The 144,179-nt window shown below is 39.8% G+C and overlaps 1 protein-coding gene, 1 long non-coding RNA gene and 1 pseudogene across 4 annotated transcripts; 1 reads left to right on the plus strand and 2 right to left on the minus strand.

The window, feature by feature from the left end:
- Positions 1-16,246: 16,246 nt before the first annotated feature.
- ZDHHC15 (zDHHC palmitoyltransferase 15) lies at positions 16,247-94,538 on the minus strand. Its single transcript, XM_037038589.1, has 12 exons — positions 94,025-94,538; positions 81,408-81,434; positions 69,208-69,302; positions 60,167-60,287; positions 56,229-56,298; positions 52,823-52,855; positions 51,959-52,079; positions 47,253-47,385; positions 45,376-45,502; positions 39,681-39,784; positions 26,052-26,130; positions 16,247-20,365 (listed from the first exon to the last, which is right to left on the minus strand). The coding sequence occupies exons 1-11, from the start codon at positions 94,158-94,160 to the stop codon at positions 26,084-26,086; spliced, it is 1,014 nt and encodes a 337-aa protein (XP_036894484.1). The 5' UTR covers positions 94,161-94,538; the 3' UTR covers positions 16,247-20,365; positions 26,052-26,083.
- On the minus strand, positions 37,264-38,314 carry LOC118981771 (leucine-rich repeat-containing protein 59-like; annotated as a pseudogene).
- Positions 94,539-125,648: 31,110 nt separating the features above from the next.
- Positions 125,649-130,450, plus strand: LOC118981769 (uncharacterized). 3 transcript variants are annotated; one of them, XR_005065411.1, is made up of 4 exons: positions 125,649-126,465; positions 127,134-127,380; positions 128,157-128,344; positions 129,235-130,450. It is a non-coding gene; the product is annotated as an uncharacterized LOC118981769 (long non-coding RNA). The 3 variants fall into 3 exon arrangements; XR_005065413.1 differs by lacking the exon at positions 127,134-127,380 and having other exon boundaries at positions 125,654-126,469; XR_005065412.1 differs by lacking the exon at positions 127,134-127,380 and having other exon boundaries at positions 125,654-125,828.
- The last annotated feature ends 13,729 nt before the right edge of the window (positions 130,451-144,179 follow it).

The following is a 144,179-nucleotide window of genomic DNA, read 5'->3' on the forward strand; positions in this document are numbered from 1 at the left end:
TATACATTTTTTAGTGTTTTCTATTTCTTTGTGTAGATCCAGCTTTCTATCAGGTTTTATTTTCCTTCTACCCATATTACATCTTTTAACATTTCTTATGGTGCATGTCTCCCTAGTAATAGATTCTTTCATCTTTTCTGTCATAAAAAAAGTCTCTATTTCACCTCCACCTTTCAAAGATATCTCACAACTATAGAGTTTTAGATTGGCAGCTTTTTTTCTTTTAGTATTCTAAGGACATTGCTTCACTGTCTTTCTTGCATGTTTTTGGTGTCTACTGGTACTCATCTATTTACATTGAATTACTGATAACATTTTTATTTTATTTTTAAAATTTTTTTAAAAGACCCATATGGTTAATACATTCTTTTTTAAAGATTTTATTTATTTATCTTTAGAGGGGAAGGGAAGGAGAGAGGGAGAGAAATATCAATGTATGGTTGCCTCTCATGTGTCCCCTGCCAGGAACCAGGAACTGGCCTGCAACCCAGGCATGTGTTCTGACTAGGAATCAAACCTTGATCCTCCGATTCGTAGGCCTGTGCTCAATCCACTCAGCTATACCAGCCAGGGGCAATTTTGCTATTTTTATATGCCTTACATACCTGTTGTATTCCTCTATTCCTCCATTACTGCTTTCTTATGTTAATTGAATCTTGTAGCATGCCTGTTTTGGGGATCCCAGTGACCACTCCAAGGACTCAATAAGACTCGGAATTCATTATATTTATGGTTAGGATTTACTGTAGCAAAAAGATACAAAGAAAATCAGCAAAGGGAATTAGGTGCATGGGGCAAAATATGGAGAAAAGCAGGCACAAGCTTCTGAGAGTCCTCTTCCAGTGGAGCTGCACAGGATACACTTAATTCTTGTATTTACAAATTGTAGCAATATGTGTGAAGTGTAGTCTACCAGGGAACTTCACTTGAGCCTGATTCCAGAGCTTTTATTGGGGTTTGGCCACATAGGCACACTGCCTACATGATAGACCACAGTTACCAAAACAGACCACCAAAGGAAAGAAAATGTTCGCCATAAACCACATTATTTACAGAGACTATCTAGACATTGATCCAGTGTGGTACAAATAAGTTCCAAGTGTGGAAAATACCTTTTATGGGTTAAAACTTTCCAAGAGCTCAAAGTCCAGCAGTTGAACAAATGCCATTCACAAAAGCACACTTTTCTGGGAATGTGCAAGTTTTGAGCAACTTAGACCTGCTAAGTCAACTCTTTCTTACACAATTCACATGACTGGCCTTTGTCCCAGGCTTTCTGGTAGGAAAACAATCATGTTTCTCTGAGCACCTACAATGAATACAGGGTTTATGTAATAGGTATGGTAACAATATCAACATGAGTATACACAGAATTTGGAGGAGCCAGTGTGGCATAGGGATAGACATGAAGGAGCAACTAATCCATGCTATAAAACCATTATGTATATCTCTATTTTTGTATTAATTTATACTTCATCTACAGCTGTTTGTACTTCATGGTCAACTTCTATAGAACTACAGTAGCTTCCTCTTATCTGCAGGGGATACTTCCCAAGACCCCCAGTGGATGCCTGAAATCACTGATACCACCAAACCCTATATATACTATGTTTTTTATACATGTATACTTATGATATAAATGTAATTTATAAATTAAGCACAGTAAGAGATTAGCAACAATAATAAAACAGAACAATTTTAACTATACTTTAGTAAAAGTTATGTGACTAATTTCTCTCTCAAAATATGTTATTGTACTGTACTCATCCTTCTTATGATGTGAGATGATAAAATGCTTATGTGCTGAGATGCAGTGAGATGAATGATGTAGACACTGTAACACAGTGTTAGGCTACTTTTGACGTAACAATATGTCAGAAGGAGGATTACCTGTTTTGAGTGATCCTGGATCATTGAGACAAATGTTAGAAGTAGATGATGTCGATGGTTGTGAATCTTCAGTAGGCGAAGGTTTTGTTTTTCCTGAAACCTTTGGAGGAACATTGCAGTCCGAAGTCGTCGTCTGTTTTTTAACTCATGAAAGTGTTGCTGAGGAAGTAATCCTTTGGTGATCATGTGGGTGACTTTAGAGCTAAATTCCATCTGAGGGTTGTATTCCTCAATTTTGTCCTTTAATGTCTACAACTCAAAACACTGCAGCAAGTTTTGGTAATGTCCACATGGCTGGTTCTGCTTTAGTTTTTTCATCTTTTTTTTTTCCTCTGTGGGTAACTTAACAAGTCCTTCCAATTCATCATGTTAACACTTGTTGGTTTTCAGTATGTTCTTCAACTTCTTCATCAATCATGTCGCCAATATTTTCCCACCAGCTTGTCTTACTTCGTGAATGATTTTTCTAACTTCTCCATCAATACCTGGGAAACTTGAAACCATTCACAACTTCAGTCCATCAGTTCTTCCAGCAAATATTTACAGTTTTCCACTTTTAATTCATTCATTGCAGCTGTGATGAATGTTACTGCATCAGCAATAATGAATGAAGTCTTACACTGAATTGTGTCCAGATTAGGGTATCCATCAGTTGCTGATTGAATGCAATCAAATATCAGGCCCTGGCTGGTGTAGCTCAGTGGATTGAGCATGGGCCTGCGAACCACATGATCGCGGTTCGATTCCCAGTCAGGGCACATGCCTGGGTTGCAGGCCAGTTCCCAGCAGGGGACTCACAAGAAGCAGCCATACATTGATATTTCTCTCCTCTCCTTCCCTTCCTCTCTAAAGATAAATAAATAAAAATCTTTAAAAAAATCAGGTGAGTGTATGTGACCTTGACATCTGAATGATGCCCTGGTTAAAGGGGCCAAAGCAGTGAGGTTGTGTTTGGAGGTAAAAATATAACCTTGACTTTTTCCTTTTTATAACATTCAGGATGATAAGGTGCATTGTCCACTATTAATAGGACTCTAAATTTCAACCCTTTCTCTTACAAGTTGTTTTTTTTTACTTATAGACCTGGCATTGGTGGAACTATTCCATAAACAAAATAGCTGTCACCCATGCTTTCTGATTATGTTGCTAGTTCATGGGCAGATAATTTTCATTTTTGAAAGTATGTGGGTTCTTTGCTCTATACGTTTGTGCCTGGCTTTATCATATGCCCTGCAGTGTTGCCACATAGTATGAGAGTTAATCTGTCCTTCCGTGATTTATGCCTTAGTGCCTCCTTTGCACTTTTATAAATGTTGGTTCTCTTGGGCACCTTCCAGAAGAGCCCAGTTTCATTGCAGTTGAAGACTTGCTTTGAATGGTATTTTTTTCTCCTTAATCAACTTCAGCTTTGCAGGAATTGTGGCAGAAGCTTCCTCATGGGCAGAAGCAGCCTCTCCAGTAATTGTTTTTCGGTCCAAATCTACTCCTGAATCCATATAACCATTCCTTACTTAGAGTGAATGGCTTGGTGTCACTCGTTTCAGGGGATCCCTTGCTGAAGTCTTCGTAGTACTCCACTCAGTGCTTTTTAACACAACATGTTGTTAATTGGAACATGCTTTCTGTTTACATCTTCCACCCACAAATGTAATGCCTTTTCCATCTTAACTAAGGCCATAACTTTTGGTACCAAAAGTTATGGCCTTAACTAAGTACTTATAACTTTTGCAATTTGAGATGTAACAGCAAAACTAGCATTGAATTTATTTGTCCTTTACAATTTTATGAATAGGTGTGTTCTTACCATAGATCTTAGCAACCTCAGCATACAATGGTTTTCTTTGAACTTCCACCTTTCACTTAAAAGATGCACTTCACGGTGCCCCTTTTGGCATATCTGAATTGCCAACATCACTTCTCTTGCACTTTGGGGGCAGTGTTATGTAAAATAAGGGTGATTTGGACATTAGCACTGCGATACCACAAAGATAGGATAACTGAGAGGGCTATTGAGTGACTAATGGACAGGTGGTGTATCTGTCTCCACGGATACACTAGACCGCAGGTGATAGACAAGGCCCACGGGCCGACTCCAGCCCTCCACCTTGTTTTGTCTGGCCTGGCACCTTGTTTCTAACTGCGGCAGCCCTGAGCTCTTGCTTAACTGTGAAGGAGTAGTTACATTTAAACAATCCTAAGGTTACATTCTTAGGCAACCACGAGGCAACCACAAGGCTGATGTGGCCCCTGGTGAAAATGAAACCCTTGCTCTAGACAAAGATGCTCTATGTGAGGGAGGCGGGGAGCATGGGGCGCGGAGTGGGCAGGGTTGGGAATATATGACAGCTATACTTGAACAAGAATTAAATTAAAAAATTATTTTTAAAAAAAAGATGCTTTATGTACTGAGCAGGATGGCAAGATTTTATCACACTACTCAGAATAGTATGCAACTTAAAACTTGCTAATTGTTTATTTTCTGAATTTTCCATGTAATATATTTTTAAAGATTTTCTTTAGTTATTTTTTTAGAGAGAGGGGAAGGGAGAGACAAAGGGAAAGAAACTTATCGATGTGTGAGAGAAACATCAATCCATTGCCCGGAACAGGGACTGAACCTGCAACCCGGGCATGTGCCCTGACTTGGAATTGAAGTGGTGACCTTTTGCTTTATAGGACAGTACCCAACCAATTGAGCCACACTGGTCAAAGTCCATTCAGTATTTTTGGATGGGGGTTAATCATGAATAATTGAAACCATTGAAAGCAAAACTGTGGATGAGGGGCAGGACTACTGTATTTAACATATTAATTAACTGGTATTAACTAGATATAGTTCCTCCTAAAACCAATCATTTTCCATTGGTATCACATCCTGAGAATGTTTTAATTCAATTTCCTAGTATATATAATTACCAATATCTATATTGTAGGAGTTATTTATATAAGGTTATTGAATCTTACCAGCAATGTCAATGTTACACCATGTCACACTATTGTTATAGTACAGTTATGTTTTATTCCACAAGTCAGTAAGAATTAAGGAGGTATTTAGTATACCTTCCCAACATAATTGACCTTTGCCCATATACCAGATATTATAGACAAGTACCACAATTGGTCAGGATTTGGTTATTTCTAGGTTCCAAGTCACACGTTATATTAGTTTGCTAGGGCTGTCATAACAAAGTACCACAGACTGAGTGGCTTAAGCAACAGAAATTCATTTTCTCACAGTTTTGTAGGCTAGAGGTCCAAGATCAAGGTGTTGGCTGGTTCAGTTTTCTCTGACAAGTCTCTCCTTGGCTCGCAGATGCCTATCTTTTCGCTGTGTTCTCATATGTCTGTCCTCTGTGTACATACATTCTGTGTGTCCCCTTGTGTGTCCAAATGTTCTCATATAAGGATACCAGTCAGACTAGATTAGGGCTCACCCTGATGGCCTCATTTTTAACTTAATCACCTCTTTAAAGGCCTTATTGCCAATACAGTCACATTCTGTGGTGCTGGGAGTTATTACTTTTTTTTTAAGATTTTATTTATTTATTTATCTTTAGAGGGGAAGGAGAGAGGGAGAGAAACATCAACGTATGGTTGCCTTTTGTGCATCCCCTGCTGGGAGTTGGCCTGCAGGGAACCAGCCTGCAACCCAGGCATGTGCCCTGACTGGGAATCGAACCGCGATCCTCTGGTTCACAGGCCCGTGCTCAATCCACTGAGCTACACCAGCCAGGGCTGGGAGTTACTACTTTGACGTATGAATTTCGGGTATATACAGTGTAGTCCATAACATGGGAACAAAGCTAGACTAGTTATCTTGTCTCCGTTCACATGACATCACTGAGACTTTCCATTGTATGCTGTTGTGTAGCAAGACCCACCCCTTTCCTATTGCAAGTACAAGACTAATTCAGAGTTGTGCCTGTTCTGCTTACTGCTCTATCATTTTGATCCATTATTAGGATGACAGCAGGCAGAGTGCATCAGTGTAAATTACTTACCTTCAGAGAACTTCCATAAGTTGAAATATTCATAAGTTTTCCAGAATGTGCCCTAGTACGAAGAGTCATTGCTTGCATTGCTACTGCAGGAGCAATCTGTTTTCAAATAGTCAAGAGACCTTGTTAGATAAAGGTACGAGCCCCATTTCCAGCGATGAGTCCTAACATCTCCCCACATTGTTCATTGAATCTGCCTGATCCAGTTCACTAAATCCTCATCATCTTTGCAGGTTTATTTCCATCCTTTTCCTTTCCTCTGGAAGAGTATCTCTTCTCATTGGTCGATTCTAACACATTTTTTTTCTTAATGCCATTCATTAAGAATGAATTCAGTTTGTCCTTTGATGTTTGAACTGGCACTGACCTATTATACATCTGTCTTCTCTCTCATGGACCAATGTTTAATCCACCAGGCGTGCTGTTGCCACTGTGCACTAATTGCCAGAGTGTGATTAGTATTCGTGTTTTGTACCTAAAAATATTGGGCCCTCAATACTAAGGTTATAAGAGTAATAGTCACACCTGGATGCAATGTACTCTGAGTGTGCCATAAAGGTTTCCCCAGTCTTCCTTTGTCTCAGGTGCAGACGTTTCCTGTGGGGATCTGAGCCCACTGTCTGATGCCTATTAACTTATTTCTACCAGAAACACATCGTTTCTATTTTATTACTTTCCATCCACAGAAACAAGGGTGATACATATTTATACACAGCACACATTGGTATCCTAGACATGCAGTTGCTATGTTCTGTTCATAACAGGAGCCTTTCTAAATATTTGATGGCCAAAGTTTATAGTTACACAAGGTTCAGTCTGCCTGGAGTTGAATAATACATGGTTTGATTTTTTGGTACAGAGTAATTCCTGGAAGCTTCTTACCAAATAATATCCTTTATGGTAAATATAATTTGAAATTTAAGAAAAGATATTGTCGCATTACTAGAGTTCTATTCTGTCATCAAGAGTTGATGTTGTACATCATAGCGCATGACCAAAATGTCTCAGGTTTTCAGGCTTCTGTTTGACCTTGTTAATGTCCAAAAATGGGTGTGGTGAGAGCAAACATAGCTTCACCCACTTGGTCATCTGGTATAAGTACACAGAGACAGTATTTTTCTCTTCCTCTGAGCCTCCCTTGAGGAACTAGTGTAATGTTGGATGTCCGTCATTGCATATGCCATTTATTCTGTTTTTTAACCTTTAGCCCATGATTTTTCCCTCTTGATACTTGCCATTAATTTAACCCAAACCTTTTTACCTTTGGAAGGAATGTCAGATTAAGTAACAATGCTGGTACAGACTGCTGTCAACAGTCTAGCAAATGCTTTCCATTCAGTCCATTCTCATTCATACAGAGTAGGGACATCCATTCTCATTCATACAGAGTAGGGACATCCATTCTCATTCATACAGAGTAGGGATATCCATTCTCATTCATACAGAGTAGGGACATCCATTCTCATTCATACAGAGTAGGGACATCCATTCTCATTCATACAGAGTAGGGACACACAAATAGAGAACTAGTGGGCTATCCTGGCCACTAGGCAATACAGCTGAAATCATGGTCAATCCCAGTTTTGCAATATGGGGTGAAAGTATAATCCATTCCAAAGGCCCCTTAGAAATTATGTCCTAAAGGTTTAAATGTATAATTATAGCTCCTTACATAGGGATCATCCTTTGCCCTGGCAGGCACCGTTGTAGTCCTGGTCCTGAAATTACTGCATCAAGTAGGAAAAAAGGAAGATGAGGTGATGTGGGAAAGCATTGTATAGTTGTCCAGTTTCCTCCCTACCCTCACCACTCTAGATCCCCTACAAAATTAGAGAGCTCTTTCTAGTAGGGACCATTGTTTGGCCTCATATCGAATGTAAGCACACATTCATAAAGGTATGAATTATGACTTTGTCAAAGCAATTATGTCTTTGTCTCTTGTTAATTCTTTTTTAAAGAGGTTCTTTGCAGATTTTTTAAAAGATTTTATTTATTTATCTTTAGAGGGGAAGGGAAGGAGAGTGAGAGGGAAATATCAATGTATGGTTGCCTCTCATGCATCCCCTGCTGGGAACTGGCCTGCAACCCAGGCATGTGCCCTGACTGGGAATCGAACCGCTGTTGTTTGGTTCACAGGCCTGCACGCTCAATCCACTGAGCTGCACCAGCCAGGGCTGTCTCTTGTTAATTTTTATTGAGACATAATATATATACCATAAAAATAACCCTTTTAAAATATTCAATTTAATGATTCTTAGTATAATTTAAAAAACTGAGCAAACACCACAATTTACTGCCAGAATATTTAGATCAATCCAATAAGAAACCCTGTGTTCATTAGTAGTCACTATTCTTCCCACAGTCCCTGGCAGTCACTAATCTACTTTCTGTTTCTGTGGATTTTCCTATACTAAACAATTTTATATAAGTGTAAATATAGAATATATGATTCCTTCTCAGTTGATTTTCATGTATGGTATAAGGGTTTGGCTTTATTCTTTTGCATGTGGTTATCTACTTGTCCCAGCACCATTTGTTAAGAAGACTATCTATTACCCATTGAATTGTCTTGATACTCCTGTGAAGAACCAGTTAATTATAAATGTAAGAGTATGGCCTGGCTGGTGTAGCTCAGTGGATTGAGCTCGGGCCTGTGAACCAAAGGATCGTGGTTCGATTCTGTCAGGGCAGGTGCCTGGGTAGCAGGCCAGTTTCCAGCAGGGGACGCACTAGAGGCAACTATACATTGATATTTCCTTCTCTCCTTCCCTTCCCCTCTAAAGATAAAAAAATAAAAAAAATTAATTAATTAATTAATTAAGAGAGTATTGTTCTGGCCTTCCAATTACATTTTCTTGTATATTTCTGCCCTTGTGGCAGTTTTAAGTACTGTAGCTTTGTACTAAATTTTGATATCACAAATATGAGTTCTTCTATTTTGTTTATTTTCAGTAATGTTTTGGCTACTTGGGGTCCCTTGTAATTCTTTATGATGCTTAGTAGATTTTTTCAAATCATTGCTTCTTCATTTGCTACATGTCCTTAGGACAATTTCCATACACATGTAATACCTTTTAAAAATTAATTTCATCAGGTATAGTCATTTTTCTGGGGAGAGTATGTATGGACCTCCTCACACCACTATTCTGCAATTTATCTCCTTTGGCCATTATTTATTTATTTTTCTTAGATTTTATTTATTTATCTTTTTAGAAGGGAAGGGAAGGAGAGAAAGAGAGAAACATCAATGTATGGTTACCTCTCATGAGTCCCCTGCTGGGAACTGACCTGCAACCCAGGCGCGTGCCCTGGCTGGGAATTGAACCGAGATTCTGGTTCGCAGGCCCGTGCTCAATCCACTGAGCTACACCAGCCAGGCATTATTTCTTCAAAAATTTTTTCAGCCCCCTTCCTTCTAACAATTATACTTACATTAAGCAGTTTGACATTGTTCCAGTTTACAGATTGTTCTTTTTATTTTAGCCTTTTCTTCTTCTATTTAGTATTAAAGTTCCTAAACTAAATTTGCTCTGTGATTTAGGTCACTAATAATGTTTCTGAAGTTTCTAATCACTTGTTAATACAATCAGCACATTTTTATTATGTCATTTCTTAACTCTAGAAGTTCATTTTTCGCATCTTTTGCATTTCTCCTTAATATACTTATGTTTATTTTTACCTTTTTGAATATATGGAATATAAATATAATACCTATTTTAACATTTTCCCCTATGAATTATATTACCTCGTTCACTTCTGCCATCCAAGTACTAACCATTAGGTAGAGCTTGTATGTTCTCCAGGCTTGGAAGAGTAGCCTAATGTTCTGGGTGTTCCGTAGGGTCTAGTGGCACAGCCTCCCCAATCACACAGGCTGGGTACTCAAGGTTTGCTCCCCTCCATGTGGGCTGAGTACACTCTCCTGTTGTAGTTGAGACTTGATTGCTGTTAGTACATCAGTGTGAGGATTTGCCCCCAGACCATTAAACTGCAAGGACTGGCTGTGCCTACCAACCACTGACCACGAACCTCTGACTACCTTGGTGGATCAGCTGTTCAGGGGTCCACCACACAAATCAAGACTTACTTCGGTGAGACTCTGATGCCCACTGAGTTTGCCCCCTGAGTGGGTTGCTTGTGGAGGTGATTGTGTGATAGTGGTGCTTCGACATGGTGCGAAGATCACCGGGTGCACTGGCTCTGGGGCATCCCAGGAGGTGTGGGCCAAGATTAGTCACTGCCTGTATTCTGCCTGGAGCCACCTGTCATGAGCTACAAAGCAATCTGCAGATGGCAGCTACTTGTGCTGTGATTGGCGTTGCCCAACCAAGGCCAGCTGCTGCTAGTGCAGGACCTGGGGCCACTTAAGGAGAGGTATGGGGCACAGTGAAGCCAGACACTGCTTCATTGAGAGATTAGGAAAGCTGGCAGTGAGAGCTAAAACAGGCCATTTATATGGTAAAGCCACTGGAAACAGCTTGGCTGGGCCTGCAAGTTGGGTGGAGCAGGGTCTCAGAGAATCACCAGGGCCGAGTGAACAGTGCAAACCAGGTCAATGGAGTCCGGGATACAGCACCTGCCTGCTGGCTCCGTGAATGGGGGAGCTAATCAAAGGAACACCTCTCCCAGCACTTCTGTCTGGGAGAAAGCTGCCCCCTCAAGCTCTTGCCCTGATGCCAGACAATTCAGTTCCTCCCCATATGCCTGTAGTGCCCCGTAGAAGCACTCTGTCTCTCTCGGCCTCAATCCCCACTGGTTTTTACCACTAGAAGTTATGGGGACTTTCATTTCTGGCACTGGAACCCTAGGATGGGGGCCTTTGTATGGGGCTTGGACCCCTCTTCTCTCAGGGGGACTTCTTCCGTGAGATATCCCTCCCAATTTTTATCTGCCACACCTGGATGTGGGACCAGTCTGTTCCACATTTCTGTCCTGCCTACCAGTGTTTATGTGGCCTCTTCTTTAATTTCTTAGTTGTAGGACTTCCATTCAGTCAAATTCCAGGTGGTTTTGGATGATGGTTGTTCTGTAGTTTAGTTGTCATTTTGATGTTTTTAAGTCTTGATTTTAAGCTTTGCTGGGGAAGTCCAGAGCACCCTTTAGACATAATTTTCCTCACTATTGGCTACATCAAACCGTGTGAGCACTCTAGCCCATCGTATTGAATTACCAGGTTTTTCTACTTTGGTGGTAGGCAAATTGAATTGTTTCTGGCCCATAGAGCTAGAAATTGTTTCTTGTGCTCCTTTTGGATGGTTCTTTGGGTCTGTACTTCAAGAACCACTGCCATGTAGCATTTATTCATACACAATTAAAAGAGCTATTCAAACTTTAGTCATGCGACTTATAAGATCCAATAAATGACAGGGGGGTTGAGAATAAAAATGAGCATAAAGCTTATAATAGAAAATTATCTTTAAAAACCAATTTCTGACATTTAAAAACCAAAGTCAATGTCAATAAAAATAACACTGACATGAGCTAAATATCCCAACAGTTGTCATGTTAAAATTTCTTTAATTTGATGAGAAATATTTTGTCCCCTGTTGTGTGAAGAGGCAATTTCACATAGTACTGACTATGTACACTGCCCATCTCTCTGATATTGTTAGCAACAACCATTCTGCTCATCCAACTGCTCCAAAGCTTCAAGCAATGGGGTGGAAGATTATGCAAATAGCAAATTCCAAAAATATAATAAACTCGGTAATGGATTTTGCATTAATTGGTAAAGTGTATCCGAGTTTGATAATGTAACATAGTATCCCATACAGGTTCACTTATTTGATTCTATAAAAATGGGACCCAGTTTAAGGTAAGAATTCTTTTTCAAAAAATTTTAATTTGTTTTTAGAGAGGGGAAGGGAGGGAGAAAGAGAGGGAGGGGAACATCAATGTGTGGTTGCCTCACACACCTCCCACTGGGGACCTGGCCTGCAATCCAGGCATGTGCCCTGACTGGGCTTTGAACCGGTGATTCTTTGGTTCTCAGGCTGGTGCTCAATCCACTGAACCACATCAGCCAGGGATAAGATAGGAGTTTTTAACTAGGGTATATGAATATATTTCAGTCTCTGAGAACCCTCTGAAATGGTAAATTTTCTGTGCATGTTAAATGTAGTTTTATATGGAGAGTGTTCATAGCCTTGCTTAGATTTTCAAAGGAGTTCATGACAAAAATAAAGCTAGGGTCCCTGGTTTAAGGCAACCTCAAATAAGTTCAATAACGTCCCTATCTGCCTTTCTTTCTAGTACCCCCCTTTTCTTTTTTGACAATAGTGTGTGGAAAGATGATAACACATGGAAGTGAAAGTTATTATCATGAAAAAGTAGATTTAAAAGCTAGATTGGGTAGCAATACAAAGATTCCAAGGGGAATATAGTCAATAAGAGTGTGATAACTGTGCATGGTGACAGATGGTTACTACACTTAGTGTGGTGATCATATTGTAAGATATGAAATGTTAAATTACTATGTTGTACACTTGAAACTAATCTGATATTGTATGCCAACTACACTTTAATAAAAACAACACAACGAGATACCACCCATTAGGATGGCTGTAATAAAGAAGACATATTTTTTAAATGTTTGCAAAGGTGTGGAAAGATTAGAATCCTCGTACACTGCTTAGTGGGAATGTAAAATGATGCTTCTGCTTTAGAAAACAGTTTGGCAATTCCTCAAATAGTTGAACATAGAGTGATATGATCCAATAATTCCATAACTAGGTATACACCCCAGAGAAATAAAAGCATATGTCCCCAAATATGTTGTCTTATTTATCATCTAAGGTTGTAGTGTCTACACCCTTTGACAATAGTCATATAAATGCAAAGTTGTTTCTGAAAACTTTGGCTGAACTGAGGTCATCCAAAACTTTCAGGTGAATAAAATGTAGAAAACTTAATAAGTTCATGATAAATGAAAACATTTAAACATAACATTTAGAAACAAATGTTCCATGTGGTTCTGTTAAGATAATTAAACAGGCAGCCCTAGAAATGCAAATCTGAAGTTGTCTCTAGATCAGTCAACTAAAAGGAAATAGAAGAGTTAAATGAATTTTATCCTCAACAGCATTACAATTTTTTTGAAGATTTTATTTATTTATCTCCAGAGGGGAAGGGACGGAGATAAGGAGAGAAACATCAACTTATGGTTGCCTCTCATGAGTCCCCTGCTGGGAAGTGGCCTGCAACCCAGGCACTTACCTGACTGTCGAACCGCGATGTGGTTCGCAGGCCTGCGCTCAATCCACTGAGCTGCACCAGCTAGGGCAGCATTACAATTTTAATAGATTGAAAATGGAAAGCTTCGGCCCTGGCTGGTGTAGCTCAGTGGATTGAGCGCGGGCCTGCGAACCACACGATTGCGGTTTGATTCCCAGTCATGCCTGGGTTGCGGGCCAGTTCCCAGCAGGGGACTCATGAGAGGCAACCATACATTGATGTTTCTCTCCTTCTCTCCTTCCTTTCCTAATGATAAATAAATAAAATCTTTTTAAAAATAAAATAAAAACACATTTAAAAAAAGAAAAGAAAATAGAAAGCTTCAAATTTTAGGGTAAATTATAATAAAGTGGGAAGGGGGTTAAAATGTCAATGTTTTCTGTCTCATCTTGGCTTATGACCCCCTCCACCCCCCCTTGATATTTTACATCTCGCAGAACTTTCAAGTCTCAACACCCAGTATCCCTGACACACAGACTCTTGTGATTCAGAAACAACTTCAGATTTGCATTTGATTGGGTCCCACAGAACCACATTAATAAGTATTTTCTAACTGTCCAAGGTAATTTATGAATGATATGACAATGGATTTAGAAGTATAATGTAATGACAATTTTTGACTAATTAGTAACCTGCATTCTTTAATGTTCTAAGAATAAAACTTTCCCCTCCACATACAGAGTCTTATTCAGCTGTTACAATCATGTAGTCATTGAACAGGCCTGGACATGAGACAAAAGAGGGCCTGGGGGGTCTGGGGTGATCTACCTGAGCTCCCTCCTGGGACTTCCAGATATACCAGGGAGCAGCCAGTGTGCTCACTGGAGTTCTTTGACGTTTCTTAAGTCTAAGGTTATAGCCACAGTGTGTATTCAGGGGACATACTGCAGCCTCTTGGCCCAGGGTCCCTTACAACAAGTAATGCCCAGGACTGGAAAGAGATCTCGGGGTCTCTAGGGTGCTCTTGGAGTGTCCTTGCTGCCCTGTCAAACACAGATGGACGTTTTCACAATGATACCCCAAAGTACTAGTCTCAAGAGTCACCAAAATCTCAGGCAGGGGCACCCTACAAAATCAAACTGCTATATTTATCCCAAAACTAGTTTTTACGGCACTTTAAGTAATTTACAAAAAGCTATAAAAGTCATATATACCAGGACACATGTGTTAAATAAGGGCACTATTTCCCGTTAGTGCATGTATGTACAGGGTGGTTATGGTGGCTCCTGGAAGAACAAAACTTTTGCTTTCTATAGTGATTGTATTTTGTTTTTATTGAAATTCTTTTTTTGTAGATTTGCTTTTATTTATTTAAGTATAGTTGACATAAAATATTGTACTTGTTATAGGTGTATGACACCGTGATTCAACATCTCTGTATCTTATGATGTGATTACCACACTGAGTCTAGTAACCATCTGTCACTCTGCCAAGTTATCACACTATTATTGACTGTATCCCCCACTACCCTTTTCATCTACCTGTTTCTGCCTGGCAAACATCATTTTCTTTGTTTCAGTAGTTTTCTTCTGTTAATTTGTTTTAATTTTTTTAACTTCACAAATAAGTTGAATTATGTCTTTCTCTGACTTCCCTTGCATAGTACAGCTTCTGGGTCTATCCATATTGTCACAAATGGCATTGAAATGCAACAGCCAGATTTATTTTGGAGTCGACTAACATTGTCAAGACCTGGGTCTGATACTGTGCCAATTTGCAGAATTATTTTGAATATTTCTGTTAAGGTTTATGAGGAAAATCTTTCAAAATCATAAACACATTCAAATACTTATTTAAAAGTTTGCTTAAAATGTGTTTTTTACTATCATATCTTTTCCTCCTCTGTAGAGTTAGAAGTCTGTCTAAACATTGAAACATTATGCTACTCTGTGAGAATGAGTATTTTAATATTCAAAGAGAAACTGACTAGTTTTTCAATGTCCCTGTATATGGTGAGAAAATGAATTTAAAAATTTTTGTTTATACAATATAGAAATGCATGTCAATATGTTCACACATTCCTGTAGAAATCATTGTATGTGTATCTTTATATGTATAGTTTCCTTTCAAACATCAGTATCTTGAATTTCTTTAAGAATGTCTACTCAAATAAGATTCTTATGTACATGTTGCTTCATTTGTGCCTTTTTTTATTTAGGAAAAAAATAGTTGTTCTTTGTAAAAAATTTGAATTTTTTACATTGTGTTTGTAATGCAAATTCAAGCTGTTTGTGGGTGATGTATTACAATAAATGAAATGGGATTTCAGCAGAGATGTTTGAGGTACTCACCTAGGACAAAGTACTTTTTAAAAATGAGCTTAACTGCAATAAAAGACTTCTGGTTTTGTGTTAAGCCTGACTTCTGTGGGTTGGCTTCTCTGACGTGATTCAAGTTCTCCATTATTATTTATTCCAGTCAACAACTTCCAAATTCAGCTTTTCATGCTGTGCATTTTTCAATGATTTCTGCCTTCTTGTTGGCTAATTGAGGGGGATATTCTTTATGCTTTCTGATAAGGACTTTTTATGCAAATTGTGCATCTATTGAGGAGAACTTTATCTGGGGCTTACTTAATGAGGGTCTCTTCAAATATTTCTCTAAGTGTTATGTGTAATTTAAGAGAAAGTGGACCACTGTGCTATTTTCTCAGAATCATTGTATTCTTTTTTCAGGTGATATGCATCTGGAGAACAATAAACATAGTCTTAAATGTATAAAAAAAAACTGAACCAAGTTCATATCATGCTTAGGTACATAAGTTCTTTCTTTTTCTTTTTACTTATAACAGTAACAGAGGTAACAGCAAAAGATGTGTGAGGCTGAGCAGAGACTGAATATAATCCAGTGCCATTAGACTAGTCAGTTTTCTGTCTAAAAGCCATTGCTGCTAATTTCTCAAGTTATATCCATGTTGGATCGTAAGAGAAATACTGAGCATAGGATGGGAGATGTGCTTGGAAGATGAGAAGTTATAGAGGAGTCTATGTACCAAACATAATAATCAACCTGGGAGTTAATAAATTCTGCTATAACCCCATGAAATAAAATGTATAGAAACTTGTATCAGAGTGGTCTGAAATATTAGGCTTTGCCAACATTATTTAACAAAAGCACAATATATCAAAGAAACAATAATTTTATGCATATACTTTTAATAAAGAACATAGGAAGATAAGGCTGATCAGTATTTGTGGGTATTTCTCTAGCAAGACACAAGGTTTTAAGAATACCATATATAATCACTCTGAGCAGATTGGAGGGAAAAAGGACTTGTAGCAAATTGGTAACTTGAGTTTACTTGCTAAGGTCCCCAGGGCCTTTCTTTCTCCGATTCTCCAATACATTTCATATATTACCAAGACCCAGTACTGGTTTTTCTGCTCTGTCTCTTTGCTGATTTAGCCAGCAGAGTGACAGCAACTATTCCTTGACTGCATCTTATTGTTATTTTCCTTTCCCTTAACACCATTCCCTACTTAGAATGTATTTCCTGATATACAACATTCATTGCCTGTTTTAACTCATTGTGCTGATGGCCATATACCAGGCTTGTACAAAGAACACATGTAATACTTTTGAACACTGTGTGGGACACAACCTTATTTGTTTTGGGGAAGTAAACATTCATGGGTTGCATGCTATTAGGAGCCACCCATTCAATTATTATATTACATAACACCTGCATGCAAAAGATTACAATTTAATATGGCACATTACAGCTATAGTTAAAGAAATGTAGATGTACCATACTTAATAAAACATTTTCTACTGATTGGATGGAGCTTATCAACTTTCTACTAACATGGGACTGTGGAAGAGTTGAACAATCTTGTTAGATGCTTTCTATGACTCTGAGAGAAACACAGAACATGTCTTTTGAACCAAATGAGTACTTTAGCTACTGTGGGAGCAGAGGTTCTACAATGTATAAATGGAATGTTTTTCACTTGCAGTGACTGTTGGACGTTTTTCTAGGAGAGGACAGAGAATTATTCCTTTAAAGTATCTGCTTCTCATCACCAAGCAGCCCATTTTGGAGACAGTGTGATGAGAAGGGAAAGGGATCGGCTCTGCATTACTGCTCCATTACTGTGAATTTGGGTCATGTTAAATTTCAGGTGCACTTTACAATAACGTGCATTCAATATTCTTAAAACATACCTGCTAGGGTTGTGCTTAAGTCTCCATTTACTGCAATGTCTACATTTTGTGCAATTTGGCATAAACATGGGGAAGCACACTAATTTCACTGACAAAGTCAGCCCTGAGATTTGGCTCTATGGGTTTCCAGAGGAGATAATGACACTGGCTGATGCCATGTAGTGTGAAATGTATGTGTCACATGGGGCCAGTGGGGTAAAGAGGCACATATTACATTTATGTCACATAGAGAAAAAGGGTTGCATAAAATGCATGCTTTCAGATTACAGACAAAGTAGGACTCTTCTGAAATGTGATCTTGGCCTAATTTCTCTCACTGTTCTAAGCTGCTGCGTGGTAATTGCAGTACTAAGAAGCCAAGTCACTCTAACAGTACACTGGACATTGTTTTGCTCCAGACAGCTAGGTGCCTCTGGAGGGCATTTCATTTATTTGGTCTTAATTTTTCTACCTGTACCACACAGAAATAACTTCTACTCTGTCTATTTCTAAGAACATTGTTGGAATTAATGGAAAACATTAATAAAGTACCCTAATCTCTGCAAGAACAAATCATCAATGAGAACATGGAAGAATGGAGAGTGCTGGTTTACTTAAGAAATACTGTTATGGTTAAACTCTTCATTCTAATCCTGCAATAATACATATAAGAGCACTAAAGATTACATAGCACCTTTTAGCTGTGGGATCCTAACGAGTGTTCTCATGTCGCAAATGGGGAAGAATGGGCACCAAATATTGGGGAATGAGATCCCACAGGGGTTATTAGACAGGGCTGCAAGGACAAGCAGGCAAAGGAGCCAAATCAAGATAGGCTAATTAAACAAATCTGCTGTTTCGATAATAAACCAATTGGAGGAATGCTTATGTATGTAGTCAATACTCAATCTATGGACATTATCAGTGTATAAACTAGTGAGATCAAGGTGCTGAGATAGGAATAAGGTTTCTTTATTTCACTAAGCCCCCAGTAAAAACACTGATTTATTTGGCCTTTTGAAGACTGTAAATCTGTCGGCTTTGCATTTTACCTTTCCTGAGCTTTATGACCTGATTTCTGTGAGTGCTAATAGACTCTATGCATCAAAGAAGATCCTGCTTCCTTTCTGGCTTTGAATTATAGTTAACAGCTACTCTGCCTAAACCCTTGGCAGAAGATGACACATGGAAAAGAGAAAGGCTTGCTTTGAGGCCCGCTGGCTACGAAGTAACAGGCCTACCTTTAAAGGTGCATTTCTATACAAATAGAAGGCAAGTCTTGTCCATCAGAAGGCCATGTGGATGGCCAAATCAGCTTTCAAGAGAAACCTAAACAAGGGAGTGTCTTGGAGGGAGAGAGGAAGGGGAAAACTATTCCCGTCTGAACATATAGAATTTCATTGGGAAATCCAGTATGCATAGTCTTCTAGGCAGCTGCTTAGCATCTGAGTTTGAGAAACAGCCCCTGGCCCTGACATATTTAGTCATGTCTACGATTCCCTCAAGTGATATGCTGGCCACAATCAATTTAACTTACAACAAGAGTCTTATCTTGACCAAAATTACCTAGAGAATCCAAATAAACAAGTCTTTTGTTGCTTTAAGTAGTTGGGTTGCTCACTTTCTCAGCTCCACTGGAGCCTGAACACTGAGTTGATTGTGGCCGACAACTCTTTCTACTCAGTAAGGTCTGAGGGAAAATAATTCAGTAAACCTAACATTCCTCCAGGAGCTCAACTCCTTGATATCTGGAAGATGCCTATAACACTGACTGATCTCTGGAAGAGCTGGGATTTCTATGGTCAAGAGCTGGGCACGAGAGCACTGACTGAGAAACAAACATCATCAATATTCTTAGGTATTATTATTATTATAAAGAAGCAGCATTCGTGTCCATACTCACTAATTTAAGTACTGGGACTAAAAGAATGGATGATCATAAATTACTGGGGAAATGAATGTAAACTATCTTCATGGCTTAGATATCACTGAAACTAAAAAAACAAGAAACAAAGAAAAACAAAGGATTGTCATATTACTATTAGATTATCACTATCTGTACACTAACACTTGCTGTGAAAACACAGATCTTTAATGCTAACCCTTAGGCCAATTTCTACTGTAAAATTTTATCCTGATGAATAGTATTGTAATTAAACCTGAAAATTACCATTAACCTCCTTAACAAAATCAATGGTCCATAACCTAGGCTTATAGTCTTTTTCATCATAACAATAACTCATAAAGGCTAAAATAAAGCTAGGTAGCCGAAGAAAAAAAGAATAAAAGTAATTAGAGAATACCACAGGCTGGTATTACAAGTGTAATACAAAACACTAATTGTTATATTTAATAAAGTAGAAATCTGATTTGATCTGATCTTCCCAACTAGCTGTGGTACTTTCAGGAATACCACACATCTATGACAGACATCAGGTTTTACATTTACATTGCTGTTCAGTTCCCAATTTGAGGACCCTGATTGCATTGTGTCAAATCTCTCATGAGGTTTAGGGACCTGATACAGGGATGATGTTCACAGTTCAGCATATATTTAAATTGCTATTTAAAAAAATATTGAATAAACACCGCAGAGTTTTTAAACTTGATTTTCACAATACTATAGCAGAATTTTGCGTAAATGTACTACATATGTGCGTGCTTGTCAATGCACATGCACACAAGCAGCAAATGTAGTCCGCAGGTTGATTCCCCTCAGTTCCACAAAGACACTATAGATATGATTAATAGACTTTCCAGGGGAGTTAAAGACACCAAGAAAGTCTTTTGAATTCTGCTTTACCACATAAGAAGAATGAAAATAGCCTCTAGAAAGACTTATATGCATTTAGGCTTTCACAGATTGAGGTGGGGTTGGGGGAGGAGAGAAGAAGACTGGATGGTATTAACTGCTACCAGATTGATGAATTCAGTCAGTAAATTAAATGACTTGTAAAGTTCCAAAACACCTATTTTCACAGCAAGTATTTGACAAAATGCTTTCATATAGTGAAGCTTTCAATCCTCCACGGTGACTTATTTTGAAGATTAGGATGGTTCCCAAAATTGAACTCTGTAAACTTCATAGGAGATAGATGATCCTATGAATAAAAAAAGAAATTCACAGGTGAGCTGAACAACTTAAACATACACATGGCAACATCCATTGACAATAATGTGCAACTGTTATACATCTATAAAGAAAATGGGTCAGCGTTAAAAATGTTAAGTAATAAAAGCAGAATGCAAAATTACATATGCAACATTATAGTTATTTTTAACCTAGGAATTGTATCTGGAACAAAGACCTCAGAAAATATACTAAATTGTTGTAAGTAGTGAATTCATGGGTAATTGATTTTATTTTCTCTACTATCTACTTGTATTTTCCACATTTTCTCCAGTAAGTATATAATAATATCATCATGCAAAACAATTTACATTTTAAAATTCACATGGAAATAACATGAGCTTTGAAATTAGTCAATTTTGAATTTGAATTCTAGCTTTGCTACTTGTTATCTCTTTGACTCTGGACAAATAATATCAATGGACCTTAGTGTCTTCATTTGTAAATGAGGCATAATAAAATCTATCTAAAATGATATTTGGCACACAGTAGGTACTCAGGTAGCTGTTATTAGTATAAGCTTTTTGGAAAACAATTTGGCGTGTATATTAAGAGTCCTTAAAAAGTTCATACCAGTGATTTTGCTTCTAGAGTTTTATCCTAAGAAAATCATTATTAATTAGGAAAAAGATTTGTGCCCAATATTATTGGCAGCCTTATTCATAATAGTGAAAATTAGATAAAATCTTAATGTTGAACAGCAGTGAACTGGTTAAGTAAACAACAGTGCCTTGATATAACGGGAATTATTTTCAGCATTAGTTAAAAAAAGCAGAACTTGAAACTGAATATAATATGACCTCAATGTTTAAAAATATTCATAGAAAATATTTGAGGGGATACGGCCAAATGTTAATGTAAGTAATCTTTCAGTGGTGGATTATGGGTGATTTTAATGTTATACATAGTTTTTTTTATCTTTTCTATTATAAGTATGTTTAATGTACTTATAAAATGAATTCTAGGTCAGAGGAATGGTGGCATGAGAGGTCTCCTTGGTCTCTCCCCTTGAAGTTTCAACAATTTGAACAGCTATAACTCAACAAAAAATTCCCGGCTAATGCACAAACACGTCTGACAGATCCACTCATTGAAACATCTAAAGGTGGGCAAATGGGAGTGAACTGGGGTAGTGGGAAGGGAGAAAAACAGAGATGAACCACAGACACAGCCCTGCAGCCGGCACTCACTGTGGGGCTTAGCCCGGAGAGGGGAGAAATCAGGTTGTGGAATGGCACTCCCTTCAGCCAGTAGGAGCAAAGAGATTTAGAGAGCATTCTTGCAGGAGTGGGCAGTACAAACTGCGGCTGAGCCCAGTGACCTGGGCAGAGAGGAAGCACAGAGGTATGGCGAATGTCTGGCAGTTGGCATTTCAGACAGAGAAACAGCAACAGAGCCTGACCAGCTTTCCCCAATCTCTGAGAGCTTGCCTTTCCGCACCCTTCGTGTTGGGATAAAGAGCACATTGTCAGCAAACCTATGAACTGGTGTAACCCACACCACCATTCTCTTACAATTGTTTCTGTAAATAAGGACTTGTAAAATCACATGTAGCTATGGATAAACTGCCTGTTTCCTTAAAGGATTCTAGGAGCTAACCTCAAATGAAGCAGACTCCAGCTTTCAGGCATTTTAGCTCCAGGACATTTGCTTGCCTTTGTCAGTAAAACCAGAATGACAAAAACCAGACCAACTGTTGATTGGCTGAGACAGTTACTGGAGCACACTGTGCTGAGTCACACATACCACCTTCAACGGGGAACGAGCAACCCCCTTCCTCCCAACAATTTCCTTTGTTCTTCCTACCCCTTCCAGGCTCATAAAAACCCCTGCCTGCACTGACATGTTAAGATGGTCTTTGTGAAATTAGTCTTCCCTCTTCTCAGGCTTCTGGCTCTGAAATACACTGACTTCCCTTGCACCAATCCTTGCTTCTTGATAACTGGCTTTTGGGCAAAGGACCTTAATAGTCACTTCTCCAAAGAGGACATACAGGTGGCCCATAGACATATGAAAAGATGCTCAATATCACTAATCATCAGACAAAGGCAAATTAAAACAACAATGAGATATGACCTCACACCTGTCAGAATGGTTATCATCAATAAGTCAGCAAACCACAAGTGCTGGCAAGGATGTGGAGAAAGGGGAACTGTAGTACACTGTTGGTGGGAATGCAGACTGGTGCAGCCACTGTGGAAAACAGTACATATTTCCCTCAGAAAATTATACATGGAACTGCCTTATGACCCAGTAATTCCACTTCTGGAAATATATCCAAAGAAACCCAAAACCCTAATTGAAAAGAATATATGCACCCCTATGTTCATTGCAGCGTTATTTACAATCACCAAGATTTGAAAGCAAGTAGACAAGTAGATAAAAAAGCCGTGGTACATTTACACAATGGAATACTACCAAGCTCTAAAAAAGAAGAAAATCTTACCTTTTGCAACAGCATGAATGGACCTGGAGAGTATTATGCTAACTGAAATAAGCCAGTCAGAGAAAGACAAGTACCACATGATTTCACTTATATGTGGAATCTAATGAATAAAATAAACAGAATAGAAACAGACTCATAGATACAGAGAACAGACTAACAGCTACTGGAAGGGCAGTTGAGGGGGCGCTCAGTGAAATAGGTGAAGGAATTAAGCAAAAAGCCCTCATAGACACAGAAATCAGTATGGTAATTAACAGAGGGAAAGGGGGATGCGGGAGGTACAGGTGGGTAAATGAGGGATAAGTGGTAAATTTGGGTGGTGAACACATAATACAATAAACAGATAGAATTGTAACCTTGAAACCTAAATAATTTTTTAACCAATGTAACCCCAGTAAGTTCAATAAAAATTTAAAAAGCACCTGTTTTCCACATACCCTTGCCAACACTAGGTACTCTAATTTATACTAATTGACTGCTTCATAGACAGAAATTGTTTTGGGGGTATTTTATTTTGTATTGCTTTCTAATGAAGTTGAACAAATTTTATGTTTATTTTTCATTTTTACTTTTATTTTGTCAATTGTACCTTTGCCCATTTCTAACTGTTGTGTTTTTCTTTTTTTTACTGATTTCCAAGATATTTGTAAATTAATGATGTTAAATTTTGTTTCATATATTTTACAAATGTTTCTCCAAGTTTATATTTTCATTCTGAAGAAAATATCATCTAGAATCTGTGTTTATTGTGTGTAAACATGGCAATAACTTTTATATATAAAAATCTGAGAAAAAAACATGTTAGCATGTGTTAATCCTAAGTTGTAAACAGATGAATAATCATTTTATTCTTCATATTTTAATTTTTTAAACTTCTAAAAATAAAAGAAATACATATAAAGAATGTAATAGCTTGGACATAGAGATACATAATTTATTCAACCATTTTTTAAAAGATTTTATTTATTTATCTTAGAGGGGAAGGGAAGGAGAGAGAGAAAGAGAGAAATATCAATGTACGGTTGCCTCTCATGGGTCCCCTGCCGGGAACTGGGAACTGGCCTGCAGCCCAGGCATGTGCCCTGACTGGGAATCGAACCGAGATCCTGTGGTTCGCCGGCCCGCGCTCAATCCACTGAGCTACACCAGCCAGGGCTATTCAACCATTTTTTTATCGGTGGGCATTTAGGTTGTTTTCTATTTGGAGTTTTTATAAACATCGCTATAGTCATTATCTATACACATTACAAATTCTTCATATCTTGGTTAAGTTTTGAAATGATTCCCCCACTCTTCCTACAAAATTAATCATTTAATCTATTTTAACAGAGAGCTGTGGGTAAAGCATTGTTTAAAAGCAATTTTTCTTATCAAGGAAATTATATCAAAATATATTTTATGATTTAACATTCATTCAATTTGTTCTGAAAAAAGATATATGGTAATATAAGTTTGGCAAGATTTATTACACTTTTGGGGACTGACAAAGTTCCTTAGCATATTGTAAGTCCTGATAAGTACTACAGTAAAGACAAGGTTCCATGATCTGCACAAAATAAAATAAGTTCAGTCAAATAGGTTCAGGGGGCTACTACATCCTCCTTTCGGAGAGTCACAAAACTCATTTGCATAGTAAAAGTCTTAAGAATCACTACGGTAAAGACAACTCTCTAATTTTGCTGACACAGGGTTCCCTAAATTTATTTCAGCAAAGAACTTCATTCCCCTTTAACATCTGTTAATATGTCAAAATACTAGTGCTTCGTAGAATATTCACAGTAAAATGCAAAAGCAAAAAAACGTGAGAGGTACATGCCATGGATAACTGAAATCCAAATGCTACCATACCAGTTGTCTCACATAAATATCAAACATTTCATCAGTGCTTTGGATAAAAGGACATTTAATTCTTCTCTGTTTTTAACCTTTGATTGTAAGTGAAAGTACTGGTAAACAGTCCAAGTTATGTTTTTAAATGTAGTGCCACAGTGGTAAGAGCATGCTCTGAGGTCAGACAGACCTGGTTTGCAATTTCAGTTTATCCACTGACTAGCTGGAAAGATGATTTAACATCTCCGGACTACAGTTTTCTCATAAGTAAAATGGGAATAATAACATTCACCTCACAGAGTTGCTGTGAGGATTAAATGAGATAATATACATCAAATACAATAGCAAGGTGGCTGGCAAATACAAGATCTTATACAGCAGCTATACTGGCACACAGCAGAGTTTTATAAGGGAAAAAAAGTGAAGACCCAAGGGCCCATAAACAGATTGATAGGCTTCTAAATAATTGCTAGCTTTTTCATGGGAATAAAATTGAAAGCTTATCAGATCGGGGCTTTGAACTCACTGGTATTTCTATCAGAAAAAAAAAATCTCCATTTAATATTGAATTACACTAGATTATTTCCTTGTGAATGTTGCAAAGAGAAGGCTCTTTAGCTTTTCACTAGACAAAAGACAATCTCACGTATAAGGCTGCCTGACACTGCTGAACAAATTAGTGGCATTTTGGGAGAATTAGAGTATAAAGATGGTGCTTTTGCCTGTGAGTGGGTAAGAGTAGGTTGTTAGCTGACATAATGGACTCAGGCAGAAAGAGCCTAGAATCTAATGAACAAAATAACCTGATGAACAAGATAGAGACAGAGGCATGGATTCATGGAACAGCTGTCAGAGGGGAGGTAGTGAGGGGAGACTGAATGAAAGAAGGTGAAAAATTAGTCAAAGAACATATGCATGACCTATTGACAAAGACAACAGGGTAGTGATGGCCACAGGGAAGGTGGAGGCAGGCAGGGGTGGGGATAGGGACATCTGTAATAGTGTCAACAATAAAAATAGAGTAAAAAAAGAACCTATTTGTAATGTATATTATTTTAGAGGCCTAAAATGCACCAGAAGAAGATTTATAATTCATAGTATGAAAGCACATAACTTGAATGGGCTGTTTGGCAGTTTCTGGATATCCTGCGGGTCTTTTAGTCCAAGTGACAAACGTGAGTTAACAGAGAATCAAGGTATCTTTTTTCAGTACATAACAGGGAAATTAGGTCTAGAACTCCTACGTATGCGAATAATACAAGAGTGATGAATTTAACATCTTGTTTACCAAGGTGACAACTTATTCCTTTCCTAGTAACCTCCCAAAGTTGCCTCTCAGCACTCCAGGTTGCATTCTGTGTGCCTCCCTCAGAATACTGACCTGTCTTAGAGATGCAGGAAGTGTGAAAACTGCTACGTTTCTGTTTCCACCGCAAGAGATGATGAACCTTCTGGATAATCTGCAAGGTTGAAAAGTGGAGGTGATCACTCATCAGAATGGCTATCATTTGACAAACAAGTGCTGGTGAGGTTGTGGAGAAAAGGGAACCCTACTACACTATCAGTGGGAACGCAGACTGGTGCAGTCACTGTGGAAAACAGTATGGAATTTCCTCAGAAAACTAAAAATGGAACTGCATTTTGACCCAGTGATTCTGCTGGTGGGAATATACCCTAAGAATCCTGACTCATGAATTCAAAAGAACCTCTGTACCCCTATGTTCATAGCAGCACAATTTACAATAGCCAAGTGCTAGAAACAGCCTAAGGGCCCATCAGTAAATGAGTGGATCAAAAAACTGTGGTACATTTACACAATGGAATTCTATGCAGCAGAAAGAAAGAAGGAGCTCCTACCCTTTGGGACAGCATGGTTGGTACTGGAGAGCATTATGTTAAGTGAAATAAGCCAGGCAGTGAAAGACAAATACCATATGATCTCATCTATAAGTGGAAACTAATCAACAAAACAAACAAGTGAGCGAAATAGAACCAGAGACATGGAAACATGGAAACATGGAACAGACTGACAGTACCGGAGTGGATGGGGAAGTGGGAAAATGGTAGAAAGAAAGGGAAGGGACTAGTTATATAGAATGTATGAATGACCCAGAAACATGGACAGTAGTTGAAAATTGACTGTGGGAATGGGGGGTAGGCTGTATGGAGGAGGGCAAAGGGGGAAAAATTGAGACAACTGTACTATAATAATGATAAAAATTTAAAAATATAAAACAAAAAAACAGAAATAGGAAAAATGTGAAGATGATCAAATGTCTTTTTCTCTTGTATGGGTGGGTATATATTCACTGGAATATTTTCTTCTTTTCAGTCCCTAGAGGCAGCAGACATCTGCAAATCTCTGAAGACTGGTGTGCTATACTGAAGCATTTGTAACCAGCCCAGACATTCACATTTCAAGAGTAGTCAGCCTGCTGTTCTATGAACTAAGATTATTTTATTTATCAGTATTATCTGATCTATAATACTGCCTGGTATTTGACTTAAATACCTGTGATGACAGCTCAACATCATATGGTTTTTAATGGAATGTTTTAGGTCTTGCTACTCACAAAATTACTCTGTCTTGCTGTTATTCTACTGGATACAATTGAGGTAGCTCTTATAGGACTTTGTGTTTGTGTGGATTTTTTAAAAGATTTTATTTATTTATTTTTTAGAGACAGGGGAAGGGAGGAATAAACAAAGGGAGAGAAACATTGATGTACAAGAAAAACATCAATTGGTTGCCTCTCGCTCACCCCAACTGAGAACCTGGTCTGCAACCCAGACGTGAATTGAACTAACTACCTTTCAGTTCGCAGGCTGGCACTCAATCCACTGAGCACACCAGCCAGGGCTGTTGGTATGTTTTTAAAAAGGAATGAGGTATGTAGAAAATAAGAGGCTCTGAAATTAACAGCCAATATTACTTGTAGTATAAATGTTTTATTTCTAACCTCCAGCATTTGGGTTGAGCAAAGTGTACTCTCAATCAGCTTACTTAATGTGCAGATAGTCACTTTCTTTATATTCCCTGCATAAAATGTACTTAGCACTTTGAGGTTAAAAAATAGTTGACAGTGGTTGACCCTTACAGTTTCTGCTTAGTACATTTTACTTTATGAAATCAACTGCCATCCACAGTGCTCCTGAAAGTGTGAGCTCTGGATTCCAGAAGATAGAGGCCACCCAGGGTAGGTTACCCATGCCACAGTTAACTAGGTAGATTCCCGAGACAAGGATGCTTTCTTCCAGGAAGAGTGGAAAAGTAAAAATGGCTCTGAGAATGTCTTTGGAATCATAGCTTCAGGGTGGGGTACACTATTCTGTCTTGTCTGGACTCCCAGATTTAGGGTATTCTTGTCCTTAAGTCTGAACAGTAAGTAGCTGCATTGGACCAGCTCTTCAATGAAGGATAGAGAACAACTCATGTTTGTCAAATAACTCAAAGAGAAAAGGTATCAGCAAATGCTTTAGCATACATCTCACCTCGCTCACACATTTATACCACGAAGGCAACTGATAAAGTATGAAAGTCAATTCTGTAAATGCAATGCACTATTTGCCTTGCTACTTCTTGCTGATGGTTGGCTGCCTCAAAGTTTTGTAGATATGGATGGGCGATGCACTATTTCAGAAATTGGCTTTTAGTATTCTGCTAAATGGGTTTCTTTCACTCTTTACCACTGTAATCCACACACCTGTTTGGCAAAGGATCCTTCATTCCAGTGATTATTTAAATTAAAATCAGGTTTGCAGACATTAAAGCCTCAGCTTAAAAACCCAATTATCACCTTCCTTCATAGTTTCACTCTGAGGGGAGATTAAACTAAGTCTGCAACGGTAGAGCCATCACCTGGTGAGGGCTAAATTGAAAAAGTGCAATTTGTTCAAAACATCAGCTCTGCACAATTAGAAGACAAATGCAGAATTTAGAGAGTCAATTTACCTTCTTCTTCTACCATCTGCACTTAATCTCTTTCCCAACCCCCACCTGCTTTTGCTGCCTATGGCCACAGTGATTTCACCATTATTCAGTAGATGTCAATTTCAACCAAGAGTGGCTCCACTTTAGTCTTAGTCCTAGATACCCTCTCTTCCTTTAAAATCTTATGTTCTCACACAAATCCTTGATACTTGGGAAGTGACCATAACAATATATGTAAACTTTCTAGCCATTGGTTCTCAGTGATTGGTAAGAGTAGGGAAATGAACACAATGCGGAATCTGAAAGACCTTCTTAGGTTGAGTTACAAATGCTTCATGGTCTTACATAAGTCATTCTACCTCCCCAACCTCAGCTGTTTCATCTGTAAAATAAGGCAATGCTCTGCCATTTGCAGTATTCCTGTGATGCTCTCCCCTGAATTATGAGTGTCATCTAAGATTCTCTCTTACCCTATGACTTTCTTTTTCTCCATTCATTTCCTTGTCCACATGGAGGTATGTCCACATTGCTTAGCTGATTCCAAATTTTAAATTGTATGTACTTTCCCAGCCCTATTCTCTCAATTGATTATCTTCTACACCTCTCATGGGTTTAACTACTATCTCTGTACGAATGCCTCCCAGATCTCTCTAGCCACTGGGACTATTTCCAGTTATTTAAAATGTCTTCTGGCTTTGATCCTCCCTCTACATTTCTAGTGACGCCACTGCTCATGAAGCCATTGTGACATGTGCCCAACTATTCCTCTTACTGGTTCTTGTATCTCCAAATTTCAAGTCTGTATACTAGTATCTGAGTAATCTTTCTAAAATGTATATTTCAATATAGCACTATAACTTGGGAGAGAGCAAAGTTTTGCCACTCCAAAATATGGACCAGTCCAGCCCTTTGGGCATATTCATTTTAAGAAACAAAAGATTCAGAAAGAAACTTTGACGCTTCCCCTTTACCTTCCTAAAGGAATTCAGATAGAAAAACTTGCTTTCAGAAGGGAACCTTAGCATGTATGAATTAAATGTGGCAGACAGGGAGAAGTCGAGCAAAGCATGTTTGCTGAACTTCCCTCTGTGTTCTGTAATTTTGGGGTGGCCCAGTAAGAATTTATTCACCACACATTATCTAATATTTACAACTTACAACATGATTATATTTCTTAAATGTGACAATGCCTGTAGATTGCCTGGCATATAATAGTCATTCAACAAATGTTAGTGGTACTCTTATAATCAAACAATCATCTATATATGACCTTATTTTACTAGGGTTGCAGAGAATAATGAAATGAAGGTGATAACATCTCTAACTTCAAGTTCCTATCCAGTTCTTTACCATCCAAACTTTTCGTTAAAGCCAGATTACTTTTTTCATCACTTAGCTTGAGGTCTTGTGCATTACTCATGACTTCCCTTGTACCTTCTCCTTCATTCCTCTCCACCAATCCAAATCCTATATGATCTTTTAAAAAATATTTTGTGTATTTATTTTTAGAGAGAAGGGAGGGGAAGGAGAAAGAGAGGGAAAGAAACAAATGTGTGGTTGCCTCTCACACACCCCTAACTGGGGACCTGGTCTGCAGCCCAGGCATGTGCCCTGACTGGGAACCAAAGCAGTGACCCTTTGGTTTGCAGGCTGGCACTCAGTCCACCTAGCTACACCCGCCAGGGTCAAATCCTATCTGATCTTTAATACTCAATTTTTAGTTCCTCTATAAAGCCTTTTTTGATCAGCCCAGCCCACAGGAATCACACTCTCATTTTATTTCTTCTAGCACAAACTTTATGGGTCTATTTATTTAACCAAAAGCATATCTTACACTGTGTTTTGTTAAGCAACTTTTCATGTATGTGTCTTATCTCTTCAAATAAATGCAAGACACTTGAATTCAGAGACAATAACGCATAACTCTCCTTATGGGTTCAAAGTTATAGCTTTAACAAATACTAGTTTATTCTGTTATTTTTCTTTTTTATTAGCTCAGCTTTATTTTTATTTTATTTTAAAATATATTTTATTGAGTATGCTATCACACTTGTTCCAATTTTTCCCCCTTTGCACCCCTCCACCCTGTATTCCCCCTTTCCTCTGGCAATACCCCACCCCCATGTCCACGGGTCATGAATATAAGTTCTTTGGCTACTCCATTTCCTAAACTATTCTTAACCTCCCCTTGTCTGTTTTTTACCTACCAATTTGTACTTCTTGATTCCTGTACCTTTCCCCCATTCTCCCCCTTCCCCCTCCCAATTGACAACCCTCCAAAAGATTGCTATATCTATGATTCTGGTTTCTGTTCTGCTTGTTTGCTGTTTGTTTTTTAGACTCAATTGTTGATGGTTATGAATTGATTGCCATTTTAAAAAATGTAATCTTTATTGTATTTTTCCATTTTGAATATTTTCATTTAAAAATATTTTATCAATTATGCTATTACAGTTGTTCCAATTTTTCCCCCTTTGCCCTCCTCTGCCCAGTACTCCCCTTCCCTCCAGCATCCCGTCCACCCCAGTACATGTCCATGAGTTGGGCTTGTGAGTTCTTTGGCTTTTCCATTTCCTATACTATCTTAACTTCCCTCTATGTCTTTGTTCCTACCAATTATGCTTCTTTTTTAAAAAAAAGATTTTTTATTATTTATTTAGAGAAAGGGAAAGGGAAGGGGAGAAACATCAATGTGTGGTTGCCTTTTGCGTGCTCCCTACTGGGACCTGGCCTGCAACCCAGGCATGTGCCCTGACTGGGAATCCAACTAGTAGTGAACCTTTAGTTCGAAGGTCAGCACTCAATCCACTGATCTTTAAATTCACACCAGCCAGGTCAACTATGCTTCTTAATACTTGCACTGTGTCCCCATTCTCCCCCTCCCACTACTAGCTGATAACCCTCCATATTATCTCCATATCTATGACTGTTCCTCTTTTGGTTGTTTGCTCAGTTTGTTTGTTTTTTTAAGATTCATCTGTTGATACTTGTGAATTTGTCGCCTTGTTAATGTTCATGGTTTTGATCTTCCTTTTCTTACATAAGTACCTTTAACATTTCCTGTAATAATGGCTTGGTGGTAATGAACTCCTTTAGCTTTACCCTGTCTGAGAGGCACTTTATCTGCCCTTCCATTCTAAATGATAGCTTTGCTGTTTAGAGTAATCTAGGTTGTAGGTCCTTGCTTTTCATCACTTGGAATACTTCTTGCCAGTCCCTTCTAGCCTGCAAAGTTTCTTTTGAGAAATCAGCTGATAAGCTTTTTTCCTTTTTTAAAATGTTATATTGATTATGCCATTACAGTTGTCCCATTTCCCCCCTTCATTTCCCTCCACCCTACACACCCCCTCCCCCTATTCTCCTTCTCTAGTTCATGTTCATGTGTCACAAGTTCTTTAGCTGCTACATTTCCCATACTATTCTTGCCCTCCCCCTATTTTCTACCTACCGTCTATGCTACTTATTTTCTGTACCTTCTTCCCCCTTCTCCTCCTCCCACTCTCCTGTTGCTACCCCCACATGTGATCTCCATTTCTATGGTTCTGCTCCTGATCTAGCTGTCCTCTTAGTTTGCTTTTTTTTCATGTGTGGTTGTTAATAACTGTGAGTTTGCTGTCCTTTCACTGTTCATCTTTTTTATCTTCTTTTTCTTAGATAAGTCCGTTTAACATTCCATATAATAAGGGCTTGGTGATGATGAACTCCTTGAATTTGATCTGATCTGAGAAGCACTTTATCTGCCTTTCCATTCTAAATGAAAGCTTTGCTGGATAGAGCAATCTTGGATGTAGGTCTTTGGATTTCATGACTTGGAATACTTCTTTCCAGCCCCTTCTTGCCTGTAAGGTCTCTTTTGAGAAATCAGCTTGACAGTTTAATGGGCACTTCTTTGTAGGTGACTATCCCCTTATCTCTTGCTGCTTCTAGGATTCTGTCCTTCATTTTAGTCTTGGCTAATGTAATTATGATGTGACTTGGTGTGTTCCTTCTTGGGTCCAACTTCTTTGGGACTCTCTGAGCTTCCTGGACTTCCTGGAAGTCTATTTCCTTTGCCAGGTTGGGGAAGTTCTCCTTTATTATTTGTTCAAATAAGTTTTCCACTCGTGGCTGTTTCTTTTCCCCTTCTGGTACCCCTATAATTCGGATGTTGGAACATTTAAAGATGTCCTGGAGGTTCCTAAGCCTCTCCTCATTTTTTTTTTTGAATTCTTGCTTCTTCATTCTTTTCTTTTTTCTTAAAAGATTTTATTTATTTATCTTTAGAGAGGAAGGGAAGGAGAGAAGGAGAGAAACATCAATGTATGGTTGCCTCTCGTGAGTCCCCTGCTGGGAACTGGCCTGCAACCCAGGCATGTGCCCTGACTGGGAATCGAACTGCGATCATGTGGTTTGCAGGCCCGTCTTCATTCTTTTCTGTTTGGTTGTTTCTTTCTTCCTTCTAGTCCACTCCATTGATTTGAGTCCCAGTTTCCTCCCATCACTATTATTTCCCTGTGCATTTTACTTAATTTCATTTAGTGTAGCCTTCATTTTTTCATCTAATTTGTGACTAAAATCAACCAGTTCTGTGAGCATCCTGATCACCAGTGCTTTGAACTGTGCATCTGATAGGTTGGCTATCTCTTGGTTGCTTAGAAGTATCAGCTCTGGGGCTTTGAGGTGTTCTTCTTGAGCCATAATGTTTTGGTGTTTTCACCCCTGTTATGTATGAGGGGTGCAGCCTTAGGTGTTCACCAGGGTGGCGTGACCCAGTCACTGGGTTGTGATGCTACATGTCGGGGCTGGATCAGAGAGGGGCAATGCGCTTGTTCCACTTCTCTCTCTCGGACTTTGGTCCCCTCTGCTGCTTCTTGCAAGCAAATTGGGCCCTTCTGGTGCTGGTTCCTGGATGTGTGGGGTTTTGCACCCTCCAGAACCCCGTGGGTCTCTCCAATGAACTCTCTTGTGAGCTTGGGAGCCTCTCGCAGCACCTCGACCCCTGAAAGTTTTTCTGATTGGTGTTTTTAGGCTTTATTTCCTGGTGCAGGGGCCCTGGGTTGCACGGTCTGTCTCACTGCTCACTCCTTTGCCTGGTTTATCTGTGCACGAATGTGTGACCGTGGTGAGCCAGCCACCTTGCCCCCTCACCGGGTCTTCCCATTGCCAGCCCATGCCTGGGATCTGCCAACCACTGCCTGCGCGCCTAGGTCAGTCTGGCCGCTTTTTCCTTCAGGACCCTTCTCTGCCAGCCGCCAACTCTGCCCCTTACTGGTCTGGATGAATGGTTCGTTGTTGCTGGACTTTGGTACAGTTCAATTTTCTCTCTGTTCTGGTTGTGTTCTGGTTTCTAAATCTTTGTTGTTCATAAGTTTGGTTGTGTGAGGAGGTACAGTGTTTCCACCTACGCCTCCATCTTGGCCAGAAGTCCCAGCTGATAGTCTTATGGGAACTCCTTTGTAAGTAACTTTCTGTTTTTCTCTTGCTGCTTTTCAGAGTCTCTCTTTATCTTTAACCTTTGGCATTTTAATGATGATGTGTCTTGGTGTGTTTCTCTTGGGTCCAACTTGTTTGGGACTCTCTGTGCTTCCTGGATTTGTATGCCTATTTTCTTCACCAAGTTAAGAAAGTTTTCTTTCATTATTTTTTCAAATAAGTTTTAGATTTCTTGATCTTTCTCTTCTCCTTCTGGCAAGAAGGAGACTCAAATGTTGGTACATTTGAAGTTGTACCAGAAGGTCCTTACCCTATCATCGATTTTTTAAATTCTTTTTTCTTCTTGTTGCTCTGACTGAAATTTTTTTCTTCCTTGTGTTCTACATCATTGATTTGATTCTCAGCTTCATGCACTTCACTGTTGATTCCTTGTAAATTTTTCCTTATTTCAGTTCATGTAAACTTTATTTCTGCCTGGTCTTTTTTGTGCTATTGAAGTACCCAATGAAGTCCTTGAGCATCCTAATAACCAGTGTTTTAAACTCTGCATCTGATAGATTGCTTATTTCCATTTTGTTTTAGTACTTTTTCTTGAGTTTTGCTCTGTTCTTTCATTTGGGCCATATTTCTTTCTCTCCTCATTTTGGCACCCTCCCTGTGTTTGTTTCTATGTATTAGGCAGGGCTGCTTTGACTCCCTGTTTTTGTAGGTGGCCTAATGTAGAAAGGCACACTCATAAATCAGATGAGGGAGAGCCTTAGATAATGGCCAAGGAGCGGGAACCCCTGTGAACTACGTTGATGGAGTCTCAGATATGGTATCAACACTCCGTGGCTCTGTGTGGGGGAGGGTTCAGAGGGGGGACAATGCTGCTGCCTGGCCTCTGGAGTTTTTTTCAGGAGGAAACTGTCCAGTGGCACTCACCCTGATGCCAAATACTTCAGTTTCTTCCCATGTGCCACTGGAGCCCTTTCAGCTGCTGCCCCCCATGCTGGAGCCCACAGGGAGTGAATCTTCGTAAGTTCTAAGTCCATTGCAGGCTCTTTAAGAGGAGACACCTGAAAATCCTACAGTTTCTTCTACCACCCCAACCTCCAAAAATTATATAGCCAGAAATTATGGGGACTTATCTTCCTGGCACTGGATCCCTGGGCTGGATAGTCTGGCATGGGGCTGGAATCCCTCGCTCCTGAGATATCCCTCCTGATTGTTATCCACCACATGTGGGTGTGGGACCATCCATTCCACATCTCCTTGTTTCTGCATCTCTGCCCCCCGTACCCATCTGGATGAATGTGACTTCTTTAATTCTTTGGTTGTTCGACTTCTATACAACTCAATTATCTGACAATTCTGGGTTATAGTTATTTTGTAGTTTAGTTGTAATTTTTGCTGTGATTGTGCAAGTATGTGAGCTATGCTTACCTATAGCTCCATTTTAACCAGAAGCCCCATATTTTTCTTAATGGATTATTTATCATGGCAGCAGAAAATACCAAATTGAAAATAAATAAAAAAATTCTTCTACCATGAACAGTTACTAATGGTCTCACCCTGAAATTTTTGTGTTTTGCCTAAACAAAGGAGTAGTATATTAGAATATATATATATATTTTATTTTTAGAGAGAGGGGAAGGAAAGGAGAAAGAGTGGGAGAGAAACATCAGTGTGTGGTATAATCAATAAACTATATTTAAAAAAATAACCTTAAAAAATAAAATAAATATAAACAAACAAAAAAAACACATCAGTGTGTGGTTGCCTCTTGTGTGTCCCCTACTGGGGACCTGGCCTGCAACCCAGGCATGTGCCCTGACTGGAAATCAAACCAGCGACCCTCTGCTTCACAGGCCTGTGCTCAATCCACTGAGCTACACTAGCCAGGGCTATTAGAGTATATTTAAGAGCCACAATGTTCTAGAGTCTGAAGTCAATATTTTTCTGGATAAATGTCCAGCATTTGATAAGAATGAGATTAATTCCTCCAAGCCCTGGTTATCATTAACACCAAAGGTTGTATTAGCAAGTACAAGCAAATTTTTGGTTTTGTGTTTTAGAGATTTGGATGGAAGCAGCTCATGTATCCATCACTAGATGAGAGGATAAAAAAAAGCCACAGTGCATTTATACAATGGAATACTACTTGGCAATAAAAAAGAAGAAAATCTTACCCTTTGCAATAGTGTGGGTGGACCTGGATAGCATTATGCTAAGTGAAAGAAACCAGTCAGAGAAAGACAAGTACCATATGATTTCACTCACATGTGGAATCCAGTGAACAAAATAAACTAACAAACAAAATAGAAACAGACTCATAGATAGAGAACAGACTGACAGCTGTCAGAGGGGAGGGGGGTTGCAAGGCTGGGTGAAAAAGTCGAAGGGATTAAGCAAATGAAAAAACCACATAGACACAGACAACAGCATGGTGATTACCAGAGGGAAAAGGGGTCAGGGGAGGTAGGAGAGGGTACAGGGAGATATATGGTGATGGAAGGAGAGTGGGGTTGGGGTGGTATGAGATATACTCAATTCTCATGTGAGTTCTGTTCTCTCAGGACATTATAAGGAGGGCAAAATGATAGGGGGAGAAAGGATACCAGAATGGGAACCCAGCTATCTCAAACTAGCTAGGAGACCATAAGCAAGTCATGGAAGGCCTCAAATTTCTTATGTGCAAGTGGTCTATTGGACTGGATAGTCTTGAAGTCCCTTTCTGAACCTGAGTTTTTATGTGGTCATTAAAATGTCTGAATGCCTGAATACCTTAAGAAAATAGGTATGCCCCTCCCCTCTGACTTAGGCTAGATTAGCTGAGCATGTTTCCATAGTCCACAATAACAACCCCTGCCTCCTGATCTGCCCTGGCTACCCAGAGAGAAATGAAAGAAAGGGTTTGTGATGTATAAAAGTATCAATGTATTGACAGCTGACCATTTAGAAGAAATGAGCCTTGCCTTTACACAGCTTTGTATAACTAGAAAAAACTCTGTTTTTCCTTTCCCTACCCTCAAGCCTATTCCTTTAGGCATTCAGGTTTTTCCTCTCCCTGCCTCCCACTTCTTATGCTAGGGAACCCTAACTAAGAAACAAAGTCCTACAAAGAAGAGGTCTTGAGTACCCATCAGCAGCCATTTGAGATTGCAGGTAGGTCTGATGCTAAGATGAGGTTGTGTCCAGCAGAACCCAATTCCATATGAATCTAAGCTCCAAGGCTGGGAGACAGCAGCTGTTGAGGACAAGTTCACTGCTAAAAATCAGTCTCCCACTGGAGGATGTCATGACTGTGCAGACCCAGAACGCATTGTCGTAGATGGTGATCCGCTGATTCAGAGAAGCTGCCGCATGTCTGTCACCGCCCCTCCATACCACCAGCTCACTGACCATGCACAGCAGTAGCTTCAGCACAGCCCAGGACTGCTTGTGTTTCTGGGGTAGGCTTACAGGACAGAGAGCCAGACTTAGATTTCAGGGCCTGATTTGTTTCCTTCTTAGTTTTATTCTGCTCCTGTCTGGATGATTTAAGAGCATCATACTCCTTTCTCCAGTGTTCCTTCTCTTCCTCCTCTCCCACTTCCTCAGTTCCCATTCCTGAGCCTCTTCAGCTCACTGATTGGCCTCCAGCCTCTTCTCAGCCTCTTGTTATAATACTTCCAGCTACCACTGCCTCTCTCACTGCAAATCCACTTGCACAGCCTTCACGTGCTATAGGTAACATCTTGTTGCCACACTGCTTAAACTGCTTCTCATGCAAGCAATCCCCTGCCACTTTAGCCAGGACAGGATCCAAGGGGTTGTCTTCAGTCCAACCACTTCAGGCTCTTGGGCTGAGCAAAGCTGCCAAGCAGGGTGACCAACTTAACGTTGAGGACATCGTGCTGGAGGTCAACCAGAGGGCCAAGGTCTGTGGCAGTTACTGCAGTTTGTTGTTACTCAAGTCTAGCCCAGCAGGTGTGTGAGTACACAGAAATCCTATGGTAGAGTAGTAAGCTTATTGAAGGACAGATCCAGTATGGCAGCCTCTGGAACAGCAGCCAACTCCTTGACTGAGACCTCATTCAGGTCGTTGAGGCTCAGGTTCAGTTTGCTGCCATATAGCTTGTCGCAGAGACTCCTGCCCTTGCTACTGGCCTTGGTCACGGTGACACAGGCTGAGTGAGTACCCCTCTGGGACCTTGATTGGCAGCAGATGCCTGAGAAGTAGCTCCTCAGCTCAGCAAACTCATACCCAACCAAAAAAGCCTGCTTCCTCTACTGCCCTAGGTATGAAATCTCTGCCACCCATCTTCCCCTGGCCACATTATGTTCCCCTGTCCTGCTCCCACTGGTGATACTATACCTATTTTATGGTTGAATATTTTTGATCGTCTGGAATTGGAAACTGGCTTAAGAAAATAACCTCTTTATAATGTAGTGCTACATCTAGACTTAAAAGTATTCTGCTTGCCAACACCAGGTTTAGATATAAATTTTTTTCCATTATGGAGATATTTTAAACCAGGTTAAGACATTGTAAGTCTCTGATTTCTATTAGTTTGGGTTTTTTAATACCAAAATAAAAGTTGTCACCTTTACTAGAAACTGCTACAAATAAAAGTCTGTACAAAAAGACTGATAGCTGAAGAAAGGTTATCAAAACACAGTCAGTTTTTCAATAAAGAGTCAGCAAGAGAAGGTAAGGGAGTTTCTTTTGTTACAACTTCTTTGGGCTGGGCAAGAACTCTTTCCTTTTGTTAACTATGGATTTGGGACTGTTTTGCCTTGATTAGTCTTATTAATATAACTCACTCTAAAATTGGACTTCCAGGTACAGAATCTAGGCCTACATAATCTAACTGGGTGAGTACTTAGAAAGGGTTGTTTCTGAGGTCTGTTCCCCACTTTAATGAGCCTCAAGTTATTACTCAAAATTTCTGTCAGCTACTATTGGGACCAGCCACTAAAAATTACTCTCTGAAGCCTGTTACTAGCAACATAAACAAATGCTGGGGACACAGTAGTAATCACAGCATTACATGAAGACAAAGAATAGGTGGCAATGGGGGTACACGGTATGAGAGCTTAACTTTTAGCTCTCAAAAATATTTCCAGATGACCCAATAATCTGGTGGGAGAAAGGTGGAAGGGCAAAGTTCTGCTTCCTTGTTTTTCCTTTGCTCCTCTGCCTTTTAGAAAAGTAGACTACATGCATGTGTAGCCTTGCCTGCAGTGCTTTTTTCCCACATATTCAACCTATTCTAAAAGAGAATGGGGATGAGATTTTACAGAAAATATAAGCAAAGTGAATGAATCAGTGTACAAAAACATAAGCTGTTGTCCACTGATTGAATTAACTAAGGACAAAGGATAATGAGTGAATAACTGGCAGAACTGTTTACAAAATGCATAACACTGTTTATTATATTTTCTGATTTATCTATCACAAAGCTTGTAATGAACCCTCCAAGCTGCCATCTCATCCTATCTAAGTCAATCATATTTGCTAAACAATCTGCCCATACTTGTCTGTCCTTGTCCATCCAAAGGGAACTTATCTGGTTGACATGTTATATAATCTGTCTAGACACAATTTGCTCACTATACTACGTTGGTTGTATTAATATAGTCTTTATTAGTGCTTGGACTGCTGGGTGGAGAAAATAATTTGTTACTTTTGAGCCTACTTACCTCGGTTGTGATCATCATTGTCTTCCCAGGCCTCTTCATTTGCTAGCAGTGGATTTTGTGACTCATTCATAGACCTCATAGGGAAGGAGTGTCCATCACCAGGGCTGGAGGGAAAAGGAAGGCAGTGAGCTCTTGCAACTGATATAGACTTTATGTAAGGTAATAACCCTAGTAGAAATAAGAAACTTATTAGAAACATTTAAATGATTTACCTTATTGGCTAGAGCCATAGGGAATAGAATCTTAGAATAGCATCATTTAGCTGCCATATTGCTTTCAATTTCTATATCTTATTTCTTTGTCTGCGTCAGTTTGACCGGGCATTGTGAGACACAAGTTAAAGAGTTGCTTACAAACAAAAACATCTTATGTGTGAATAAAATGCTTCATACATATTACTTAATGATGATGATCCCAATTATATCCAACTTATTGTTTGCTTCTAAATTTTCAAAGAAAATTACCAGATTCAGTATCATTGAATACAGTGGAGATAAGTTGCTGTAAATTGGTGTCAGATAATAATGTCTGAATGCCCCCACTCTTTGGCCTGTATACTGCAAAGGTTATGAAGAATTGGGGAAATGAGACAGAGTGAGTCATCCTTAAGAGTACAGATTTTGGGTGCAATTATCCACATGTGGAATCCACCTTATAGATATGTATAGTAACCTAGAACTACTCCATAGGTTAATCTATGGCCACTAGCAGATGGGATGCTTTGGAAAAACCTGAGCTGGCCATAACTAAAGTGGGTTATAATTTGAACATTTGAGTCTATATATCTGAATGCATTCCAAATTTGTAGGAGTGACTTTTACATTATTCAGTCAATATTATATATACCTTTTATCCTATTAACAAGTGTGTTTGACTGAAAATGAACAGATTTCAGGTTCTCTGCCCACTTTTTAATTGGATTGTTTGTTTGTTTTTGGTGTTGAATTGTATGAGTTCTTTGTAAACTGTGGATATTAACCCCTTATCAGATGTATCATTGACAAATACGTTCTCCCATTAGTGGGCTTTCTTTTCGTTTTATTGATGGTTTCCTTTGCTGTGCAAAACCCTGTTAGTCTGATGTAGTCTCATTTATTTATTTTTTTCTTTGTTTCCCTTGCCTGAGGAGATATAACTAGAAAAATATTTCTAAGATAAATGTGAGAGATTTTACTGCTTATGTTTTCTTCTATGAGTTTTATGGTTTCACATTTACAATGAAGTCTTTTATCAATTTTGAGCTTATTCTTTTTTTAGAGAATATATTATATTATTATATTATTACAGTTGTCCCAATTTTCCCCCTGTGTCCCCCCCACTCGGTATCCATTTCCTTTCAGCAATCCCCCCTTAGTTCATGTCCATAGTTCATGTCCATGGGTCATGCATATAAGTTCTTTGGCTTCTCCATTTCCTATACTATTCTTATATCTCCCTGTATATTTTGTACCTACCTATTATGCTTTTTTAATACCTGCACATTTCCCCCTATTCTCTGCATTTCTCCTCCCAGCTGATAACCCTTCACATTATCTCCATACCCATGATTCTGTTCCTGTTCTGGTTGTTTGCTTAGTTGTTTGTTTGGTTTTTTAAATTTTAGGTTCAGTTATTGATAGCTGTGAATTTGATGCCTTGTCAACGTCCATAGTTTTGATCTTTTTGTTTTAGATAACTTCCTTTAACATTTCATATAAGGGCTTAATGATGATGAACCACTTTAGTTTTACCCTGTCTGGGAAACACTATTTACCCTTCCATTCTAAAAGATAGCTTTGCTGTTTAGAGTAATCTAGATTGTGGGTCCTTGCTTTTCATCACTTTGAATACTTCTTGCCTGTAAGGTTTATTCTGAGAAATCAGCTGATAGTCTTATGGGAACTCCTTTGTAGGCAACTGTCTCCTTTTCTCTTGCTGCTTTTAAGATTCTCTCCTTACCTTCAATCTTGGGTAACTTAATTATGATGTATCTTGCTGTATTCTTCCTTGGGTCCCATTTCTTTGGGACTCTGAGCTTCCTGGACTTCCTGGAAGTCTATATCCTTTGCCAGATTAGGGAAGTTTTCCTTCATTATTTGTTCAAATAAGTTTTCAATTTCTTGCTTTTCCTCTTCTCCTTCTGGCACTTCTATGATTCAGATGCTGGAACATTTAAAGTTGTCCCAGAGATCCCTAAGCCTCTACTAATTTTTTGAATTCTTGTTTCTTCATTCAGTTCTGGCTGAATGTTTATTTCTTCCTTTTGGTCCAAACCATTGATTTGAGTTCCAGTTTCCTTCCCATCACTGTTGGTTCCCTGTACATTTTCCTTTATTTCACTTTGCATAGCCTTCACTTCTTCCTCTATTTTGCGAACATAGTCAACTATTTCTGTGAGCATCCTGATTACCAGTGGTTTGAATTCTGCATCGGATAGGTTGGCTATCTTCTCATTACTTAGTTCTTTTTCTGGAATTTTGATCTGTTCTTTCATTTGGGCCATGTTTCTTTGTCCCCTCATTTTGGAAGGCTCCATGTGTTTGTTTCTAAGTAGTAGGTAGAGCTTCTGTTCCTCCCCATCTCGGTAGTGTAGCCTAATGTAATAGATGTCCTATAGGATCCAGTGGCACAGCCTTCCCTATCACCAAAGCTGGGTACTTGGGCGTGTGTTCTTTGTGTGGGCTGAACACACCTTTCTCTTGTAGCTGAGTCTTGGTTGCTGTTGGCAAGTAAATAGGAGGGACTTACCCAGGCCAGTCAGTTGTAAGTTTTGGTTATGACTGCTGACCACTGACCTGCACCCTCTATGGAGGATCAGCTGTGCTGGGGCCGGGTGGTGGTGTTCTGACATGGTCTGTAGCTGTCCACTGGGTGTGTAGGCTCTGGGATTTCCCAGGTGTTGTAAGCTAATGTCAACCCCCGCCTGTGTTTGCTGGGGCCACACTGCATGAGCTATAAAGCAATCTGAGATGGCTGCTAATTGTGCTGGCCTTGGGAATTGCAGTTGAAGCCAATCTGTGAATCTAGGCTGGCTGCTGCTAATGTTGGGCCTGGGACTACTTAGCAAGGGGTACAGGGGCTAGTGGCTCACTGAGGCTAGCCATTGCTTGTTTTAAATTATTTAAGAAGTTGTGAAGCTTGACCCAAAACCAGGCATTCATGGGAAAGTCATTGTTGACAGCTATAAGTTGAGTGGGGCGGAATCTCAGGAATCACCAGGATGGGGCAAACAGTGTTACCCAGGTTGATGGAGTCTCAGATATGGCACCCATCTGCCAGTTCTGTGGCTCTATCCACCTTTCTCTTAGGGTGAAAGCTATCCCCCAGCTCTCACCTTGATTCCAGACACTCCAGTGCCTCCCTATATGCCACAGGTGCCTTTCAAGCTGCTACCCTGGTGCTGGAGCTCAGAGGGAGTGAGTTTGGGTAAGTCCATGTACGGGTTCTTTAAAAAGAACTCCTTGAGACTCCAGAAGTTTCTTCTACTGACTCAATCCCAGTTGGTTTTTGCAGCCAGAAGTCATGGGGACTTATCTTCTTGGCACTGGAACTCTGCTGAGAGTCTGGGACACCTCACTCCTCAGATATGCCTCCCAAATTTTTATCCACCACACATGGATGTGGGACCAACCATCCATGTCTGCAACCCACCTACCAGTCTGGATGGATGTGATTTCTTTAATTCTGGAGTTGTCAGACTTCCATTAAACTTTATTTCTGGTAGTTCTGAGTGATGATTGTCCTATAATTTAGTTGTAATTTTGAGGTGATGTGCAAGGAGGCAAGTCATGTTTACCTTTATCTCCATCTTGACTGGAAGTCCCCCGGGTCTTGTTTTCTTGTTTGTTTGTTGTCATGTCTTATTTTCTTATTCACTTAGCTACTCTATGTTTTTTGACTGGAGCTTTTAATCCACTTATATTTAAAGTGATTGTGAATAGATATGTAGTTATTATCATTTTATTATTCATATTTATAATATTTTTTGCTTCCTCTTCTTACAGAAGTTCCTATAACACTTCTTATAATACTGATTTTACTTGTCTGGAAAGCTCTTTATCTGCTTCCGATTCTAAACAATAGCCTTGCTGAGTATCATAGTCTTGGTTTTAGTGTCCTGCTTCTCATCAATTTGAATATTTTGTGCCAATCCCTTCTGGCCCACAAAATTTCTATTGAGAAATCAGCTGACAATTTTATAGGAGTTCCCTTGTAGGTAACTACTTTCTCTTGCTACTTTTTCAATTCTTTTTTTTTGTCTTTATCCTTTACCATTTTAGTTATGATCTGTCATGGTGTGGGCCTCTTTGGGTTCATCCTATTTGGGACTCTCAGCACTTTTTGGACTGGTATATCTATTTGTTTCGCCACATCAGGTGACACTGTGCCTACAGGCTATATTCGAGTAGGGCTCAACAAATAGCTATTGCCCGGAAACCACACAATTCAGTTTCTCCCCATATATCCCTGGTGCCTTTTGAGCTGCTGTCTCTTCACTGAAGCTGGGGGGAATTTTTGTAGTTGAGTGAGTCTGTACTCAGGCCTTTAAAGAGGATGCCTGGGTCTATAGCAACCCTCCATCTCACCAAAACAGAGTCCACGCTGATTCTCATAGTCAGATGTTGTAGGGACTCCTATTCTCAGCACTTGTGTTCTGGGCTGGGGTATGCGGTATGGGGCTGAGATCTCCTGCTCCAAAGGTGGGACCTCCACAGCTGAGATATCCCTCCTTCCCAATTCTTTATCATGACACATGGGTGTGGGACCAGCCCATTTCCAGTATGCATACCTCCTACCAGACTCGATGTGGCTTGTTCTTCATATCCTCAGTTATAGGAGTTCCATTCAGCTTGTGTTCAGATGGTTCTCCAGGATGATTGTTTTATAATTAGTTATAATTTTGATGTGGTCATGGGGAGGAGGAGAGCATAGCATTTACTTACTGTTCTATTTTGCTGGAAGTCCTATTTTTACATATTTCTATTATTTTATTTTACAAATTTATTTTTTAGATATATCAGTTTTAAAGAAATATTATAATGTGCTATAATAAATAAAAAAATAAAAATGTGTTCTTGGCTCTCCAAGTTGCTTTCAAGTGAACACAAGTGTACCACGTCTCACTGAAGTGATATTAAAATATACATACCATTTTGAATTCCCCATTTTTTCACTTAAAATATAGTAAGCATCCCCCTTATTGTGATATAGTCTTTATAACCATTACTTTTGACTTTTTAATTTTCATATATATTCCCTTATTTTCAGACTTTATGTTGTATCCTAATTATTGACTGGAAATAATGCTATGATAATAATTTTTTGTGCCTAGTTTATCTCTATCTTTATAATATATTCTCAGAAATGGAATTATTGAGACAATTGACCTATATATTCTTATGATTTTTATAATACATATTACCAAATTTTTTAATAAAAGAGTGGTACCAGTTTACACTGCCATAAAAAAATTGCAAGAATGTCTGTTTTATCATACCCTTACTTCCTGATTTATCTTGGCTAAGTTAGAAATGAAAAACTTAGGGAATAGTCTAAGGCCATACCACTCTGAAAGCGCCCAATCTCATCTGAAAAACTTAGGGAATAGAGTTTTATACATTGCACTGATACCTGCTGCAACTTACAATCAAAATTGAATCTGCTACTTCAAGGTATGGTCCAGCATTAACTTCTTTTAGTGCTAATAATTACCCACCTGGACCCAATAGGTATTAACCAGAACTTCTTGTTGTCTCCGAAAACCTGCTGGATATTTTTGATGAAGCCAAGGTTGAACCCATTTTTCTTTGGGCCACTTGTAAACACTGGAGTACAGAAGGCCTCTGTGGCAGGGTAGGGGAGTTGAAGAAGAGAGGAAGAAAGCAATAAGGAAATAAATTTCAAGACCATCACGATTTTACAGTTCTCACTGAATGTGACTTGGTTCTATACCTTTTTGTTGTGGTACCATAGGCCCTTCATTCTTAGCTACTGCTAAATTATTTAGTAAAAACCATTTTAAGCACTTAATACAAAGTAAGTTTGTTACTCTTTTCAAAAAATGGCAGAAAAAAAAACACATGATGGAAGAAATAATTAAGCAGCCATAGGCATAGAATATATTTCTATGCTGCATATAAAGAGCAACACAATAAATTTAACAATACTTTATTTTAATCTACTTAACAACAACAACTGAATGATCTCCATCTTTAGACTTGGGGCCAAAGCAATAGCACATAAAGAGATGATCATAACACTAGCCCTGGCTGGTGTAGCTCAGTGGATTGAGCGCAGGCCTGCGAACCACACAATCGCAGTTCAATTCCCAGTCAGGGCACATGCCTGGGTTGCAGGCCAGTTCCCAGCAGGGGACTCATGAGAGGCAACCATACATTGATATTTCTCTCCTTCTCTCCTTCCCTTTCTCCCTAAAGATAAATAAATAAAATCTTTAAAAAAGAGATGATCATAATACTGATTTGGTTTTGAATCATTTCAGAAATATAGATGTTCACACTGAAGCCTGCAGTGTAAGAAACAGGATGAACTATAATCACCTTAAATACTATGAGGAACTGGACCATGTCAGTGAACATTATATTTAAACACACATTTCTTCCATTAAGTAAATACTTTCACTGATGGACTCTGGCTGCATATTGCCATTTCCTTTTTGTTCTTTGTTTTCAGACTCTCTTATCATGAAACCTTTAGTACTTTTTCATTTGAAACTGAATCTACCACCCTAGCAGCTAAGTGCTACATATATATTTGGTTTAGAAAATCAGGACAAATGCTTTCTTACCTATTAGTGTTATTAACAAATGAGTTTTAAAGTATAACGGCTTTTGTACTAAACTTTCCTCAAATCTATTTTAGCTAAACATCCAACATTTCAGCACTTTCTCTTCAGTCCTCATGCGTGAATTTACATACAATGTAAATATTTCTTTCACCATAGATGAAAAAATTGTTGTACTAGAATCCATCAGAAATTCAGTTCTCCAAATAATATCCCAAAGTAATGAACAGAAAAAATGATCATTTCTTCTACTCATTTTCTAGAGACTCAATTGTTTAATGTATTTATCTCATTCTCATAGCCCCTACACAGCTCCTTGATGATTATGGATATTCAATGATTTGTTGGTTTGAATTCTTTCTCAGGACTCAATTTTTTGATGTGCTCAATATATTAGATTGTTCTATCTTTATTGACCTTTACTTCCTCCTTCAAGCATACCCTTCTATACTGATTCTTTCTTTCACTTCTTCATGTGAACACAGTTTTGAAAAATTTCAAGCTGTACACCTGGAGAGACTATGCAATATGAAGTAGAGAGAGCAATGGTCATTTCTGGTTTGTCATGAGGTTTCATTCAGTAATGCTTTCCCCACTATGTAAGCTTCATTCATCATGGCTCCCCAGTTTGGTAAAACGTGTTTATATTTGTCTCAGTTTGGAGACAAGGGGATGTCACTGAGGCTAAAATGCTTCACTGGAAGTTTGTGTATTCCTTGGGAACAACACATAGGTCACTGTGATATACACTAATATGTTTTTTCCCTAGTCTTAATACCCAATCTTACCTAAGGTGGTTTTGTTTCTGCTGACAAGCCAACAATGGTAACCAAAGAGAATCACAAGGCTGACAAAAAACATGCAGGCCACAAAGAGGAGAAAAAGGACATGGAACTTAGAGCGAACACTTGGCAATTCCCCCTAGAAAAGAAATAATAAACAGAAACAAAAGGTTAAAGTGGTGAGGCTTGGCTAGCTTTTCTATATTGGTTTGTAATTTTTCATATGATTAAAATATCTAGCTGTAACTTCAAAATAGTTTTTTAAAATATTTACAAGACTTCTTTCTGTTGATGACCATGCCTCTTATGGATATGCTTTCAGCTTACAAACCCCAAAATGGATTTTTGCTTAAGTGCAGTTCAGTGTCAGACAGAGTCTTTATTGTACCCACTAGAAAAAAGTAAGGTGAAAAGGGTATACTCAGTCCATAATTGGTGTGCAATGTCCTAAGGCTTGTTCTCCATTTAGTTTCCAAATTATGAACCATGGGCTACAGGTAATTTTGAGATCATACGGTTCATCCTCTTATCTCAAGGTGGGTTATTCTGCAATACTTTATATGTCATGTTTCTTTGGACACTGTGTATTAAAAATGCCGTGGTGATCTGTATAGGAAATTAAAATACATAGGTAGAATTTTAGCCCTGGCTGGTGTAGCTCAGTGGATTGAGCACTGGCCTGCGACTCAGATGATCGCGGTTCGATTCTCAGTCAGGGCACATGCCTGGGTTGCAGGCCAGTTCCCAGCAGGGGACGCACGAAAGGCAACCACACATTGTTGTTTCTCTCCCTCTCTCCTTCCCTTCCCCTCTAAAGATAAATAAATAAAATCTTTTTAAAAAATAAATAAATAAAATACATAGGTAGAATTTTAAAATGTTCTTCTCATAAGCCATGGCCTTATTTCAAAGCTACTACTAATTCTGTGTGGTTGTTTTTTTTTTAAATAGCTGAAGTATAACATATTGATATCTTACCTCCTGTAAAATTACTGTTGAGATAGTAAAATCAAGCAGTATTTGATAGGCTAATTTAAAAGTATGCAGCTAAAGATTTTTACAGATGTCTCCATTTTCAACCTTTGCTCACCTCCACCTAGCCCTCACCCCTTCTTCCCTCGGGCCATCGCCACACTTAAACATTTTTACAGTTAGTTAGGACATCTTGTCCTCTATGTGACACCAGATTTTTAAAAAATGTGCAGCCCTAGACCAAAATGAATTTTCTAAAGTTCTATAGCATGCACAGCATGTAACATTTCATTTTCTGAAGAAAATATTAGGAAAAAAATTCAATTCTGGAGTGAGCAGTTGTGAGAATGACTTTTCTTCCTTCCCTCCTTTCCTATGCTGATCATTATTTTCACGTGACAAATTATTTTCAAATATTTCCAAGTGATCTAGAGAGATATAGTTAAAGGTAATTCTTGAAGTGTACCTTACATTAGGATCTGGTTCTACACTAGTTTGGAAGGAGAAAATTAAAGCTAAAAAACACTTGGCAAATTTGGGTAGTATAGGCTTTTTTCTTCCCTTAGAGGAGGAGATTTTTATTCATTTTTGATGTAAGGAAGTACTAAAAATCTTCCAGAGTGAGTGTGTTTGAAGAACAAAGAGAAGCAGAATTAAGCCAGTGAGATGCTTTCATCTGAGGCAGGGTCTGGGTGAAATTGCATAAAATTTGCACCTCAGAAAATAGCTATCCCTATTAGCTAGGACTTCAACCTTCAGGAACTTTTATCTGAAGCTCCCTTTTAAAATGATACCTCTTGGCCTAAGCACTCAAACTGAATTCAATTGGTTTTTGTTTGTTTTGTTTTGAATTTATATGAAAAATGCCATATATTGTTTTATAGAGGTTTTTGTTTGGTGGGGTTTTTATTTCACATCTTTACTTTTTGAGTATGTTTCTTTAAAGCTTTTAAACTCATATTTATTTTAATATTTACCTTTTGTGTTGAAATGGACAATAGAAAATGACTATGCAAAAGGGAATGACATAAAGTCAGTTCACACCCTAGATAGCCGAGCTGGAAGTCTTTCCCCTAATTACTCTTACAGGACTCTCTACTACTTGCCAAATCATATCTACTGTGTTGTCCCTTGATAAAATACTTAATATTTACCTTTTTTTGTTAGAAGAGGGTGATGGCCCTATGTTGAAAATTACCTTCTCAGGAGATAACCAAGCTAAACTACTAAAAAAAAAAATAACCACCAGAAACAGTTCAGGGGAACACTGGTGACATAATACCTATTATCTTTGTTCTAACATAATTCATAGTCTCTGTGAGGAGACTCATAGCACAGAACTGGAGATGTATATTACTAATTTTTATAAGGTAAAGATCAATTTCCTATCAAGGAAGCAACTTTAATGTTAATATTGAGAGGAAAGACACAATCCAATAGTCTTCTCAATTCTTTATTCCAAAGGAGCTAGAGCTTCTCCACAGCAGGACCATTTGGGCAGTAAGGTCACTGGGCTTAGAGTCAGATTCAAATCTTGACTTTGAAACTTACAAGCCAGGTAATCCTGAGCATGTCACCTAACTACAATAAGCCTCAGTTTTCTGATCTTTAAATGAGACGACCAATTTCTGTTTTGTTTACTTCACAAGGCTGTGGTAAGGATAAAATGAGATAATAGATATAAAGGTGCTTTGAAAATGGTAAAGTACCATACAAATGAATGTTGCTATTCTTAGGAGCACAGCTAGTTTCCTTGATATGATAGCTTTTAAAATAAATGGCAGTGTTTACTTTTCATTTTAAAGGAGACCCGATTTACACCGAAAAAGCCCTCTGTAAACCACATCAAAGTGCTCTCTGGCTGGAGAAACTGCAAAGAAGCATTTCTCTGAACTGTCAATGTCATTTTCATTATGAAGGCAAGCCAAGACAGGTTTCTTTGCCTCTCATCTGTCAGGCAAGAGCTAGTATATTACAAAGAAGAAATAAAGGCATAGGAAAGGACAAGGCTATGTTCACTCCTTATAATGCTTGTGAATATTGACATATTTCTGGTGATTGATTCATATCCAAATATTATCTTTCAAGAGTAAAAAACAAAAAAAAAACATATAGCACCTGGCTGGCATTTTGGTATTTGATTATTGGATCATTAGGAATGCCAAAGATAAAATGTGTTGTTTACTCTGTTATGAGAGTATAGAGAAATTGTTAAACAGTAGCTTACTGTGTTAAGGGCCAGTAAAGTCTGTAGTGAAGACTAAGGCTGAACTGGATGCAGTAGATTTTATTTACTTTCAGGGCAGCAGCTCACTATATGAATAAAATGCCAAACATGCCATAAAAGTGAACAGTAGATAAGAGAATCTGTGATGTAGAAAAGGGCCAACAAAGAAAAACCAACATGATGACATATTTTGAATTTGGGGAAAACACAAAATTGATGAGAACACTTCATTTCTGCTTATACTTTTGAGTCTCTGAGTTAATGATTTTGATATCCATTATACCATTCCTGATTCTTAAAGTTACTGAATATCTGAATTGATTAAGTAAGTGGATGGGAGAATGGAAAACACATATCACTATAATTTTCTACACCATATTTCTTATATTAGTAGGGATGAATCACTATTTAACAATTTAAATATTCTCAGCTATTTAGGTTTTCACTGCCTTGCTTTTCTCCCTTTTTTCCTCCAGTTTATTATAATCCACATTCTGGTCACAGGATTCATGTTCTTTCCCTGCTGCTTTGCCTCTCTACCTGATGTAAGATATTCCTGTTATACAGGCTCTAGTTTAATTCCTAAAACAATAACTGGTAGCTCTGCCTACATTTGTTTTCTGTTATTCAGGTTCAGTTTGGGCAATTCTCTTCCTAGAAGGTTACGATGTCTCTGTAATTGCACTAGAGTTGTGCAGAGGTCATGTCTTCTGGAGTCTGTTGGCATGAAACAAAACAACATGTTTGACTATATTTCTGCCAGACCCTGTACACATGTGTAAACTGAAAATCTGCCTTCAATTCTTTTGGAAATAAATGGGATATGATTGGTATCTTCAAGTACAAGAAAGATGAAAGTAGGATTTTTTTTAGATTTCATTATAATTATTGGGATCATATTTTGAAAAGTAGAGTGCTTTCAACATCTATTTTACTTGATTTTGTCAATGAGCCAGTGAAGCAGGTAACAGAGCCAATATTAGAACTCCAGCTATACAAAGTTCAAATAAGACTCCTCATTTCATTTTGGTCATATGTGAAAATGAGTCAATGTATCTTTCTTTCCAGTAGGAATTTTGGAACTCTCCTTTGAATAAGGAATTAGAAATTATTTTCTAACAATGAGGGAGTACTTTGTTACCCCTTTTTCTTAAGAAACTGATGTAGAATTTGTTTCAACATTTCTCAAATCTATGATTGGTAAATGTGAATTTTTAAAAGTTGACTAGAGAAATACATTGTAAAGAATCAGTAAAAGTCAAGAGTTCAGGTTCCTGAGGCCTTAAAAAATTCTCATATATGACAAAAATTGTTCATTGGGAATCTTTCAATCTCCTGCATTACAGAATATTCAACACAGGAAACTTGCTTTTGGTGTCTTCCCTTCTGAAAACTTACATATTAGCTATTTAAAAATGTAAAAAAAAAAGATAAGGTGAACAATGTCACAGACTGGAGTAGGTGTGTGTTTATTTTTCTGGTGGGGGAGGGGCTTCAGGATTTTTAAACTTACTCTCCAGTATTTGATGAAATAGCTGAAGACCGTTGTAGCAATGTACAGGCAGTAGAGAACAGAATAAGCTAAGAACTGAAGGAAGAATTTATAGTTGGAAAATCCAATGCAATTATTAACCCTAAAAAAAAAAAGAAAAACTAATTTGAAATCAGGACCCATTTATTGAGAACACACAGATACATAAATGAATTAAGCAATGGAAGTATATGTTGCTCCTGATGTTTCATTATGTGTTACATAGGAACTCAACAGAAACAAAGTCCCTTGAGAGGAACAGATTGGAAAAACAAGTTCATGTCTCATTTGTTTCTACTTTCATTTACAGGCACAGAGACACTTGGCCATTCTAATCATTCTGGACTGGTTCCTGACACACCCAAGCAAATCTAGATTGTGGATGCTGAAGACATATTAAGATGTTAGCAACTACACTTAGTACAGCGTGGCATGTTCTCTTTGTATTTAGATGATTTCAGACCAGTTCTCTAGATCAGAGAGAGAAAATTTGAAGAACTGCTTAACAATCGAGTATTTCAAATATCAAAACAACAAAGAACAAAACAAAAACCCCTGAACTGACTGTGTAATATCAAAGAGAAGAACTATTTGTGCTCTATTACTATGCCTAATTATTAAAACTAATGGACAAGAGACCATTAACTTTGTGACCACAAGAATTCACTACCATGCCTTTGGTGGCATATTCACTGTTGCTTTAAAATATTAAGCCCCCTGTTCCTCCCACACATAAAAAGACCAGTGAATAGTAGAATCAGACATGTTACAACTACACTTAGTAAAGTAGGCATATTGAGTAATGTTGACCTTTTTAGAGGAAATAATTAAATAAAAGGGACTTACCAAGGGCAGTGATGGTCCATTTTTAATACACACCTAAACAGGGAGCAAAACACAGTGTGATGAATAGGGCTATGGAAATGCAGCAGCATCTCATAATTGAACTCAAGGTCTCACCAGTATTTTGTACATGATGCCAGTATACTCATTTCTAGATTTTCTACTACTATAAAACTATTGTGTTCTCAGTTCTTCCTATGATTAGCTAATCACAACAATTTACAGGATCATGCTGGTAACAAGTTACATGCCTAAAAGACCAACCTTTAAAAGGGATTGTGAATTATAGGATATTGATGCAAAGAAGTCTAAGATATCATCTCCCATTTTGCTCAGTTTTTACTAAATCAGTTTTTACTAAACTAATTATTTACTTAGTTTACTAAAAGTACAGAAGAAAATATATGGTTACAGTCTGTGTTTAAATCAAAGGTGAAATAAATACAGGCGGAACAAGTACCCAAGAAAGAAGAAAGATATGAAGATTATATTTATTAACATAGAATAGGGTTTTACAAAGCTGAAGCAATTTGAGTAACAATATAAAGTAGTACTAAATTATAACACAAAATATAAAATAATTATCCATACCTACATAATGATATAAATAAATAATTGGATAAATAAATAAATGAAGAAGAGACAAATAACCCATGCAGAAGAATTCAAAATAACATATGTAGACATTCTGCCTTCAAGGAGGGGGAGCATAATTCAGTCCTTTAGTGACTTCCTTCCAAAGAGTACATTTTGGAAAGCAGCAGTCACTTTGTAGTTGTCACTACAGCAGTCGCTTTGTAGCAGTCACTTTGTAGATATCTGACAAATGCTACCTCAAGCCAGATGATTAACATCACAGTGTTAAGTCATGTTTATACTATATACTATGATACCGTATCATGTTATACTATGATATGATACAGTGAGAATGGCACTATATCTCTATGGTCTTCCCCCCCAAATACATTACCTATCTATTCTTAAGAAAAAAAATCCCAACTGAAGTATATTCTACAAAATACCTGATAATCCTAAAAGCTGTCAAGATTATTTTTAAAAAAAGCCCTGGCTGGTATGGCTCAATGGATTGAGTGCCAGCCTGCAAACCAAAAGGTCATAGGTTCAACTCCCAGTCAGGGCATATGCCTGGTGCCTGGGTGGCAGACCAGGTCCCCAGTTGCGGGTGTGTGAGAGGCAACCACACACTGATGTTTCTCTCCCTCTCTTTCTCCCTCCCTTCCCCTCTGTAAAAAGAAATAAATAATATCTTTAAAAAAATAAAATAAATAAAGTCTGATAAACTATCACAGCTAAGAGAAGCCTAAGAAGACTTGACAACTAAATGTAATATGGTGTCCTGAATGGGATGTTAGAACAGAGAAAGAACACAAGGCCAAGATGGAGGCATAAGTGGAAACACTGTGCCTTCTCCCACAACCAAGTTTGAATACAACAAAAGTTTGGAGAACAAAGACACAGCCAAAGAACAGAAAATTGAATTATACGGAAGTTCAACAACCACTAACCTTTCAATGGGACGGTAAGAGGGGTGGAGCCAGCAGCAGAGTGGGGTCGGGCAGAAAAGATCCCCAGACCCAGGCGCGCAGGTAGCCCGGACCCAGTCAGGGTGCAGGGCAGACTGACCGCGGTCGCACATTAGCGCACAGGGAGACAGACCACGCAGGCCCCAGGGGGCGAGGGCTGACAGCGGTGGCACACTCGCATGCAGTGGGATGAAACGTGTGGGCCCGGTCACGGTGGCAGCTGCTGCACCTGTGGGGGCCGCAGCAGGAGACAGCAGACGGACGCCATTGTCCCTCATTCACCCCGATCCCACATACAACGTCACAACCCAGCGACTGAGTTGCCCTGCTCTGGTGAACACCTTAGGGCTCCGATCCTGCTACGGAACAGGCACGAACAGCCCAAAAGATGGTGCAAGAAGAACTCAAAGTCCCAGAGCCAATAACTCTCAGCAACCGAGAAATTGCCAGCCTCTCAGATGCACAGTTCAGGACACTGTTTATCAGGATGCTCACAGAACTGGTTGATTATAGTCACAAATTAGAGGAACATATGAAGGCTAAACTACTTGAAATGAAGGGAGATGCACAGGAAACCAATAGTGATGGAAAGGAAGCTGGGACTCAAATCAATGGAATGGACCAGAAGGAAGAACGAAACATCCCACCAGAAAGGAAAGAAGAGATGAGAATTCAAAAAAATGAGGAGAGGCTTAGGAACCTCCAGGACATCTTTAAACGTTCCAACATCCAGATTATAGAGGTACCAGAAGGGGGAAAGAAACAGCCACGAGTGGAAAACTTATTTGAACAAATAATAAAGGAGAATTTCCCCAGTCTGGCAAAGGAAATAGACTTCCAGGAAATCCAGGAAGCTCAGAGAGTGCCAAAGAAGTTGGACCCAAGAAGGAACACACCAAGGCACATCATAATTACATTAGCCAAGACCAAAATGAAGGAGAAAATCCTAGAAGCATCAAGGGATAAGGGGACAGTCACCTACAAAGGAGTACCCATCAGACTGTCAGNAGAAATGAAGAACGCATGGAGGGTTAGCAACAGAGGAGTGGGAGGAGGAGAACGGGGGAGAAGGTACAGAAAATAGCATAGACAGTAGGTAGAAAATAGATAGGGGGGAGGGCAAGAATAGTGGGGGAAATATAGAATCTAAAGAACTTGAGACACGTGGTTATAAACTAAGGGGGGGGAGAATGGTGGGGGAGGGAGTGTGCGGGTGGAGAGGAATGAAGGGGGGAATAGAACTGTAATGGTATAATCAATAAAATATATTAAAAAAATAAAGAGATAATCAAGGAAATTTAAAAAAAAAGAACAGAGAAAGAACATGAGAGGAAAACTGAAGAAATCTAAATAGAGTATAGATTTCAGTAAAAAAAAATGTATAAATATTTGTTCATTAATTGTAACAAATTTACCATATTAATATAAGATGTTAATAGTAAGGAAACTTGGTGTGGGACATATGAGAACTATCTTTATAATAATTCTATTAATCTAAAACTGTTCTAAAATAAAATGTTCAATTTTAAAATAGGGTTTAATTTTTCTTTCCTATTCTTAGAATAGTTTTTAAATCATTTTATTGTTGTTCAATTACAGTTGTGTGCATTTAACCCTGACCCCTCCCCCCAACCCCAGCCAAACCAACCTCCCTCCTTTGCTTCCACCCCCGCCCTTGGTTTTGTCCATGTGTCCTTAGAATAGTTTAAATCATCATCCCTGTGAGGGTGTTTGGCATGCACTCATTATGACTGATAAGAAGTTTTCATTTAGGAATGCTTACATCTTAAGATCAATCTGACTGTTGTCTAGACAATGCCATCAATGGCCAAGCTCAGTCTAGGGGAAATATAGCTGTCACTTACATAGCACAGACAGAGCAGTGGTGGCAGCGATCTGGCTTGATCAAATGGCACCGGTCACAGAATCTTACAGCTATAGGAAAAATAAGGTGGTTAGCATTGATTAGGGCTCAGTGTGATACCATGTATCTTTCTAGTCTATCTGAATGGCTTGCTATACACTGATTATAAGTAGTCAAACTCATTTCATTATCAAGTAAAAAACAGATTGCATAAGAGAATTGTGGTATGTATTTTTTCCTGTTGTATCAATCTTTTTTTTTAAATACAAGTGACAGTTTATTTAGAAGTTTACAGAGGTAGAAGTGAGCCAGCTCAGGAAACAATTTACAGAGGCAAAAGAGGAGCTTTTGAGCTCCTCTTTTAGAGCTCCCTTTAGAGCTTAGGGGAGAGAGAGGGAGTGAGGGGAGAGAGAGGAATTGGGGGGAGGGGGAGAGAGAGACAGACAGAGAGACTGAGAGACCGAGAGACCGAGAGAGAGAGAGAGAGAGAGAGAGAGAGAGAGAGAGAGAGAGAGAGAGAGAAAGCGTGCACCCGTGCACTCAAAGGCAATACACCAGGGGGAAGAAGATGGGGAAAAGTGTGGGCATGCTTCAGAGAAAGGGAGAGGGGGTAGAGAGAGGGGAGAGAGAAAAGCAGCGGGTGGGGAAAGGCTCAGGCATACTCAAAGAGAGAAAGAAGGACCTTGTTGTGTTATATAAATCTTGAAAGTACTTTTGGGGGATGAAGGTAAAGGGAAAGTTTTCATATCTTAGGATAAGATAATATACCTAATTATAACATTTCGTATTATAAAACAAACCATGCTGTCAACTGCTTGAGTGATCTTGGGAAAATCATTTAGCCTCTGTTTGCTTGAACTCTCATATCTGAAAAGTAGAATTCATATTTTATCTTCTGATTCCAGAGGCTTTACTCTATGATATAGATAAATTCATAAAGCATGGTAAATATGTTGGTTCTCAGCAGCATAACAATTTGAAGAATAGAAGAGATATTCTAGAACAATTATATCAGTGATCATTTCACAGATAAAAGAAGTAAAGACCTTAGTCAAACCAAGTGAATTATACAAGGTCACACACTGAGTGAGTGGCAGGGCTATGACCAGTACAGTTTTCCTGAACCCATAGTTCAGGGTTCTCTTTACTCTAAGTCTGAAATGAAAAATTATTTCTCCCTTCCTCTCTCTTTCCTTTCTTACTTTATTTCCATTACATAAAAGGTGTTCACTTTTTAATTTTTTAAAAAAATCTTTCAATTACAGTTGATATATAATATTATATTACTCTCAGGCATACAACATGGTGATTACCTTACAAAGTGGTTACCCTGACAATTCTAGTACCCACCTGACACCATACATAGTTATTACAATATAACTGACTATATTCTCTATGCTGTACTTTACATCCTCATGACTATTTTGTAACTGCCAATTTGTACATTCAATTCCTCTGCCCATTTTCTAATCGGATTGCTTGTTTGGTGTTGAGTCATAAGAGTTCTTTACATATTTGGATAGTAACGCCTTGTTGTTCGTTGTCTTTTTGTTTTGTTGGTGGTTTCTTTTGCTGTGCAGCAGCTTTTTAGTTTAGTCCTGCCATTTATTTTTGCCTTTATTTCCCTTGTATTTGGGGTCAAATCCATAAATTTTTTTCTATGACCAAGGTCCATAATGTAGTACCTTTAGTTTTTTCTATGTAATTTACTGTGTCTGATGTCATATTTTGTTCTTTGATTCATTTTGAATTGATTTTTGTACAATGGGACAAACAGTAGTAATTTCATTCTTTTGCATGTGGCTTTCTGATTTTCCCATTGCCATTTATTACAGGGGCTTTCTTTTCTCTGTTGTATGTTTTTGGCTCCTTTGTCAAAAATTATTTGTCCATATACATGTGGTTTTATTTCTGAGCTCTCAATTCTATTCCACTGGTTTGTGTGTCTCTTTTAATGTGGATTGCATTAAATTTGTATATTGCTTTGAGTAATATGGACACTTCAACTATGTTGATTCTTCCAATCCATGAACAGGTAATATCTTTCCATTTCATTGCATCTTTTTCAATCTCTTATAATAATGCTTTGTAGCATTCAGTACATAGGTACTTCATAGCATTTCTTAAGTTTATTCCTAGGTATTTTGTTCTTTTATTGCAATTGCAAAAGGAATTGTTATTTTCATTTCTTTTTCTGAAATTTCATTATTAGTAGTATATAGAAATGGAGTGGCTTTTTGTACATTGATTCTGTATCCTTGAACTTGACTGTATTTGTTTATTGTTTTTATGGTTTGGGGTTTCTATATAAAGAATTATGTCATCTGCAAACAGTGACACTTCATTCCTAATTTGGATGCCTATTTCTTTCTCTTGACTGATTGTTTTTAAAGATACAGTCAAAGGTACTGCCCAGTGTAAGCCACCAGCATCTCTCACTTAAATGGCTGCCTATTTTTCACTCTGCTTTTATTCTTTCCCCACACCCTACAATACATTTTCTACACAAGCGCCAGGCGGTCTATTAAAATGTAAATCAGATCATTCCATTCTTCACTTAAAACTTTCAATAGACCTCTAAAACCCTTACAATGAAAATCCCAACTCCTGTTCTGGCTGGTATGGCTCTGTGGATTGAGTGCCAGCCTGTGAACCAAAAGGTCCCTGGTTCGATTCCTAGTCAGGGCACAGGCCTGGGGTTCGGCTCAGTTGTGTGACAGGCAACAGATTGATGTCTCTCTCACACATTGATGTTTCCCTCTCTTTCTCTCTCTCTTACCCCTTCTCTCTGAAAATAAATAAGTAAAATCTTTAAACAAAGTCCCAATGCCCTAATATGGCCTGCATCATGTGGCCTTAGACTGACTCTTCAACCTTAACTTCTATCACCCTCCTTCAGCCACAGTGGATGTCTGTCTTTTCTTCTAATGATGCAAGACTGCTTCCTTCCCAGGACATTTTTTGATTTGCAGTTCCTTTTTATTTTCCAGTCTCAGGTCAAATGACATTTCTTCAGAAGAGCCTTTTATTACACTGTATCCTGGGGGCTGCAAACAAATGCTTCAAGGATCCAGGGAGTAGGGTGTAATGAATAAAGCAGTGCATATTTATCCAAGAAAAATGAGGACCTCTCTCTACAAATACTTGTACAAGAATGTTCGTAGCAGGTTAACTCATAATATCTTAGCACCAGAAAAAAACCCAAATATACATCAACAGATGACTAAATAAACAATGATATACTCATACAACAAAATATTACTCAATAATAAAGGACATGAAATACACAATCATGTGAATAAGTCTCAAAAGCATTATGCTGAATACAATAGGCAAGCAAAACAGGAAGTACTGTATAAATCCATTTATACAAAATTCTACAGCAGATAAAACCAATGTGGTGTAAAAATATCAGAACAGTGGTTGTGTTTAGTGGGATTTACCAGGGAGGAGTATGAGAGAACATTATGGGATGTAGCAATGTTTACAGAAGTTTCAGTTACACAAATGTGTACATTCAAAGAAACACTGAATGGTACACTTACAATTTGCGCATGTTTTTATACATGCATGTATATTTCAGCCCCCTAAAATGGTAAAATATTTAGGTGAATTTGTACTGATATCTGCTATTTACCTTAAATGTACCCAAAATGAGGTGGCTTTATTAATGATAGATTGAGGGATGGGTTTCTGAACAGATATGTGATAAACCAATATAGTAAAATGTTAGTGGTAGACTGTAGTGGTGGGTATACAAATGTTTATTATATAATTCTTCCATCTTAGATGTATATTTGAAATCTTTTATAATAAAATGTTGAGAAAGACTCCATAGTGTTTTTCAGAAGAGAAGAGAAAAAAGGGGCTAGATTGAGGATATAGATGACTTAAACTTTCTGCTCATCTCCCTCTCTAGTTGACTTGGAATGAACTGACCTCCACTCCCGGTTCTTGTGTAAACTGGTAGCTTCTTGGCAATATCAACAAGCATCTGCTTTTGGACCTCAGGTCTCTCTTCATTTTCATAGCGCTCCTTGTCTGTATAGGATAAGTGGAACTGAAAGCAGAAGTGAGAAACAAGACTGTTTTCCAAGGTTCACAAAAAATTAAAAACAACAAGAATAATTTTATTTTAAAGATTTTATTTATTTTTAGAGGGCAAGGGAGGGAGAAAAAGAGGGAAACCACTTTAATATACGGTTGCCTCTTGCACACCCTCTACTGGGGACCTGACATGCAACCCAGGCATGTGCCTTGACTGGGAATCAAACCAGCAATCCCCTGCTTTGCAGGCCAGCACTCAATCCACTGAGCTACACCAGCCAGGGCTAATTGCTTTGAAGAAAATATGTGTTACTTATCCTTGAAGCTCAGGTACCTATTTGGCTTATAACTTTCTCTGGATATTTATCTCAATTATCTTATCTGGCTTTTATCTCAATCTTCACACTCTGTGTGCTAAGTGATATTGTTTTATAAATAAAATAAAACTTAGATTAAGTAAAATTTTTACACTCACTCAACTAGTAAGAAGCAAAACTAAGACACAAACCTAGTTCACCTTACTCCAAGACTTGTGCCTTTTCCACTCCATTATACCACAATATGATATTGCATACAGATGTGTGACACCTTGCTGACAGGACCCTACTGATGATTAACATATTTGTTATTAAGTTGTAAATAATTTTCATAAGTGACACTTTTGTAGAATCTGGATGAGACTGCTTGTTATATTATCTACATATTCTAATCTTGCAAATGAGTAGAAACTTAGAAATTTTCACAATTTAAAAAATTTGGTCTTGGCTGGCATGTCTCAGTGAATTGAGTGCTGGCCTGCGAAGTGAAAAAGAGAAGGATCTGATCTGTGTCCAGGCTTTCTGAGTTTAAACCTCATCTCTTCCACTTAATAATTTACAAAATCACTTTTAAACACCAGACACTCAGTTTAAGTTTATTCATCTATACAATAGAGGCAATAACACCTGTTTCACAAGTTGGTGTAAAAGTGCTAGATGGTAACACATTATTAAAAGTCTATTTTTGAGACTCAAGATGGTGTTGGAATAGGGAGAAGCTATACTCACCTCTTTGCAGGACCAAAGTGGAATTACAAATAAAATATAGAATAATCAACCCAAATAGCCAACTGAAGAAGAGCAGAACAGAAGTCTTATAACCAGAGATTTACAAAAGAAGACACATCAAGCCCTAGCTGGTGTGGCTCAGTGGATTGAGTACTGGCCTGTGAACCAAAGGGTCACTGATTCGATTCCCCATCAGGGTACATGCCTGGGTTGCAGGCCAGGTCTCCAGTGGGGGGCACACAAGAGGCAATAACACACTGAAATTTCTCTCCCTCTCTTTCTGCCTCCCTTCCTCCCTGTCTAAAAAAATAAAATAAAATTTTAAAAAATGTCCTCAGGTAAGGATAAAAAAATTAAAGAAAAAAAGAAGACACATCAAGACCGCTCCAAAAAGGATGCCCAGGGCCAGCTTCTTCCATCCCAAGAAGCCCAGAACCAACACATCCAGTGGCCAGCTGCAGACAACATCAGGACAGGATCCAATTAGATTCACAAGAGGCATATCCAAAGGCATATGTTGGCAGGCACCAGACTCTACTGAGAGCTCCACATAGTGTGGTCAGCAGCTACACAGCAGTTAGCACACTGTGGTCGGGGTTGATCCTCACAGTTGGCAAGCCCGAAGGTTGAACCCATGCAGGTACAGGCCAATAGTAATCAAGACTCAATTACAACAGGAGGGCTCACATAATCCACACAAGGAACATTCCTGGAGCACCCAGCTCAGGTGATCAAGGAGACTGTGCCATTGGATCTGACAGGATACCTATTACATAAGGCCACCATACCAAGACCCCAGAGAAGATCTACCTTGCACATACAGAAAAATCAGAAAAAGGCAGCCTAAATGGGGAGACAAAGAAACATGCCCCAAATGAAAGAACGGGAGAAATCTCCAGAAAAAGACCTAAGTAAAATGAAGGCAAGTATAGAGGAAGAAGAAAATGGTTATTAGGATGCTTAAGGAACTTGGTGAGAACTACAACAGCATGAAAAAGGATATAGAAACCATGAAAAAGAGCAAGTCAGAAACGAAGAATGCTATATCTGAAATGAAAAATACACTAGAAGGAATAGAAAATAAAGCAGAAAATTGAATCAGTAATTTGGAAGACAAGGTAGTAGAAAACACCACATCAGAGCACCAAGGAAAAGAAATATTAAAAATGAGGCTAGTTAGAGGAACTTTTGAGACAAAGTATAACAACAGCTGCATCATAGGAGTACCAGAAGAAGAGAGAGAGCAAAAGATCAAGACCTTGTTTAAAGAAATAATGAAAGAAAACTTCCATTACCTGATGAAGGAAAAAGACACACAAGTCCAGGAAATACACAAAGTCCCAAATAAGATGAACCCAAACAGGCCCACATGAAGAAATATCATAATTAAAAGGTCTCTGTTTCTTTTTTATTGAATTAACTGGGGTGACATTGGTTAATAAAATTATACAGGTTTCAGGTGTACAATTCTATAACACATAATCTGTGTATTATATTGTGTTCAGCACCCTAAGTCACACATATTATCATTCTTTTGTTGTGAGTTTCAAATATAGGCAAAGCTGTTAGAAGTCGGATTAGTGGTTACCTTTGAAAGGAAGTTGATTGGGAAGGGACATAAAGGATATTTCTTCTCTTTTTATGATTATTTTTATTGTTTACACTACTACAGATGTACTCATTTTCTCCCATTTGCCTACCTCCACCCAGCCCTCATTCCCCCTTCCCTCAGGCCATCACCACACATCATCATATGTGTCTATGGATTATAAAGAATATTTCTGAGGTGTTAGAAATTCTCAAAATTTAACCTGGATGGTGATTATATGAGCATATATATAGGTAAAAATTCATCAAATTGTAGTCTTTACAGCTTTATTGTTGGAGTAGAATATGTATGTTACACATCAATAAACGAGTAAAACAATAAAATATTGAAGGTAATTTACTGTATCTAAGTTTAAAATTGGAAATGCATAAAATCAAACTCAATTTTAAGATACATTTCTAGTGGTACATTTATATGATATCATGCCATGTTTTTGTAAAGTGAGAGCTAAGCCCTGCCAAGGCATATGTAGAAATATGTAGGGGCATTTTGGGTTGTTACAATGAATATGGTGCAGTAGGAACATTTAATTCGTGGAGGTACAGGGTGCTGAGGATTCTGTAATGAACTGGACAGATGCACAAATCCAATAATTTTCTCAACCAAAAGGTTGAGATCAATGTTATAAAATAGTAACTAAATAATGTAAATTTAACAAATAAACAACTAGTTATTTTGTTTCCTTAGAAGAAAATTATACTGACTAACTCAAAGGTTGTCACAATTATTTTTAACTTTGATAATACTAGCACCTTGGGGCAACGCTTTAATTTTGGGGGTGTCTTTGGGAATATAACTTTCTGGTAGTTATATTGTTACTGCTTGCATGTGATGAATACCTTGTGGTTATTTGACAAGTTGTTTTTCATTTGGAATCATAGGCCATGCCTGGATGCCCAATTTCTGGCACTAACCAAGCCTTTTTGGGGATTAGAATACCATGAGCCAGCAAATGAAGTTCTGGTGGGGCAACTGGCGATAGAATAGGATATAGGTGATAGAAAAATTAATATTTTGGCTGTTAATTAGGCCCCAAAGACTCACCTTTTCTTTTTACCAAATAAAAATTATGAAGATGGGGAGTGCTGCTCAGAGCTGGGACCTTCAGAGTGTGTCTCCCTCAGAGGCTCCTGTCCAGGTTCGGATGGCCGCGACTGTGAAGAAGGGGAGAGGCAAAGTACTTGCTTCCCTCCTGCATCTCAGATTAGCACCAACCAAAACAGGAGACTCTTTTGATCAGTCCTTCACAGTCTCAGAGATTCTGCTCTGCCGAGTTTGCTTCTGCAAGGGGGATGGCTGGTTCCACCCAGCCCGAACCAGCAGTGTGCTGCTTCTGGGGGAGCTAGAGTTTGAGACTCTAGCAGAGACTAAGTGGTATGGCTCTAGAGTAGTGGCACTCCCTAGCCCCCACTGAAACACCACCATGCTGTCCCAACCACCCTCCCAACCCCAGTCAACCCATCCTACTGAACTTGCACCTTATAGAAAGGTCTGTGGGTAGTGGCTGGCCTGGGCCCACACTACAGTTTTTGTTCAGAAGGCTCTGGAGCAAGAGCAAGTCCAGGCAATTTCACTGAAAGGCAGAATAGCCAACAGATGGAAATGGACCTCAGAAAGCCTTGCACTTTGAATCGATATGTCTCCAGCTCAGGGCTGCAGGAAGCTGACCCTCATACACAGCATGACCTTTCCAATACATATCCAGGCCTATCAGATACAGTCACAAACAATGAGTAGCATGGTAACTCTCCAGAATGGTAGCCCCAAATATGTTACATACAACATCTGACATTGACCTGCACCAGATCCGGCCCAAGAACAACAAAAGGTGAGCTTCAGACTACACCAGAGCTCTACCCAACTAGCCACACAAGTAGCATACTCAAAGGAGGGTTTCAGCAGGCACCAGACCCTGCTGGGCACAAATTCAACTTGTGGGGTAGCCCATGCACAGTGATAGAGGTCTATCCTTATAATCAAACCACCTGAGATTTAACTCTACCCACATGTGCATCAACAGCATTTCAGACTCAACTACAACAGGAGGGCAAACTAACACACAAGAAACATTCCAAGAGCACCTACCTCAGTTAACAAGAAAGATTTTGCTATGGACTCCCACAAGACATCTCATCACAAAGCCATGATAAGAGATTTGGGAGTGATAGCAAAACCACCTAATACACAAAGACACACAAAAGGCAGGCAAAATGGGGAGGCAAAGAAACATGCCCCAAATGAAATAACAGGAGAAGTCCTCAGAAAAAGAATTAAATGAAATGGAAGCAACCAAGATATCAGATACAAAGTTTAAAACAAATGGTTATAAGGATGCTCAAGGAACTTAGGAGAAGAATGGACAATCTCAGTGAGAACTTAAACAAAGAGATCATAAACATTAAAAAGGACATAGAAACCATAAAAAAGAACCAGTCAGAAATGAAGAACACAATATCCAAAATGAAGAATATACTAGAAGGCCTCAATAACAGGTTAGATGAAGCAGAGGATAAAATGGGCGAATTAGAGGAAAAGGTAACAATAAGCACCCAAAGAGAATATTTTTAAAAAAACAGAATTAAGAGAAATAAGGGAAGTCTAGGGGACATCTGAGACAACATCAAGCATAACAACATCCGCATCATAGGAATACTAGAAAGAGAAGAGAGAGAGCAAGGGATAGAAACGCTGTTTGAAGAAATAATGGCAGAAAACTTCCTTAACCTGGTGAAGGAAAAAGACACACAAGTCCAAGAAGCACAGAATCACAATCAAGATGAATTCAAACACGCCCACACCAAGACATATAATTAAAACGGCAAAGCATAAAATCAAAGAGAATTATTATAGCAGCAAGAGACAGTTACCTACAAGGGACCTGGCAAAAAGCTGTCAGCTGATTTTTTAACAGAAACATTTCAGGGCAAAAGGGATTGGCAAGAAATATTCAAAGAGATAAAAAGCTGCCCCATCATATTTTCCTGAGTCTCATTAATGGTCTGAAATCTCTTTCTTTTCAATGGTGGTTTTAGTTTTGGGAAAAGCCAGAAGTCGTGGGGCACTAAATCTGGCCTGTAGGGGGCTGAGTCACTGGAGTGATTTGATGTTTCACCAAAAAAACTCTGCACAAGATATGATGCATGAGCTGGTGCATTGTCATGATGAAGCTGCCAATTAGTAGTTGCCCATAGTTACAGCCTTTTGAATCATTTGAATAGTTTCTGTGGAGGAATGTTCAAACTTAAAGCAAAATTTGATGGAGATTGATTACTCTACTTGCTCAGTCATTTTTAATGCAATTGCCATACAGTATACATGCTCACTCAATGGTGTCTACCACCCCCACTGACTAGAACAGTGAAGTTCTAGTCAGTATTCACACATGAACATTCCAGTCCATTCTCCTTGGCTGCCAGGTTACATTGGTGTAGCTCACACCGTTCTTGTTATATTAACAACAGCTGGAGTTTTTCTGGACAGACCTCAGTATATATCTTGGATAATAATCTTTTTGCAAGTATAAAGTTTGCAAATATTTTTCTCATTCCATATATTGCAATATCATCGTGTTGATTGTTTTCATTGCTATGTAAACAGTTTTCCGTTAAATGTACTTGCTCTTGTTTATTTTTGGTTTGGTTGCACATACTTCTGATGTCAAAACCAAAAAAAAAAAATCACGCCAAGACCAATTTCAGGTAGGTTTTGTTTTCTAAGAATTTCATGGTTTGAGGTTTTATGTTTAAATCATTTTATTCCATTTTAAATTATTTTTTGAATGGAGTAAAATAAAGGTCCAATTTCATTTTTTTGTACACACATCCAGTGTTTCCACCAACATTTACTAAAGAGATTATTATTTTTCCATTGTGTATTCTTGGCAACTTGTTGAAGATTAGTTGACTATATATGCATGTGTTTATTTCTGGGCTCTTGATTCTGTTCCATTTATTTATGTGTCTGTTTTTACGTCAGCAATATACTGTTTTGATTACTATACCTTTATAACATGATTTGAAGTCAGAAAGTATGATGCCTCCAGCTTCTATAAATCTACAGGCTCACAGAGCTACAGAGGCTCTGGAGTCTGAGGCATAGGCTCCATTGACTTAGGTACATGCACTTGCTGAGCAGTAATGGAACTAGAGTCCAAAGAGCAGCTATATGTGGTATATACATGAGTCTGATATGGTGGCAACTCGGATCTTAAGTTTGAAGACTTGTGGAGAAGCTATGGTAATGGATCCTAGAGCACAGGTGCATATACTTCAGCAGTACTCCAGTTTCCATGTTGTGAACACTTGCAGAGTAGCCATGGATCCAGGGTCCAGAGCACAGGTGTGTGTAGAATGATAGTGTCTCTGGGATCTGTGGCATGAGATATCATGTGTTGTTAGTGGCTCTGGTACTGGTATAGGCAGAGTGGCTATGAAGCCAGAGTTTGCAGGATGGCCATGGGTGGAATGGCTGTTATGTTGGCATCTAGTGGCAAGTACATGTAAAGCATCCATGGCTCTGGGGTCTAGAGAAAGCACAAGGTTGTGGGTAGCATCCCCAGTACTCAATGGCACAACACGGGCTTCTTTTTGTAAGGAGGTCTCAGCAGCATCCCACTTTAAGGACAGTCTGTGGCAGTGATGGCTATTGGTTACCTCAGTGGCAAAAGCTGCCAGTATCCTCTGTGGTGGAGACTGCTGGGGTCCATACCACCAGACATTTTGAGATCCTCTGCTGTTAAAACTGTGGAAATTCACAGCTGTGCCAGGGGCTATTGAGGTCCTTGGTGGCAAAAGCTGCCAGAGTCCTCTACAAAGACGACCACTGGTGACTACATTAGTACCTGTTGTGTGGCTGATACTGTTAGCACCTGCCCTGTTTCTTTGTTCTTAGCCTTCTCAAGATATCGCCATCAAATTAATTTTCCTAGCAATCCTTCCTGTATGATTATTTTCCATTTTTTGTTCCACTGTGTTCCTGCAGGTACATAATTAGACTCTTTAGCCCTCCCATGGCTATTTTCATTCAAGCATAGCTGTCTGTTGTTTTTGGCAGGGGGACAAAGGCCAGTATCTTCTACTTTGTCATCTTTCTGACATCACTGAGATCTTTTTCTTCCTCATATCTTGCAGCAGTTTTTGTCTTAAAATCCCCCTTATGTGATGTTAGTACAGCTCCCCTTGTTGCTATCTTTAGGTTACTATTTGCTTGGAATAATATTTTCCATCCTTTCACCTTTGATCTATTTATGTCTTCAGTTCTAAAGTGACTCATTTGGCCCTGGCTGGTGTGGCTCAGTGGATTATGGCCTGCAAACCAAAGGGTCACCAGTTCAATTCCCAGTCAGGGGACATGCTTGGGTCCCCAGTAGGGGGAGCATGAGAGGCAACCACACATTAATGTTTCTCTCCCTCTTTCTCCCTCCCTTCCCTCTGTCTAAAAATAATATAATCTTTAAAAAAGTGAAGTGACTCATTTATAGACAACATAAAGATAGGTGATGCCAATCCATTACATAAATATATGCCTTTCAATTGGATAGTTTAATTCATTTATATTTCAAATAATTACTTATAAGAAGAACTTGTACAATTTTTCTATTTATTTTCTATATGCTTATATCTTTTATGTTCATCAATTCTTGCATTACTGCCTTCTTTTGCATTTATTTTTTTTATTGTGTACCAATTTGATTCCTTAAATGGTAAATTTTAAACCAGTATTTTCTTTAATGTTTGCAGGCTGTTTAAGTCTCCTCCATTGTTTTTTTTTTCTACTTAGAATTAAAACTGTTTTATAGTAGTTACATAATAGAAATGCCTGGTATAATTACAAATTTTTTGATAAATATTCCCAAATATTGCAGGAAACACTTTGATTCAAGGAGCACAATTTGAAAATGATCAATTTAACTATTGCAACTTTTTCCTAACAGTTGTCTTCCACAGTCTCACTGGGTTCTAAAATAATAGCTTCATAGAATTGAACTAGACGAGTTTTCAGAATCCAAATGGGTTCTTGTTTCTCTAATTATATCACCAATGCAGGTAGTGGTTTTCTAGTATTAGATATATCCATGGCTGGTGATTTCACGAATACCTTCAATAAGCAATCCTACACTTAATCTATCTTTATCACCAAGATTCCTTTTGAAATATTACCCTTAATCTCGATTTTTGTAATAGAAAGCTTTTAGCTTCTCTTTTTGTCCTTTTCTTGCATTATTGGCATTTCTACTTGCCTCTGTTTTTTAGGCTTTATGAAATAACCAGTATTCTTACCTTCTGATTTGGCTGTTGTGGGAGTGTAAAAATAGACTTCCAGTAGGTCCAGGTAAAGAACACAAAGATGGCATGGTAGAATATGAGGTAGATAACTGAAATTTAAGAAAATAAAACAGTGTTTATACTATCCTTTTGTCTACTTCTAAGAGTTCAAAAAGACATAAAGCTCAACAACAAACTTGTACTTTGTTTTTCTAGTAGCAATTATTTTTTTAGTATTACTATGAAACATTAACTTTACTTTTTCCCACACAGTGACAGTAACAAGTTACAATGACAAATTTTGAACCAGGGATGTTCTGGAAGTTGCATGTTTTAAAAGTTGGCATACAGTTCTGGGAATAAAGAGGTAATGTTCCTTATGACAATATGGGGAAACTACTATAACTAATTGTCATTAACTCTACCACTGTGGGTGATGAAAAATAATAACAGTATTTGAACAACACTACATGGTTTAGAGTGTGCATTCATAATATTTCATTTAATTTTTTAATATGTTTCTCAGACAAGTAATAGGATAGGGATAGTTAACTATAGGAGTAGTTGATTAACCATAAGGGTTAATTCACACAGCTACTCTAAAATGTAGCCAGATTTTAAAAACAGGAATTCTGACTCTAAATCACAAGTTCTTTTCAATAGCTCCAAAGACTACATACTTTGAAAATGTGAGGTGTACCTTTGGGACCATTATAAAAGTGGTTATCCACTTCTTATCTTTTTATGCCCTTTGCCTCCTGGATAGTTCTTGTGATATGGGAAATGTGAGCATTCTTCATGAAGGTCATTGTAAGACTGAAGGTCAGCTTACTATTTCATTTTGAATTCTTGCATAGTAAGGTCTTGTTCCCTTTTTAAAAACATACTAAATTTATTTGTGTGACATTTGCTAATAAAATTATGTGTATCAACTGTACAACTCTATAATATATTATCAGTATATTGCATTGTGTATTTTCTTGAATATGGGTGGTGACCACAAGGTCTTATAACTTCAATCTATCAGAAATATTCATGGGAATGATGTCACAGAAATGTTAATGGGGCTGAGACTTGCATACATTTATAGCAGAATTTTTAAAAAGTAACTATACTCTGTTGGTAGAGTGCCCCCAGCCCCGTAAGATTTCTTTCTTATGTGGTTAACTTCTGTAATTATAAAATCTCCTTTCAAATTCAAGCAGCATAAAGTAAAAAGTAAATGTCCATCCCACACATACATCTAATTTCCCACCTCACCTTCCTAAGTCATAATACCTGTTTGGTTTGGTGTTTGCTGTATATCATTCCAGACCTTCTTATTTTTATATGTTTCTATAAATATATATAAACATAATATACATGTAGAATTTTTATATTTAAAAGTTTTTCATTGTAAAAGTTTTTCAGATGCCCTGCCTACTGTGGCTCAGTGGATTGAATGAATGCCAGCCTGTGAATCAAAAGGTTGCTGGTTGATTCCTGGTCAAGGCATGTGCCTGGGTTGCAGGCTGGGTCCCCAGCAGGGGGTGCTTGAGAGGTAACCACACATGGATGTTTCTCTCCCTCTCTTTCTCCCTCCTTTCCCCTCTATAAAAATAAATAAACATCTCCAAAATATACAAAGAACTCACACGACTTCACTCTAAGAAGACAACTAACCCAATTAAAAAATGGGGAAAGGACTTGAACAGACACTTCTCCAAGGAGGACATACAGAGGATTCAGAGACACATGAAAAGATGCTCAATATCGCTAAAAATAAATAAATAAAATATTTTTTAAAAGTTTTTCATTGTATTTCTGTTTTTTAATTGTTCAAATACAGTTGTCTCCATTTTTTCACCCCCACTTTCCCCACCCCACCCAAACCTCCCACCCTCTATCCTTCCCCGCTTTGGCTTTGTCCATGGGTCCTTTCTTTATACATGTTCCTTGACAACCCTTTTCCTTCTTTTCCCTGTTATGTCCCTCCCTCCTCCCCTCTGGTCACTATAAGTTTGTTCTTTATTTCAAACACAAGATTCAAAATTAGAAGATATAAAATAGTACACAGTAAAAAGTCTCCCTTCTATCCCTGTCCCTCAGCAACCCAGTTTCCCTCCATGGAATCAAGAAATGTCACAGTGTCATGACTTTATTCTGTATTTTTTCATATTTTATGCATACAAAGCACCACAACAGTATACAATACACACTGTTTTCCACATTATTTCTTTTTCATTTGCTATGTTACAGATTGCTCACTTAATATAACTGAGAGAGAGGGAGATTCTTTTTTAATTAAACATTGTATTTATTTTAAAGGTTTTATTTATTTTTAGAGAGAGGGTAAGGGACGGAGAAAGAGAAGGAGAGAAATATCAATGTGTGGTTGCCTCTCACACGCTCCCAACTTGGGACCTGGCCTGCAACCCAGGCATGTGCCCTCATTAGTAATTGAACTGGTGACTTTTTGGTTCACAAGCTGGCATTCAATCCACTGAACCACACCAGCCAGGGCAAGAGTAAGATTCTTCATTCTCTTTTTTTTTTATATTTTATTTATTTATCTTTTTAGAGGGGGAGGGAAGGAGAGAGGAAAGAAACATCAATGTATGGTTGCCTCTCATGCATCCCCTGCAGGGAACTGGCCCCTGCCGGAAACTGGCCTGCAACCTAAGCATGTGCCCTGACTGGGAATCGAACTGCGATCGTCTGGTTCGCAGGCCCGCGCTCAATCCACTGAGCTACACCAGCCAGGGCTCTTCATTCTCTTTTTAAAAAGTTGCATGGAGATTCAAGATAGCAGCGGAGTGGGTAGAAGTTATACTTACATCTTCCCAGGACCAAACTGGAATTACAACTAAAATATAAAATAATCAACTTGAAAAACCAGCTGAAGAGTACCTGAACAGAAGTCTTATAACCAAGGATTTACAGAAAAAGCTACATTAAGACAGGTGGGAAGGATGGAGATGTGAAATGGGTAGAGCATTGCCCTCCTTAGAGCATCAGTCTGGGGAAATGTTACAGCTCCACCTTCTGGACTCCCTGTCACACCATCCTGCAGCACTCACACCCTGCCGAAGGGACAGCTGCCTGGGTAGAGGTATAGAGGTCTGAGAGACCTCTATACCAGGTGTCAGCTACTGGGTTTTGTGGCTCTGTGGTAAGAGTCACTCCTCTGTTACTCCCAAGACTAACAGGCAATCGCACTTATGGAAAATATGCTACCCACACTCTCCCAACTCCTGACAGCCCTGGCCTGCTGAGATCTGCCTCCTGGCAGACTTTAAGACAGACTGAGTTGTGTGGCCCTAGGAAGGAGGCCATTTTTTCCTTCCAGGCCTAATGAGTGCAGAGCCCTTCTTTACAAAGCCAAATCTTGAACTGTTCCGGCTTGATAAACACTACTGGCCTCACCCTGCTGCATCTCAACAGTCTGTGGGCAACTGATAGGTGCCCATTACACTTTTTATACCCTGAGACATTTGCTGAAAGACCTCAGACCCAACACTGGCACCAAGATTTAGCCTGAATGTATCTGGTGAACACTACTCACCCCTACCTGGTGATTCACTGAGAACCATCCTCATGCAACTCAAGTACAGCCAGAGACCCCTTACCACATAGAGAATTTTTTAAATGGTTATAAGGATGCTCAAGGAACTTAGCGAGAACTACAATAGCATAAAAACATAGAAATGAAGAATACAATATCTAAAATAAAAAATAGACTACAATAGCCCTGGACGGTGTGGCGCAGTGGATTGAGCACCAGTCTGTGAACCAAAGGGTTGCTGATTCAATTCCTAGTCAGGGCACATGCCTGGGTTGCAGGTTAGGTCCCCATTTGGGGGCATGTGAGAGGCAACCAATCAATGTTTCTCTCGTACATCTATGCTTTGCTTCCTCCCTCTCTCCCTTTCCCTATCTCTAAAAAGAAATAAAATGTTTTAAAAAATAGGCTACAATGAATAAACAGGTTGGATGAAAAAGAGGATCGAATCAGTGACTTGGAAGACAAGGTTACATAAAACACACAATTTGAAAACCAAAAAGTAAAGGAATTTTTTTAATGAGGGTAGTTTACAAGACCTTTGGGATAATATGAACTGTGAAAATATCTGCATCACAGGGATACCAGGGGCGAAGACAGAGAGCAAGGGATTGAGAACCTATTTAAAGAAATATCAAGTAGCCCCGGCTGGTGTAGCTCAGTGGACTGAGTGCGGGCTGCAAACCAAGGGGTCGCTTGTTTGGTTCTCAGTCAGGGCACATGCCTGGATTGTGGGCCAGGTCCCCAGTGGGGGCCTGCGAGAGGCAACCACACATTGATGTTTCTCTCCCTCTCTTTCTTCCCCCCTTTCCCTCTCTCTAAATACAAATAAATAAAATCTTTTTTTTAAAAAAGAAATATTGACTAAAAAATTTCTTTAATGTGGTAAAGGAAAAAGACATGCAAGTCCAGGAAGTACAGATAGACCTAAACAAGTTGAACCCAAAGAGGCTCACACCAAGATATATCATATATAAACAGCAAAGTCTGAAGAGGAGAGAATCTTATAAGCCACAAGAGAAAGACAGTTAGTTACCTACAAGGAGCTCCCATAACACTGCCAGCTGATTTCCTAACAGAAACATTTAAGGCCAGAAGAGATTCCCATGCCATGAAATATTCAAAGGGATGAAAAGCAGAGACTTACAACTGGCAATATTTTCCTCATAAAGGCTATCATTAAAAGTTGAAGGAGAAATAAAGAACTTCCAAGACAAGAAAAAGTTAAAGGAGTTTGTTACCATCAACCAGTATTACAAAAAATGTTAAAGGGTTTTCTTTAAGAAGAAGAAAAATTAAAAATCAGAGGAACATAGTTGAATGAATAAAATGGAAATAGATATATACCTATCAATAGTCAATTTAAATGAAAGTGGCTTAAGTGTTCCAATGAAAAGACATAAGGTAGCTGAATGGATAAAAAATAAGACTCATATATATTCTGTCTTCCAGAAACTCACCTCAGATGAAAGATACACAGATACTAAAAGTAAAGGGATGGAAAAAGACATTTTATGCAAATGGAAAGGATAAAAAGCTGGAGTAGCAATACTTATATCTGACAAAATAGACTTTAAAACAAAGGCTACAGTAAGAGACAATGAAGAACACTACATAATGATAAAGGGAACAATCCAACAAGAGGATATAACCCTTGTAAACATTCATGCACCCAAAATAGGAGCACTTAAATATGTAAAGCAAATCTTAATGGACATAAAAGGAGAGGCTGACAGAAATACAGGCATAGTAAGGCATTTAACACCCCATTGACCAATGGACAGATCTCCCAAGCAGAAAATCAACAAGAAGAAGGTGGTCTTAGATGACACACTAGATCAAATGGATTTAATTGATATCTTCAGAGCATTTCATCCCAAAGCTGCAGAATATACATTCTTTTCAAGTGCACATGGAATGTTTTTTTAGGATAGATCACATGTTAGAACGTAAAACAAGTCTCAATAAATTTAAGAAAACTGAAATAATATCAAATATCTTCTCTGGCCACAATGCTGTAAAACTAGAAATCAATCACAGGAAGAACCCTGAAAAACATGCAAAGACATGGAAGCTAAATAACATGTTACTAAACAGTGCATGGGTTAACAATGAGACAAAGGTAGAAATCAAAAGATGATTTAAAAAAATGAAAATGAAAACACAACAACCCAAAAATGTGTGGGACACGGGGAAAGCCATTCTAAGAGGGAAATTCATAGCATTATAAGCCTATCTCAAGAAACAAACAAACAAAAAGCTCATAAGCAATCTAACTTTACGCTTAAAACACTTTTAAAAGAGCACAAAGTAATGAAATAGAAGGAATGAAATAATAAAAAATCAGATCAGAAGTAAATGAAATCGAGTCTAAAAAACAATAACAAAAATCAATGAATCCAAGAGCTGGCTTTTTAAAAGATAAACAAAATTGACAGACCCTTAACAAGACACATAAAGAAAAAAGAGAGAGGACCCAAATAAATAAAATCAGAAATAAAAGAGTAAAAGTACAATTGACACCAAAGAAATAGGAAGGATTGTAAGAAAATACTGCAAATAACTATATGCCAAAAACTGGACTATCCGGATGAAATGAATAAATTCCTAGATGTATAAACTTCCAAAACTAAATTGGGAAGAATCAGATAATCTGAATAGACAGATAACTAGCTTAGCTGAAACAGTAACCAAAAAAACTTTCAACAAACAAAAGCCCTGGATTGGATAACATTACAACTGAATTTACCAAACATTCAGGTAAGAACTAAGACCTCTCCTTTTCAAACTATTCCAAAAACTTGAAGAGGAGAGAAGACTCCCAAGCTCATTTTACAATGTCAGCATTATGCTAATTTCAAAACCAGACAAAGAAATAAAATTATAAATCATTAAGCCTCATGAACATACATACTAAAACCCTCAACAAAATATTAACAAACTGAATACAGCAATACATTAAGAAGTTCATACACCATGATCAAGTGGGATTCATACTAGAAATGCAAGGCTTATATAATCCACAAAGCAATAAATGTGATATACCACATAAACAAAATGAAGGATAAAAACTGCATGACCATATCATCTATTAGATACAGAAAAAGCATTTGATGAACTCTAGCACCCATTTATGATATAAACTCTAAGCAAAGTGAGAATAGAGGGATTGCACCTCAACTTAATAAAGGCCACATGTGACAAAACCACAGCCAACATCATATTCAATGGGCAAAAATTAGAAGCATTCCCCTTTAAGATAGGGAACAAGACAGGGATGCCCACTTTCACTTCTCTTATTCAACATAGTACTGAAAGGATTTTGCAGAGGGTTTTGAACAGTGGAAGAAACTCTGGGAAAACTGTGGGAGGTCCCCAGGTGCCTACTTTGAAGGGGACTGACGCGTCCTTGTCCTGTGTACAATATTTCTTATATTTCGTTATCTTCTTCAATAAATGTCTCTGTTTTAACATTACATGGCTGGACACTTTCTGGACTGACCTTGTACATCATCTTATTTCATGCTCCATACAACCATGAAAGGTAGGTACTGTTAGCCCCATTTTACAGACAAAGAAAGTGAAACTTAGTGAAGTTAAGTTCCCCATGGTCATATATATACTCAGTGGCAAAATCAAGGTTTGATCGCAGGTATATTTAACACCCAAGTCTGTGCTTATCTGCTCCTGATACAATGTTCTTAACAGTACATTACAGATTAAAATTTATGAGGTATTATATTAGATTCCTAGGACTGTCATAACAAATTACCACAATCTAAGTGGCTTTACAAAAACAAAAACTTATTCTCTTACAGTGCTGGAGGCTAGAAGTTGGAAATTAAGGTGCAGGCAAGGTCATGGTCTCTTGGAAGGCTCCAGGGGAGGATCCCTCCTTGCCTCTTCTTAGCTTCTGGCAGTTCCTGAAAATTCTTCTTGTTCTTTGGTTTGTGGCAGCATAACTCTAAACTCTGCTTCTGTTTTCACATGGCCATCTTTTCTCTGTATCTGTCTATGTATCCACCTTTCCCTCTTCTTATACAGATGCCAGTAATAGGGCCCACAAAATCCAGTATGATTTCAACTTAACTTAATTACACCTACAAAGACCTTATTTCCAAATTAAGTCACATTCACAGGTTTCAGGTGGACACTAATTTTGGAGAGACATTCTTCAACCTAGTAGAGGAACCACTGAGCAGACAGAAAAATGGGGTGGGGATGGGTGGGGAACTTTTACAGTATGTTTTAACTATGGTTTTCTTGAGCTGTGGAGACAATAACAGGTTATGTGTTTGAGGCTTTCATTTCTTTGTCCCTTATATTTTCTTTGTGTATGCCAAACAATGTTCCTGCTGGCAGTCATACGCTGTACTGTATCTTTAATAGTGCAGTGTAATTTGAAACAAGTCACAAGAGAGGCACGGGGTTAGCAAAGACCTCAAATAGTCATTAGGTCTACTAGTGTGCTTCTAGGCAAGGCTCACTGATTCATGCCAGGTAGTTGCATGTCTGATACTTTCTGAAAAGGAGGTTCCACAGCATCTCCTAGTGTTCATTTGCCTTAGTGTTCAGAAGTTCTTGACAGGTCTAACTTTCAACCTTCGGATTACAATTTAATTTAATTTGAGTTTATGAATTCCTCTGTATTTGAGAATCCTAACATAAAAAATGCTACAAGTGAGATTGTTAATACTTAACATTTACAAAGCAGTTTATTTTACTGCTGTATACATTTACTTTCTGTAGTTTAAAAGAAATCAGTAAGATGTTACTAAACTAGCATCGTTTTACAGAATTTGAGGTTCATGGAAGCTGAGTTACTTACCAAAGATAACAAAATTAGTAAATGGTAGTGCTGGAACACCAACCCAGATATTGTCTCTGAATCCTGCATTTTGTCCCATGTTGCTCCAATGTAGACGAAGCAAAATTTAATCTTATTTTTTATTTTACTATATTGATAAAATCAAGAGTTATCAGGTGCAAAGTGCTTTGGGATCACAGAATTCTAGAGTCAAAAGGTACCTTGAAAATCATACACTGTGGCAACATAATCTCCTAAAGAGCTCGAATTCTGTAATTAGACTGATGCTCCCAGGAAGGCTTTGAACTCAGTGGGGTTTACAAATGACAATCTATACTGGTGTGATTGAGTTACTCATAAGACACAAAACATGAAGATATAGTACTTTGAACACTGGAAAAAAGAGTAAATGAGCATCAGGTTTAAGGATGAAGCTCAAGTAAGCAAATAAGGGAGTGGTAGATTGAAAAGTAAAAGAGAAGTGCAGGTTTGCTTAAGAGCATGGAATTTGAAGTGAGAAAGTTCTGGGTTTAAAGGCTACTATTTACTAGTTAGATTACCTGGGATGTTATTTAACCTCTCTAAACTTCAGTTTCCTTCTCAATAAAATGGACATAAGTGTGTGTATATATAAAATTTACTGTGCTAGGTATCCTGCTAATCTTAGCAGGATACTTAACACAATAAATTACAGTTTTCAATAATAATAACTATTATTATTATTCCTACTATGGTAGAACAATACCTAATCCCCCACCTAAGTTATTTTAAGTGTTTATTGCAGAAAGTATTTATTTTATATACGATTTCTTACCGTAAGAACAATACATAAGAATAAGAGGCAACTCAAGACTTACTCTAAGGTGTTTTACTTACCACTGTTTTGCTTTACACACATTAACTCATTAAATTTTCACAACTTTATGAACTAGGTACTGTTAACAATTCTATTTTACACATGAATAAGATGAGCAAAAGGAGGGTACATAATTTACTAAGAAGTATTGAAGGCAGGATTTGAATTTAGACAGTTCAGCTCCAGAACTCATACTTTTAACTATTATGACCTACTATCTTCCCATAACTCCATGGCCTCTATAACCAACACCTCTGTTGAATAAGTAGTAGCAAAATGGAGCTCTAAACAGCAAAATATGAATGCTTTATAGTTAATGAATTATAATAATATCCATGAAATGAGAATTAAAAGTGACTATACATGTTGTAGACCACTCTGCCTGGTTCTAGGAATTGTATCTCGACTCCTTGTGGCTAAGGGCGACCGATGACCTTTGGAGTGCCAGCCGCAGGAAACAAAGCCTGTCTCTGGTGGCAAACGCTGCATCAGTTTCCTCTCCCTGCCCCCAAAGCTTCGTCGGAAGTCAATGATGGGTAAGACCCCTCACAGCGAGGGGGCAACCTAAGCCAGACTCGATCACTTGGGAGGCCTTCATGGAAGGACTGGAGGGGGGGCTGCAACAAAGAAAGAGCAATGGACTCTCGCCCCTCCCCCTTTGACATAGCCAGAGTCCCCATGTCCTCTGGGAGAAGCGCTTCCTGGCTCTAATCCCCTTAAGCCTGAATACCTGGATGGGGAGAGGTACAGCTCCTTGCCTTGCTAGAGTGTGTCCTGGGGAAAAATCTGGCATCACAAAGACTTACTGATAAACCTGTGAACTCTGCTCTGCTAAGAGTGCTTTCATTCATATGTTAAGGGTTTGAGCAGGAAACCCTAAAACTCTGTTCCTGACAGACTCTGAAGCCCTCAGATTTCTTTGAAATGTTATCTACTGTCTGATCCTTGCCACCCTGTATTCCTGTCTATTACACCACAATAAAAGCCCTGGAGGTGGGGGCTCCAGGCCTTTTTCTCCTTGGAGGAACTGCTGGCCTTTTCCCCCAGAGAAACTGGCCACTGCTCACTTCTCCTCCCTAAGCAGATCACATCATGTCTCAGTCATATTTACACACCTCAACCATGGCACCTGGAAGGACTTTGAGGAAAGTCACTCCCACATATACAGAGGAGACCATAGGCAGGAAAATCTCAGATATTTCATGCAGCAACATTTTTACAGATATGTCCCCTAGAGCAAGGGACATAAAGGAAAGAATAAACAAATGGGATCTCATCAAAATAAAAAGCTTCTGCACAGCTAAAGAAAACAGTGTTAAGATAAAAAGAGAGCCAACCATATGGGAAAACATAGTTGTCAATGATACCTCAGACAAGGGTTTAATCTCCAAAATATGTAAAGAACTTACACAACTCCACTCTAAGACAAGCAACCCAATTAAAAAGTGGGCAAAGGACTTGAACAGACACTTCTCCAAGGAGGACATATAGAGGATCCAGAGACACATGAAAAGATGCTCAATATCACTTGCTATCAGAGAGATGCAAATTAAAACTACAATGAGATACCACTTTACACTGGTCAAAATGGCCATCATAAACAAAGCAACAAACAACAAGTGTTGGAGAGGTTGTGGAGAAGAGGGGACCCTAGTTCACTGTTGGTGGGATTGCAGACTGGTACAACCACTACGGAAAACAATATGGGATTTTTCTCAGAAAACTAAAAATAGACCTGCCTTTTGACCCAGCAATTCCACTGTTAGGAGTATATCCTGAGAACCCTGAAACACCAATCCAAAAGAACCTATGCACCTCAATGTTCATAGCAGCACAATTTACGATAGCCAAGTGTTGGAAGCAACCTAGATGCCCATCAGTAAATGAATGGATCAAAAAACTATGGTACATATACACAATGGAATTCTATGCAGCAGAAAGAAAGAAGGAGATCCTACCCTTTGCAACAGCATGGATAGAACTGGAAAGCATTATGTTGAGTTAGATAAGCCAGGAGGTGAAAGACAAATACCATATGATCTTACCTTTTACAGGAACCTAAACAACAAAACGAACAAGCAAGCAAAATATAACCAAAGATACTGAAATAGAGACTAGGCTGACAGTGACCAGAGGGAAGAGGGGAGGGAATTTCAGGGGGAAAGGGGCAGGGTTTACAGGAACAAGTATAAAGGACATATGGACAAAAACTAAGGGGGGGGGGTGGAAATGGGAGGGAGGTGGGGAGTACTGGGGGGGGGTGGGCTGGGATGGGAGTAAAAGACAGAAAACTGTACTTGAACAACAATTAAAATAAATTTAAAAACAAACAAAAAAGTGACTATATAAAATAGCTACATAAATACTTATGATTATACCTGAAAAATAATGTAAAGCTAAAGGTTTGTGAATACTCATGCTTGGCTTACACATTTTTTAATGGAAAACACTTCAGTTTCATTGGAATGGTAGCATAAATCACAGATAAGGTTAAGATAAGAATGAGAAATGGACAGGAGTACAATAAATATATAGGAACTGTGACAGTTTTTATCTCATTTATCTGTGTCATTTTAAAGATGGCAAAAATGGGGGACTTCCGCCAAGATGGAGGTGTAGGTGGAAACACTGTGCCTTCTCCCACAACCAAGTTTGACTCAGAAGCTCTCTGTGGAGCCCTTACTCCATTCCTTGAAGTGGGGGTGAATTGGGTAAAAAGGCAAGGTACCTAGGAAAACAAAGTACTATGGCCAACAGAGTGGTTACCTGTGTTCTTTGCTGTCATAAATCTTGGTAATGTTCAATTCTTGCCCTATAGCCAAAGGGGCCACAGAAAATATGTTCTGTTCCACCTCCGGGTAAGTTTCCTGAAAACCATCATCCCTAACTTCCACTCACCTCAGTGTATTCCTGGAAAAGTTGTTCAAATTATAGGCTTTTATGTAATTAACTCACTTTTAAATAGAAAAGAAGACACAGTGCTGTCAATATAATCCATAACACCCTCTTACCTTTTTCTGCTGAGCTCAAAACAGTGACTGTGAAAAGAGAGAAAAAAGACAAAATTAGTGGCATTTAAAAATATTATTATTCTAATCCATTTTTCCATAGCACTATTTTTAATAAAGTTTGTCAGTGGTACTTTAGGAAATCATCAGCTTGCTGAGATAAGGGAAGGGAAGGATTAAATTTCATCCTTTGTTATCTTTTTTTATCTTAAACCTTGAGTAATTAAGAATTGGTACTCATTAAACAAATACAGGTATAGCCTGATTTAAAGTAAAATAGCAAATGGAAATACTTAAAACATAAGAATTTAAAAGCTGATAAGTTAGGAGATGACTTTGCATTTCTCCAAACTATTCACTATAGAACATCTTTAAATACCAAGCATCCTTTGTATATTTACAGGTAACATAGTGTAGAGGTTGCATGCTGACTCTGAAGTCAAACTGTCTCAATGAGAAGCCCAGTCATATTATTTTGTGACCTAGTGCAACCCTTAACTTCCCTAACAGTACCTACTTCATAAGGTAACTTGACATTTAAAATGAGTTAATGCATGGAAATACTGTTTAGCATAGTATCTGGCACAAGGCAAGTATTTAATGAATAATAATTGTTATTATATTTGAACTAAGATTTCATAGAATATCAGAAATGAGAGAAAATTTGGGGATTATCTCATTTATCTGTGTCATTTTAAAGATGGCAAAAATGGGGGACTTCCGCCAAGATGGAGGCGTAGGTGGAAAGATTGTGCCTTCTCCCACAACCAAGTTTGAATACAACAAAGGTTTGGAGAACAAAGACGTAGCCAAAGAACAGAAAACTGAACTATAGGGAAGTCCAACAACAACGAACCCTTCAACCGGACTGGTAAGAGGGGCGGAGCCAGCAGCAGAGCAGGGTCAGGCAGGAAAGATCCCCCGAACTCAGGCGCCCAGGCATCCGGGGTAGCGTTGAACGGACCCAGTGAGGGCTTGAGACAGCGGGAGTGAGAAGTGAGACAGACTGCACAGCCCCCAGCAACGAACCCAGCAGCGGCTGACCGCAGTGGCACTTCCAAGAGCAGTGGGACAAATCGTGGGGCCGGCGGTGGCTGTGGGAGGAAGCAAAGGGTGCCCGCCATTGTTTTCCTTTGGCCCCGCCCCCACATACAGCGTCACAACCCAGCGACTGGGTCGCCCTGCCCTGGTGAACACCTAGGGCTCTGCTCCTCATACGTAACAGGCATGAACAGTCCAAAATATGGCTCAAGAAGAACTCAAAGCCCCAGAGCCGATAACTCTAAGCGACCAGGAAATAGCCAGCCTCTCAGACGCACAATTCAAGACAGTGGTAATCAGGATGCTCACAGAACTGGTTGATTTTAGCCAAAAATTAGAGGAACATATGAAGGCTAAACTGATTGAAATGAAGGGAAATGCACAGGAAACCAATAGTGGTGGGAAGGAAATTGGGACTCAAATCAATGGAATGGGCCAGAAGGAAGAAAAAAATGACCAAACAGAAAAATATGAAGTACCAAGAATTCAAAAAAATGAGGAGAGGCTTAGGAACTTCTAGGACATCTTTAAACGTTCCAACATCCGAATTATAGGGGTACCAGAAGGGGAAAAGAAACAACCACGAGTGGAAAACTTATTTGAACAAATAATACAGGAGAACTTCCCCAGTCTGGCAAAGGAAATAGACTTCCAGGAAATCCAGGAAGCTCAGAGAGTCCCAAAGAAGTGGGACCCAAGAAGGAACACACCAAGGCACATCATAATTACATTCGCCAAGATTAAAATGAAGGAGAGAATCCTAGAAGCAGCAAGAGATAAGAGAACAGTCAACTACAAAGGAGTTCCCATCAGACTGTCAGCTAATTTCTCAAAAGAGACCTTACAGGCAAGAAGGAGCTGGAAAAAAAGTATTCCAAGTCATGAAATCCAAAGACTTACATCCAAGACTGCTCTATCCAGCAAAGCTTTCATTTAGAATGGAAGGGCAGATAAAGTGCTTCTCAGACAAGATCAAGTTCAAGGAGTTCATCATCACCAAGCCCTTATTATATGAAGTGCTAAAGGGACTTATCTAAAAAAGAAGATGAAAAATATTAACATTGAAAGGACAGCAAACTCACAGTTATTAACAACCACACCTAAAACAAAAGCAAACCAAGAGGACAGCTAGATCAGGAGTGGAACCATAGAAATGAAGAACACATGGAGGGTTAGCAACAGGGGAGTGGGAGGAGGAGAAGGGGGGAGAAGATACAGAAAATAAGTAGCATAGACGTTAGGTAGAAAATAGATAGGGGGGAGGGCAAGAATAGTAGGGGAAATATAGAATCTAAAGAACTTGTATCCTCTTTGGTACAACATCACAATTAGAAACCACATTTCTAATCAAGGTTTCAAAATTAAATAGTAAGATCAATGTCAGATTGTAAAAGCAGGGTCAGAGCAGTGGCTCATTTTTGTTTTTATTTAAGAAGTCTACTGAATCAACAGCAATCAAGACTCAACTACAACAGGAGGGTTCACATAAGACATACTCCTGGATTACTTGGATCAGAAAATAAGGGAGACTGCACCAATGAGCCTTTACTACACAAGACCACTGTGCAAAGACTGGGAGATGTAGCAGATCCACCTAATACATAAAAATAAATACAGGGAAGCGCCAAGATGGGAAAACAAAGACTTATGTCCCAAATGAAAGACCACAAGAAATTTTTAGAAAAATAACTAAAAGAAATGGAGGCAAGCAATCTACCAGATACAGAGTTCAAAACAATAGTTCTAAGGATGCTCAAAGAACTTAGTGAGAACTTCAACAGCATAAAAATGACACAGAAACCATAAAAAAGGACCAGTCAGAAATGAAGAATACAATACCTGTAACAAAGAAGACATTAGAAGAAATACAGAACAGATTAAATGAAGCAGGGGACTGAATCAGTGATTTGGAAGACAAGGTAGGAGAAAACACCTAATCAGAACAGCAAAAAGAAAAAAAATAGTATTTTTTCAAATATTTTATTTACTTATTTTTAGAGAGAGGGGAAAGTAAGGAGAAAGAGAAAGAGAAAAATGTCAATGTGTGGCTGCCTCTCACATGCCCCCACCTGCGGACCTGGCCGGCAACCCAGGCATGTACCCCATCTGGGAATTGAACTGGCAAACTTTTGGTTCTCAGGTCTGCAGTCAATCCACTGAGCTACATCAGCCAGTGCAGATATACTCAGGAGGGTATGAGGGGACTAAATGATAAGGTAAAAAACACAATAAAGATTAAATCAAAAGAAAAGAAAATTTCCCTACATGGTGAATGAAAAAGACACACAATTCCTGGAACCACACAAAGTCCCAAAGAAAATGAACCCAAAGAAGCTCACACTAAGATACATAATAACTAAAATGACAAAGGTAAAGACAAAGAGAGAATCTTAAAAGCAGTGAGAGAAAAGCACTTATTTACCTGCAAGAAACCCATATAAGTCTGTCACCTGATTTCCTAGCAGAAAATATTGGCCAAAATTTAATATAACGAAGACTACTCTACCCAGGATGGCTATCATTTAAAACTGAAGGAGAGCTACAATCCTAGACAATAAAAAACTAAGAGTTAATCACCAACAAACCAGTATTGCAAAAAAAAAAATGTTCAAGGGACTTCTATTAGAAAAAGAAAAAAATTTTGGTGGTGAACATGCAATGCAATATACAGATAATATATTATAGAATTACACACCTGACATATAATTTTATTAACCAATGTCACCACAATAAATTCAATAAAAAGGTAAAAGAGTAATAATAAAGTTAAAATGTTAATATAAAAAAGAAGAAAATAAAAAACATAATTACAAAGAATGAAATGACAATAAATACATACATATTGGGAGCATTTGAGATCTTGCTCCCTGGCATATGTCCTCAGTTTGGCTCAAAATAAACTCTTACAAAAGACTTCTGAGACTTCCAGTCAAGATGAGACATAAGTAAACATGGCTTGCTTCCTTGCACAACCACATCAAAATGTCGACTAAAATATATAATAGCCATCACTCAGAACCATCAGAATTCAAGTTGAATGGAAGTCTGACAACTATAGAATTAAAGAAATTACATCCATCCAGACTGGTAGGAGGGCAGGGATGCAGAATGAGCTGGTTCCACAAGCACATATGGTAGATAAAAATTCAAGAGGGATATCTTGGGAGTGAAAAGCCCCTGCTCCACACCACAAACCCCAGCACAGGGTTCCAGTACCAGTAAAGTCAGTCCCCATAGCTTCTGGCTGCAAAAACCATCAGGGATTGAGTCAGTGGAAGAAACTCCTGGAGTCCCAAGCAGTTCTCCTTAAATACACATACATGGACTTACTCAGACTCATTCCCTCTGAGTTCCAGCACTAGGGTAACAGTTTGAAAGATACCAGTGGCATTCAGAGAAGAACTGAAGTGTCTAGCATCAAGGCAGGAGCTGGGGGACAACTTTTTCCCACATAGAAAGGCAAGCAGAGGCCACTGTTCCTTTTCTCAGTCTTCTGCCAACAGAGCCACAGAACCAGCAGGCAGGTGCCATATCTGAGACACTATCAACCTGGCTAACACTGTTTGCCCCACCCTGGTGATTCCCTGAGATTCCTCACTCCACTCAACTTATGGGCCTACCTACACTATTAACTGTGACTTTTGCATATGAATGGCTACCCTTGCCTCATGCTTCACAATTCCCTAAATCCTCTCAAACAAGCAACAGCCATCCTCAGTGAACCCCCAGGCCCCATACCTCTTAAGTGGCCCTAGGCCTAGCACTAGCAGCAGCCAACCTAGATTCATAGTTTGGCTTTGCCTGGGAATCTCCAAGCCCAGTACAAACAGCAGCCATCTCAGATTGCTATACAGATCATGCAGGTGGCCACAGGTAGAACACAGGTAGGAGCTACCTTTGGTCTGCGCCACCTGGGAAACTCCAGAGCCTGTGCACCCAGTGGACAGCTACAGACCATGTCACAGCACCACCACCCTGACCCTGCACACGTGATCCTCCATGAAGAGCGGAGGTTGGTGGTCAGCAGTTATAGTCAGTCCTAGCACCTGAATGGCCTGGGTAAATCCCTCTCATTGACCTGCCAACAGCAACCGAGACTCAACTACAAGAGGAGAGGTTACACAGCCCACATGAAGGGCACACCTTGAGCACCCAGCTTGGGTGATAGGGGAGGCTGTGCCACTGGATCCCAAAGGACACCTACTACATTAGGCCACACTACAAAGACATGGAGTCAAAGCAGCTCTACCTAATACATAGAAACAAACACAGGGAAGCTGCTAAAATGAGGAAAGAAAGAAACATGGCCCAAATGAAAGAACGGATCAAAATTCCAGAAAAAGAACTAAACAAAATGGAGATAAACAATCTATTGGATGCAGAGCTCAAAACACTGGTTATAGAGATGCTCAAGGAACTTAGTGAGGACCTAACAGCATAAAAAAGACCCAGTCAGAAATGAAGGATACACTAATTGAAATAAAGAACAATTTACAGGGAAACAACAGTACAGTGGAATAAGCCAAGAATTAAATCAATGACTTAAAATATAATATAAATCAATGACATAAAAAAATCAATCAGAGCAACAGGAAGAAAAAGGAATTCAGAAAAATGAGGATAGTATAAGCAGCCTCTGGGACAACTTCAAATGTACCAACTTTCACATCATAGGGGTGCCAGAAGGAGAAGAAAAAGAGCAAGAAATAGGAAATCTATTTGAAAAAAATAATGAAAGAAAAATTCTCTCATTTGGTGAAGGAAATAGACATATAAATCTAGGAAGCACAGAGAGTCTCAAGCAAGATGGATGCAAAGAGGCCCACTCCAAGGAACATCTTAATTAATTAAAATGCCAAGCATTAAAGATGAAGAGAGAATCTGAAAAGTAGCAAGGAAAATGAGACAGTTACCTACAGGGATATTTCCATCAGACTGTCAGCTGATTTCTCAAAAGAAACTTTGCAGGCTAGAAGGGAATGACAAGAAGTATTACATCATAAAAAGCAGGGATCTACTGCCAGGATGACTGTATCCAGAAAAGCTGTCATTTAGAATGGAAGGGCAGACAAAGTGCTTCTCAGATAAGGTCAAATTCAAGGAGTTCATCATCACGAAACCCTTATTATATGAAATGTTACGGGGATTTATCTAACAAGAAGAAGATAAAAAATATGAGCATTAAAATGTCAAAAATTCACAGCTATCAACAATTAATTAGACAGGGGACTTGACTCTTATGTCCTTTAACTCATGAAATCTGTAAGGAGTCAAGAAGTATGAGGGAAAATATTTTCTGGACATCCGGCCAAGATGGAGGCATAGGTGGAAACACTGTGCCCCCCCCCCACAACTAAATTTAAAGACAGCGAAGTTTTAGAAACAAAAACGCAGCCAAAACCATGAAAACTGAACTGTACAGAAGTCCGACAACAACAAACCACTCAGCCAGACCGGTAAGAGGGGCGGAGTCAGCAGCGGAGTGGGGTTGGGCTGGAAAGACGGACTTAGGAGCAGAAGCAGAGGCGGTTGGTGGATCCCAGGCGTGGGGTGGTGACCAGTGGACCCAGTGAGGGTGCAGGGCGGCTGGCTGACTGCAGTCACACATTCACACGCAGATAAACCAAGGAAAGGAGCGAACAGTGAGACAGACCCTGCAGGGTAGGGCCCCAGCAATGGGAATTAGAGCCTGAAAGCACCAACTGGAAAGACTTTCTCGAGGGGCCAGGAGAGGCTCCCAGGCCCACAGAGAGTTCACTGGAGAGACCCACAGGGTCCTGGAGAGTACAGGGGCCCACACATCCAGGAACCAGCACCAGAGGGGCCCAATTTCCTTGTGGGAAGCTGCAGAGGGGACAGAAATCTGAGAGAGAGCAGAGCAGAGCAAAGCGCCATTTTTCCCCCTCTCTGACCCCGCCCCCACATACAGTGTCACAACCCAGCAAATGGGTTGCCCCGCCCTGGTGAACACCTAAGGCTCTGCCCCTCAAACATAACAGTTGTGAGCAGACCAAACATTATGACTCAACAACAGCTCAAAGCCACAGAGCCTATAATTCTAAGTGACCAAGAAATAGCCAGCCTTTCAGATGCACAGTTCAAAATACTGGTGATCAGGATGCTCACAGAATTGGTTGATTTTAGCCACAAATTAGAGAAACATATGAAGGCTAAACTGATTGAAATGAAGGGAAATGCACAGGAAACCAATAGTGGTGGGAAGAAAACTGGGACTCAAATCAATGGAGTGGACCAGAAGGAAGAAAAAAATGACCAAACAGAAAAATATGAAGTACCAAGAATTCAAAAAAATGAGGAGAGGCTTAGGAACCTCCAGGACATCTTTAAATGTTCCAACATCCGAATTATAGGGGTACCCAGAAGGGGAAGAGGAACAGCCACGAGTGGAAAATTTATTTGAACAAATAATAAAGGAGAACTTCCCCAGTCTGGCAAAGCAAATAGACTTCCGGGAAATCCAGGAAGCTCAGAGAGTGCCAAAGAAGTTGGACCCAAGAAGGAACACACCAAGGCACATCATAATTACATTCGCCAAGATTAAAATGAAGGAGAGAATCCTAGAAGCAGCAAGGGATAAGGGGACAGTCACCTACAAAGGAGTTCCCATCAGACTGTCAGCTAATTTCTCAAAAGAGACTTTACAGGCAAGAAGGGGCTGGAAAGAAGTATTCCAAGTCATGAAATCCAAAGATCTACACCCAAGATTGCTCTATCCAGCAAAGCTTTCATTTAGAATGGAAGGGCAGGTAAAGTGCTTCTCAGATAAGGTCAAATTCAAGGAGTTCATCATCACCAAGCCCTTACTATATGAAATGTTAAAGGGACTTATCTAAGAAAAAGAAGATAAAAATATGAACAGTGAAAGGAGAGCAATCTCACAGTTAATAACAATCACACCTAAAACAAAAGCAAACCAAGAGGACAGCTAGATCAGGAGCAGAACCATAGAAATGAAGAACACATGGAGGGTTAGCAACAGGGGAGTGGGAGGAGGAGAAGGGGGGAGAAGGTACAGAAAATAGCATAGACAGTAGGTAGAAAATAGACAGGGGGGAGGGCAAGAATAGTAGGGGAAATATAGAATCTAAAGAACTTGAGACACATCATCATAAACTAAAGGGGGGAATAGTGGGGGAGGGGTGGGCAGGGTGGAGGGAAATAAAGGGGGGAATAGAACAACTGTAATGGTATAATCAATAAAATATATTTTAGAAAAAGAAGATACACAAATGGCCAACAAGCACAACAGAAGACACTAAATACCACTAATCATCACAGAAATACAAACAAAAATCACGAGGTGCTCCACACCCTCTATGGTATTTGCAATAAAAATGGAAAACAACAAGTGTTAGTGAGGATGTGGAGAAATTACAGCCCTCCTATATTACAGGTAGGAATGTCAAATTGTGTAACCACTGTGGAAATTATGTTGGAGATTTCTTTAAAAGTTTAACATAGAATACAGCCCAGCAATTTCTACCCGCTCCCTGATATTTACTCAAAAAATTGAAAACAAGGATTCAAACAAATATTTGTTCATAGCAGCACTGTTCAAAATAGACAAAAGGTGGAAACAACCCAAATGTCTATCAACTAATGAATGGATAAAGTAAGTATGTATATAAAATAGGATATTATTCAGCCATAAAAATGAATGAAGTACTCTTAGATACTCCATTGTGGATGGACCTTAAAAATATTATACTAATTGAAACAGTCTAGACACAAATGCACACATACAGAGTGGGACAAAAGTAGGTTCATAGTTGTGAGTATGAAGAACACAGAGTTTATTCGTATATTATTTATTAATATTACATTATTTTCCATATGAACTATTGTAAACCTAGTTTTGCTCCACTTTGTGTTGTATGATGCCATTTATGTGAAACATCTAGAGTAGGTAAATCCATACTGACAAAACACAGACTAGTGATCGGTAGACACTGGGGGTAGAAGGTAATGGAGAGGGACTGTTTAATAACAATGAGGTTTCCCTTTGGAGTGATTAAATGTTTTGAAACTAGATATTAGTTATGGTGTGCAACATCGTGAATATACTAAAGGTCACTGAAGCGAATACTTTGAAATTAGTTCATTTTATCTTGAGAATTTTACCTCAAAAAGTGAATTTCTTCATTTTCTCCCTGCCTAAAAGTCTAAGCTGCTTATTTTCTTGAGCCAAGCAGAATCCCTTATATCTTCATTAATAGTAGTAACAAGTTACTCGGGAGGGAGGTGGGGAGGGCTGGGGGGGTGGGCTGGGAAAGGGGTAAAGGGCAGAAAACTGTACTTGAACAACAATTAAAATAAAATAAATAGTAACAAGTTATTATTTAATAAGCTCATAGAATGTGTTATCAAATGTGATACAGGTTTTCCACATACTACATCATTTATAATCTTACAATAACAATGTTATAATGGAATATAGTAGATGCTAAGCAAGTTCTGTGGTATGAACGAACAAGTGCACAATTAAGGTTTGTGTGAGCCATGTGGGGCCGAAAATGTTCTTAACTTTTTGAAGGTCTTGTAGTTAGTAAAGGGCAAAATTCACACTCTGAGACAAAAATACCCCTTTTGGGGGCTTCAGCTCAAACTTCACATTAGAGAGGAAGACATCAGGCTCTATTTCCGGAAAGAAGTCCTAAATATTACTTTTTGAGACATATTGAAACTCAAATCTGCTAATTTGGTTGCGTTTCTTTTATATCAGGCAGTCTTGACATCCAATTGTCCATTAACTTACTAAACATGTGACTAAAAAAATGTAATTTAATCTTTCTGAAATCCAGGTCTTTAATTTGTTAAAGACTGTAAAATGTTAAAATGATGGGATAGACTGCTGGAGCCAAACAGGAAGTGAAGGCTACCTTACTCTCTTGTGTTTTAAATAATAGTAACTGGTGCAAAATGTTAAGAAAACATTGTTCAGGCCAAATAACATACATCTGCAGCCTACATTTGGCCTGTGAGTCATAAGTTTTGACCTCTGTATTAGTTGAAAGGAGGCACTGTAGTAGTTAGTTAACACATAGACTGCTTGCACTGGTTCTTAGTCTTTACCTCATTTTGCTCATCTGGGCCTTCGTTTGCACATTTGTACAGTGGAGACAGTTTGATTATTGTGAGGATTGAATAAGTTAATATATAGAGAGTAACATATCTACAGTGGTTCGAGTATTGCCTGCCACAGATTAAGAACAATGTAACTGTTAGCCATAATCATATTATTTTTTAAATGTTTCCTTTGCAAAGCTCATGTAGGTCAGTATTGAAAAATTCCAAAATATGTGTAACAGTATCTACAATATGGCATTGAACTTAGACACAAAGTCCATGCCATGATAATGGAGCTGAACTTTTAACCCTTCAATCAATCCTTCAAAAAAGCAAGATGGTGAGGTCTAAGAATAGAAAAACTTCTAGACATTGCACAGCCTGCTTAATGAACCCCAATATCATATTTAAACAAAAAAAGAGAACAAAGCCAAAATTTGTACCTGAAGGCAACTAACTGTATTTAATTTTAATAATTGTTTCAGCATTTTCCACAATAAATCTAAGAAGGTGATGAGAAAATTTTAAACTCTGATGCACAAAACTGATTAGAAGAAAATACTATATTGGAAAAGGTTATCTGCCACCTCCCTAGCTAATCCCAGTCTACCTGGAATGGACTATTGCATTGTAAAATATGTAAGAGAAAGGAGTTACAAGTGGAGTCAGTCCTGGGTTTGGAATAAAGAAGGACCCGAACCATAATTTTTAAGGTGAGAAGAATCTGGTATGAAGAAATAAAGCAGTCGTGGAAGGAATTGGGAGGGAATGTCCAACAGGACAAATAGGAGTCCTAATGTGAGAGGATAGGAAATATCCTGGGAGCTCACACTGAATGAATAGGAAACATTATACGACACAAGTTTGAGGGTGCTAGAAATAGGATTTTAGTATTAAGGTGACAATAACTATTAGTCAAATCTCGGAGAAGAAATGGGAATTCCTCAATATGAGACAATAGGGGCAAGGGGAGATTTCACTGTGAGAAAAACAGAGGTTATGCTCTGAGGAGATAGGACAAAATAAGGACATTAGTGATAAAGATAAGAGACTCTAAGGTAACCCAAGTAAGTGGAATCACAGGATAGGGCCTTAGGGTTTATGTCTAGAAAAATTGTGGAATTTTGAGTTTATAAGAATAGGATATACTGTGGAAACCATTTTATAGATAAGGAGAAGATGGAATGCTCCCTAGTGTGACAGGACAGAGCACAAGACGACACCTCGAATTTATAAAAACGGATGGTCTAATGAAGGGGGGGGGGACAGGAAATAAGTTCCCAAATGAAAGGGACAGGAAATATTAGAAATTTCAGAGGGAACAGATGGTGTTTTTCTTGTTTGAGAAGACAGTGTACAAGTGCAATCCTAGGGGAAAGTAAGAGAAAAATAATAGGAAGAATCCCAGAGAAAGAGGATGGCAAATGTGGGGCTAACTGTGGAAGAGGAGTGGAGGAGGTGTGGAGTAGATTTCAAAAAAGATGAAAGAAAGGGCAGATCAACATTAGAAAAGTAGTGGCCCTTGGAAAGAGTATAAGAGATACTGTGAGAACTCTTGTGGAAGAGTAAAGAGGACACTCTAGTGTGAGAGGACAATGGACAAGGCAGGGCCATAGTGTGATAAAAAGCAAGTTGAGTAGCATGAGGTGTCAGAAAATAATGTGGAGCCTCTAAGGGAAGTACTGAATGCTCCTCAAAGCAGGAAGGCAGGAGACTAAAGGGAACCTTACTGTGATAAAGTTAGGGGCTCTAACTTCAATTTTTTAAAGGGAACAAGGTAGGAAATATTGCAGGGCTCCCATTACAGTGAAGAAAATGGAAAAAAAAATAGGGAAGCTCACAGGGAAAGTGAATGGACGGTTTGCCACTTTACGAAAGGGTTAATTAACATTGATGGGGTGGAACAAGGTGTGGTAGGGGGGTGTCCCAAGTGGGAGAAAATGTGAAGCACTTCTGACAATGTGGGCAGATACAGGAAAAGGATGAATCCCTGTGTTGGAAAAAGGAGAGCTGGTAAGATAATACAAGAAATATTTTGAGATTCCCAGGAGCAGGATTTGGGCAACGTGGCACTCCTAGTTGAAAGCATTGGTGGGATTCAAAATGTAAGTAGGTAGTTTAAGGATAGGGGGTATCCTGTTTCCTCACTTTGGTAGGGCGGGAGACCCCAGAACGAAAACACAAGGCACAAGTGTTTGTCCGGTATGAGAAAAGGGAGCCCTAGTGGGAAGAGCAAGGAATTTCTTGTGAGCAAGGCCAGGAAATAACGTGAGAAACCCTAGGTGAGAAGGGATGGTGACAAAGCGGGACCCTCGTGGGAGGGTGCAAGAAATACTGTGGGAAACCAGCAGCTGGAGGTGGGGGGTCTGTAGGGAAGTAAAGAAAAACCGCAGTGTGAGGGCGAAGAGCACAGGGAACACCACCGTGAAGGGTAGGGCAGACGGTAATGCTGGAGCATATTTTTCCTACCTTACATGCCCAGCTCCACTTACCCAGGCAGAGTTCAAAGACGTAGGCATAATAAGACCAGAGCACGACGAGGACGATAACAAGCACTGGCACCCAAGAAAGTACCCGGCGGCAGCACCGCAGCGCCGCGGACAGAGCCATCTTCCAGCCCCGCCGCATCTTCAGCTCGAAGATCGACCGAGCAGGCCTGCTGGCGCTGGGTCGGAACTGTTGGGGCCGCAGCTGGGAGGCAGGAAAGCTCGTTGCACGGCGCTCCACTGCCTACCCTGGCTGGAACCTTCTCACCGAGCTAACACCACCTGTGGGGCTGCAGGGCAGAGTGCGCCCCGGCTGGCACAATAAGCATGAGTCACGGCGAATAGGGACTGGCCATTTGGGAGCGGAAGGTGATCCCGTCAGGCAGTCGAGCCTGGGCACGCTCAGAGAGTGCCAGCCCTCCCCTTTTCTCCTCTCCCACCCACTTGCTACAGCACTAGATGCAGGGCTAGACCTCTGCAAAACTGTAAAGCAGAAGAAATTTGGGTCTGCCCATCTGCTCTTACTGCACTGAGTCCACACTCATCTCTTCTCTGAGCTCTGTTTCTTTCTCTTCCTCTTTGCACTCTGTCCCCAACACACATGACAAGACATACACGCAGTGTCAAAGATGCACCTTAATATCTCGTGACTTAAAGGTCACTCAGCTTCATTCTCCCACTGTTGCTTGAACAATATGCTTAACACGTAATCCTGCAGTCCCTGCTTGAGTAAGTCCATTGACAGGGTGCTTCCTCCTTCCTTCTCTTCTTCCCTTTCCCCTCAGTTAGATTAGTCCGTTTTCAGAATAAATAAACATATTGATATAGAAAAAACAAATGGGGGAGACATTAATTCTGCCACGGGTCAGGAAAAGCTACAAAGGTAGTAATATTTAAGCTGAGCTTTAATAGGTAATAAGAGTGTGCCAGGCATATGAGAGTGGAAGGAGCTTTAAACAGAGGAAACAGCATTTGCAAGGGTACAGAGTAATAAAAAATCCAATATGTTTGAGGGATACATAGTATGGCTTGAGAAGAGGGTGTGTGAAGAGCCTGGTTGTAAGACTGAGAATATAGACTGAGGGCAGAGTTTGAAGGTCCTTATATGCCGGCCCACACAGGGTGTGTGTACTTAATCCTGTAAAACAGATTGTGAACAGCCATTAAAGATTTGAGGACCATGGAATTACATTATCAGAGATGTATTTTTCTAAAAGAACTGGCAGAATTTCAGAGAGGAGGATGGCCTGAAAGCAGGGAAACCAATTAGGGAAGTAAATTAATTCAACAAATGTTTTTGCAGTGGTTGCTTTGTGTTAGGCCGAATTTAGTAGAAAAGGAATGACAAAACAGAGGCCCTATCCCCAAGAAGCTTACGTTTCCATCGGTGCAATAGTTGTTCAGTAACAAAAGTGCAAGTGCAAAAATAGAAGTATAGCAAGCTTTTGACATTTATGGATTTGATACTCACTATTTAATGATTTTCAAAGGTCTATGACAAGAAGGGATTTGCAATTTTGTTGAGACCCATCATTGATTCACATTCTGTATGACTGCAGTATGGGAACAAGGATTTCAACAAGGTTTTCTCTATTCTTTATTCATGGTTATATACACAGTAAATTTCCAGAAGGTAGAAGAGCTTTGTTTTTTTCTTTTTATATTAAGTTAACTTCATGGTTGTATTACTAAATTGGTGATATAATGAAATGCAGACTCATTGCAATTGTAATATTTTAATAGCCCAATTAATTATCTGAGCCCTAAGGTATTAACATGGATAATTAAATATGGTTTTTCAGCTTTATCAAGATATGATTGGCAAATAAAAATTGTATATAATTAAAATGTATAGTGTGATGATTTGCTATATATATACAGCAATGTTTATGTGAAATGATTATCACAATCAAGCTGGTTAATATATCCACCACCTCACATAATGACCATTTTTTGACAATTTTTAAGATACATTTGACATGCAGCATTAAGTTTAAGGTTGTTTTGATACAACCTTATGTTGTATGTTGAAAATATGTTGTTTTGATACATTTATAATTGCAATATGATTGCCATTGTACCATTATCTAAACCTTCTATTATATCACATAATTATAATTTCTTCTAGTGTTGGAAACAACTAAGATTTACTTTCTTAGCAAGTTTAGTGTTTATACTACAGTTTTGTTGTCTATAATCATTGTACAGTGTATTAGCTCTCTGGGACTTATTTATCTACTGGTTGCAGGTATGTGCCCTTAAACAACATCTCTCTCATTCTCTCATTCCCTATTCCCCAGTAGCCATCATTTTACTCTCTGCTTTTAAGATTTCAGGTGTTTTCCCTCTGACAGAGTGTATGTCTCTTTCTATTTTCTTTGGTAGTTTATTTTGTTCATTAGATTCCACATATAATTATAATTATAAAGTATTTGTCATTCTCTGACTGGCTTATTTCACTTTTAAGACTCTACAGGCCCATGAAGGGACTAAGAAAAAAATCACAGACACAGACAACAGTGTGGTGATTACCAAAGGAAAAGGGGGATAGGGGGAGGTAAAGGAGGGTAGAGAAGGAGAAATGGTGTGGAAGGAGACTTGATTTTGGTATTGAACACAATACAGTGTACAGATGGTGTATTACAGAATTATATACCTGAAACCTATATAGTTTTATTAATCAATGTAGTCCCAATAAATTCAATACAAATTTTTTAAGATTTCCGGGGGGGGGGGTTAAATTCCACATATAAGAGATATCGTATAGTATTTGTCTTTTTCTGATTTATCTGCCTTAGCATAATATGACCAAGTTACATCTGTGTTGTTTCAAATAGCAGGATTTCCTTCTATTGTGTGCTCACCACCTAAATTCTAGTCTCCTTCTGTCACCATATATTTGACCCCCTGTACCTTCTTTACCCTTCCTCCATACCCCTTCCCTTCTGGGAACCACCATACTGTTGTCTGTATCCATTTGTCTGTTTTGCTTATTCTTTTGTTGCTTTTAGTTTTATATCCCACATAGGAGTGAAATCATACAGTTCTTGTCCTTTTCTGTCTGACTTGTTTCACTTAATAATGCTCTCAAGATCCTTCCATGTTGTCATAAATGGCTGTGGGGGTGACTTTCCCCGCAAGTCCCCCTGTCCGCCACAGATGAAAGTAAACACTACCAAGACATGATCTGCTTGGGGAGGAGAGGTGGCCAGTTTCTCTGAGAAAAAAGGCCTTGAGCTCCTTTCTCCAAGGGCTTTTATTGGGTTGTAATACACAGGAATACAAGGTGGCAAGGATCAAACAGCAGATAACATTTCAAACAAATCTGAGGGCTTAGTCTGAGTCAGTGTCTGTCAGGAAGGGGGTTTTGCAGAAACTTTTAGGGTTTCCTGCTCAGACTCTCAACATATGAATGAAAGCACTCTTAGCAGAGCAGGTTTCACAGGTATTTTAGGAATTTTTTGTGATTCCAGATTTTTCCCCAGGATCCACTCTGGCAAGGCAAGGAGCTGCACCCCCTCCTCATCAGGTTTTCAGGCTTAAGGTGATTAGAGCCAGGAAGCCCTTCTCCCAGAGGACATGGGGACTTGGGCTATGTCACATAGCCTGCAGGGACAGGTCTATTGCTCACTTTTTGATGCAGGCCCCCGAGTCCTTCATGATGGCCTCCCAAGAGATCGAGTCTGGCTTGGGTTGCCACCCACCCCCCCGTGAGTGGTCTTACCTGTCATTGACTTACGACCATGCTTTGGGGGCAGGGAGAGGAAACCGAGGCAGCGTTTGCTACCAGAGATAAGCTTTGTCTCCTGTGGCTTGTATTCCGGAGGTCACTCACTCATCCTTAGCCATGGGAGGTAGTTACAATTCCTGAAACCAGGCAGAGTGGTCCACAGCAAATGGCAATATTTCATCTTTTTATGGCTGAGCAGAATTCCACTGTATACATGTACCATGTATTTTTTTTCAAACATCGGTCAAATGACACTTTGGTTGTTTCCATATTTCAGCTACTATGAATAATGCTGTGATGAACACAGGGGTACATTATCTTTACAGATAATGTTACCAAACTTTTCAAGTACATACCCAGAAGAGGGAATGTTGGTAGCTCTATTCTTCATTTTTTGAGGAACCTCCATATCGTTTTCCAAAATGGCTGTGGTTTACATTCCTACCACCAGTGAATGAGGGTTCCTTTTTCTCCACAACCTTTCCAACACTTGTTATTTCTTGTCTTTTTGATAATAGCAATTCTAAGAAGTGTTAAGTGGTATCTCATTGTGATTTTCATTTGCATTTCCCTTATACCCATTGATGTTGAGTATCTTTTCATGTATATGTTGGTCATCTGTGTGTTTTCCTTGGAAAAGTGTCTGTTCCAGTTCTCTGACTATTTTTAATTTAATTGTTTGTTTATTGTTTGTTGCATTCCTTTTTTAAAATATATTTTGTTAATTATGCTATTGCAGTTCTTCCATTCCCCCCCCCTTTATCTTTATTCCCCTTTGCCCTGCACACCCCCCTCACCCACATTCCTTCCCTTTAGTTCATGTCCATGGGTCATACATATAAGTTCTTTGGCTTCTCCATTTTCTATACTGTTCTTACCCCCATCCCCTGTCTATTTTCTACCTACCATTTATGCTATTTATTCTCTGTACCTTTTCTCCCTTTCTCTCCCTTCCATTCTCTCACTGATAACCCTCCATGTGATCTCCATTTCTGTGATTCTGTTCCTGTTCTAGTTGTTTGCTTAGTTTTTTTGTTGTTGTTGTTGGTTTTTTTTTAGGTTTGGTTGTTAATAACTGTGAGTTTGTTGTCATTTTATTGTTCATATCTTTATCTTCTTTTTCTTAGATAAGTCCTTTTAACCTTTCATGTAATAAGGGCTGGGTGATGATGAAATCCTTCAAGCTGACATTATCTGGGAAGCATTTTATTTACCCTTCTATTATAAATGATAGCTTTGCTGGATAGAGCAATCTTGGACGTAGGTCCTCTTCTTTATGTATTTTGGATATTAGTCCCTTGTCAGAGGTATTGTTTGCAAATATTCTCTCCCATTTTGCTGGTTGCCTTTTTGTTTTGTTGATGGCTTCTTTTGCTGTGTAGAACCTTTTTAATTTGATCTAGTACTATTTGTTTAGTTTTGTTTTTACATCCCTTCCCTTTGGGGTCAAGTTCCCCAAAACTCACTCTGACAGCAGAGAACTTAAGTTTAGGGCCTATGCTTTCTTCTATGTATTTTATTGTTTCAGGTCTTATGTTCAAGTCTTTATCCCACTTTAAATTAATATTTATGTATGGTGTCAGAAGACTAGTTTCATTCTTTTGCATGTGGCTTTTCAATTCTCCCAGCACCATTTACTGAAGAACATTTTCTTTCTCCACTGTATGTTTTTGGCTCTTTGGATGAAAATTAGCTGCTCACATATGTATGGGTTTACTTCTGGGCTCCCAGTTCTGTTATAGTAATGTGTGTTTCTGTTCTTCTGCCAATATCATACTGTTTTGATTACTGTAGCTTTGTGGTATACATATACTTTGAAGTCAGACATTATATTTCTGGCTTTGTTCTTTTTCCCCCCTCAGGACTGATGTAGTTATTTGGGGTCTTTTGTGGCTCCATACAAATTTGAAATTTTTTTCTACTTATGTGAAAAATGCCATTGGTAGTTTGATATAGATTGCATTAAATCTGTATATTGATTTAGATAATATGGCCATTTTAATGATGTTAATTCTACCAATATGTGAACGTGGACTATCTTTCCATTTCTTTATATTTTCCTCAATTTCTTTCAACAATGTCTTGTAGTTTTCAGTGTATAGGTCCTTCACCTCCTTTGTGAAGTTTATTACTAGATATTTTAATTTTGTTATGGTTGTAAATGGGATTCTTTTCTTCATTTCTCTTTCTGATGTTTCATTTTAAAAAATATTTTATTTATTTTATTTTTAGAGAGAGGGGAAGGGAAGGAGAAAGAGTGGGAGAGAAACATCAATGTGTGGTTGCCTCTCATGTGTCCCCTACCGGGGACTTGGCCTGCAACCCAGGCATGTGCCCTGACTGGGAATTGAACTGGCAAACCTTTGCTTCACAGGCCAGCACTCGATCCACTGAGCTACACCAGCCAGGGCATGGTGTTTCATTTTTAGTGTATAGTAGTGCAACAGATTTTTGCACATTGGTTTGAAACACTGCAACTTTATTTGTTTATTGCTTCTAACATTTTGTGGAGTCTTTAGGGTTTTCTATATAAAGAATCATGTCCTTGCTGAATAATTAATATTATTCAAAAAAAGTAATGAATATTACTTTTTATCCCAAATTTCGATGACTTTTATTTTATTTTTGCCTGGATGCTCTGACTAGGACTTTCTGTACTATGTTGAATAACAGTGGTGAGAGTGAACATCCTTGTCTTGTTCCTGATCTTACAAGACAAACTTGCAGTTTTTCACCACTGAGTATGTTCAGTGAGGGTTTGTCATATATGGCTTTTATTATATTGAAGTAATCATAAATAGATATTGTATTTGTCAAACAGCTGCAGATCAAAACTATATGCAGCAGATCAAACCACAGAGGAAGTTATCAATACAGTTAGAAAAGAAATAGTGAGGACTTAGTGAAAATAGATAAAAGGGATCAGCTTTTAGAGATGCCACTGGAGATAGATTCCCTAGAATTTGATTGAAATGTGTGTTTGTGTGTGTGTGTATGTATGTTGTAGGGTTAGGGAGAGGAAGGGTCTCCATTCTAACAAAAAAAAGATAGAGGGATATAGTACAAAAACAGGTAGAGGAGAAAATACCCTCATTTTCTTTCATTTATATTTGAAATGACCACTAAGTTCCTTGATGCAGAGAAAGTTCTAGAAATTTTCTCTGGAGCTGGTCTTCCAAGGTTTGTATGTATTAGGTAACATTGCCCCTAGTATCTACATGTCACTATGATAGAAGGAAGATTGTGAAGATTGCTTGATCAGGGCTGAAAATGGTATAGACTGATTGCAGAGATTACATTGCCCAGTTTTTCCTTCTTTATCAAAATTGAGCCCTGGCTGGTGTAGCTCAGTGGATCGAGTGCAGGCCTGCAAACCAAAGAGTCCCCAGTTCACTTCCCAGTCCAGGGCACATACCTGGGTTGCAGGCCAGGTCCCCAGTAGGAGCTATGTAAGAGGCAACCACACATTGATGTTTCTCTCCCTCTCTTTCTCTTTCCCTTCCCCTGTCTAAAAAATAAATATTTTTTAAAAAAAATTGATATTAGTGACCAAATATACTCTCATCAGAAATACATTGGTATAGTCTAGTCATTGAGAAAGGCCATCAGTAATGGTGGACCTGATGGGTTTTTTCCTTGTCAGGTCAGTTCATGTAAATCTGAAGCATGAAATAGCATAATCCACTTTCAAGAAACTGTCTTTAGTTCTGTTATATCTACATGGGCATGCACTAAGAATAGCCCCTTAAGAAGTTTGAGTGTCACTTACTATGGGTGGTCATGGGCAATAGCTACTGAATTCATTACCTTTCCCTCTCAGGCCATTTGCTTCCTTCCTACTTAGCCCTGTGAAAATGTGAAAGCAGAAAGAATATGACAAGTCAGGATACAATCCTTGCTGTGCAAAGTACCACCCCTATAATATAAAAGGCTTCATATCAGTCCATTCTCCTTCAGGAGATGAACATAAGTGTCAACCATGAGGTTTTTACTTTCCACCATATACACATACTGTGCCAGGTAAGTCCATAGTCCTCCATTACACGCTATCAGGGGAGAATGGACTATCTTTCGCAATGAGCCTCAAGGAGCCAGGAATGGCAGACAACCATGGGCTGGGTATTCATTAGGGGGACCAAATTGAAAGTATAAGTAAAAAGAGTATAATGAGGCAGGTGCTATAAAATTTGTTTTGTTCTCAGTCACCAATTATTTTGGCATAGTACAATTAGAATAAGTAGTGACTAGTTGTGATAGTGCCACTGTGTTTGTGGCAGATTGACTATGCTTAAGCACGGATCTTATGGCCTTGTTACCCAAAAGACTGCTGGCTTCTGACTCTGCATGAATATTTCTTAAAGAAATCACATATTCTAGGACATAGGTGAGTAGAAAATAAAATTGCCCTTCCTGCTTTTTTTTTCTCTTTTTCACTATTTCCTTCTCTTTTCTACCTCTTTCCTGAACCTAGTCCTATCAATCTTGTAACACTATCCCTGGTATAATCTACAATAGCATGTAGACTGGGAAAGAACTCTACAACAGTAGTTATGAAAAAAATCCTTTTATGCTTGGTGTTGTGGTTTTGCAAGTAAGTATCTGAATGGCTGGGGGAACATTGCTTAGTATGGCTGGACTTACTTACTAATATCTAGTGAGGCCTCTAGGATGAGGTCCAAACTGAGTATGGTTTGAATGTAGGGGAAGATAACTTCAAGTATAGATGTTTGAGTTTGAGTCTTGATTCATTAGGAAAATCAGTTCTGGAGCCAGATTTTAGGGTTGTAATCCAAGCTCCATCACTTATCAGCTTTAACATCTTAACCCATGTTAAGCTGAGAACACTACTTAACCTCTCTGGGCTGGATCCCCTCAATCAGTGTAGTACCCACCTGGCACCATACACAGTTATTACAATATTATTGACTGTATTCCCTGCTCTACTTTACATCTCTGTAACTATTTTGTAATTACCAATTTGTACTTCTTAATTACTTCACCTTTCTGACCAACCCCTCACCCTCCCTTCCATATGGCAACAGATTGTTCTCTGTATCTATGAATATGTTTCTGTCTTCTTTATTCATTTATTTTATTCTTTAGATCCCACATGTAAGTAAAATCATATGGCACTTGTCTTTCTCTCTTTGATTTATTTCCCTCAGCATATACCCTCTAGGTTCATCCTGTTATAGTCAAGCCTTGACTGCTATTGGCACATCAACAGGAGAAATTTACACACACCCCTGGCCAATCAGCAGCAAGGACTGGATGTGAAAACCAACCACTGACCTCTGACCACTGTGGAGGATCAGCTGTGCTGGGGTCCACCCCACATAGCAGGACTTACTTCAGCTGGACTCTGGTGCCTGCTGAGTCTGCCCCTTGAGTGTGCTGCTTGTGGTTAGGTGGCGATTTGACATGGTCTGAAGCTGTCTACCACGTGCCCTGGCTCTGTGGCATCCAGGGAGGTGCAGGCCAAAGTTAACTGCAGCCCAAGGTTAGCTGCAGCCTGTATTCTGCCTGCGATCACCCATCATAACCTACAAAGCAATCTGCAGATGGCTGCTATTTGTACTGGGCTTGGAGGTGCCCAAGTGGGGCCAAGCTGTGAACCAAGGCCAGGTGCTACTAGTTCTGGGTCTGGGGCCACTAAGTGGGCATTTTGAGGCCAGATGCTGCTTGTTTGGGAGATCGTAGGAAAATCGGAAGCATGTGTCAAGACAAGCCATTTGTATGGAAAAGCCACTGGAAACAGCTTGGGTGGGCCTGCAAGGTGTGTGGGGCAGGGCCTCAGGGAATCACCAGGATGGGGCAAACAGTGTGAGCCAGGTTGATGGAGTCTCAGATATGGTGCCCACCTGTGGGCTCTGTTTGGGGGAGTGCTCAGAAAAAAACAACAACAATGGCCTCTGCCAGCGTTTCTATCTGAAGGAAAGCTGCCCCTCCAGTTCTCACCCTGGTGCCAGATACTTCAGTTCCTCCCCATATGTCCCTGATGTCTTTCAATCTGCTGCCCCCATGCTGGAGCTCAGAGGGAGTGAGTCCACATAAGTCAGTGTGTGGGCCCTTTAAGAGGAATTTCCTGGGACTCCAGAAACCCTCTGTCCCACTAGGCCACAAAATACCAACTGTTTTTTACAGCAAGCAGTTATGGAAGCTTGTCTTCCCAGCACTGGAATCCTGGAGCAGGGGTGCCTGTTGTGGGGCTGGGGACTCTCACTGCCCATGGGGACCTCTACAACCAGGACAGTACTCCCAATTTTTATCTACCACATGTGGGTTGTTGGACCAGCCTGTTCCTTGTTTCCACCCCTCCTACCAGTCTTGATGCGCCTATTTCTTTATATCTTTATTTGCAGGACTTCCATTCAGCTAGATCTCAGGTGGTTTTACATGGTTGTTGTTCTGTAGTTTAGTTGTAATTTTGCCGTGGTTGTGCAAGGATTTGAGTACTCCGTTTACCTACACTGCCATTTTGACCAAAGGCCCTCTAATGGATGCATTTAATGCCATACATTTTTCTCTAAGTAGGGCTCTAGCTGCATAGCACAAGTTTTGATATATATTTTCATTTTAATTTTGTTGGAAATATTTAATTTCCTTGGAGACTTCCTCTATCACATGTGCTCAATCTAATTTCCAAATTTGTGGAGGTTTTCCAGAAGTGTTTATATTATTAATTCTAGTTCAATTATGTTATTGCTAGAGAATATACTTTGTATAATTTTCATTCTTTTACATTTGTTAAGATTTGTTTATGGCTCAGGATAAGGTCTATTTTGGTAAATGTTTTATGTGTACTTGAGTAGAATGTGTATTCTGCTGTTGCTGGCAGGGTATTCTTTAACAGTCAGACCACATTGGTTGACTTTTCAAGGATATTTTCACTAGGATGATAGTTTTTTTTCTTTAAACACTTAAAAAGAGGTTTGTTGCTTTTATGGTTTCTGAAGAGACATTACTGTAATTTTTATTCTTCTTCCTCTGTAGGCAATGTGCCCTGACCCCTGGCTGACTGCAAGATTTTCTTTTTGCTATTAGCTTTTAGCAGTGTGAATATGATGTGCTATGTGCGTATATGTTTTTATTTTGTTTTGTATTTACCCCACTTGATGTTCCCGGAAATTCTTTAGTCAATAGAAGCTTGTTAGTAATTTGGGGAAATTCTCAGCTATTATTTTTTATATTATTTTTCTGTTTTGTTCTCTCTTCTACTTATAGGATTCCAATGACATAAATTACACCATTTGTTATTGTTCCACAGTACTTGCATTCTGCCCTATTTTCTACTCTTTCCTCTTAGTATTTCAGCTTGTGTATTTTCTATTGACTCCTCTTTAAGATTAGTGATTTTTTTCTCAACTGTAGTGAGTATACTAATGAGTCCATCAAAGACAATCTAATTTATGTTTTTGTGTTTTATATCTGGCATCTCTATTTTATTCTTTTATGTTCTTTTCTAATAAAAGACCTGATATAATCTTGTATGATCTCTACTTTTTCCAATACAACTTTTAGCATAGGCTTTTCAAGGTTTCCCAAGCTCAGTACAATATACATACTCAGCCAGATAATTCTGTTGTAAGGTGCTGTTTCGTGCCTTTTAAGATATTTAGCATCATGTTGTCCTCTACCCAACAGATGACAGTAGCACATCTTATGACAATTACAAATACCTCCAGACATTGCTAAATGTGCCCTGGAGGCAAAATTGCCCTCCTCTGAGGACCGCTGCTTAAACTTATTACTTACAGGTGTTTTAAATGCCCTATCTGAAAGCTCTAACAGCCATGTGATATTTGAGTACACTTCAAATGTTTTTTTGTGTCTTCAAACTGTGTTTTTTATGCTTTCTGTTATGACACATAGTTTGTTGTTGTTGTTGAAAGATGAACATGTATAGAATAGTATGTACTGAGATAAATTATTTATACTTTAAGATTAGCATGCTTTTTCTTCTGGCCATTAAATGTGGATGTTTGGATTGATTTAGTTAGAAGTTAAACTAGGTATGAAATTTACTTAGTTGCTATGGTTGCCAGAGCTGGAATTTGTTGCTATGGTTATCAGACTTGGGTTTTGTTGTTGCTATGGGCACAAGAGATTTCAAAATCCTCTAGTAATACTTTGTTTTTGTATCTTCTCTTGACTTGAGATTTTTTTCTTTTTTGTTCCACATAGTCTGTCCCTTGACATTTTCCGATATGTATCCCACTATAATATTTGTTTGAGGTTTGTTAGCCTGCTGAGGAGATGGGTAAAGTGGCATTCTCTGACGCTCCTTCTCATGAACTAGGATTTTCAGGTATGTTCTTCACAAGTATTTATACCCCTCCTCCAAATCTAAAAGTAACTGGGGAGATAAATATGGGCACACCTTTAGTGGTGATCTCCATTACCCTTCCTCAACTGTAATAATGAGTTTCCGCTAATGCACTACAATAAACATAAAATCTGTTGGCGCTGACTGGTGTGGCTCAGTTCATTGGGCATCATTTTGCAAACCAAAAGGTTTCCAATTAGATTCCCTGACGGGGTACATGCCTGGACTGTGGGCCAGGTCCCCAATTGGGGGTGTGCTAGAGGCCACCAATCAATGTTTCTCTCTTACATCTGTTTCTCTCCCTCTCTATCTTCCTCCCTTCTCCTCTCTCTAAAAAATAAAAAAATAAAAGCTTTTTAAAAAAAGTCTTTTGTTCTGTAATGCAAATGGGTGGGAGGAGGGTGTTGGTCTAAGTTGATTTTGGCAATGACTCTTGCTCATTTCCTCCAGCCAGAAACAGTGGGGAGCTCTCTTAGAATTCTCTTCAATCTTGTCTATGGGGTTTCTAGGGAAAAAAGTCCTGCAAAGGGGTGAAAACATACTTGTGCCTGAGGCTCTCAGGGACTTCATGCTCTTATGCTAATACACAATTGGCCTTTAGAAATTGGCTAAATATTTCTAGTTTAATCCTCCTACAGTTTATATGGCATTCATAACATCTATTCTGGGTAAACAATGATCAAGTTCTGTTTTTCTCTGAAGATAACTCTCTCCAGATTTCAAGTGAGTTGTCTACCTTTAGTTCAACTCACTGATATGCTCAAGAAAAGTGTTTAACTCACATTTTTCCAGCACTTTTTCTGTCGTATGGCTCTTTCTACATCCCTATATATTCCAGCTGAAAACAGATACTACTGTTTATAAGCTTGTAAAGAGATTTCAATAATAAAATTACTTTATATGTTTATCCATGCCATTATCATTTTTGCAGGCATTCACTCATGTTGAAAAATATTTCCACATAGTATCATTTTCTACCTCTCTGAAAGACTTCATTTACTTTTTTCTAAATGTATTTTATTGAATTTATTGGGGTGACACTGATTAATAAAATTATATAGGTTTCAGACCTGGCTGGTGTGGCTCAGTGGATTGAATGCCAGCCTGCAAACCAAAAGGTCACCAGTTTGATTCCCAGTCAGGGCTCATGCCTGGTTCCAGGCCAGGTCCCTAGGAGGAGGCATGCAAGTGGCAACTGATCAATGTTTCTCTAACACATCAATGCTTTTCTTTCTCCTTCCCTTCCCCCTGTAAAAGTAAATAAAACCTTAAAAATTGTATAGGTTTCAGGTTTACAGTTTTATAATATATCATCAGTGTTATATGCAAATTGCGAGTGAAAGGAGTCCACAGAAACTGAGAGCAACTTGATGGTATATTTATTGGCCAAGTTTTAACCTGCGCAGGGGCGAACTTCCCAAATGAGACCGCAGTCCCGCGGCTACGCAGAGCCGCCAAAATGGAAGTCGCGCCTGGCTTACAGACTGTTGGGTTTTTATAAGAGCAGGCAAGCAAGCTGGGGATACAGAAGCAGATGTAGCGGTTAGCTATTGGCTCGATTGAACAAAGGCAGAGGTTTTGATTGGTGGGGGCTCTTGTTGGCGGGCAAACCTGAGTGGTGAGCAACTGTCATTAACGCCTTAAGATTAAGCAGGCTCTTTATCTCCATTCCCCAGTTCCTCTAACCTTCCTTGGCGCCTTAGGTTATTAGGGCAGTCTGGCAGCTCTTACATTCCCTCCTTCTCTTCTCCATTAGTCAAACCTTTGACTTTTCTTTATTTGGGATGATCAGGGGTCCTAGGACGGGGGCTAGGAAGGAGAGAAGAGTGTCCTGCCACTAGGAGGACGCTCCTGTCCTGGCCCTGGGCCATAGTCAAGCCTATTTATGCATTGTAAGTTTTCTTCAACTGAGCCACTTTCATTATTTTTCTCCTCCTGTGATTAACTATTAGGAGGGGTTCTGAGATTCCTTTCTCTTTCTGGAATCATATAAAGGACAATGGACGAAGGTCTCATCTTCTTATAACTACTTCAGGCTGGACATGGACGTCGTCCTACCTACCCTTGGGTCAGGGGTACCCTGAAAGAGGAGGAGGTGGGTGCAGCACAGAGGGAGTCCTTCCTGCAAGGGGAAGGACCTTACAGGGTCCTGGTCATTTGGCTGTCACCAGGAAGTCGCAGGCTTAGTGTCCAAAGGCTGGCATTACTGGACCGTTGGCCTTCTGATCAGGTCATATTCTGGAGGTGACAGATTAGGCAGGTCATAGGCATACGGCCTATGTAAACAGAAGAACACACAGATTAATTCACACAATAATTCCCAAACCAGTTGCGTGCCTGTGAGACTGTCTTTTGGGATGACATTCTATTGCAAGGTCCTTCCTGAAATGACATTTAACAGTGGCAATTTGACAGGTCCTTTGCACCTGTAAATTGTACATCTTTGGTGACATCACAAACCTGGTTTCAACTCTTAAATGAAAATTTAAGACAGTTAGCTGCGCCATTCTGATATCTAATACTGAGCATAGTGATTTTCCTAGAACTGTAATTTTTCTCCTTAAGATCACCCTCACTGTTATTATAAGGACTACTTTAGGTTCCACTTTTGATTTTGACTGTTTATTTGCATAAACACACCAAGAGCAGCCTGGATCACTTATGATCTTCAAATCCGCTTTGCTGGAACTCACACAGGGAACCTTCAGATTGACTTCTCAGTCTGCCCCTCAGGGCACAGAAGCAGAGCCACACATCCTCCATCTGGCTTCGCCTGTACTAGTCGTTTTACTCAAATCCTTGAGCCTCCATTGTGCCTATAGGTTCCTTTTAGCCATCTTTCAGGAAGACAACCTTCGTTCCTTCCCTGGAAAGGCTGGCTGGAACTGCACAACCAACCAAAGTACCAGGTTTTTTTTTTTTTGGGCTTTCGCTAGCTTCACAGGTCAATCCCAGTTCCTCTGAGCTCTCTGGTAACGACCAGAACCCATACATGCCTCCTTCAGGCGTGACATTCCAGTCAAAGTCCTGGTTAACAAAACCACTATTAATGACTGGTCTTATTGGTTTTATGCAAAGAAACCTTATGTTATCATTTATTCCTTCAGAATGCCAAATTCTGGAGGGATCAGGTAGGGAGAAAAACACAAAGCTTGAAGGAAAATCTTTCTCCTTCTAATACCCATCAAGATGCATCTCCATGCCTTATACCTTCTGTACTAACACCACATAATTTCTTTCCAAAACTTTCACATTTCCATTTATTTTTATAACTTCCCACAGACTTTCTACAATATTTATAAACCTTTTCCTTATTCACTTTCTTACAGAGTATGAAGTTTCAACCTTTTCTAGAATCTTCAATTTCCTTTTCAGAGCAGATACAGAGCAAAATATGGAACACAGAGTTTCAGAACAATATACAGGTAGAGGCATTCTCTTGCACCAATGTGTCCACTGGTGCCTCGCAGAGACATACTCCTTCAGGCCCGGTCTCATGGCAGAGACATACTGCTTTGCCTCAGGTGGATACACCTATCAGCCCCAAATGACCCTTCCTGGGTCCTGGCTGGCAAAGCATTCTCCCCAACCGGCTACAGGTGACCTTTCCTAGGTCTTACAATACAGGTTTCTGATCAGAAACAGAATACATGTGAGAAATTTGCTCTCTTTCCACCAAATCAGAAAACAAGTAGTTGAGGTTTCCTTTACTCCAGGTTTAAAACTTTCACATTCTTTACATATATTTCTGCTCATCTAGATTTAACCATCATTCTCTTTTAATCTTGGTTCCTTCCCCACACGGGAAGAACTATACTTAAACTCAGTACTTAAACTCAGTATGTGGCAGCCAAAAGTCCCTAGCACTACAGGTACCTTCCACTAAAAGTCCCTAGATTCGCAGGGACATTTTTTCACCTTTTTGAAGCTTAGACCTTGCAAACACCTTGTAAATCAGATGGTCAGCCTTGGACCTCAGTTCATGACCTTCAAAACTAGAGCTATTCCTATCAGAACCAGTTACACAGAGAATTTTGACTGCTGCAGTGTCCACACAGCAGCAGCACACAGCTAAGCAGGTTTACAGAAGCAAGAAATCAGGGCTACTGATAGGGTCATGTTCTTTTGTTCTTACTCCTTAGTTACTTAGTTGTTTACCCCTCCTTATCTTAGTGGCTCAGCAAATGGACTCAGTCTCTCTGACTTGTCTGGGCTTGTCTAAACAGGTCTCTTGCTACATTTCCCCCTTTATCTATTCTGAGGATGGGAGGAGGTCTCCTGAAGACTTAGGGGCATTCCTAATTCTAAGCAGTGCCAGCAGCAGCAAATCTGTCCAAGGTCATCCAGTCTCCTTTTCAGTGAGTGATTTTAGATCTCTGGCCAGGGCCTCTCTGAGGGCAGTGGGAGTTTGTGAAGCCCTGTGGCAGTCTGGTCTGGGTCTAAGCCAGCTAGAGTTAGACCCTCAGCAGGCTGAGGGCTGTAGGTGCCTGCTAGTGGGCTTTCTCTTCCCTTTCAGATACAGATACAGAACAAAACTTAAAACACAGAGTTCCGAAAATAACACACAGGCATTGGGCTTTCCCGCAGCTGCCCCGAGCCCCGCCCAGGGGCTCTGATGTTTCCAATTATATAAATCACCGGTGGAGGCGAAGGGCGGGGCCAGGCGCTGGGCGGAACTGCCGTTGTGGCCTCGGCTCCGAGGGGCGAAGGGCGGGGCCGGGAGGAACTCACGTTGTCGCTGGGGCTCAGCGGGGCCAGGGGCAGGAGGAGCCAGACGAGGATTCCATCCAAGAAGCATTGGACTCGGGAGGGCGGGCTGCCGGCTCCCGGATCGACGCACGGCTGTATCTGCCCACGCCGTGGACACACGGAGGAGGCGCGGCGGCGGGCGCGGCGGCAGTGGGGCTTCGGCCCTGGATGCGGCCTGGCTGCACCAGCCGGGGGGAGCATCCCACACCAATGGCACTTCCCGGAGACAAAATGGCGGCGTCTCTCGTCCCTCCAGCAAGGGGGGTGTCACTCCTGCTCCGTAGGTTTTCTTGAGCTTCTGGATCTAAGGGGGTGTATACCCTATAAGCCTCCATAAGTCTTTCTAGGAAGGCAGCAGGGGACTCCTCTCGTCCTTGTATGACCTCACTGACTTTGCTGAAGTTGGTGGGCTTCCTAGCTGCTGCTTTTAGTTCCCTGAGTAGAACCCAGCGATATTGGAGGCGCGCGTCCCTCCCCCACTGGAATTGGAGTCCCAATTAGGTGGCTGAGAGGGGAGGATATCTTCTAGCTCCCTCCTCCCCGCTGCTGTGCCGCCCTCCTCTCCCATGACAGCTTTTGCAGCCTAATAATCCTGTCCCTTTCTTCTGATGTGAAGAGGGTCTGCAGGATTTGCTGACAGTCATCCCATGTGGGCTGGTGGGTTCTAAAAATGGTCTCAAGGAGGGAGATTAACCCTTGAGGCTTTTCCGAAAATGGGGGGGTCTTGATGCTTCTAATTATATAAATCACTAGTGCAAAGGGTACATATATCAGTCGGGGCGGTGCCCGTGGGGGTGCATCTGGTGCTGGCGGCACTTCCCTAAGTGGCAAAATGGCGGTGCCATCTGGTTTTGGCGCCAAACCGTCACCCCCATACTGTGCACCGCCGCGGGTATGAGGAGGGCTCTGGACTCCCTCCGTCCTCCCGCTAGAGGAGTCGGGTGGTGGCCGATGATATGGGGGAGGAGCGGAGGGAGCTAACAGCGGGTCTTCGGGTATTTCGGGCAAAACGGGGTATAATTCCTTCCCTCCCCCGTCCGCCTGGCCCTTCTTCGGTCGGCGCCCTTTTTCACCCTCCAATCGGGGATTCTGCCTTGGCGCCGTTGCCACACAGAGGGCCCTTCTTCTTCTCTGGCCATTTGACTGGCACCGGCGTATGTAGCCCGGGCGGTCAGTGGCTATATCTATCCATACATCTATGTATATTATCTGATCTGGGTGGGGGGTCTCATATACTACCCGCCGGACCCCAAGTAGAGGGGGTAGGTCGAAGGTCCCCTCCGTGGGCCATCCCACGCCAAAGGTTGGCCACTCGAGTTCACTAAGAGTTCGCAGGACCTCCGGGTCGGGCGGCGGACCCCCGTAGCCCCGGGCGCGATTCTGAAAGTCAGAGAAATTATTTAGTAAACAGTCTAGGGCAGTGTTTGAGGTAGAGCCTCCTTGTCCCATTGCGGACGCAGTTCTCACGACGTCTCGAATGAGGAAAGTGGCTGCAACGGTGAGGATCACAATAAACCCACACAGACACACACAACCCAGTCCTTTCCACTCAGTCCATTCACGCACAAACAGGCCGCGGCGCACAACAGTCTCACACATTCACAATTCGCGGGCGCGTTCAGTCGCAGCGCAAAAAAAAAAACGAAAATATACCAATGCGACCAAGTCGCGGGAGCGAAAGCTCCGGTTCTCGAGAGCGTCCTCTCCTTGAGAACCCCGTGGGCGGACTACCGGCAACGTCTCGCCTACCGCCTCACGGCTCAAATGAGTCTAGACTCCAACCCAATTTCCGCGGCACACTTACCCGGGTTCCGAATTCTCAGTTTCCAACCAAAAGACTTCCTCCCGATCTCGCTGGGGCCTCCAAATGTTATATGCAAATTGCGAGTGAAAGGAGTCCACAGAAACTGAGAGCAACTTGATGGTATATTTATTGGCCAAGTTTTAACCTGCGCAGGGGCGAACTTCCCAAATGAGACCGCAGTCCCGCGGCTACGCAGAGCCGCCAAAATGGAAGTCGCGCCTGGCTTACAGACTGTTGGGTTTTTATAAGAGCAGGCAAGCAAGCTGGGGATACAGAAGCAGATGTAGCGGTTAGCTATTGGCTCGATTGAACAAAGGCAGAGGTTTTGATTGGTGGGGGCTCTTGTTGGCGGGCAAACCTGAGTGGTGAGCAACTGTCATTAACGCCTTAAGATTAAGCAGGCTCTTTATCTCCATTCCCCAGTTCCTCTAACCTTCCTTGGCGCCTTAGGTTATTAGGGCAGTCTGGCAGCTCTTACAATCAGTATACTGCATTGTGTGATCACCACCCCAAGTCAAGTCTCCTTCCATCACCATTTATCTCTCCACGACTTTTTCTACCTTCACTACTTCCCTTTCCCGCTGGTAATCACCACACTGTTATCTATGTCTATAATTTTTTTTAATCCCTTCACCTTTGCCACCCAGCCCCATTACCCCCCCCCCCCCGACAGCAGTCAATCTGTTCTCTGTATATGTGAGTGTTTTCTATTTTGTTTATTTTGTTCTTCAGACTCCACATATGAGTAAAATCATATGGTATTGGTCTCTCTAACTGTTTGTGGTGTGGATCTACTGCTAATGTATACCTGAAAAGTTATTTCACTTTTATCTTTTTGAGAGTTTTTTCCTGGATATAGAATTCTAGGCTGACAGTTTTATTTTTCAGTGCTTGTGTTAGTCAAGGTAATACAGATAAAAAGAACCAATACAATGTGGGTAGGTAGATAGATAGATAGATAATTTTAAGAATTTGGTGTTGGTCACACTATCATAGCTCCTTTCTGCCCAGTGGAAGTTAGTCTTTGTTCTATTAAGACCATCAATTGTTTGGATAAGATCCACCACATTATGGAGGGCAAACTGATTTACTCAAGGTTTGCCAATTTAAATGTTAATATTATTCAAAAATATCCCCACAAAAACACTTAGAATAATGTTTGATATAATGTCTAGGTATCATGGCCAAACCAAATTGACATATAAAATTAAACATCACAGTACTTTAAAAATATTGATGGGCCATCTTCTTGTTTGCATTGTTCCCAAAGAGGTATCTACTATCCTCTTCATATTTATTCTTCTATATATAACACGCCTTTTCTCCCGGGTGCTTTTAGGTGTTTTTCACTTAAAACACCTATTGTTTTGAACAATACGGTGATAACAGGTCTTTGCTTATGAACCTTACCCAGACTAATCAAAAAAGGAAAGAAAGACAGAGAGAGAGAACTGAAATAAGTGAAATCAGAAATGAAAGATGAGAAGTAATAACTGACATCACAGAAGTACAAAGGATGGTTAAAAAAACCTATGAACAATTACATTCCAACAAATTAGACAACCTGGGTGAAATAGATAAGGTCCCAGAAAAATGCAATCTTCCAAAATTGAATAGGGAAAAATCAGAGAATCTGAATAGAAAGATCACAACTAGTAAAATGGAAGCAGTACTAAAAACACTCCAAACAAACAAAAGTCCTGGACCAAAGGGCATCACAAGTGAATTTTACCAAACATTCAAAGAAGAACTAAGACCTCTCCTTCCCAAACTATTCCAAAATGTTCAACAGGAGTGAAGACACCCAAGCTCAGTTTACAAGGCCAGCATTATCCTAATTCCAAAACCAGATAAAGACACTACAAAGAAAGAAAATTATAGGCTAATGTCCCTGGATGAACATAGATGCTAAAATCCTCAACAAAATATAGCAAAGTAAATACAGCAATGCACTAAAAAGATCATACACCATGATCAAGTATGATTTATTCCAGGGTTGCAAGGCTGGTACAATATTCACAAATCAATAAATGTGACATATTACATAAATAAAATAAAAGGTAAATTTACATGATATCAATAAATGCACAACAAAATGGATAAAATCCAGCATTCATTTATGATAAATTCTCAGCAAAGTAAGGAGAGAGGGATCGCACCTTAACATAATAAAGGCCATTCATGACAAACCTATAGTCAGCATCGTACTCAGTGGGCAAAAAAAAATTGTTTCCCTTAAGATTAGGACAGAACAGGGATGTCCACTTTCACTACTCTTATTCAACACAGTAGTGGAAGTCCTAGTCACAGCAATCAGACAACAAGAAAAAATAAAAGGCATACAAATTGGAAAGGAGGAAGAAAAACTGTCCTTACTTGCAGATAACATGATATTGTACATAGAAAACCCTAAAGACTCACCCCTCAAAACTATTAGGTCTAATAAATAAATTCAGCAAAGTAGCAGAATAAAAAATGAATATTCAGAAATTGGTGGCATTTTTATATGCCAGTAATAAACTATTAGAAAGAGAACCTAACAAAACAATCTCATTTGCTATTGCAACAAAGAAGAGAGTACCTAGGGATAAGTTTAACCAAGGAGGTAAAAGACCTGTACTTGAAAAACTATAGGATATTGAAAAGAATTGAGGAAGATACAAATAAATGGAAACATATACCATGTTCACAGATTGAAAGAATTAACATCATTAAAATGTCAATACTTCCCAAAGAAATATATAGATTCAAAGAAATTCCTATTAAAATTCCATGGCACATTTCACAGGTATAGAATATTGCAAAAATTTGTATGGAACAAAAAAAGACCCCAAATAACCTCCGCAATCTTGAGAAAGAAGAACAAAGTTGGAGGTGTCACAATACCTGATATGAAACTATACTACAAGGCTGTTGTTATCAAAACAGCCTGGTAATGGCATAAGAACATATATATAGATCAGTGGAACAGAACGGAGAGTCCAGAAATAAACCCACACCTTTGCAGTCAACTAATATTTGACAAAGGAGGCAAGAGCATGCAATGGAGGAAAGACAGACTCTTTAGTAGATGGTGTTGGGTTCTGACTGGTTGCTCAGTTGATTGAAGCATCATCCCATACATCAAAAGTTTGTGAGTTTTATTTCTAGTCAGGATACCCACCTAGGCTGCAGGTTTGATCCCCAGGCAGGGCACATATGGAAAGCATCCAATCAAACGTTCTCCCTCACATCTTTGTTGTTTTTCTCTTTCTGTCTCCCTTCCTCTATTTCTAAAATCAGTAAATATTCTCAGTTGAGCATTTTTAAAAATAAATAAAAAGTGGTGCTTGGAAACGAATACATGCAAAAAATGAAACTGGTTCACCAACTTACACCATACACAGTGATAAACTCAAAATGGATAAAAGACTTAAATTTAAGTCATGAAACCATAAATATCCTAGAACAAAACATACACAGTAAAGTCTCAGATATCGCCTGTAACAATATTTTTGCTGACATATCTTCTAGAGCAAGGTAAACAAAGGAATAAATGAACAAATGGAACTATATCAAACTAAAAAGTTTCTGCACACACACACACACACACACACACACAAAACCCCCAACAAAATGAAAAGGGAACCCACTTTATGGGAGAACATCATTCCCAAAGATACATTTGATAATGGGTTCACTTCCAAAATATATTTTAAAACTTACGCAACTCAATACCAGGAAGGAGAACAGTCTGATTTTTTAAATGTGCAAAGGACCTGAACGGGCACTTCTCCAAAGAAGACAGAGATGGCCAATAAACATATGAAAAAATGCTCAACATCACTAATCATCAGAGAAGATGTCAAAATGGCTATCACTAATAAATCAAGAAACAAGTTCTGGTGAGGATGTGGAGAAAAGGGGACCCCTAGTGCACTGTTGGTGAGAATGCAGACTGGTGCAGCCACTGTGGAAAACAGTATGGAATTTCCTCAAAATCTTAAAAATGAAACTGTCTTTCCACCCAGCAATCCTACTTGTGGGAATATCTTTTAAGAATCCCAAACAACAGTTTGAAAGAATATATGTACCAGTATGTTCACTGCAGCACTATTTACAAGAGCCAAGATCTGAAAACAGCCCAAATATTTGTTAGTGGACATGTGCTACATTTACACAATGGAATACTATATGGTGGTTAAAAAGAAAGAACTACCTTTTGTGACAGCATGGATGGACCTAGAGATTATTATGCTACATGAAACAAGCCAGTCAAAGACAAGTACCGTATGATCTCACTTTTATGTGGAATATAACAAACAAAATACACTTATCATTAAAATAAAAGCAGTCCTCATTAGTGTAGCTCAGTGGATTTAGTGCCAGCCTATGAACCAAGGGTCACTGGTTAAATTCCCAGCCAGGGCACCTGGGTTGCAGGCCAGGTCCCCAGTGAGGGGCACTTGAGAGGCATCCACACATTGATGTTTCTCACCCTTTCTCTCTCCCTCCCCCCTCTCTAATAATAATGAAATAAAATCTTAAAAAATAAAATAAAAACAGAGGGGAGGGTACATGGAACAGACTGACCGCTGTCATGAGGGAGGGATGGGGGCGACTGAATGAAAAAAGGTGAAGGGACTAGCCAATGAACATATATGCATGATCCATAGTCACAGGCAACATTGTGGTGATGGCCGGAGGAAAGGGGGGGACTGAGTAGATGTGGGCAAAGGGGGAAAAATGGGAACATCTGTAATAGTGATAATGAAGGGTTTTTTTAAAGCTTTTTCATACATGCTGAAAATGAAAGAATTCACTGCCACAAGACCTGCATACAAGAAGTATAAAAAAGGGCTCTTTTATCATAAATAAAAATACAAAAGGATACTGAAGTATGAGTAAGATTACTAACAGGCAGTCAGAAGCAGAAAATTGTAACTATTGTTCAAAATAGGATATCAAACACTTTAATATAACATAAAGGATAAAATTGTTAAAAGCATTTAAAAAGAAGATGATAGCTACTGCAATTCGGAAATGAATGCACAGCATGAAAAATTATTTGTTGACAGAAAAAAACATGAATGTAAAGGATAAAAGGACTAAACTTACACAGGTAAATGGAAATAAGATGTAATCACAAGAGAAATGACTATTGTACATAGAAAAAATTTGCATAAATATAATGGTAACTACAAAACAAAAATCTATAACTGACATGTATAATATAAAAAGATGAAACAGTAGAAAAATATAGACTATCGCCAAACCAAAATAACAGAAAAATGGGGGAAGAAATAATTTAGACACAGACCTAAAAGAAAACAAAAGAAAAATTGCTATAGGAATTTTTCATAAATCAATAATCACTCTGAATATAAATAAACTGAACTCACCAATTAAAAGGCACAGAATGGATTAAAAACAAAACAAAACCAAGCTATATACTGCCATTAAGAGCTACATCTCAGCTGTAAAATTAGACAGACTAAAAATCAAATTGGTGGAAAATGACACTTCAAGCACGTTAGATCCAGAGAAAATCAAGTGTAACGATACTTATGTCTGACAAAATAGAGTTCAAAATAAAGACAATAACAAGAGACAAACATGAACATTCTGTAATGATAAAGGTGGTAATATATCAGGAAAACATATAACACATTTTAATATATATGCACCCAACCTGGGAGCAGCAAAATGTATAAAGCAACTACTCACAGAACTGAAGGGAGAAAAGGACAAAAATAAAATTACAGTAGGGGATCTAAATACCCTATTGACAGCTACGAATAGATCATCTAAACAAAAAACACATTTAAAATTGGCTTTAAATGACCCATTACATCAAATGGACATAATTTATATTTGCATAGCCTTTCGCCCAGATTATACATTTTTTTCATGTGCACATAGAACATTCTCAAGTATAGGATAGATTATATGTTGGGGCACAAAACTAACCTAAACAAATTTAAAGATGGAAATCATACCAAATGCATTCTCTGACCACAATGCTTTGAAATTGGATATCAACTACAAAAAAGGGTGGAAAAGGCACAAATATGTGAAGATTAAACAACATGCTACTAAAAAAACCCAACTGCATCAGTGAAGAAATAAAGAAAAGCCAAAAGACACATAGAGGCTAAGGCTAATGAGAATAACAATAGGACATATTAAAACTTCTGGGCCCTGCCTGGTGTAGCTCAGTGGATTGAGTGTGGGCCTGGGAACCACATGATTGAGGTTCAATTCCCAGTCAGGGCACATGCCTGGGTTGCAGGCCAGTTCTCAGCAGGGGGCTCAGGAGAGGCAACCATACATTGATGTTTCTCTCCTTCTCTCCTTTCCTTCCCCTCTAAAGATAAATAAATAAAATAAAATAAAAAGAGTAGTCTTTGTTTAAAAAAAAAACAACTTCTGGGATACAGAAAAACACTAAAAGAAGAGGAAAGCTTATTACCAGCCTATCTCAAGTAAACAACCTAATTTTACATCTTTTTAAAAAAACTATGTTTTATTGATTATACTATTACAGTTATCCCATTTTATTTTTCCCTTTATTCCCCTCCACCCTGCACTACTCCCTCCCACCTGCATCGCCTGCTCCTTAGTTCATGTCCATGGGTAATACATATAAGTTCTTTGGCTTCTCCATTTCCTGTGCTATTTTTAACCTCCCCCTGTCTATTCTGTACCTACCATTTATGCTTCTTATTCCCTGTGCTTTCCCCCCCATTCTTCCCCTCTCCCACCCCACTGATAACCCTCCATGTGATCTCCATTTCTGTGATTCTGTTCCTGTTCTAGTTGTTTGCTTAGTGTTACTGTTTTTATTCTTATTTTTGTTTTTTAGGTTCAATTGTTAATAGTTGTAAGTCTGTTGCCATTTTACTGTTCATAGCTTTGATCATCTTCTTTTCTTTAGATAAGTCCCTTTAACATTTCATATAATAATGGCTTGGTGATGATGAACTCCTTTAACTTGACCTTATCTGAGAAGCACTTGATCTGCCCTTCCATTCTAAATGAGAGCTTTGCTGGATACAGCAATCTCGGATGTAGGTCCTTGCCTTTCATGACTTGGAATACTTCTTTCCAGCCCCTTCTTGCCTGCAAGATTTCTTTTGAGAATCAGCTGACAGTCTGATGGGAACTCCTTTGTAGGTAACTGTCTCCTTTTCTCTGGCTGCTTTTCAGATTCTCTCCTTATCTTTAATCTGGGTAACTTCATGATGATGTGCCTTGGTGTGTGTTTCCTTGGGTCCCACTTCTGGACTCTCTGAGCTTCCTGGACTTCCTGCAAATCTATTTCCTTTGCCAGATTGGGGAAGTTCTCCTTCATTATGTTTTCAAATAAGTTTTCCATTTCTTGCTCTTCCTCTTCTCCTTATGGTACCCTTATTACTCAGATGTTGGAATGTTTAAAGTTGTCCCAGAGGTTCCTCAGCATCTCCTCATTTTTTCAATTCTTATTTCTCCATTCTGTTCAGGTTGAATGTTTATTTCTTCTTTCTGCTCCACATCGTTGAGTCCCAGTTTCCTTCCCATCACTGTTGGTTCCCTATACATTTTCCTTTATTTCACTTTTATATAGCCTTCACTTCTTCCTCTATTTTCAACCATTCTCAACCATTTCTCTGAGCATCCTGATTACCAGTGTTTTGAGCTCTGCACCTGATAGGTTGGCTATCTCTTCATCACTTAGTTTTATTTTTGGAGCTTTGATTTTTTCTTTCATTTGGGCCATACACACACACACACACACACACACACACACACATTTGTCTCAGCACTCCTGTTACATAGTAAGGAGCAGAGCCTTAGGTATTCACCAGGACAGAGCAACCCATATCACTTCACTGTGGCACTGTATGTGGGGGAAGGGTCCAAGAGGGAACAATGCCACTTGCTCCACTCTCGCCTGGCTTTCAGTCACTTCCCCCACTACCCACAAGCAAATTGGGCCCTTCTGGTGCTGATTCCTGGGTGGGTGGTTTGTGTACATTCTAGGTGCCTGTAGGTCTCTCCAACAAACTCTCTTGTGAGGCAGGGAGTTTCTCCCACCACAACAACCCCCACAGGTATTTACAGCCAGAGGTTCTGAGGCTTTATTTCCCTGTGCTGGAACCCTGGGTTGTACAGTCTGTCTTGCTCCACAGCTGTTCCTCCTGGTTTATCTGCACTAAAATGTGGGACTGTGTCCACTAGTCACCACCTTGCCCACCCCAGTCTACCAGCCACTGCGTTGCTGTGTGTCCTCTCTGTCCCTCCTTATCAGTCTGGACGAATGTTTCTTTAACTCCTTGGCTGTCTGACTTCCATATAATTCTATTTTCTGTCAGTTCTGGTTATTTTTTGTTTTTAAATTTGTTGTTGTTCTTCATTTGGTTGTGTGAGGAGGCAAGGTGTATCCACCTACACGTCCATCTTCACCAAAAGTTTCTCCTAACTTTACATCTCAATGGGTTAGTAAAAGGGGGACTTCCAGCCAACATGGATAAGAACAATAAAATTTCAAAAAACAAAAATGAAGGAAACGATGTCCTTTGCAACTGCCACACAACCAATAAAATACCTAGGACTAAACAATTAAAAAATGTGAAGGGCTTATACAATAAAAACTACAAAACATTATTCAACAAAAAATTTTTATGGTATTATATATATATATTTTATTGATTATACCATTATAGTTGTTCTATTCCCCCCTTCATTCCCCTTCACCCGGCACACCCGCTTCCCCACCATTCCCCCCCTTAGTTTATGACCACACGTCTCAACTTCTTTAGATTTTATATTTCCCCTACTATTCTTGCCCTCCCCCTATGTATTTTCTACCTACCATCTATGCTATTTTCTGTACCTTCTCCCCCCTTCTCCTCCTCCCACTCCCCTGTTGCTAACCCTCCATGTGTTCTTCATTTCTATAGTTCCACTCCTGATCTAGCTGTCCTCTTGGTTTGCTTTTGTTTTAGGTGTGGTTGCTAATAACTGTGAGTTTGCTGTCCTTTCAATGTTAATATTTTTCATCTTCTTTTTCTTATATAAGTCCCTTTAGCACTTCATATAATAAGGGCTTGGTGATGATGAACTCCTTGAACTTGACCTTATCTGAGAAGCACTTTATCTGTCCTTCCATTCTAAATGAAAGCTTTGCTGGATAGAGCAGTCTTGGATGTAGGTCCTTGCCTTTCCTGACTTGGAATACTTCTTTCCAGCCCCTTCTTGCCTGTAAGGTCTCTTTTGAGAAATCCGCTGACAGTCTGATGGGAACTCCTTTGTAGGTGACTGTCCCCTTATCTCTTGCTGCTTCTAGGATTCTCTCCTTCATTTTGGTTTTGGCTAATGTAATGATGATGTACCTTGGTGTGTTCCTTCTTGGGTCCAACTTCTTTGGCACTCTCTGAGCTTCCTGGATTTCCTGGAAGTCTATTTCCTTTGCCAGACTGGGGAAGTTCTCCTGTATTATTTGTTCAAATAATTTTTCCACTTGTGGCTGTTTCTTTTCCCCTTCTGGTACCCCTATAATTCGGATGTTGGAATGTTTAAAGATGTCCTGGAGGTTCCTAAGCCTCTCCTCATTTTTCTGAATTCTCGTTTCTTCATTCTTTTCTGGTTGGATGTTTCGTTCTTCCTTCTGGTCCATTCCATTGATTTGAGTCCCAGTTTCCTTTCCATGACTATTGTTTTCCTGTGTATCTCCCTTCATTTCAATTACTTTAGCCTTCATATGTTCCTCTAATTGTGACTGTAATCAACCAGTTCTGTGAGCATCCTGATAAACAATGTCTTGAACTGTGCTTCTGAGAGGCTGGCAATCTCTCGGTTGCTTAGAGTTATCGGCTCTGGGACTTTGAGTTCTTCTTGCGCCATCTTTTGGGCTGTTCGTGCCTGTTCAATAGCAGGATTGGAGCCCTAGGTTTTCATCAGAGCAGGGCAACTAAGTCGCTCGGTTGTGACGCTGTACGTGGGGGCGGGGCCAAAGAGGATCAATGGCGGTCTTGTCTGCCGCCTCCTGCCACTGCTGCTGGAGCTGCCACCATCACCGGGGCCGCGCGTTCCGTCCCACTGTGCGAGAATGTTCGACCGAGGTCAGTCTGCCTTGCACCCCGACTGAGTCCGAGCTGCCTGCATGCCTGGGTCGGGGTATCTTTCCTGCCCGACCCTGCTCCGCTGCTGGCTCCACCCCTCTTACTGTCCCAGTTGAACGGTTGGTTCGTTGTTGTTGGACTTCCGTATAGTTCAACTTTCTGTTCTTGGCTGTGTCTTTGTTTACTAAACCTTTGTTATATTCAAACTTGGTTGTGGGAGAACGCACAGTGTTTCCACCTATGCCTCCATCTTGGCGGAAGTCCCCCCAAAAATTTTTAAAAAGACACAAAGAGGCCTAGCTGGGGGTTGCTAAGAGGGTTGCTAAGTTGGTTAGAATGTCATCCAAATATGCCAAGGTTGTGAGTTTGATCTTTGATAAGGGCACATAAAAGAGGAAGCCAGTGGGTGCATGAATGGGTGGAGAAACAAATGGATATTACTCTCTTCCTCCCATCCTCTCTCTAAAATCAACAAATGGGATTTTGAAAAATAAGACATAAAGAAATAGAATGATATTTTGCATTCAGGATTAGAAGAACCAACATAGTTAAAATGTCCATTTGACCTGAAATAATATACAAATTTATTGCTATTCCCACCAAAATTACAATGGCATATTTTAAAAGACAGAACAAAAATCATTAAATATGTATGAAGTCATAAAAGACCCAAATAGCCAAAAGCCTTCCTGAGGAAAACACAAAAAGTCAGATGTACCAACACTGACTTCAAATTATACTACAAAGCTACAGTAACCAAAACAGTATGGAATTTCAGAAAACAGACAGAGAAATAGAACAAGAATTAAGAGGCCTGAAATAAACCAACAGGTATATGTGTAACAAATATTAAATGACGGGATTAAATAAACACAATGGAGAAAAAAAACCTCTTAAATAAGTGGTGTTGGGAAAATTGGAAAGATATACACCCCCCCAAAAACCCTAAATTGTTACTTGTCACCATATACAAATATTAACTGAAAATGGATTACAGATGTGAATATAAGCTCTGAAATAATAAAATAAATAGAAATAAACATAGGTACTAAACTTATAGACCATGGTCTCAGAGACAATTTTATGAACTTGACTCCATAGGCAAGTGTTGTAAAAGCAAAATCAAATGAATCAGCCTACATCAAATTTAAAAGTTCTGGACAGCCCTGACTGGTGTGGCTCAGTTGTTTCCATACTAGCCTGTGAACCAAAGGGTCACCAATTCAATAGCCACTCAGGGCACATGCCTGGGTTGTACATTCCCAGTGCGGGGCTTGTGCGAGGCAACTGCACACTGATGTTTCTTCTTTCCCTCTCTTTCTCCCTCCTTTCTACTCTCTCTTAAAATAAATCAAATCTTCTAAAGAAAAAATTGTGGACAGCCAAACAAACTATCAATATACCAAAGAGGCGATCAACTGAATGGTTCAAGATATTTGCAAACAGTACTTCCAGTAAAGGGCTAATATCCAAAATATATAAGAAAGTCATACAATACAAAACATCAAGCATACAAATAATCGTATAACAAATTTTAGAAGAAAAAACAAGCAGACATTTTTCACCCAAATACATACAAATGGCCAACAGATACTTGAAAAGGTGCTGAACTTTTCTAGCCATAGAGAAAAATGAAAATCAAATCACAAATAGATACCACCCCATATGTTAGAATGGTTATTATCCAAAAGAAAAAAAAGTTAGGAAGGATGTGGAGAAAAAGAGACCTAATACTGATGGTTGGAATAGAAACTGATATAACCACTATAGAAAAGAAGGTATACATTTTTTCTGAAAATTAAGAATAATGCTATCATGTAACTGAGATATCTTCCTCTTCTGTAATAAACAGAAAATTTTGAAAACAATTCAGTCATAAAAATGTATGTATTATGATTGTGTTCATATACAATATATATCACAGCCACACATAAAAACTTCCCAAGTGTTCTTCAAAGAATAATTGGATAAAAAAGATGTGGTCTGTGTGTGTGTATATATATAATTGAATATTAATCAGCCGTGAGTAACTATGACATACTGCTATTCGCAACATTGATAAATTTTGAGTAATCAAGTTACCAGAAAAAACTCTAAAAAAAACAAGAGCCATATGATTTCACTAATAAACAGACAGCAATAAACAAACAAAATACAAAAAACAATAAAAAAAAATAAGATTGGTTACCAGATAAAAACCAGGGTGGAGGGGAAAGCAGAGGGTAAAGTGGGCCAAATATATGGTGACTGACAGAGACTTGATTTTGGGTAGTCAGTGCAGAATGCAATATACAGATGGTGTGTTATATTCAATAGAATTGTACTTTTGAAACATATATGTTATTAACCAATACATGGATCTCGGATAGGATGATTCATTTAATAAACAAAACAGGGAAATTAATAAGCCCTACAGGACTCTTGGCACAATGACCAAAAAACCAAAAAGTCATGAGCTAGAAAGTTTACAGGCCTACTACTAATCAAATACGTCTAAAGAAAGAAGAGAGAGCCACCAGGTCTCTAGAAACAGATCTGCCTCAGCTGAGAGGTAATTTAAGTTTTGGTCCAGAGGACCATTTTTTTTCAAACACAAGGGCGGGAGCTGGATTGAGTGTATTGGTGGAGTCGTGCTGCCATCTAGTGGCCACAGTTTCGCTGAGCCTGGACGAGGAGCCCGAAGAAGGGGGGGAGGGGGCATCTCTCCGTGGGCCCAGAGTAGCCCGCAGAGGTGCCTGAGCCACGTGGTGGAAAGCAGAAAAAGCGACAGCAGCTTCAGCAGGGAGCCCGAAAAGCACCTAGTGGGGACGGGGTGCCAGGGCGTTGGTTTGTGTCTGAGATTTCTTTGGGCAGACTTTCAAAGCCTTGTCCCGTAGCCATAGCAACGGTGGGGGATGGGGCGGAAGTTGGCCCCAAGCCAGCCAGGCCCTCTAGCGGCTAGAGCGCCAGGGCTGATGGGAAGTGTGGCAGTTTAGGGCGGGAGAAGGAAGGAATTGGGCCTTCTCTTTAAAGACCTTCTGGAGTTTATTTTGCAGGCCGCTTCTTTAGTATCCCTGCTGCAGGCACAGACAATGTAAGGGGTTACCGGAGGGGAACCTGAGAGGAGGGGAAGGCAGAGGGTAAAGTGGGTCAGTTATATGGGGACAGAGAGAGACTAGATTTTGGGTGGTGCGCCCACAACGCAATATAGAGATGATGCTACAGAATAGCACTTTTGAAAGTCATCTGGCATTGGTTAATAAACCAACGTCACCCCAATAAATTAGAAAAAAAGAATGAGTGAATGAATAGTGGTGTAGCACCGTTCACTACTTCTTTTCACTAGATACCTTGTTTTTACTAGATATCAAGGTTTTTAAACGTTAAGAATTGTAATAAACGTAACCAAAACAAGAATAAAAATAATAGCGAAACAACTGCATACAAAAAAAGGAGACTCTGTTTCGACCCATAAAAATAGGTATTAGGTATGGAGATGCATTTTCGAGGGAAAGAACATTAATTTTATCCTAAAGTGAGGCTCACTGTTTCAGAATGGGAAAGGGAAAAAAAAACCAGGACAGAAATCCGAATGTACAAAGTTGTAAGAGGTCTGTGTAAAAGGGATCTTGAGAAAGGACACTTTCTATGTGGCAAAGCTGGTGAGACTGAAATAAATTTGGCACTAGTGGGGTGGCTCAGTTGCTTAGAGCCAAGTCTGGAGAGGTTGCAGGTTCTTCCAGTCAGGGCACATACAAGAATCCACCAACGAAAATAGTAAGTAGAACAACAAATTGGTGTTTCTTTCTCTCTTTCTAAAATCAATGGAATAAAAAAAATTAAGGAAGACTGAAAAGAATTTACTCGTGGGAGAGAACTTAAATCTCAAAAATAAAATGATGCAAAATTAGATGAAGGTTTTCTCTGCTATAAAGGACGATTGGTCTGCAACTGAAGCTGTGAAAAACTTTTCTGCCTCCAAAGAAAAGATTGTGTTTTATTAAAATAAGTTTCTGTGTTTTATGTTGTCTTAATCAGATCCTTGATTACTTAAGAAAACTGAATCACCTCAATAGTAAGACCTAAGTTTTGCAGCCAATTATATAAACATATATATATATTTGTCTTTGAAATCTATTATTGTCTCCTTGGTTAAATGGATAATTAAGTATTGCTTCATAATGACCCATGATCCTGTTAAGTCAAATGCTCAAGCCTTTTGACAGACTTCCAAAATTTAAATTATAAATAGAGTCTTGACCTGGGAATAACTTTGAGGTTTATTCCAGAGGGGCTCCTGGAACACCTCCAAAGAAATGTTTTCTCTCCTTATACAAGAGAAATACTTAACTAGTTGGGTTTATTTTTGGCGTGTTGTAATGGCGTGGGAAACCCTGATAAATAAGAAACAACACTGAGCTTTCTTTATGTTGTTTTTGTGTAAGTCTGTTGTAAGTGTGCCAGGAATTCTGTGAAACTCCTAGAAATCTGAGATGTCCTGCACCAGGTGTCAGTCACCAACACTGAAGGACACACTGAAAGGACTGAGATCTGAGTCTCACGTTGCAGCACAAGAGGATGGAATCCCATCTCGTTTGGCAAAACAAACACCTCATTTGCCAGACCCTTGACCTTCTGCTGTCCTGGAAATATGGCAATGATCTGCTTCTGAAGCAGAGATAATTAAGACAGGTAAACAAGGCCTATAAATTACATAAATAGTTGGGGGCATGAGAACCCCAAGATGGTCACTTGGTTCTCCCAGGATCCCTGGCTTTTTTTTTTTTTTTTTTTTTTTTGCTTTTTGCTTTTTCCATTTCTTCATCCACCTGAGTACAGGTTAGCTGGACTTCGTTCAACAGCCACGAAGTTTGGATTATCAGTATGTTCTTGTTGTTGTGTGTGTGTGTGTTTTCTGGATAACTTGAAGCTGTCCTCAGCCACGAGGCTGATGCCCTCACAGTGGCGGAGAAATTGCTTCCTACTTGGGGTGTACCTTCCGCAACCTCTAGTGAGTGACACACCCACTTTACTGAACAAACCATAGAAGTCTTGATGAAGGGCTTTGCAAACGTCTTGGAATCATCACCAGCCTTATCACCCTCGATTGTCAGGCAGGGTCAAGGGAACTAAATGGGAAAACTGGATTCAGGCAGAACAAATCTAATTGCACAGGACTGAATGAACTGGTAGAAATGGTTACAATTATTATACCTGTTTTGTCTGTTTGAGTTTTCTGGTTTTTCAAAATCTTTTTCATTTTAGATGAAAGGAAGCTTCTCTTAAAACTTCCATTGACTTAGCAATTTGGTAAATTACAGCTGTGTGAGCAGAATTGAAATATTTATTTTCTTCTCTCTGCCTGATCCCTGCGGAGTTTGGAATCTCTCCATGACTGAGTATTATTACCTTCATGAAAATATGTTTGTTTGCTTAAATTCAGTATGAATCCATTCTCTTTATAACAGGACAGAATTGGAAACCGGTTTTATTACCAAGGCTTTGACTGGAACGCCATGTAGGACAGAGACACACATTGACTCGGGTAATGACCACACGGTTTTAAGGAATTAAGACGGACTTACGGAAGCCAACAAAAACTCTTGAAAATATTGGCCTGGCAGCTCGTTCACACCGTCACCAGGGGCCTCACCATGTGAGTAAAGAATGTCACTTTTTGGCAGGTGCAGGCACCTTGGGATACTTTGGGAACCTGGAGAAGAGAGGAATCCACCCCAATCTATAGATATCGAAGGCATCATCTGATGGCAAGCCCTTGATTGGGATTTTCAAGCCTTTGGAGGCTTTTTAAAATTCAGTCTGAAGATTCCTTATGAAAAAAATTCAGAAAAGCAGATTTAAAAGAGCCTATGTGGGTTTTTTTAAAGATTTATTTATTTATCTTTAGAGGGGAAGGGAAGGAGAGAGGGAGAGAAATATCCATGTATGGTTGCCTCTCGTGTGTCACCTGCTGGGAACTGGCCTGCGACCCAGGCATGTGCCCTGACTGGGGATCGAACCACGATACTTGGTTCGCAGGCCCATGCTCAATCCACTCAGCTACACCAGCCAGGCCTTAAAGGAGTCTATGTGTTTAATTACTCTTCTTGCTGGGCTTATACAAATAATCAAGCCTAGTAAATGACACTGGACTTATTTTGCTTATAAATTAGTCATGATTTTGCTATCTTTGATAAAAATGAGTGTGATTTTTAGAGAGAAAATTTGTTTGAATACAAAGTATGATATAACATTAGTGGGTGTTATGTTCTAAGGTTGTTCATTCTGTTTTGAGGTTGTTGGTTCGGTTTTCTTAACTTTTTAAAATATTTTGTTTATTTATTTTTAGAGGGGAAGGGAAGGAGAGAAATATCAATGTATGGTTGCCTCTCGTGAGTCCCCTGCTGGGAACTGGCCGGCAACCTAGGCATGTGCCCTGACTGGGAATCGAACCATGATCGTGTGGTTTGCAGACCCGCGCTCAATCCACTGAGCTATACCAGCCAGGGCTGGTTTTCTTAACTTTTTTATTTTTATTTTTTATAGTTGTCTACCTATGAACAGGACTGGTTCCTGAACTTTTCTAGTGCTCTTAAATATTTGGCTGAAAACCTCCAAACTAACATGTTAATTCTTCCATCCTTTAACTTGGAATCATTGAGAACTAAAGCTGCCCTTTTCCCCCCAAGGCCTTGCAAGCTAAAGTAGGACAAGTTAATGTTTGCTTTACAGAAATCACTACAATGGCTCATCTACCAACAGTCCTCTCAAGCCTGCTGCAGAAAGATCGTCAGAGACTTTCAAGCTGCAGGCCAAGAGGGTCTATCAGACTCTCACTGCGTGCCTTCACCACATCGAAACGTGATTCGACACGGACATCTAGAAATCTCTAAGGCCTGCTTTCAGAACTCAGAACCTGAAGAAGTCTGCTCCTGTCATTATGCTTGGTTTTTCTTTTGTTTCCGTAGAGATGCCTCATCATATATTTCACTGCTTGCACCAGAGGCTTCACTTTGGGAGCAACACTGCCTTCCAGGGTGAGACACAACTTCATTTGAACTGCACGGACTTTTCTCAGGACTGAGACTGAATGGTCCCTCAGCCCAGCCTTGAGTGTGAAGCATCCAGGAAAGTTTTGGAGGAGAAAACTGTGGAAGTGCAGAACAAGTCACTCCGAGATGGGCCTGTGTGGTATGTGGATTGTTTAGAGCTGAAGGCAGCTTTAGCTATGGGCTCAAGAGAAACTTCTGTTCCTCATTTAATTATCTAGAAAAACCTGCATTAGGGGCTTTGCCCATAATAACACATCATCAGCCACAATCTTTTTGATGCACCCATATGGCAGGGCAAACGTCTATTTACTAAACATCTGCTCTCCTTAGCATCCTGCAATGACCCCTGGAAGACCCCAAGGCGTGTGAACTCGTCCCTAGCTTGAGATATGTTACAGACTTTCATTCCCCTTTCAATCTCTGAACCTTTCCTTCCTGTGGAATCTCTGACTCTCATGTACAAGGGCTTTCCCATACGTATGTATGCCTTAAATTTGGTCATTTTGTCTTACTAATCTGTCTCATGTCTCTTTGCTTATTAGAACCTTGAGTGTAAAGGAGAGTTTCTGTGTGCCCCACAGTGTTATCTAGACTTTCTGTGGTGATCAGTCTGCAATGTATACAAATACCGAATCGTGATATTGTTCAGCTGAATTAATGTGATAGCATATGGCACTTATACCTCAATTAATAAAAAGCCTTACAAACAAGCAAACAAAGAAAAAGAAACCAGTTACAGACCTTGGCTAGAATAGTTTGGGAATAAATTCAAATAATGATCTTGTCAAGGGTATGGTAAATCCTGTCAATGCAAGAAATCTACAAACCTGTAGAGAACCTTTACAAGAGTATGTGAGCCAAAATGACGACATAGGCCTGAGAGCAAAATCCGAAATGCTCAAGAGAGTAACAGTTTTTCAGCTTCTTTGATATGTTTGATGTGAAAAAGAAAATTTAGGAAAGATTGCAGGGAGATGGGAGAAAGCAAGATGGAGACTGGATGACAGGAAAGTTAACATATGTGCTTTCTTGAGGGTGGTGGTTGTGACTTATTTCCAAGCCCAGTTAACCCAGATGCACAGAAACAGTGGACAAGGCTTGCTTGAGACAAAGGACAAACCATCCACTACAGAACAGGCCTGAGGTGTCACCACCCACCTTCAGCTGCCCAGTAAGGAATTTAAGATCAGGTCACCCTGTGAGTTTACTTTCCACAGTCCACATAGTCTATGCAGAATAATGTTGATATTGCACAATAAGATGAAACTCTTCCAAATGTTGTTTGTGAACAGCTGCTGATGAATGGGGAAAATACTACCCCCAAATGCTATCCGGTTTATAAGGCAATAGAAAGAAGTGGTCACTTCTGAGTAGTGGAGTGGGCTATTTATCTTATTAGGTATGTGTTCTGAGTTCTCATCATTTATATACTCAGCATCTTGACATTCACTTAATAAAGAAAACTGGGAAATTAAAATAAGCACTACAGGACTCATGGCACAATGGCCAAAAAAAAAAACAACCCCAAAAAGTCATGTGCGAGAAAGTTTACAGGCCTGATACCAATCAAACACATTTAAGGATACCAAGACTCCGGAAAGACCTGCTTCCGCTGAGAGGTGATTTAGGTTTTGATGTCGAGGAGCAATTTTTTTCAAACACAAGGGCGGGAGCTGGGTTGGGTGCATTGGTGGGGTCATGCTGCCATCTAGTGGCCAAAGTTTCGCTGAGCCGGGACGAGGAGCTAGAAAAGGAGCCTGGGGACCTTCTCTTTGTGGGCCCAGAGTAGCCCGCAGAGGTGCCTAAGCCAGATAGTGGAAAGGGGAAAAAGTGACAGCAGCCCCAGCAGGGAGCCCGAAAAGCAGCTAGTGGGGACGGGGGTGCCAGGGTAGTGGATTTGCGACTGAGATTCCTTTGGGCGGACCTTGGAAGCCCTTTCTCGTAGCCATAGCAACAGAAGGGGGTAAGTTGACGCCTCGCCAGACAGGCCCGTCAGTGTGACGGAAGCGCCAGGGTTGATGGGAAGTGTGGCCTCTCTTGGCAGGAGGAATTGAGCCCGCCTCTTAAAGGCATTTCCCAGTTTAATTTTGTGGGCCTACCCTCACTGGCCTTCCCGCGCCCCCCCCCCCCCCCACCGCTTCTGGCGTTGGCAGACGTTACAGGGAAAAGGGTAATTGAGAAGGAAGAAAACGTTAGTTTTTGGACCAATTTTCAGAGTCATCTTGTTAATTACAATTGCAAAGTAAAATAAGAGATGATTTTACTCATATATCATATGCAACTCTAGGACACAGGCCTTGGTATTAACTGAAGACATGTTCCAAAATGGGCAGGATGGGCAAGGTTTCTAAAGCTAAAAGCCATAAGGAGCTCATGATCAAAGAGAGGTATTTTTTAGGAAAATAAGATCATAAACATACATTACTGGGTTGTTTGGTGCAGGCAGCTGGACCTTGGCTGACTCAGTGAGAAGTGCTGTTATGAGATGCAGACGATGTGTAACATATGATTAGGCATTTGTCAGTATCCTAATTCTGGTTCATGCTTGTAGGACAAAAGCGTTTGAGTAATTATTAACAAAATGAAACAGCACAGAATTCTTGTTTTGCAGAAAGTTTCTAACTCTAAGGAGCAGAGTTAGAGGCTACTCTAAAGTAGCCTCAGAGTTCAAACTGCAAAATTTAAATGTTGAGCCACAAGTTGTAATATTAATGTTGTGTTAATAAAGGCCTCAGTGTAGAAAAGAAATACAAAAATGGACATTTTCAGTCTTGTCTGGACATTTCTGCTTTATGGATCTCCCAAGCCAGCTGTGTCATCTCTGCCTTCAAGACACTTGGCAGGAAGTTTCTGCTGTTCCTTTACTTCGGGAGTCTGGGCCTGTGTGCTTCAGTAGAATAAACAGAAAGCCAGTCAGCACTGGAACCCATAAAGGGCTGATTCATTAACCCATTAATTCATTAAACAAATATTTGTTGAGCACCCATTATGTGCCAGACACAGTTCTCAGATCCTGAGGCCCCAAGACAATTAAGAACATAAGGGGTCTATAAAACAAAGAGAAAGAACTCCTGGACATGGACAATAGTAGTGATTTGGAGGGGTGGGGGGGTGGGTGTGGGGGCGACTTTGCCTGCAAGTCCCCCCGTCCCCCACGGATAAAAGTAACACTACCAAAACATGGTCTGCTTGGGGAGGAGAGGTAGCCAATTTCTCAGAGGAAAAAGGCCAGGAGCCCCTTCCTCCAGGGGCTTTTATTGGGTTGTAATACACAGGAATACAGGGCGGCAAGGATCAAACAGTAGATAACATTTCAAAGAAATCTGAGGGCTTAGTGTGAGTCAGAGTCTGTCGGGAACAGAGTTTTAGGGTTTCCTGCTTGAACCCTTAACACATGAATGAAAGCACTCTTAGCAAAGCAGATTTCACAGGACTTTAGGAACTCTTTCTTATGCCTGATTACCCTGGATACTGCTCTAGCAAGGCAAGGAGCTGTACCACCACCACAGGTTTTCAGGCTTAAGTGGATTAGAGCCAGGAAGTCCTTCTCCCTGAGGAAATGGGGACTCCAGCTATGTCAGAATAGCCTGGAGGGAGAGGGGGACAAGGGTTCATTGCTCCCTCTTTGTCACAGCCACCCCTCCCCCAAGTCCTTCCATGATGGCCTCCCAAGTGATCATGTCTGGCTTAGGTTGCCCCTCCTCTGACGAGTCTCCCCCGTCATCAACTATTCAACTATGCATTGGGGGCAGGGGAGTAAGCTGGAGCAGCGTTTGCTACCAGAGACAAGCTTTGTCTCTTTGTGGCTTGCATTTCGGAGGTCGCTCCCTCATCCTTAGCCATGGGAGGTAGTTACAATTCCTGAAACCAGGCAGAGCGGTTCCCAACATCTTCCCCCTTTTTGTTTGTTAAATCAATTGTAGCTGTTAGGCCTGTGAAACCCACTATTTACTGTTCTCAAATGTGATCACAGGAAAATAACTTCCATATACATCATAAAGCACAAATAAGAATTAAAATGAGGAGGAATCCAAAGGCTGCCATAGCCCAAACTTGTAAATTCAGTCCGTTGAAAAATGATATAAATGCATGGCAATGACAAAAGTAACAAGTCTGGTTACAATTCAATCTTTGGGAGAATTAGCACAGACTTCAGGAAGTTACTTTAAAGATATGTAGCAAAGGTTTGTGCCTGAACTCAGGGTGAAGGAGTTTTAGTAAGAGTAAATGACAAAGCATTATTAGAATCAGTACACAACCAGTGGATTCAATAACCCATGTTCTCAGATTAAGGCCATCAAACCAATGTTTGGGGTTCAGCTAGTCAGAATTGTCAGGGAGGGTCTGAAAAACCTCCTGCTTGGTTAAGCGTTGAATGTCCTGCAGCTATTGATGTAGCTGTAGCTGCAATTTATTGATTTGTCCCTTTAAATTGGTAGAAAAAGTCCCTCTTAGGTGATGTTGAATACCACTCCAGGGGTGTTACACACAGCTTGGAGAAGTCTGGATCAAGAGAGTCCAATGGGTGGAGGTGTGTTGTCGTCAGGGAAGCCTTTTCTGTGATATGGCTTCACCCTCTTCGCCAGTAGTTCCAAAGGTCATTCTGGAAAGCAAACACAAGCATGCCCTCTTCCCCAGGCTAAGAGTTAAAATCTGAGGGTAAGATGGTTTGGACTGTTCTGTCTGGAAATGTTTTACAATTGGAGTACAGAGCAACTCATCATAATTTAGAAAATTATAGATAAACATGGCCAATAAAACCAAATTTGGGGGGGTAGGACTCATGACTCCCCCTTTTTTGTTTGTTAAAAAGATGTTTAAAAGTATGATGAGCCTGTTCCACAATTGCCTGACTAGTTGGACTGTAAAGTACTCCCGTTACAGCAGATGCATGTAGGGCATCAGAGTGAGTATCAACAGAAATATGAACATATTTGAATTTTCCAAGGAGAGCGTAATGAGTGACATCTGTTTGGCAAATTATTTGGGAATGTAGTCTTTGAGGATTAACTCCTGTACAATGAGGACATTCTTTTTTTTAATTAAGATTTTATTCATTTATCTTTAGAGGGGAAGGTAAGGACACAAGGACAGAAGGAGAGAAATATCAATGTATGGTTGCCCTCCTGGGAACTGGCCTGCAACCCAGGCATGTGCCCTGACTGGGAATCGAACCGCGATCCCTTAGTTCGCAGGCCGGTGCTCAATCCACTGAGCTACACCAGCCAGGGCAGGACATTCTTTAATAATTTGAAAAATGGTTACATGCCAAGGGCCTTTTGTGACTTGACTGACTAATCATTTCCTCCGGGAGATAGTATACCTATATTTCGGTTTTACAATGAAGGTCACAGCTCTGGCATAAACAAGGAAGATTCTTAATATTTCTTTAACATGTCACAATTTTTATCTCACTTAGATCAAGCTTTAGATTGATAAACTTATGAACACATACATAACTTTTAGAAACAGTTTTTTCTCTATTGGCAAATATCTTTACCTTCTGCCTTAGCCTCCGGAGTAGCTGAGACTATAGGAGCGCACCGCCTTGTCCGGCATGCATGCCACCATGTCAGGCGGTGAAAACTGCGGCGGCTTGTACTCAAGTCTGGAGTCTCCCTTGGCCTGTGTCAAAATAGCCTGGGGGCGAGGGTCCATCACTCCCTCTTTGTTGCAGTCCCCCAGGTCCTTCCATGATGACCTCCCAAGTGATCATGTCTGGCCTAGATTGCCCCTCCTCTGCCGAGTCTCTCCTGCCATAGACCATCCAACCAAGCATTGTGGGCAGGGGAGTAAGCAGAGGCAGCATTCGCTACCAGAGACAAGCCTTGTCTCTTTGTGACTCACATTCCAGAGGTTGCTCACTCAGCCTTAGCCATGGGAGGCAGTTACAAATCCTGAAACCAGGCAGAGCGGTTCCCAACAGGTGGGGAAGAGGGTTTGGATGGCTAAATGGTAATAAAAATGTACAATAAAATGATGTAAAAAATGTAACATGTTAAATTTTTTAAAAAAGAACCAAGGCATCTGTTCTCAGGGATCATTCCTCCTAGTGGGTGGAGACAGAAAATAAACAAACAAATTAACATTTTAATTTTAGTTTGTGGTAAGTAACAGTTGAAAATCATATGGGCTAGCCCTGCCTGGTGTGGCTCAGTGGATGGAATGCCAGCCTGCAAACCAAAGGGTCACTGGTTCGATTCCCAGTCAGGGCACATGCCTGGGTTGTGAGCCAGGTCCCCAGCATGGGGAGTGTGAGAGGCAACCACACACTGATGTTTCTCTCCCTCTCTTTCTCCCTCCCTTTCCCTCTCTCTAAAAATAGATAAATAAAATCTTTTAAAAATGATATGGACTAATGTGACAACAAGAAATGTGGCGGCTGTTACCCATTTTCTTTCTTTTTTTAAAAACATTTTATTGATTAGGCTATGACAGTTGTCCTACTCCCCCTTCATTCCCCTCCACCCTGCACACCCCCTCCCCCACCATTCCCCCCTTTTAGTTTATGTACATGTGTCACAAGTTCTCTGGCTTCTATATTTCCCATACTATTCTTGCCCTCCTCCTGTGTATTTTCTACCTACCATCTATGCTACTTATTCTCTGTGCCTTCTCCCCCCTTCTCCTCCACCCACTCCCCTGTTGGTAACCCTCCATGTGATCTCCATTTTGTGGTTCTGTTTCTGTTCTAGTTGTTTGCTTAGTTTGCTTTTGTTTTAGGTGTGGTTGTTAATAACTGTGAGTTTGCTGTCCTTTCACTGTTCATATTTTTTATCTTCTTTTTCTTTGATAAATCCCTTTAAAATTTCATGTAATAAGGGCTTGGTGATGATGAACTCCTTGAACTTGACCTTATCTGAGAAGCACTTTATCTGCCTTTCCATTCTAAATGAAAGCTTTGCTGGATAGAGCAATCTTGGATGCAGGTCCTTGCCTTTCATGACTTGGAATACTTCCTTCCAGCCCCTTCTTGCCTGGAAGGTCTCTTGAGAAATCCACTGACAGTCTGATGGGAACTCCTTTGTAGGTGACTGTCCCCTTATGTCTTGCTGCTTCTAGGATTCTCTCCTTCATTTTAATCTTGGCGAATGTAATTATGATGTGCCTTGATGTGTTCCTTCGTGGTTACAACTTCTTTGGGACTCTCTGAGTTTTCTGGACTTCCTGGAAGTCTATTTCCTTTGCCAGACTGGGGAAGTTCTTCTTTATTATTTGTTCAAATAAGTTTTCCACTTGTTTCTCTTCCTCTTCCCCTTCTGATACCCCTATAATTCGGATGTTGGAATGTTTAAAGATGTCCTGGAGGTTCCTAAGCCTCTCCTCATTTTTATGAATTCTTGTTTCTTCATTCTTTTCTGTTTGGTCATTTTTTTTCTTCCTTCTGGTCCACTCCATTGATTTGAGTACCAGTTTTCTTCCCATCGCTATTGGTTCCCTGTGCATTTTTCTTCATTTCACTTAGTGTAGCCTTCATTTTTTCATCTAATTTGCGACCAAAATCAACCAGTTCTGTGAGCATCCCGATCACCAGTGTTTTGAACTGTGCATCTGATAGGTTGTCTACCTCTTGGTTGCTTAGATGTATTGGCTCTGAGGCTTTGATGTGTTCTTCCATTTGAGCCACTTTTGGGAGGGGGTCTGGTTGCACCTCTTACATGGTGAAGCCTTAGGTGTTTACCAGGGTGGGGCAACCCTCCCCCCCAGTCACTGGGCTGTGATGCTGTATGTCGGGGGGGGGAAGTCAGAGAGAAAACAATGGCACTTCCTCTGCTCTCTCTCAGATTTCAGTCCCTTCTGCTGCTTCCCACAAGCAAACTGGGCCCTTCTGGTGCTGGTTCCCAGGTGGGTGGGCTTGTGTACATTCTAGGACCCTGTGGGTCTCTCCAACGAACTCTCCTGTGAGGCTGGGAGTCTCTCCCAGCACCTCAACCCCCACAAGTGTTTTCAATCAGTGCTTTTAGGCTTTATTTCCCGGTGCTGGGGCTCTGGGTTGCGTGGTCTGTCTCACTGCCTGTTTTTGTCTGGTTTATCTGTGCACGAATGTGGGACTGTGGTCAGCCAACTGCCTTGCGCGCCTCACTGGGTCTGCTCACTGCCACCCCACTCCCGTGGTCTGTCAGCCGCCACCTGTGTGCCCAGGTCACCAGCCATGGCTTTTTCATGCTGTGACCCCTTTCTGCCAGCCTCTGACTCCGCCAGCTCTCACTGGTCTGGATGAATGGTTGCCCGACTTCCATACAGTTCAATTTTCTCTTTGTTCTGGTTGTTTTTTTGTTTCTAAATTTTTGTTGTCCTTAATTTTGGTTGTGCGAGGAGGCAGAGTGTGTCTATGTACGCCTTCATCTTGGCCAGAAGTCCCCAATTTCACCAGGTGATCAGATTTTGCTTCTTCAAGGAAATGACAGTTGGGAATATTTGGAGTGGTTCTGTACAGCATTGATTCCATTGATAAGGATAAAAGCTTCTTTCTTTACATTGTTTCATGCCTTATTAATACAGAGGCTTAGATAATGCAAAATAGAGATATGTTTGCTGCTTCAATTGCTGCAATAGCTCCTAGACTCCCAAAGCTTGCATTAAAATAGACATTTTTGATAGATGGGCTTAATGGATCAAGGCCAGGAAGTGCGGGCCCTACAGGGTGGACAACAAATACTGCTAGGTTAGGGCCTCAAGTGCTTAGTTTAAAGGCCTCTTTCCATTGAACCCAAAGAGTACAGAGGCTAGGTTAGCCTGGTGTCCCATCCTCTTTGTGGCCTTCTTTCCCTTCTGGCATCTTCTCTCTCTGGATCCCTGGATCTTATCTTTTCAAAGTAGGTCACTAGGAGGCTTGGCTTTGCTGTACTGGAGGACCGTGCCACAGACCAGAAGTACTATCAATGAAATACCTGTGGAATTTTAATTCCATATAAGAGTTTGAAGTAGGCCCAGGGATGGGACTGTAAAAAGTTGCCATAAGTGAAACCATTTTAAAATGGAGTCAGGACAGCCATTCCAGAGGAATTAGCCTGCATATGTTACTCCTCAAATCTTTGGAATGTTCAAAGTGGGCAAAACAACCTTTGGGCTGAGCCAAAGCAACATTATGTTCAAAATAACTGACTGCAAAGCTAGCAGGAAAGCAGGCATTCTGACTACAGAACTGAAAATTAGAGACATTCTGTAGAATTGGTACCACAATGCATCTAATGAATAACTTAGCTTATTAGCAGTAATAGAAATATGTCCCTTCCATTCATGTAATTATTTCCTCTCCTTTCTCATAAAACTCCCTTACCTTCAAACTGTAATTGGAACACTATTTGAGTTTCTTCCTGAGTCATTTCTTCTTGAATATCTATTTTTTAACCTCAAATAAATGTCAGTTGAGCCCTGGCTGGTGCAGCTCAGTGGATTGAGTGCCAGCATGCAAATCAAAAGGTCACCATTTAGATTCAGTCAGGGCACATGCCTGGGTTGCAGGCCAGGTCCCCAGTAGGGGGCATGCAAGAGGCAACCACACATTGATGTTTCTCTCCCTCTCTTTCACCTTCCCTTCTCCTCTCTAAAAATAAATAAAATATTTAAAAAATTATCTTTAAAAATGTCAGTTGCTTTTTATTTTCAAGGTTAATAGTACAGTAGGTCCTACATACTTTTGGAGGCTTTATAGACTTGGCATAAGTGACTATGATTGTGATAGTTTAAAGAATCTTTTGGTTCAGCATGAAGGTGAAATCATGTTGACAGCAGCATCCCAAATGGAATGAATGAATGAATGAATGAATGAGTACTCTGTGGTAGACAGCAATAGAATCTTCTCTGTTATCCTGGGTCTGGAGGAAGGAGGGGAACTAAAAAGCTATAGACACATCATTAGCTGTGGTTCTCCTTTCATAGGGGTGAGGTGCACAGGGAAGAGAAATTAGAAAAAAATAGGCCTTCGGAAACAATGGCCACAATGAGATCCAGGGTTTGACTGTGCAAAGTAATATCTTGAGGCCTTGACCTGAGGAAATGGACTCTGAGACAAAAGAACAGTAAGTAGACAAAGGAAAGTGAATGGCTCTAGTAGTTAGGCGGGGGGAGGAAAGGAGAGAGTGGGTCTGGTCACTGTGGTGTAAGAAAAGTCCTGAAAGGAGTCCCTGGTACCCTGTTGTTGGGCATCTACCCATTTGTCTTGAGCGGGAACGTGGAAGACACCAGCTGTTGTAGGTAGAGAAGCGGCAAGTCTCTGTCCTGTTGTATTACATGGCAGGTTGTGGCAGACGATGATCTTCAATTCTTCCTATGATCAGCACTTGCCTATTCTCCCCATATAGGCCGTGACAGGGTTTGTTCTCTACTTTCAGAATAATGAGAGTTAGGATTATCCATACCCTGCATATAACTTAATTACATTATTTGGGGGATAGAATTCCCTGTAGAGATGGGGGAAGGGGAGGTTAGAGGTGGAGGACGTGTCTGCCATGGTATGTTTTGATCGATAGTGATAGTAATATTAATAATGGCCTGCCTCCATTTTGGGTTTCTCATGTGTCAGGTCCCATGTCAAGGGCCTTCTCCATATTTCCTCATTCAATCTTGACAGTAACACAGAACACCGGTACTCTACTCCAATTTCTGGGTATGAGGCAACTAAGGGAAGCCATGGTTTCAGTCCAGCTTTGTCTCTGGTCCAGTTTTTTTCTGGAAGTGTGCTCCCCAGAACAACAGCATCAGCATCACCTTGTGCATGCCAACATTTGAACAAACACCAACAGCATCGCCAGCGTACCTGTGGGGTCAATGCTAAATTCTGGTTCTACTGCTCACCCTCCGTGAAGAAATACAATCACCAGGCACCACAGAGACCATTAGGTTGGTGAAGACAACTACCTTTCATCCTAGCACATCCATATTGTCTGCCGGCAAAAGAAGCCATGAGCCTGTTTACTGGGACCTTTCTAGAAAACAACAGTCATCATTCTTGTGAGCATCCATCTCTGGTTTTCTCTGTCTACATGAATCCACAAAAATTCCAAGGCTCCCTCCTCCAGCCTATCTGGTATGAGTATTGCCTTCCGAGTTGGATTATCTCTTACGGCCTGCACTCCTAATCCAGAATGAAGAAGTGGAATAAGAAATAAAGAGAGGATAAACTTTCAGCAACACCGTGGCATCTCCTAGTTTTCTCCACCTAGAAGGATCCTACCTATAGGACTGATCTCCAGAACCAGCTGGAAAAATGGCCTAATCAGGTCAAAACATTGTAATGAGTGAATCCTTGGAAATCCAGGCCCCCGATACTCATGGTACGGGATTTCATGTTTGAAGGTGAACAAGGAAGCCAATGGGGCACAAACAATTTGAGGGTCTTGAATTATTACCTGGTGGTTCAGGTTGAAGACCCAGAAGGTTTCTCTCTATTGCTTCTTATTACCTCAGGGAATGGCCTCAGGCAGCCCCTCTGAAGCCAGTTCACTTAGTCTCTCTGACTAGCAGTGCCTGCCTTTTACATTTCAGATCTTGTTCTTGTATTTAACGAACTACATGGACTTGACATACTTGCTGAAGAATATTTGGAAGTAAGGGAAAGTTACCAGAATGAATTAAAAAAAAACACCCCAAATTCCACAACCAGTGTATAATCACTCTTAGTACTGAATGTACTTCCCAGTAGTCTCTTTTCTATGAAAGTAACTTCACAGGTATCCTACTACCACCAGATGAAATGGTAACCCTCATTGCATTCCAGACATTGCTGGTGTGGGTGGTGACCTGCAGAATGCCTGCATCCTCCTGACCCCGCCCACAAATCCCACCCTTCATGGAAAACTCCCTTCACCTCAAAACTAGGCAATGAAAAGTTTTAGCCACAGTGAGATACTATTTCTTTCCTATCCAAGGACTGTTTGATTTAGGGACTGAAACAGATACTAGGAAATGACATCCTGTGGAAGAGCGAGCCAGGAAGCCCATCTTGGCCACTAACAGTGCCGCAGCTGTGGGAAGGAAGCGGTGATTCTGAGGATAGAACTATATCCTGTACTCAGGCTTACCTCCTGGCCTAGCTCCCATTTGACAGAATATACCCATATTTTGCCGTGTATAATGCCCAAAACACTCGTGTTTTTGACCCAAACTTTCAGGAAAAAAACTTTCATTTACATTTTAAAATTAAGTAATTAATTAATTAATAAACATTTAGATGCCTATTTTTTGTATTATAAAGGAATTTTCACGTTTCTTTTTGAACACGTTATGGGACAGGAAATTTTGTGTAACAAGTTACTACAAAACACAACAACAGGCGCAAGTTCTTTCAGGTACTATCTGTGTAAAATGCACATCCTTATTTTTCCCCTCAAAAATTGGGGCAAAAAGAAGTGCTTGTTATACATTGTGAAATACAGTAAATTCACTGAGGGGCTGAGGGTAAACACTGGGGGAGTTGTTTCCCTCAAAGTGTTGACACTGTGCAACTCACCCAGCACAGCCCAAACAGCTTCCTCTCATGGCAGTCACTCAGTGCAACGGGTAGCCGGGTAGCCATGGTCAGAACATAGGATGCCCCTGTGTCACTGAAAACCAGAGGAGCCACTCCCAGAGAGAGCTACTAGGGATACCTGGGTCTAGAGCCCTGAAATCTTTTGTGTAAGTGTCAGAATCAAACCAGGGGTGAGCGTCAGGCCAGCAGAATAGAGGCATTGCCAGTCTCATACGTGCCTCTTCTCTGGCTGCTTCAGAACTCCTGGTGAGCTCTGCACCAATGTACTCAGCAGCTCCAAGCAGCATGCAGTGGTCACCAAGGTTATCACCAGGCTCAGTAAGGGTACAGGCTTGAAGGCACATCCTGACATATGATGTCATACCTCCATCCAAGAAAGGAATGGAATGGTAAAGGAGAACTAAAATATGGCTGTGGGCAAGGCTTCAAAGGGCTCTGAGTGAAGAAGTGATCCAAGTCCTCAATAAACATTTTTTTTGTTTTTTTTCCTGTTTTATTAAAGTGCAGTATACATTTGAACTCTTCTCTGTTTAAAACAATTCTCAACCACAAGATACCACAATAAAAAAAAGACAGAGCGTTGGCTGGTGTAGCTCAGTGGATTTACCACCAGCTTGTGAGGCAAAGGGTCGCCAGTTCGATTCCCAATCAGGGCACATGCCTGGGTTGCAGGCCAGGTACCCAGAGGGGGGATACATGAGAGGCAACCACACATTGATGTTTCTCTCTCTCTCTCTCTCTCTCCTTCCCTTCCCCTCTCTCTAAAAACTAAATAAAATCTTGAAAAAAATAAAAAAGACAGAAGGAAGAGAGTAGAAGTGCAACAGTGTGTTTTGTCATATAGTCATTCTGGTTTCTACAGACAACCGAATAAGAAACAAATTGAAAATTACCACTGTGTCTTATACATTTTCTAAATTTCTATTTTTTTAAAATAACTTTCTATTCTTGTTCATTTACCGTTGTCCTCTTCCCCACCCCCCATTACTCTCCCCTACCCTGTGCACCTGAACAAATTATTTGATCAGTTAGAAAAAAAACACAACTCCAGCAAGCACTTTTCCACATTTCTAGCTGAGAAAATGTAGAGATGGGGCTTGAGTTATTAGGTGTTAATAGCATTAAAAGCTGTTTCGTGTTTCTATAAAAATTGCTCTGTGGTTATAAGAAAGAAGGAAGAAAAGGGGAGGAGAGGGTGAGAGAGCTCGCCTGTACAAAGAAGAAGGAATTAGGATTTGAATTCAAGGTATAAGTTTATCACTGTCTGCTATTATGGATATTTCTATAGTGTCTCTTGAGTTTTCCTACCTGAGAAGCAAATTTGTTCATCAGCTACAAACAAAGCTGTAGCTAGAGTGCATGACCAGCCTGGCAGGTAAGATAATTGTTAACATGGCACCCTGGGAACACAAAACCTGGATGGAGGTGGCATCATGAACGTGGCACAAGGCTGAGAGGAAGTTATGGAGATTAGTAAGTAAATGGCTGTTCCTTTCAGTAAGGGAGAGAGGTATTGGCGGCATCAGTTTCATGATGTCGCCCCCTGCTGGCCACTGCACTGAAAGACAGAGCAAGATTTTCCCGTATTTGTAAGTCCCTGTGTCAAAAAGGACACAGCACATTGTCAGTTCCTATAACAACTTGTGGGAGGGGGACGAGGATGCCATTTGTCCATAAGGGATGTTGTACTTCTTCCTGACCATGAACACACCCTGCAGACAAGACCACTTGTCTATAAGTCCCAACAAGCTCCAGCAACATGGCACAGGACACGCCTTTTTACCTGTTACATTTTGTAAATCAGATATTTTGTTTTCACAGAATACTCTCTCACATGCTTGCTGACTACAGCACCAACTTAATTTTTTTTCTCAAATTTCGGCCACAAGTTTCAAGGTCAACCAAGTGTTCCTTCCTATCTATCATCCAATAGCCGAACAGTCACTAAAAATCACATCCCTAAATAC

The sequence above is a fragment of the Sturnira hondurensis genome, unplaced genomic scaffold, assembly GCF_014824575.4.
Source record: "Sturnira hondurensis isolate 20B ecotype Veracruz unplaced genomic scaffold, ASM1482457v3 Scaffold0024651, whole genome shotgun sequence".
NCBI lineage: Eukaryota > Metazoa > Chordata > Mammalia > Chiroptera > Phyllostomidae > Sturnira > Sturnira hondurensis.

What these genes read in the sequence shown, in the direction of transcription:
- ZDHHC15 (XM_037038589.1), bottom strand. Translation starts at nt 94,160, where the DNA reads ATGCGGCGGGGCTGGAAGATGGCTCTGTCCGCGGCGCTGCGGTGCTGC. An exon ending in ATGGACCATCACTGCCCTTG is followed by an intron (nt 52,080 to 52,822) that starts GTAAGTCCCTTT and finishes TTTTTTTTTTAG; the next exon opens with GGTTAATAATTGCATTGGAT. An exon ending in ATTTCATCAAATACTGGAGA is followed by an intron (nt 47,386 to 51,958) that starts GTAAGTTTAAAA and finishes TTTCTTTTCTAG; the next exon opens with GGGGAATTGCCAAGTGTTCG.